Below are 141982 nucleotides of genomic sequence, written 5' to 3'. Positions count from 1 at the left end.
TGGATATACATGGAAAAGACCCAGCAGTGTTTAAAAAAGTACCTGTCCTCACACAAACGGACACACATAAAAATGTTGGTTGTTTACCTTTGCGATTTGAACACACCAGTTGAGCAGCCTCTGTGGGCTGAGTTTGTTCTTGCAGTTCCTGACGTGCTCCAGCAGGGAGCCCTGACTGCTGAGCTGCGTGACGAGCTGCAGGCTGGCACCGGGACAGATACCCAGGGTCCTGACAACGTTAATGTGGTCCAGGCTTCCTATCGTCATCATGTGCTGCAGCGACATTTACAGTTAATCATTATGGATTTTAGAAGGAAATGTCAACGTATAAATCCTAAAATATTCAGATTCCAAAGAGTAGTATCTAAAGGTTCATATAAACCACATTTCTCAGGCTCCAGCAACACAACAGGCTTCTGTATGTTCATTATATTGCAAATAAACATTCCTCAAATCAGTAATAAATTAGCTATATTGTGGAGAAAGTACTTGAAACGTACAACACATACAAATCAACAGCAGAGAAAAGCTGTAGGAGTGATTTGAGATGTTTCTTTAGATAATATTTGGCATGAAACTTCTGTGAGTCCAAGGGGGACTCACAAAGAAGCACATCTAAAAGATGTTTTCCTTTATGTCATGATTTCTTACATCTGTCAGCTCATAGAAGGTTTGCCGTCCAGTGCGATCATGAATCGTCTTTATGGCCACAGGAAGCTTTACCGTATCACCCTCAGGGATCCAAATGCCCTGTGATGTAAGGCAGAGAGACAGATTCATAATTTGTTAATGTCAAATGTGCAAGAAGGTGACTGTATAGACTACTACCACAATCACCATTACCTTATGGACTGATCCAAACACTCCGTTACCCAGCAGCTTGATCTTACGGAGCTCTGTGGGCTTCAGGATCCGAGCGTGGACTTTAGACCCCTTCTCTCCAGGATCCAGAGGCTCAAAACTCTGTAGGCATATACAACATGTGTTCAAACAAAACTTTAACTCAAGCACAACAACATTGGGAACATTTCAGACTCTGACTCACCCCTCCACTTTCCATGTATCTCCTCATGGCTCGCTTGCGACGAATGGCGAGGCCTCGGCGGTACAGAACAGTCAGCACGAAGATAGAGAATGAAGCGAAGAGAAGGGCGATCACTCCCAGTACGATGGCTGTGGTTGCTTGTCTGATGAAGGAAGGGACAACAGATGACTTGATAACGAATCAAAATGTCTAAACTGTTTATAATATGTCAAACAGAGCAGAGAACTTACCCAGAGATGTACTGTGCTGAGCCCGCACAGTCTCCAAGTCCTGGGCCGTGGCACCTTAACACAGAGAAGAGGTATATTTGAAATAAGCATAAACATGAGATTAAATGCAGAGAGAGAGCTTTACTCATCTCTTACCCTTGGGTGCAGTTAATGTGGCACGGTTTACAGTGTCCTTGCTTGTTAGGGAATTTAAAGATGACTTCCTCCCCTCCCATCAGGCCCTCGGGACACGAGGAGACACAGTGTGGACCGTCCTGCAGGCTCGCACATGCTACACACTGATCTGCCCCCTTGAAAGGAGAGCAAAAGAAGCTTAACAAAGATGGGACACTCCAAGTCTGTCTTTGCAGTCATACTGGATTTTGGCCTTTAATAAAACAGCAAATTTAGAATTTACTACAGCTAAAATTAATAGAGTGCCCTAAGACAACAAAGGCATGGATGAATATCATAGCTGCCCTTAGGCTCATAGACTCACAGGATGTAGACTATAAGCATGAGGGTATAAGCATGAATGGATTATTTTATGGACAGAAGTCCAGGGGCCCAAAATGTGATAGTCCCACTGGACCTAGCCTGTAAATGTTGCTCAAACTAACACATACCATCTAGGAAGAGATTCAGAATACTACAAATGTGCACAAAAGGACGCAAAATGACCACAAAGAGACACAAAATGACCACCAATGTTAACAAAAAGACATAAAATAACCAAAAATTGCCAGACACAAATTGACATCAAAGTGACACAAAAAGACCACAAAGAGACACACAGAATGAACACAAGGAGAAACAAAATTTTTTTTAAAAAATCCCCAAATGACCTTAAAGACGCACAAAACAAGAAAAAATGTAAACTGAAGTCAGTGATCATAAGAAGCATCATCATGTCACTAGGGGGCACCAACACACTTGAAGTTATGACGACAATTCTTAAGCATTGAGTACTTGTTTTGTGAATATTAATACAAAGCAGCGCAGCTATTCAGTCTTTTGTTTGGCATCAGTTTGTGACCGAATAGTGAAAATCATACCGGGCCTGTGCAGGTCTGCTTCCCCTCCTGGACCTTACACTCAGGGTGACAAGGCCTACACTCCCCCGATCGAGTAGCAAACTCCCGCCTCTCCCTGCATTCAGAAAGTCAATCACTCTAAAAATCTCTCAACAGACTTCAGATAAGATTGAAACACTGGGGACAGCTACGGCAAACATTACTCATATTAAGACAAACACTGTCATTATTGGTATTCATCTTATTAGTTTGTGTGTAAAGACTCACCCAGTTAAGAACATGCAATCTGGCACGCACGTCCCCCCCCTGCTGTATTTTTTACAGGACACACACTGGTTTGGCCCCGGGCCCCAGCAACCATCAGAGGAGCACAGGGGGTCGCACACATGGCCCTCATTAACTATACACACAGCAGAAAAAAATACTGTAACATCATCATAAACTATGAAGACAGAGCTGGTTAGAAATGATCCACCCTCTCTCACCACACTGGAGTCTTGGCCTGTTCTCCTTGACGTCGATGTGCTTGTGGCGTCGCTGTGGCCTAGAGCCGCTGGTCAAGATACGCGTCCAGTTGACAGTGTCATGGTAGCAGAGCTTTTTGTTTCCTGTGATGTAGACGCCACCATCATTTATTTTTCGCAGTGAGCGTAACCCCAGGGAGGTCAAAGAGCGGATCCTCATCACCAGAAGAGAGTATCCCCTGAAACAGTGAGAAGTCAATAAATGTTGTTTAAGGGATGAACGTTGACAAGTGGTGTGACTGTGTCTAAAACAATTTGGAAGCAAAGAAGGTACTGGCATTTTAATTTGAAAACTATCTTTCTGTACATGGGAGGTTTAAATTTTGTTGAATTTCTCAGATGTTCATTAAAAGTTTTGCAATTTCAAAAACATTATATTTATAGAATACCTCACAAGCAAAATTAACATTTATGGATCAATTACTCATTGTGTGGTACCTTAATTTTGTGAAGAAAGTTGTGTGACAAATTGTAGACAGATGTTTTAATACAATTTTGCTGTTCAAAAATAACAAATACATTGAGTCCCCATTGTACTTCAATTGCAAGTAATTGATATGAAAATGATCATTTTGGAGATAAAGTATTCCTTTTAATATATTTTTTAGGGTTCTCAAATACATTTAAAATATTCTAGTGTCCTGCAGTCCCTGCTGTGTCCTCCAGTTACTTTTCTGAAACTCTGTACGATCACATCCATTACAGAACGCAAACTGATCGGACACAAGCCTGATTTTATTCAGGCTTACTCGCTTCTCTTGGTAGCCCACGGTGGTGTTTGAATTTCACCAATTCAATTTTAAAAACTTGATTTTTATGACTCGAGTGGACACATCTTAATTTGTGAATCTTAAAAAAACAATAGTACCTTGAAAATCATGTCTTTGAAATTGCACAATTACTTCCATTAAAAACAACCACATTTTCAGATCCCCAAATTTTGCAGCCAAATACATTCAATTTTTATCAGAAAGAGCATGCAAAAAAACACATGAACTAATTAAAGAGCTGCACCCGTCACCAACTCAGTCACACAATCCCAGCACTGAATATGCCCTTTTAGAATAAAATAGCATAATAACATCTGGACCAAGAAAAATGATTTTAAACTGAGGTGAATACAGGCGGGCATGCCAATTTTTACTGTACCTTTTAGAGCTCACTCCTCTATGTGGGGTAAAAATGAGATACAGCAAGGGAGCAAAGAGATACAAGATAATCAGATTCATGAAGGTTTAGTCTGCAATGCAGTGAAAGATACAACAACATGATAGTCACACAGCTTTAGTCATCTAGAGAAACAAAAACAGCGTTAGAACAAAGGGAGAGAAAAACAACACTGCTCACTTGTAAAGTGTTCTGCCCTGAATTGTTTGGAGGTTGGAGAAGACCGACAGGTCAGACATGCTTTCAGGCCACGACTGGATACTGAGGATGTCTGAAAATAAAGACATAGTGTTCAAGAGGACAGAGCGCAAATACTGTGACGTAATATTAAAAACAACAGTACGCTGACAGTTTAAAAACACACACCTGTAATCTCCCTCACGGTGTTGAAGATTTTAAGTTTCTCCGGATCGAGGGCTGGTACTTTATTATAACTATCACTTTAAACAGAGAAAAATAAAAAATGAAGGCCTTTTGCAAAAAACATCAACACAGCACAGATGAAAATACTTGTTGACCCACTAAATACAGTAAAAGCTCTGTTTCATTGTATTAAAACGAATGCATTTGTTTACCCTTTTATCCCAGTCACCAGGAAGTGCAGACTGCCTTGGATCTTAGTGCAGTTTATGAAACTGTCAATGTTCAGTGCGTCTACTGTCTGTCTGGTTGGTGTTCCTGTGCCGTGGCAAGCTGGGAAGATGAGGAAGAGGAGGAAGAAAAAATAAACACATATAAAGTCAATTAGAAGCAACCAGCCGCGTTGGAAAGCACCTCAGTACATTTACTCAAATACTGCAGTTATTATTCTGAGATATTTGGTTCATTCTATTTTAATCTACTTGATTTCTCTCAACATTTTAAAAGGAAATGTTAGATTTTTACTTGAATACATTCATTTGACATTTATATTTATTTTGCAGATTAAGATTTTACACAAAAAAAAGCAAATGATCAACAAATGAAATTGAATATTTTTTTGCGGTTTTATCTATCCCAAACAGCAGGGCAGTTATACATGACACTTACACATTAAATCAAATCCAATCAAGTCAAATACAATTAAATCAAATTAAATTAAATATGGATGATATAGAACTTGGGTGTTTTAACATTGTGACGGTTACTTCTCAAACCCTTGCTGACAGAGTGGGACAACTGTGAAGGAGCTGTTGAAATGTCTTAAATACCTTTTGGACAGAGTCCTCCACAGGGTTCACATCTTTTCACTCCGTTTTTATCCACCTCCATTTTCTCAGACGGGCAACTGCTCACACATGAGCTGCCATCCACCACAAAGTTAACTGGAAAACAGAAACAAAAAATGGCTCAAATTGTGAAAAAAATATGAAGAAGCTGTTGAATTGTCTTAAACACTATGCTAGTATTCATGGAAAAGAGTAAGATATAAGCAGTTTTTTACAACAGGGTGGCAGCTGACGCTTTATGAAAAGCTTTGAATGCTGAGCAAAATCTTATGGTAACAACAAAAAAAAAACTGCAGTGATTACAAGAAACATAACATGATGCCTGTGACTGATGACCATAATCCATAGAAGTATTCTATATTTATGTATTTATTTTGTTTATTTATTATATTTTAGCATGTGAGTTTTTTTTTTTGTTCTTAATATTCTCTTTGATATTATTATTATTATTATGCATTAGTTATTTTCCCAGTCTTGGTGTGCTGGACAGTCTCCCAGTGGGTGGGTGTGATGCAAATGTTGATGCAGTATAATGTGTTTGTTGTTTGAAAAATCAAATAAAAACATCTAAATATAAAAAATGCATCTATGCTATAAGGAGAAATACGCATCTTTTCTGTGTGGGCAGCATGTGTGGGACTCACGGGGGCACTGGGCCACACAGATGGAGCCATACTGGTACTTGGCGTTGGGGTTGGGCTCCAGTTTAAATGTGTGCTTGTTGTAGATGAGGGTCTGGGGACACAGAGGCACGCAGGCCCCCGAGTTGTTGAAGTTCCTGCAAGCCTGTAAAACATTGTAAAACATGGTCAAAAACACATTTTATTTTGTGTGTTTATGTCCATGATGGTCTATTTCCAAAGCAGAAATGGTAGGTGTGTCTATGAACATTAACGATGGCTCTCTGTTGTATTAAAGGCATGACGGCGTGACAGCGAGCCAACATGCACTGACAAGTGGACACTGAAACTGAAGTAGCTAAATGAAATTCAGCCATATATTTAAATATTTTCACCTGTGCTTTTTTGTCATGTCTAAATGTCCTCTGTGAAAAATGTGTTTGGAAGCAGCAAACTCACAAAGCAGTCTGTATCCAGCGGTCCAGTGCAGCCTCCAGCACACTCAATGTGACAACACTCGCTCGGGCTTCTACCAAAACATCGGCCATTACACTGAGGAGCGCACACAGTCTTTGTCACTGAAAGAGATGCGAGTTTGTTAATTTCTTAATCTATTGCAGCAGTGTCTTCCATTTTTTTTTAAATGGAAGACACTATGCCGTTACATTGATTTTACCCTCCATGCTCGCTCATACAATGTCCACATGTGCAACTCATCTAAAAGTTACACCATGCTTTTCTGTGATAAGAATGGATTTAAAATCACACAACAAATCAGATGCACAATATGTGATGAAATATTAAGTATCTGCATGAATTTGGATGCATGGTTTTTAATATGGTGGTTCCAGTGTTCATTTTTTCTGTTTCAGTGTTTGAAAACTCAAAATTTAGCCTTGTTAATCTAAATGTTCCCTTGTTTTCTTAATGTAGTACAAATGGAAACCCAAAAATCTTGCTGCTCCCTTGGTTCATCTGTAAGGCACCCCAGGGCCACAACTCCCACTTGGGAACCACTGTGTTACAAAACTGAGTTGAAAAAAATGAAGGTTGCTTCTGTTGTCACTCACAGATCTGGCACGTGTCGTTTCCTGGACTCCAACATGGAACGTCTCCGCATGCTTCGTTACAAGGCTCTAAGATATAAATTTCTCATCAGTAGATACATTTTTACATTTGAAAACAGACAAAAGTTTGACATTTAAAGAATACTTGAACCACACATGATCATTTCTATATTACTCACCCAAATTTTGTTAAATCTGTGATGAAAACATTGTTTTTCCTTCATGCCTCCAGTGAATGAAGAAGAGAAAATTCCAATGAATTGCTCTAAGGGGGCCATGCCAACAACAAAACTATGTCAAAACATCTCTTTACAAACTCTCATAACTCTCGCAGTACAATCTAGTCTCATTTATCTAGTCGTGTGTGCTCAGTTTTTGTAAAAACATTTCATACGTTTTTGCTAAACCTTACTATGTACAACACTTCAGCATAAACAGTCTTGTGTATGGACAAATAACGTGCCTGGGCAAGCAAGTGTGTTTGAGTGATGCTCATTATAATTCAAAACTCAAATCCATGCACTTGCGCTGCTGTGCTATGTGTATGCTGGGTGTTTTAAATAGTAATGTTTTAGTGAAAATGCATGTGGAAGTACTGAGCATTCAACTTGATAAAGGGAACTTTTTGTTTTAGTTTTGCTGTAATTAAACACAAACCCCCTTGACTTCAATTAATTTATTGTTTTTATTTCATTTATTATTTTTTATTATTATTCATTAATTTTTACTTTAATTAAGAATTTTCACTGGATTCTTTGTTCACGGAGGCACGCGAGAAAAAAGATTTCTTCAAAAATTCACAAGGGTTGAGTACTTGACATATAAAATGCCATTTTGCCAATGTGGGTGAAATGTTCCTTTAAAATGAAAGGCGTATCATCCTTTCCACTCACTTTCAGGCCCATTGTCTGCGATCATAATATGAGCTGTTCCATCCCTCACGATGTCCAGCCAGTTCACCTGCGGAGCGTAGCTCAAGTACTTATTCTGGATGATCTTGACTCCTCCCTCCAGTATTTCTGTTGGTGGCATACAAACATTTAAATGGAAAAAACACAATTAGGGAAGCAAGCCCGAACAGATCCATGACTCATCCTATCATACTCTGCCATTCGCTGTTTACTACGGCTCATACAAACTCAGTACAATGTGCAGGAGCTCATGTTACAGTGGCGGTTGAGACATTCCAGGGACTTCACATCACTGCGACTCCTCACACCGCTGCCGTAGGTGCGGCTGCACTGTGTGGGTGTGAGAGCTCGACAGTAACCAAGTGTGACATCCTTATCTGCTCCAGCCTCCCACACTTAAACACACTGACCGAGTGACTTCCTGTGTACCTGTGAGGTGTGTCAGGCCCAGTTCTTGCAGGCCATGTGGCCCGTCCTTCTGGTAGTTGATCATCACAGCCAAAGCGTACTGACCCTCGTACAGCGTGCTGCCTCTGATGACACGAAGGTGGTCAAGAGGTAGGCGGCTGAACTCGTTGAGGGCGATCAGGATGTAGCCCGTCACCTCCCTGATGGACTGTAAAAGTGATCATGGAAGAGAAATTAAAGAAAGTACAGGGTGGTCAGAAAGTAATCTGATATGATTTAAACTAATGGATTAGATCAAACACTGAAAATTGGTTGTTTTTTTTAATATATTCTGAAATTGGATTAGATGACATTATCCAGCCTTGGCTTTCATCTGGATCAAGCCTCCAGTTTGTGTAGCTTGAAACTTTTTAGTAGGATGGGATACCTTTAATCAAAAGAAAAAAGCAAAAAAAAAGCAATCAGGATTATCCTGATCCCAGCAGAAGGGTTGATTCAGGGTGGATTTCAGAGAAAAAATAAATAAATAAAATGTTTAAATTGCTCAATACAATCTGGTAGTATATGTAATTTATTTATTGTTTGCACTTGATTTGTTTGAGTGTTATAGTGTACAATAAATAAGAATAATATAGGATTTAGTGCCAAAAATAGCAAACAAAATGTATTTATTTTTAACTCTAATTTATCACTTATTACAATGACACCACCCAAAGTAGTTTCTAAGAATTGCTCGTTCTCTCTCCCTCTCTTTCTCCTAATGTTCATATATATATATATATATATATATATATATATATATATATATATATATATATATAAACTGAACTGAGCCCAGGTGAACAGAAAAACAACTACTGACTCTCCTCTCATTTTGTTAGTCATAGTGATTGTGATCAGAGTCACCACCTGGCAGCACAGGTGTGTTTTTGCTTGTGTTGTTAGTCACCATGACTTCAGTGCAGTGATTGATTAAGAAAAGGCGACATAAATTATCTCATTTCGCCACTGAGACAGAGACATCATCCAGTAAAGATAAACAGCTCAGATGTGTGATCGTCTTTGGCATCAGGTTAGTCCACGTCCTTGTCTGGACTGGTTACCTTGCAGATTTTCTCAGTGACACATCACCTCTGCAGTTCTGCAGGAAGTGTACCAGTCGACTTGTTGTGATGCCTCCATGGTGTTCTTAGCCTTACCTGGAGGAAGGAGAAGTCTCTGTTGTGCTCCATCATGTTAATCTCGAGGTTGCCCATCACAATCTCACAGCCCGTGTACATTTCCTTCATCAGGGTGTACTGGATCTCTGAGTTTCCTGTCGTGCTCAGACCATTCTTGGTGCCGGTACAAAGGACCACTAGAAAAGTAGAGAAAGAACTCTTGTTAATAAGCGTAAAAAAGGAAACGGATTACCAGTTGGAAAAAAATGATAGCAAAGATCATTTTGTTTGCGTACAAAAAGTATGTGGTGGTCCACAAAAAACCAAAATGAAGTATGAAAACCGTGCGGGTAGAAAGTCACAGACAGAGATGTAACAACTTCCAACAAACTTCTTTTAGAAAGTAAGTGCACATTTTAAAAAGAATTCATGATTTTTATAAAAATTAATATATTAATCCTCTGTTCTTAAATGTTGTTATATTTGGTGAAGAGCATATTCTGAATTATGACTTATGACTCAAAACTTAAAGTTTAGGACAAAGGACTTGACTGGGGACTTGAGTGCAGACTCAAAACAATGACTTGGCCCCACCACAGGTAAATACTTATTAGCACACAAAATGTATATTCATCCACAACTGAAAACAGTCCCCAACAAATACACTGTTGAATTTATGTTTTTTTTTTTTTTTTAAATAAAAGTACATAAAGAGCCAAAGTGAAACCAGAAGTTCTGTTCCAGCAGTAAGATTTAAAATCTGAACCATATGCACTTTATTGATCCCTGGAAGGAAATTGGGTCATTTTAGAGCTGCTCTTACATGTGGAAAAAATTAATTAAATGAAAAAGAATATGGGCATTATGCTACAATATACAGTATAACACAATAGAAAATAAGAAATAATATGAGGAATGTGTACAAATATTTATAATATATTACAAAATATAACAACTGTGTAAATAAAAATGCTGAGAAACTGGATCTGTTGGTGTGTTCATTATAAATACAAGAATAGTCTAAATAAGAATTAAATGAAAATATGATATTTGTAAAAACGCCAGTAACTAAAAATGTGGCCCTGGAAGAAGAAAAAAACGCAGTATATTGTGTGGCTAGTAATTGGTATTTTCAGGGGATTTATTGTCACTAAGAAAAATATAGAATAACAAAAGCTCTGTCATTTAACAAACATTAATTCATTCAATTCAATTTGATATAATTTATCAGTACTATATTAGTACATACATCTTCTCCCAAATGGAATGGGTCTAGAACCACAAAAGTCAAAAGGAAACTGATGTTCACACAGTGGTATTACAATACAAATACAACAGTGCATATTGTGTTAAGTCATTTATGAGGACACAGCGTTCGCTCTTATAAAGACTGTTTTATGTCACTCACTACAAACCACCGTGTTCTGCTCGCACAATATCAATGAACGTACTGTAACATTGCAACAAGCTGAGGATTGTACACAAGGCATGTCCCTCTCTGAGATAAACATATGAGGCCTTGTTTATGGTCTGTGGGAGTTCAGCCATTCAGCTTCACTTGAAGGCTGCTTTGCTATTCAAATGTCAGACAGGAGAGAAGCTGCTGAGAGAAAGTGGAGGGACAGAGAGGACAGAGAATTTCACGTGACTGTTGATCTCAGTGTCAATACTTTGTCTGAAAATAATAACACGCACTTTTGTAATGTACACATTGTAACGAGTACAATATGCCTGCATACTTTTGGTCTGTGGTTGTTTTCAAACGGTCCATGCCCCTCAGTTACAATTAAGGGAAATCTTAAAAGTACATCATACAATATTTCAAAAAGTGGTGCGATTCCAACAGTGACTGTTTAGGAAGATCTGTTGTAATGTGACTGTGACCTCAAACAAGAGGATTTACCCAGTTTGGTGCGGAAGAGCTTGACTGATCTGTGCCCATCCAGCACCGTTGGGATAAATTGGAAACTTGACAACAAGTTCACCATCAGACCCTGACCTCACTAATGGTCTTGTGGCTGAATGAGAGCACATCACCGCAACCAGCCTCCAAAATCGAGTGGAAAGCCTTCACAGAAAAGCAGAGGCTTTTACCGCAGCACATTAATCCCCAATGTTCAGGTGTTATAGGAACATCTTAATACTTTGGGCCATGTAGTATAAATCTGCACATACAGAGACATTTCTCAGTCCCTGTCAGGTCAAACATATTGTCTCACTTCCCACCATGTTAAGAATTTTTGGTTTTATTTGTCAAAATTTCTCCCACTGACCAATTTAATGTTGAAAATATGTTAAATAAATGCCTATTGTACATCTATTTATCTTTAGACATTTAGATTTCAGTTGTTCTAGGTTGAAAAGTTTGGTATAAATCCAGTCTTGGTCTTGATGAAAGAGTAAGCAGAATCTGCATATATATTTAAAAAAAAACATTCACAGTATGAACACGGGATTATGCCGGACTTTGTTTATACATATATATATATATAATTATTTGCAGGTTTTTATGTATTTTTAATACATTTAATAATTATTTTAAAATATGTTATAAGCTCTTGGTATATAACAGGGCTATTCTTTTGCCCAGTGGGCTGCTTCTGTGCGGAGGTGAATGGAATTTCATGTTTGTTGCTCAAAGAATTAGAGAAAAAAAGACTGAAAAAGAAAACAGCAACATATTTCTCAAGTGTCAAATACAATATTAAGAATATAGGAAAACTCTGTCAATAGTTTTCATTCAGGGACTACTTCTTCTTTGTTGCACATCTTTTTTGAATACTTCATTCTGATTGGTCAATTACACCATTCTACAGTCTGTTAGTCTCAAGCAGATTGCTGCTATGAATTATAGATCATAGCTATGGTCACAGTTCTGATCATGGACTCCATTTGATGCAATAAAATCATTTTAAAATGAATAAAATAATCCTCATCATTTGTGTCACATTGTACTGACTTCTTCATTCTGTAATGTACACTGCCAACAGGTTATCACTGCGAAATAAACCACTTAAGGGGTCCTGCGCCAGGGTTTATTTCCCAAAGATGACCTGCTCGCTGTTTATCCCTTATAGAGACAGCCGATTCCAATGAAGACTAGTTTTTACATAGCAGTGTGAGGGTTATCCAGAGTAATAAGGACATTTTTGTTATTTTTTTTCTTTTTTTTGAAGTGATTTTTAATTCTGTGAGCATGATAAAGAAAATTCTATTCACCTCCTTTTCATTAGGATGTTGGTAGAAACTCAAAGACTACTGTGTCGAAAACTGTGCCAATAAAACAAAAACCACCTGCATTGCCTGAGACCACTACAGGCAAGAGTGATTATTTATTTATCTATTTTTCGGGTGAAGTGACCCTTTAACCTAAGTCTAAGCGTAACCGTGAACCAATCAACCCTTGTTGGCTTGTTGTTGATTTTGTTGGCCTCAGTAAGGATCTGAGGAATGTTTTTGTTAAACCACACTCACACTCAGGTCACACACACGAAGTACGCTCGACAAACACATTCCTTCTCCTGACATCGAGTCAAAATAGAGCCTAGCAGAACAACAGGATCAACAAGGGCATAAAAAGGCTAATGATTATTAACCTCACAAGGCCCAGCAGGGAGGTCAAAGCACAGTGTGTGTGTGTGCGTGTGTGTGTGTGTGTGTGTGTGTGTGTGTGTGTGTGTGTGTGTGTGTGTATAAGAGAGATGCGTGCCTCGAGCATGTCCAATGTCCATAAAGTCCTGATAAGAGACACTTTATTGTATTTCTGAGAACACTGGGTTCACAGGAAGTGGCACTATACCAAATCGTATCAAAGAATCAGTTCACTCACATCACAAAAACACATATTTCCCCCCTGCAAAGTAGTTTTGGTTTGATGTAGTTTGGAAAGTTCAGCTGGCACGTCAATACAACAAAGATGAATGGAATTTTGTTTATGATACTCAAGACTTTGTTTCCAGAAATAATATCTCATTCATAACAGTGACATTTGCTTTTGATTTCTTTTCACGCCATTCTTTAATTTGCTGAGCAACATAAACACAAGTCAAAACACAAGTGAATGACTTGATTCTTTAAAGTGGATCTTCTCTGATTTTTAACACTAAGATCAGGTTTCTCATCGGGAGGAGTTCTGCTCAGCCTGTGAAAGCAGCTCTGTAATGTCTGGTTTGATTCTTTAAGTGGCTTTTTAAAATCTGAGAATATAAGCCTGTCATATGGTTAATCTGGATTTATGGAGACTAAACATCTCTTACAAAAATGTGTCAAACTGGGGGCATGGAGTTTAAAAAAGACATAAGTATGAAGGGTCTAATGCTGAATTCATGAAATGTCAAAATGAACGAAAAAAAAACAGAAAAACTTCCAGTTATTTCAACTTGGGAGCTTTCCTGCGTTACTCCAAGATGGCAGCTAACTTCCAGTCTTGCACCACATCAATATGCTAAATTATACGACATAGCTGTACTCATTTGTTAACAGTTTAGTTCCTTTTTAGTTGAATCGATTGTATGAGTGTTAAAGGAGTAGTTCAGTATTTTGAGAAATGCGCTTATTTGCATTTCTGTCGAGAATTGGATGAGAAGATTGATACTACTCTCATATCAGTCTGTTATACTAAAAATTACTGCCAAAGCCTGTTAGCTTAGTTTGGCACAACGACTGGAAACAGGGGGAAACAGCCAGCCATTGTCTGTCAAATGGCCCAAATAAATGCAGGCGTGGTATGTTTCTGCAAACCATGAATACAACATTAACATTTGTATGTCATTAAGAAAGAGGATACATTGAAACTTTACATTTCCTTGCATTTCAACAAAACTGTGGTTCGTTTGACGATATGTTCAGGTGCAAAACATACTTGGTTAAGGTGAGGAAAAGATCAGATTTTAGCTTAAAATACCAGGTTTTGGTGAAAAGAAAAAAACACCACCTTTTGTGCCATTATCCCCTGTGGAAACACAAGCAGTATTGTTTGTTGACCTACAATAGTGGTCTGCAGCTGACAGCTACATCGCCTAGTTGTCCATCCATCATCTCCTCCACCTTTTCATGACCAAGTCAGCTCATATATTATGTTACTTTAGACAGGTTGATATATGTGAAAATGAAATGTAAAAATGTAACATAGGCCTATCTGGTTTTTTTTTGCAGAAACGTACAATGGCAACATTTCCATTGAGTGCTGTCTGAGAGTGACAGAATTAACCTTCCAGCATTATATTCTATATCAGTACATAGTTAAACGTTGCATATAGTATATATAGTTATAGTTTTAATGGCTGGATATTTGAAGCACTATTTCTATGCTCTGTGCAGTAGCAAGGCGACCGTCAGGGGCTCCAGGAAGTCACCACTCCCAGCCAAAATTGCACGACCGACAGGTGCTCACCTTTAGTACGGTGTGTTTCCTGGAACATCACGTCATTGTGCCCTTGGTCGTAATAGCTGTTTCAGACCGGAGGTTTGAGGACATTTTTTTCGCAGTGAAAAGATTTTTAATACCACTTCCTGAAAGAACAGTAGTTTTGTTATTTTTCTTCCCTAAGAAATCAAAATACTGCGAATATTTCCAGCCACTGAATTTGAATGACTTAGCTATAGCTTGCTGCATTCTGACTTTCTGGTGCCACGATTGCAGAAAATTAATCCGGAGAGTAAGGAAAGGTAACGCATAACGAGTAATTTCGTTTTGAGGTAACTTTACTTTTACTTTTATTGATAAAAAAAATAATAGTAATTATTTACACTTCTTGTCACTGTAAAAAGTAATATTATTATTGTAATGCCTTTCGGCCCAACAGTAGATGCAACTACCAGCAATGGTGATTTTACATATATTTTACATCAGTTTGTTGTCAATTTTCTGTTGTTTTCAGCAATGGTAGATATCGCAGCTGTCAGAAATTAATAATACGCATAGTCTATACGATGTAACATAAGCATGCCAAAATAAAAATCTAATTAGTTGCACTAGAAGAAGGACCCGGTGTTTTTAGAGCTTGACTCATACAGGGACTGGGTTGTGATATATCTCGGCCTCTTCTGTATCCATTTTGATCATCTCTTTTGAAATCATTTCTTGCAAGTTACATTTGTACTAGTGAAATCACTAGAGCACTGCTTAATGACACAGGACACGATTTCTTTAACATTTACATTTGTGCATGCTCTAGCACAAGCCATTTCTATACATTGCACTCCCCAGTTTGCTCCATGTCAGGGTTATCAGCTTCAGTGACTAATTTGCTCTCAGAAACTTTTGATCATTAAAAGCCATTCAGTTGAAATGATGTCAATTTATGAGTTGCTCAAGTGTGACGCTCTTTATCTACTCCACCTTAGTTAAGCTATCAGTGGATGACTAGCTGTTGACTCTGCACCATTTGAATTGCCTGTTGGGAAATACTAGTGAACATCTGCGCATGTTTGCTCGAGAACCTTCCACACGCCACAGTATGTACATTTTGCACGCAGTTCGAGCACAGCCCACTCTGAAAGGGGATAAACTGGTTTGCACACATGCATTACAGTATGTGACAAAATGGTATGTCAGTCATGAAGACAATACACAGGCTGCAGCTGTGGGTGCTGGAAATCTCAACAAGCCGAGTGGGTTTATTCTGTCAAAAGAGGACTTTCAGTGTTGGCAGATGGATGATTGAGAAAAGCACACACACATCAACACACACACATGCACACAATGGCTCTTTTTTAAAAGAGAGCAAAACAAGTGTAGTGCATCAAGACATGTAGCCAGGCTTCTGTGTCTGTGCACTGACACTTTACTCTGTGTGTCTCCTCACTCTTAACAGGCTCTACAGCCTGTCTGCCTTATTCCATCACTATCATATACAGCACATGAACTGAAAGAAAAATGGTCTCATTGTCCTCAGTGCTAAAGTGTAACCTAACACATGACCAAAACAGGTTCAGCTGTTATTTTCATTAGTCTGCTACCAGGGTTTAAAAAAAAATAGGGAGAGAAAGAAAAGAAAGGAGGGAGGAGGAGATAAATAAGCTCAATAAAGCGGTTGAGACGATGACTGAGGTAAACAGAAACTTGGCACAGGATGTGCCAGAGATTACAGCATACCTCACAAGTGAGTGCGCGCATACACGCACGCTTGCAAACACAAAGACAGACACCTGAGCACATGAACTATTCCATTTTGTGGTGCATTCACAGCCAGAGGTTGTGTACATATGAACTCTTTTCTGTGTCCCCAACATGCAGGACTGCTCAAACTGCAGTGAACAGACTGAGGCTGACGCAGAGAGTTGCTTAACATCATGCTTTGGCAACAGGAGCAGCAGCATATTTGCTTTTTGACGCATCAGCTATATGGATGTCACACCTGTAAAAGTACAGAAGCAATTTAAAGAGGCAACAACTGTTGTTGTTTCACTGAAGGATACAAAATCAAATTTTACACTCAGGTCTTTTACACTTACAACCCGAGCCTCTTCTGACACATCACATATGTAACATCTGAGACCTTTAACTGATGTGCACTGTTTTGTCATGATAATATTTGTTAAATAAAAATTCACTTCCTGTTGGCACAACAGCTGTATGGGAAAATGAAAGTGCTACAAGCTGACAGTACCTGTGTTGTTTACAACATGAACATGTTTGTGTAATGTGTTTGTTGATTTGTCTGAATAACCAAGCCCATGCATCCTGCAGAAAGGTGCAGTAAAGATCTAAAATGTCAGGTTTAACATAGAAAAAGGCACTCTGAATGACTCCAAATGCTAGACCAAACTATATTATCATTAGTTACTGTATTATCTACTGACCAGTTAATCTCATATATCACAGCTTACATGTCCATACAAAGGTTGGTGTGCAGGTGCAGCTTTCTACAGCAACATAACAACTTAACAGCCTCTTTCATAACTGCCTATTACTGCACAACAAAATCCTGTTCAACAGCTGACTTAAAGAGCAGAGTGATGACAGTAAATGCAGCTTTGACAAAATAAACTTTTTGAAACTCCAGAAAATGTAGAAACTTATTTCTAAGGACTCTATAACTCAGAATTAACTTTTCTATTCAAAGGTTTGCATCAATGTTACTCTTCAATATTAAGGGTACTAAAGTGGCTTTGTATTTGTTAAACTTGGTTGTGAAGTTAAGACAATATTTACTGCATTAATTGCACAGAAGGATCTCTTTCCAAAAAAATCACATGAACCTTCTCATGTGATCAAATTGCATTATTCGTGTGCAATTTGGTGTTCAGTTCAGGTGCCAGAGGCTGTGTCACCTGAGTAACAGCTGCCTAAAGAGTGATGTTCATATTGTTTTCTTTTTTCAATCTCAAAACACCACTCGATTCACCTGCAGCCAGGTGACCACAACCAGAGTACCAGGTCAAAGTTCACAAAGTCTCTGCTGAGATTCAAATCACAACACCTCTCTGTCACTACCCTCAGTGGTGGAAAATAACTGAGTACATTTCATCATTCAGGCGTAGGCTCCAAGCGCCCCCCTCGATATTTAGAACATGTGCATTTGTCGACCCCCCCGCCAAATAAAACATGAAAATAGCAAATGACTTATTTTGAAAAGATTAAACACATTTCCACTGTAAACTGATGCGGAAAAAGTACAAATTGGTACTTAAAAAGTATGGAGGCCCCTAGAAGCCCCAATTTTATGTGTTCCCGTCTAATGTTAAAACAAAACCTACACCCTGCTGAGAGTGCTCTAATCAAATACAATTTTGACACACTTAATTATATTCAGAGAGCAGTATTGCAATGTTTACTCAAGTACATTTGTTGGAGTCACAATTTGTAACTAGAGCTTTAACAAAAAATAATCTGCAACTGATTTGATCATTTTTAAAATATTTTTTCAAGCAAAAATATAAAACATAATGAAATTGCATCTTCTTAATTGTGAGAATTTGCTACGTTGGATTCTGCTCTCCAGTAAGTAATTCATTGCTAATACTTATAGTACTTTTACAACATAAAACATGACATTTGCTTTTAATAGAGAAAATTTCCACTGTGGTATTGATGCTTTGAAAAAACTAAAATCTAAATACTTCACTCAACACTGACTTTACTGATAAATAGAGAGTTAGACTCATCAGAAGTAAAGCTTTTTTTCCATTTTAAAGTAGGCTACAGCTCTTTTGGGCTGACAGCGGTTGTCAGTCAACAGGCGGTGTAAGGTTGGGCTGCTCTGTCGCAAAGCCTTGAAACAATTGAGACAAACATGATAAAGCACACACAGAGTCACAGAGTCGTGGGAGAGGTGCAGTGACTCACAGCAAACAAGTTTTACGTGTGCGGAACAGGTTCTCGTGTCTGCGGTTAGTGAGGGAGGACAGGTGTTCTCCTAAACGAGTGAGCAGCTCTGATCCATGTGTTCACAGGGATTTGTCAAACATGTTCCCGGATACTCGAGTATTTAAAAAAAAAAAGTGTGTGTGTGTGTGTGTGTGTGTGTGTGTGTGTGTGTGTGTGTGTGCCCACCTCCTTGTGTCTGCGCGCCGCACAGTTGGAGAGCACACAGCAGCAGGACGCACAGCACCTGCTGCACCTTCCTCGTGAAGGCGGTCATCCTCACTCAAATGTCCGGTCTGGTGACGTTTTAAGCAAACATGCCCATCACATTAATAAGAACTTTGTCCTTTTCTCATCAGAAATCGTCCTTGGTCGTTTCAATCCGAGAGAGTCCATTTAGAGAAAGTGGCTGTGTGAAGTTAATCCAAATTGTCTCTTAATCCTCTCCTTCGCTGTCTTTTAGTATTCAAATGAAGAAGTAGATCCGTCCAGTAGCGAAAACCTGTTTGTGTTTTCTCTGTTTGACATTTAACTGAGCCGTAACTTTACAAGCCGCCCGCTCCGGCCCGTCTGAGAGGAATCACTACAGCTCAGTGATTGAACGCAGCGCGGAGCCAATCAGCGGCGGGAGCGCCTGTTTCTTTTGCACTGATTTATCTGGGCGGGACCCCATGGGAAGGACCTGCATGCAGAATGAGAAAAAAAAGCCCGATGCAAACCTTAAAAGCATTTTGTTATTGGCTGAGTATTCTGGGGGGGAAAAGCGATATTTTAAAGATGAACACTGAAGTAGATCCAATGTCTTTCCTCCTAGGCCTACTCAGCAAATGTATTGTTAGTCCACGTAGGAAATAAAAACTTTTAACATCTTGATTGTGTGCATCTTTGCAGAGAGGAACATGCTAATCTGCTAGATATCTGATAAGGCCCCTGGACTTTCTGCTAAACTAATCAGTGCATTCCACTGGACTTCCTAACATGTATAATACACTATAAAACATATAGTTTCCATAAAACATGGCAACCCTTTTTGCAATATGTTGATGTAAACCTGTCTGCTATATTAATGAGAGCTTTGTTTAGGATAAATTGATGACGACTCTTTTGATAGAGGTGCTGACGCCTGAAATCTGTGAGGAGAAGAAGTGGAAAAATGTAAATTTGTATTGATTTTCAAAGTCCTTTTATGCTGAGCAGCACTGTTTGTTTGTATGCGTGTTTTGTATGTTAATGTTTGTAATGCTGTGTTTTGAGTTTTAAAAACAAATAATGAATAAAAAAGATATATAGACCTGTATATATTACCAAAAAATACATTTTAAAAAATTAAAGATGTAGCTGCATATATTGTAAGTTTATTTTTTTTCACATCCAGAAGGTAAAGCTTGAAGATGTTTTTTTTTCCAGGGGCAGGAGACACAACAGTCTTCAAAAAGTTTTAAAAGCATTTTAAGGGATTCATTTTGTTATAGAAAAAATCAACCAAATTTAAATATTCATATAATTTATTTGTATAGGAAAATAATTTAAAGTAACATCAGGTGTATTACTGTTAAAACTGGCCTGACTCAGTTAAAAACTGATTTTCAGAGGGTTCCTCACAGCCTCAGCCTCACAAAAACATACTACAATACAAAATAAACCCGAAATAATCAACAGAGAGGAGACAACAACAAAACATAGGCAGCTGCACAGACATTACAGAGAAGACCTCTTAAGTGGCTTGAGCATGATGGTATATGAGATTTGAATCAGAGGTTGCAGGTATGTCCTTCTATCAGATAGTGTTTGAATGCATGTTTGAAATGAGTAATAGAGTATTTTTTTTAACACAGTATGGGATCTTGCCCTAGATTTTAGTGTTGGTGCGAAAGAAAGATCTTTGACCATAACTGATGTTATAAGGTGGTACAAGAAAAGGAGCATGCAAAACTGGTCTGGGGATGCATTTTGTCTTGTGTTGTGACCTGGAAGTAAAGCAGTATGTGTAGGAATGGAGATGTTTTGGATCTGGCGAGGTTATTTGTTGGAAAAGTCTGGGTGTTAGGCTGTGAGAGGACAGTGCATTGGTGAAGGGTGAAGTTTGACAGTTAAGACAGATGGGAATGCGAACAGAGAACGATTAAAACTTGCAACAAAAGCCCTCCGTCTCAATCAAACCAGGGACTTTGTGATTACATGGCACCTTTTTGGTGACATCATGTGAAGAGGCTGAGTGAGATCAGCTACAGCTCTCAAAAACAGCACTGATTCTCCATGTGCAGAATACCCTGCAGAGCATTGTGGGTGAAGCTGTGCAGAGGTGACGTGTTCCTTCTTTTATGTTTGTCTCATATTTAATGAGCATTGGAGTGATCGCATCTTTCTAACTCTTCACATTTTTGTGTTCATTCACTGTGAAAATGCAAATACTCTGGTGGACAAATCATTACAGCCAGAACAGGTGAGTCACGTCCTCGTTCCCCCTCATAACTTTCAACGAATAATGAAAGAAAGGATCATTTTCACTGCTCTGAAAGGAAAAACAAAATTTTTTTTAAAAAATATTTTTTGAAAATTAAATCAGTTGTTCTGCTGCTCCTCTGCATGTTTCACTGTGTCACATATGATTCTGAACATTTCTTACATCTGTCGTCTTAACAGTCGGGCTTTGACCTCTCCACTCCTTAATGCTGGTGCCCTGCAAATGCAAAATTATTTTATTGCTTTAGAGATTTCACTGATGCACTTTGGACTGATCTGAGTTGTGCATAACAGTGTCAGTTGATTGCTTTTATCATAAGAGGTATTATCAAGTGATGCTGCACAGCAGGAAGTGTTCTTTTTGCAGCCAGACTCACTAGCTTACAGGTTTGGTCGGAAAAGTTTATCTTTTCTTGTCATCATGTTAGTTTGTCAGTCAAGCTTTACGAAAACATCGTCTACCTGTAAGAGAGTGGGAGAGCCAGCTGAACGGCTCTGTAGAAACTGGCTCTGCCTGCAGCTCCAGTCTCTCTCACACACACAAACACACACACACACACACACACACACACACACACACACACACACAAGCAATAATAGCATGTTGTTTTCCATGTTAACAGGTTCAGTTATATATAATTATATATCATACACAAAAAATGTTTCCAGTTCACCAGTTCTCATCTTCTTTTGCAGAGTCGCCTGAAATATAAGAAGGGGTGATCAAAACAAATGGTTAATATTTCACCACTACCAGGAAGTCATTCTCAAAAGTATATACTCACAGAAACAGACTTCTGAGGAGCTGAAAAGGTTCAGGGACACACAAAAAGATTACAATATCACAAGAGCTTGTGGCAGCAGAACAGCAGTCTGCACTTTTATTTTTACTAACATAGTAGCACAATTAACACACACACACACACACACACACACACACAGAGTGGTATCTTCAGCATCAATTAGGAATATGTTGTTATAACTAATTTGTGTCTCACAAAATACCAACTGCAACAGGTAAACGGTGGCTGCATTATACAGGAATTTGACCCAAATGCAAAAACATTTTCGTGTTGCTTCTTTATTATGATTTCAGCAAATTGGAAAAGAATAAAGTTTATCAAACATAACCTGAAAGCTACAAAATGATACATGTTTGTAAAAAAAACAAAAAAAAAACAGAAATTGACCCTATATATATATATATATATATATATATATATATATATATATATATATATATATATAGTCATAGTCAAGAATTTAGAAATACTGAGGTCATACATGTTAACAGCCTTCACTGAGACTTAGAAATTCTGTTAATTTTAATATTTTTTCATGCTTAATTCTTATAAAAACTGTTTAGTGTAAAAGCAGTTGCATGTAACTTCTTTATACACTGTTTTAAAAGGTATTTTCTGAGAGTATTCAACTCTGGTGGCGCAAAATTGTTATTTTCTTCATTTATTATTTTTCTTGGACAAAAAAATAGCTTTAAAGGTTCCATATTATGCTAATTTTCAAGTTTATACTTGTATTTGGTGGTATTGCTAGAACATGTTTACATGCTTCAATATCCAAAAAACACTTAATTTTTCCCATATTGTCTGCTTGAATGTCAGAAACACTGCATTTTAGCATCTATCTCTTTAAGCCGCCTTCCTGATAAAGCACCATATTCTCTGACTGGTCAGTGTCTCCAGATCTTCCACATCTGCACCATCATTGCAACCAAGGAATGATTGTAATGGCCTACCTTTACTTTTATATTGTATAGTTGTGACATCAGAACTTTGCGGACGTCCTGACGGCTCATTTAAAGGCAAAGGTTTCTGAATAGGAATTGTATGTATTTCTCTGTGGACTGAGCATTTTGATACTTAAACAGTATGTATATAGCACCTTTATCTGCTTCATTAAAAAAAGGCGTGGAAATCTGACTTTTTACAATATGGGACCTTTAAGAACACAGCAAGTCTCCTACTGATATATTCCAGGGACAAACTCGTATTTCCCTTTTAACCCTTGGCTTTTGTTGACATTGGCTTTACTTCCTCATTATTTAGGGTCCAGTAGACCCCACAGCTGCACAGATGAAAAATAAAAACTTCAAATGTTATCATTTCTCCACCTTTAACCATGTGTCATTTTGGAGAGTAGGGCTGTGTGAAAAAACATACTTTTTTTTACTTGTTTAAATCAATCATCACAATATATTTAGAGAAAATGAAAATCTATTGTATTTGTCCATGTTTTACACCTTGGATCACAAGGAAAATAACAGAAAAAGGTTATTAATCAATGTTGTTATAAAGGGTCAACAAAAAAAAGGATTAAAAAAACTTTACGTGTAACTGATTCATAAAGTGCAGTTCTTAATGCATTTAACGCCGTTGTTGCTGAAGACTTCCCTCTTCTGGTGGAAGTTTGTCACAGCAAGACCCCTGTGGCGTTTCAGTCACTCATAAACATGGCGATAAAATATGAAGTGTGAATATGTAAATATGAAATCCATCAGTAACACTCACTCACAGCTGATGAGACAGGTCATACAAAATGGGTTTATTTGTAATACAGCAGAATTTTGTTTGTCTTACATCACATACAGATGTCTCCTTGCATTCAGCATTGAAACATGGTCTTCACCATTTTTAAATCTACTTGTGTAACTATAACGGTACAGAATGAATCATCAGAAGTTTTTTTTTTGTTTCATTTTTTTAGTTTTTGTTTGCACTGATTATCATTGTTTCACAGATACAGTCTACATCAAAGTTTCTTTACACCCCAAACAAAAACCAAAGAAATCTACCACCACATATGAATCGAGTAAACCAGCAAAACAAAAAGGACAAAACCTTTGCCTGATCATCTTGAACTGTGGTGCAAAACCCCGTCTTTTGAGGGTGTAGAGGAATAAATCTGTAAATCATTCTTTATAGATAAATATATGTGACTCGAAATCAGAACCGGACAAGCTGAAAAATCAATTAGAAGTCATCACTAAATATATAAGGCCACAAAACCCAAATGATCAAACTCATGATTGAACACAGATGCTGAATATGAACAATGCACTCATAACTGGGTGGAATTACAGCATGTTGTACTGTCACTGGTGTACGAGTAGTAGTACCACGTATGGCACACAAGAAGTTGTTCTATTGACAGAAGTCTGTGGATTCTGCTGGTATCAGATGTGACGCAGTAACTGATGAGTGAACTGATCTGCTTACCCTGCTTTCTTTCACATAATTATCACTGGAATAAAGGAATATGCATGTCAAATAAATATTACAGCCATTTATAGATTCATCAACAATATTCACATTCATTAACACAGAGTTATCGTCCCCCGATATGCAAGTCTGACACAAAAAACACACAAAGCGAAGAGCAACCTGATGCAGTTTGAGTACTCACACATGAAGGCAGACAGGCAGCAGCTGTGCAGGTCATGTGTGTTGTGTTTATATAATGCTTTCACATTTAAAAAGACTATAAAGCTGACTATATTGTATGAAGCACATGTTGACACCTAAATACAGGTGTAACGGTTAGTTTCTGCATCCTACTGTAAAAACAGCACCAGAACACGATGAGGGCATTTGGGGAAAATCTACAAACAGCGTTCATGCAGCTCAGAGGATGGAAAAAGTAGGCAACGATGTCAGCGAGAACTACCAGGATACATGCAGCTCAGGCGGCCGAGAACGTGTTGTGTGTTTTAAAATATTTAAAAAGGGCGGCTTTGACACTTTGGGTCGCCACGCGGGGAGTAGAAAAACAAGCGACAGATATCAAAAGATTTCCAAAATGAGGCAGTAAGAGGACGTGTGACAGGGGGAACTCCAGTCCTCTTGTCTTTTTCATGATAAATACTGACTTGCACAAACACATACAGGTACATGTGCACGCTCACACACACTTTATCTGAGTACCAAAGTGCCTCAGCATTGCTCACAAATTAAAATAATTATGGTGACATGAATCTGCCAGCTGTGATTGTTCTCAAAAACGGCTCTGGTAGGAAAAAAGAAAAACAGGAAGTGCAACTGACACAGAACAGTTCTTTGTATGGACGACTGACAGTTGAAAGACATACACCAACAAAAGTCCTATTTGACTCATTGCCGACTCAGCGGAGTCACAAACGACTTGGTACGGCACCTAAAGACGAACATACAGTACATTGCACCTAAGGACAAGAGGTGGACACAGGAAAAGCAAGTGTCTGCTGTGACTGCTTATGATTAGTGTGCATTTGTGAGTGTGTGTTTGGTTAAATATGAAGTACATGAGAATCTGATTTTATTAAGCGCTGAAAACTATTAAGAACCTCAACAGACTTAAAATGAAAGCCTAAAATCTCCCCCAACCCCAGAATCTTGCTTTTCACCTATTGATCAAAGCCCCTGAACCTAACCGCGCCCCCATTCCCAAAACAAATAAAAAGTCGGACGGGTGCTGGCTGTTTGTTCCCGTTTTCTTCTTATTTCTTGTTCTTGAGTTGATTGGCCAGCCAATCAAGACCCTCATAGAGACCGTCACCGCTGGTGGCGCAGGTGGCCTGGATGTACCAGTTACGGTGACGCAGGGAGTGTAAGCCCAACTTGTCTGTGATCTCTGCAGCGTTCATGGCGTTCGGTAAGTCCTGTCAAAGAGTCGAGAAGTCAGTGAGGAGAGAGTGAAAAGTCAAGGAGCACTGATGTGGCTTTTCTGTGACCCAAAAATGGCACTGAAGTGCCAGAAACAGCTAACGGGGTTGTGACACCGTCTCTTCAGAGAACGGCCCTCATGTCCCAGTTTCGGGGAGATGTGGGGGGAGCAGAGTACCCTGTCCTTGTCAAAAATATCAATTTATCGGTGCATATTTGATTCTGAATATTTTAAACAGATTCAATACTTTTTTTGTCATTCTAATGTTTTCTACTACTGGCCAAGAAAGGAAAAGTTATCATCGGTCATGTTATAGCCTTGTTATATTTATCTTTCTGTTTAAAAAAGAGTATCAAAAATGATAGTGATATCAGTATTTTACAAGGTATTGCACTGATGTTAGGAATTCCATTATTGTGACAAGACTAGACCCGAAAATACAGCTGTCTGTATTGTTTGGGCTGAAATATGCACAGTATAGGGCATTCACTGTGGATATATACGTGTATTTATATGCACATGTGAAGTAAATTAATAAAACATTTTGATTGACACCAATTGTTTAAAAGAATTCCAGGAAAAATGCCAAAATTTCCATCTTTTTCAGTGCAATGATTTGCTGCTTGTCTTTGTCATATATGATCCTAATTAAATATTTGGGATTTTTGATTAACAAAATAAGCAGTTTGTAATGGTCACCTTGAGCTCTGTGTAGAGAGGAGACTGTATGAAAATTTCATATCATGATCATTGTGCCAAAATGTTTAATGGTTTTCTGTATTATCGCGGTGTTGTTTAAATGTGCTGAAAAAGGACTGATACACCGAAAGTTTTATGACAGAAACTTCAAATAAAATTAGCAACACTTTTTTGCAGTAATATTGAAATAATAACAAATATCAAAATGGCATTAACATTAAAGATAGCCTGTCTTTAAAATGATTGCTAAAGTGTCTGTGTCACTGTGGATGAGGACAAGGGACCAGTAACATCACTGCACACCCACTCTGTAAACAAGGGAATAGCAAAACAAACCCACGTTGCTGCTGCACCTGCATCTGACAGGTAGACTGCTGCTAACTTTGGTTGATGCTAGATGATCAGACATGGTTTTAATGGCAATTACCATTTGAAAAAGTAATACTAACTGCTGGGAAATCTATCTCAGGTAATCATGACAACAAAAACGGTTTTACTCCTAACTCTATAAAATTGTGGAGGGTATTTTTATTTATTTATTTTTATTTTACATTTTTAGACCAACACTTAATCAATTATCAATCTGATAACTTCCGTTAATCAGATTAGTTGACAGCAATAACAGTTAGCTGCAGACTTAGTAATGTGCCTGCAGTTTACAAAAGTAATTTAAAAGGTAAATTTTACAGGAATAGTTCTATATTTTTTGGGGAACTACACTTACTAGCTTTCTTGTCGACAGATGATAAAATCAATACCACTGTCATGTCTGTGCAGTGAACACGGAGCTACAGACAGCAGGCGTATCTGGGCATAGAGGCTATAAACAGCTGGCATGGCTCTGTCCGCAGTTAACAAAATCTACCTACCAGCACCTCGAAAGCTCACTGATTAAAATATTGTATCTTATTTGTTTATTATGAATAAAAACTTACAGAGGGCTGTCAACCAAAGCAGGTTTTCATTATTTAACAGATCAGCTTGAAACAGGAATGTACGGTAAAGATACTACGAGGTGAGTGTATGTGGGTTAATCATCTAGGACAACCCTGCTGTGTGTTCATTTATATGTGCTGTGCATAACTTGTGTATCTATGTAGAACAATTATGGTTTCTTGCCTGTTTGTTGGCAAACACAAGGAGGACCGCATCTCTCAGTTCATCCTCAGCCAGCATCCTCATCAGCTCCTCTCGCGCTTCGTTCACACGCTCTCTGTCATTACTGTCCACCACAAAGATTAGACCTGAAACCGCAAGAGTAACAAACAATGTTTTTTTTTCTGAAGGAGAAGAAGAAGAAGAAGAAAGTCGCAAGTGTTACTCTTCCATTAGCTCTTCTCACCCTGTGTGTTCTGAAAGTAGTGTCTCCAGAGGGGGCGGATCTTGTCCTGCCCACCCACGTCCCACACAGTGAAGCTGATGTTCTTGTACTCCACCGTCTCAACGTTAAACCCTGAAAATAAGAGCATGCAACACATAAAGCAAACATAGAGGTCCACTCAGAATCAGAATCAGAATCCGGTTTTATTGCCAAATACGTTTACATATACAAGGAATGTGACTTGTGTGCATGCATGACTTAGTGTGCATGACAATACTTCACACCAAATGTTATTCTGACTGTGCACCTACCAATGGTTGGGATGGTGGTGACTATTTCCCCCAGTTTGAGCTTGTAGAGGATTGTTGTTTTTCCTGCAGCATCGAGCCCAACCATCAAGATCCTCATCTCCTTCTTCTTCCCTATGAGGCTCTTCAGCAAATTCCCGAAAATGTTCCCCATGTTTCAGATGAAGTTCTTAACTTCAGTGTGCGGCTACGATCGTGATTACAGATGTCTTTCTACTATGTGTCACTCGTTCAGCAGGGATAGATAACAATGGAGGGCTGAAAGGGAACAGAACAAATAAGCATTTAGTATTTTTTGTGCGTTGCTATAAGTAAGTAAGCTAAGCTAAAGCTAAAGTGTCCATAAGGCTTTCGTTAAATTAAAACAAAGGGAACAGTCTAGCTCATCTTTCCCTTTCCTGAAGACCGCACCACCATGCCAGAAACTCTCATTTCTGCAAGCTATGCTAATTGCCCACAGTCATTATCACAGAGAGGGTGAAGAAGATGCATGTCAGTGCCATGACTGCAGGCTGCAGTACAATCTGTTCTGACCCTTCTCATCAGTTTTTTTTTTTTTTCTCCTTCAACTATTATCATGCAACAACGCCAAGCCCTAAGAGCACATGCAAAATGTCCTACATTACCTGGCCAGACTTGAACACATCCAACCACAAAGCCACCTGGACTAAAACAGGCACAGAAGAACACATTTTCACAAGTCCACAGTCCTGCTGTACACTCTGAATCTTGTAAGAGGCCAAAAATGTTTGTCAGATATAGCTGTTAACAGAGTGCAGGAGTAAAATACTATCCCAGTGTCCAAAATACTCTCTTAAAGTGGAACTGCACACTACCCAAATACTCCAACTCAAAAGTCTGCTTTTCTTTTTGAGCTTTTAAATACAGCCTGATAATTTCAATTTATTTGTTTGTTTAATTTCCATCATTTAAAGGGCTGAACAGTTCGGACATTACTTAGAGGTCTGGGATCAGGCTGGTATCTGGTGGTATACTCATTTATGTTGCTTTCAGCACAGATAATGTTTTTAACAGAAATGTACCCGTTAGAGTAACAGTGTGTAAGATTTAGGGGGGATTTAGTGGCATATTGTGTCAAGGATTGCAGGTTGCAGCCAACAGAAACTTCTCTTGGTTAGGATTCCTTAATCGTTGAGGTCTCTTCCTCTCGAAAGAAAAAAAAAAAGACGACGTTGTTAAACTGGTAAAAACACTTAATAAAGAAGTTTCACATTACAAGTCAATGTTTCTCTGATGCTTTTCACACGTCACAGATGGGCCGCGAGCCCAGCACCTCCTAATGTGTGCTCACCTGTTACAGGAGCCGTATTATAAATAGAGGTCTCTTCCTCTCAAAAAAAAACCTGAAAGGGTCATTTAAACTAGTAAAAACATTAAATAAAGCAGTTTCACGCTCTCATCACGGAGAGGCTGCTAACTATGGTGGTCGACTCACAAACACAAAAACACAAATGGGCCTATCTAGAGCCATTGTTTGGTTTGTCCATTCAGGGCTTCTGTAGAAGCATGGTGATGCAACATGGCGATCTCCGTAGATGTCGACCCACCTCCTGTGTAGGTATAAATGGCTCATTCTAAGGTAACAAAAACACAACATTTGTAATTTCAGGTGTTTACACTAAAGAAAAAATTATATTAAATTCAATTTCTGCTGACAACATGTCCCCCTAAATCCTACACACTGGACCTTTAAGAACACAAAGTTCTGTGTTTAAATAGTATGTTGTGTTCCTGATGAATGTCTCCTGCAGGTATGTGTGGTGTAGTAAGAGCACATAATCTTTTTTATGTGTACGAGTTTTTTTTTTTATTGATCATCCTACATCAACAGTGACGGATTGAGAAAATTCAATCATTGAAATCTGGATTGATATCAGTTTTCTTGTGCTGCGTTTAGATGCCTTTCACAATCTATGCGTTCTTTCAAACATGAGCAAATTGGTTTGATTTCTTCAAAAACATGGGAAAATAAGGCAATGACCAACTGGGCAGGTAACAGTCCAGGCTGTCTGTGTGCAACTGCTCTCTCAGATCATTTTATGTTGTTCAAATCTATGTACTTTTACGTGAATTTGATTTTTTGTTTACACTCTGTGTTGCCTTTTAAAAGAGATCTTTGATCTCAACGGGACAAACCTGGTAAAATACAGGATAAATAAAATAAAATAAAAAAATTGCAAAAAAAAAATAGTAAAAGATTACAAGAAAATTACCTATTTAGTTTGCAATTAGTTTTAAAAAGAGGGGAGGATTTTAGAAAATTGTGAAAAAAATGCCCCCAAAACTAAATTTAGAATTATAATAATTTTATATTTAAAATTATGTTACAGAAAAAGATATAATAAAATATATTAAAATAAATACATCTTGGGGTCATTTTCGTGTTTGTCTTTGTTTTTTACTTTTTGTTTTGCTTATTTTCAGGTGATTTTTTGGGCAATGTTTTGTTAGGGTGCTCGTTGCCTTCTCTCCATGGTTCTGAAAGGAATCAAACCAGGTTGCTCGGGTTTTAAAGGGTTAACAGACTCAAATAAAGTGAAAAATAGAATAAATAAATAAAGTCGTTAGTAGATATGGAGTTAGCTGCAGCCCTGTCCATGGTGCTGAAGAGGATCACCACATTTGTCACAGCCTGACCCTAGCAGCTCCTGTCCTCTCACAGGGGTATACACGTTTAAAATTGAGCTCCTAAAATTGTGATTTGATATAAAAGTGTAGGAGCAGGGCCACGACTTGCCGGCCTGATAATGTTAATTCAACTCCGGGTGACTCAGGTTACGTTAGCAAGGATGCTAAGTAAGGATACGGCTATCCTGCCGCTATAAGCCGTTAACATCGACCCCAAACATCTCAACGCTATACTTACAGAGCAACACTTAATTTCAGCTACCGAGCTTCATTAGGACTTCCTTATTTGATCGGTTTTAAACTCATTTATCAGGCTGGTTTAGCTTCAATCGATGAGACGTAACGTTAGCTTGCGTATCTCGATCCACCCCATTCATCCATTCGCTTATCACCTCAGCGGGCATCCTGCTGCTCCAGCGCGGACAAAACCGAGACTACACAGCCCCCACGGCTCAGCCGTCACACACACCGGTATTTAAGCACCTGCTGGGACCTGCGTGTGTAAAGTCGGGTTGATGGTGGTGCCAGTTTCCTCACTTACCTTACCGAGGAGTCCTCTACTAAATGTCTAACGGTATTTTCCGGGAGACAACTCAGCAGTAAATGAGATATCGCGAGATTTGAGGTCCAAGTCCCACCGTTTTGACAGTCGTTTCGAAAGGACATCTGACTTTGGCCTTCCTTGTTTTTACTGAGCTGTTGGTCCCGATTTCACTATAATACATCCACGGTTGGTCCATGATTTAATTTGTCTTGACATCCAAGCAGTAGTGGATGACGTATCTGAAAGCCATACTTAACCCTTTGCACTGTGCAAAGCAAATTGGCTTGTTTTCTTTCAAAAAAAATGGGATGAAGGCAACGTGCAACACAAGAAGAAATGACCCAGAAATGAGCGAGAAATTAGTTGTTTAAAAAACCCCCACAAAGTTTAATTACTTGTGAAAGGTTTCAGAAAGCATCATAAGAAAAGTGATGTTGCTTTAGATTTTAAAGGGTTAACCCTTTGAAACCTAAACAAATTTGTTTGATTTCTTTCAAAAACATGGGGAGAAGGCAATGAGCAACTTAAACATCGCCCTAAAATTGACCCCAAAAAGTGTATTCTTCCGTTTTTATATTTAGAACATGTGCATCTGTCCACATAACAGTAGCAAAGGACTTTTTTTTGACAAAATTGAAGATATTTATACCATAAATCAATGCAGAAATGGCACAAATTTGTGCATATATATTCACCAGAATGCAGGAAATTAAGTCCCTGATGCTAAAAATTATCTGTCAGAGGACCCCCAAACCCGTTGCACGTATTGCCCCCCAACCATTCAATGTTGAAATGAAACCTATGCCCCTTGGTTAATGGCAAATAATTAAAATTAAAAGCATACAAACAAAAAGTACATAAACACAGACAAATAGTAAAACACTGAAATAATTGTATGGCATATAAAATTAAATTAAAACACACACACATAAGTACAGACAATAATAAAGCAATGACACGACCTCAACTCCAGGTTATCTTTTTTTATTGGTACAGGGAGTTCCATGACTTCACATAATTTGCAGCAAAGTTGTGCTCACCTACAACCTGACCAGAGGCCAAATCAACCACAATAAGTAACACCTGTGTGGGTGTGTAAGGCCATGAAATCTCTATAGGAAATCTGCTCTTGTTTACACAGGAAACACTGTGTTACAGCTTCTCTCAGATAGCTCAACTCTTATCAGTGATGTTAGAAAGTGTTTTTGCTGTTATTTGTATTAACACAGTAACATTTGAGGTCATCAAAAGGCATTTCAGGTCAGACATGTGCTGCTTTGTGCCTGTACCGCTCCACTGTACTCCCCGCAGTAACAGCTATGGCCAGATTCACAGCTCAGTGGGCCCTGTGGTCATAGCAGGAATACTGCAGGTGGAATTTGTGGTGGACAACATAAACTGTGACAGCACAAGATATAAAAATACCGCCAATTTCCTCTGCTGAGCTATAACGTTGTCTATAGCTCAGTGGTGCTAGGTGAGCTAGCGGTAGCGGTGATTTAGGTGTGATCTGTCCCTTTAATCACCAAAGTTTTTATACCAGCTTCTTAAATTCATAAAATTCGCTAGCTTATAAGATGATCTGGTTTTCATGGTGAAAAAAGGCTAACTCTTATAACTCAAATGCAAATTGTAAGTTACTTGTTGTCAGACTTCATAATAAATATACTCATTTTGGTATTACAAAACACAAATTGACATCAGTGGAGACTGTCTTTTCAACAATGTATTGTCATGTATCATATTATATTTTAAAAAAACAGATGAAGTGCATTGACAGGACTGTTTCACACAACAGTAACAAAATGCTGTGAAGCAGCTTTCCTCATTAAAACACTGTAAACCAGCTCAGGGGGTTTTCCAAGAGATGACCAAAAGCTACACACTTGCTTCAACAAATTTTGATTAAAATCAAGTTCAGCTATGATGACTAAACTGGAAATAAACAGACAACAAGTCATTTGTAAGTTGTTCTAAATGTTATTGCTACTGAGTCTGACATTCTGTTGTATAAAGTTCCTGTTGTATGTGTGAAGTTAATAAGTTTTCAGGAAATTGTGCTTTGTTCCGCAGCATTGCATAACACTTGTGCAATTTTTTCATCCACAGATGGCTAACAAAGATATGTTTCTAAATGAATTTGATGAATTGATTATATTAGTGCAATATAAAGTATAAATGGAGGAAAGATTTTAATGTGACACAGTGCTGATTTTTAGTGTTGTTTTGTAATACGACTCATAATGACAGATCAGATCATAATTGCGTGTTTTTACCAGCTATCACCTGCTGCTGGCCTACATGAATCTTTAAACTTGAGAGCATTTTGATGCAGTTGAATGTGGCAGTGGAGGTCAAACCAGTTATTTAAAAACAAATTCTATGGTTTTAAGAACATATAATCTACTTCTGTGATCTGAGTGGGGAAGCAGGTTTTATCTTAAGTGTGCACACTAAGATGAGTCATTTATTTCTATTTTTGTGCTGCATTGTGACAACGTTTAATGTCCTCTGTCATGCTGCTATATGGGGAAGCTGTATTTCCTGTAATTTCAACACATTTGCACAGTGTTTTTACACACATACAAGGTCGCCCGCCAGGACTCTGTGGTTAGACATGATTAAGCAGCACAGTCCATGAGCCTGCAAGCAGCACGGCATCACACACAGTGCATTTATCACTGATCAGCCGAGGTTTGTTTTAGTTAGCACCATCTGACTGAGCTTATTACCAAACTAACTTCTCTGCATGAGAAAACTATCCTTTGTCTAATACATAAGCATGTGGCACGAATACTGCAGTGTGTGCCAGTGATACTTCCACAATGCCCTGCTGCCAAACAGAGGACTGCAGACAGTTGGTGGTTTAAATGTTTGTAGTTCTGCAGGTCATTATTGCCAAAGTAAGTAATTTACGTGTAACAGCAACACAGTTGACGAGGTGAAATGAGTCCTTGGGCAGATATGTTCTCAGATAAGATCTCTTTTTTCATACAAGAGATTTTAGATGACCCTTTCTATTAATTTTGACCTGTATGAGTTTGAAATTTAAGAAGGTGACAGAGGCAGAGAGACATAACCTTTGTATATGGGGTGCCAGCTCTACCAGGTGAGCTATGTATGAATGTCAGTTATTCTTATTGTGTATCTGTCTACAGGTGCAGAAGAGCTGGTAAATGTGAGATTAAGATTGCCCTGTTTTGTTGTTGGAGTTATGGATACTTGGATGGAGTGGATGGATACTAAAATATGCATAAACCTCTGCTGAAAAGCTTCATTTTTATCTTTTTTTCTGATACTAATGTGACTTGCTGACATTTCCTGACCCTTAACAAGTCATTGCCGGGTTCTGCTCGACAGGATCTGTAAAAGTGCTCACACATTACATTGAAACTAAAAATAGGAGATGAAAGTGAGTCATAGGTGCAGAAAATCTGTGTCAGTATCACTGTCAGTTTTGAGAACATCTCATTTCTTACTAAATCTTATAAATCTATACAGTTTGTTGTATTGTTTTTACATATAGATTTTCATGACCCCTCAAAAACACATTTTTCAGTCAGATTCACACCCTGAGCAGTGTGAACATAAAACAGCTTTGGCTGCTAATTTAACATTTTGACTTTGTTTTTTAACAGTATGAAGCCAGCTAATTTGCAAAAAGGTGATGTAATGTATTACCATGCAACATTCACAGTTTGGCACCATTTGACCGTTTTGGGGCTGTTTGCTTTTGCTGCCTGATCACTGTCAGTCAAATCTGATAAAAACTCACCCACACAGTCCTGATGAAGCAGATCAGCTGACTTTTTAAGTGTTAAATTCTTTATAAATAATCTCTTCTCCCAACTTATTGTTTCTTATTGTTATTTAGTCATAAATATTTAATACTACAGAAAAATACTAGCAAGTTTTGATGGGCTTTAATGAATGTTTGACATTGGCTCCAAGCTGAAGCTGCCTGCTGTATCATCTTGTTTTTTTGGTTTAGTGGATTAACTAGTTACATGTCATCAAAATACAAAATAAATGTAATATATTTGTAATCAGTCACAGAGGGAAAAAATATGTAATTTTATTACAGTTACTAATCAAATTGTTGGTGATTTTCAGTAAAGAGTTTATACTGTAAGACAACATTCATTGTGCTGCTGTGCATATTTTAGCCAGCAGGAATGCTTTCTTTTGGCATAGCATATTTTTGAATTTTTTTGCTGAATTAAAACATTTATTAGAAGAGTATTATCAAAAAGTAATCAAAGTCAAAATAGTCTAAAATAGTAAACCTACATTAGTTATTGTATCTTTAAAAAGGTAACTAGTAGTCTGTCACTTTTTACATGTTAAAAATTAACCAACCAAACACTGTTCATTTTTTAAAGAAATGTTAAATTAATTTAATTTATTATGAATCGTATGATTGTGCTTGGTACACTTCATAAACACAAATATAAATTTGCCAACCCATCCCCTGTTTAAAAGTTGTTGTTTTTTGGATAGATTTTATTATTTGAACACAGTCTCTGCAACATATATACCATGCATCATTATAACCAGGTATTTGTGGTTCTGTTTGTTGGGCTACATCATTTCAAAAACTATTTTTGTCATTTCCTTGGTCCCTCAGAAGTCTAGGATGTATGACTTTTGACCGTTTACTGTCTTTAAAAACAAACAAACAAACAAAGCCTGGAGCAGTGGGCTCTTAAAGGACCATCAGCGACGTGGCGTGTGTGCAGCACAGCAGCGTCGTGCAGCCATGGATGTATGATGGTGAAGTCGCGTGCGGCGCATACAGTCTACGGCGCAGCCGCACAGCAGCGCCCCCCGGCGGCTCTGCAGAACGGCGCTTCCGGCTCTCAGCCCGGCGGCCTGATGGGATGCTGGCGGTATGTGTGAGGCGGGCTCTTCGGGGACACCCAGGTGTTGGGACAACGTCCACGGGCCGTCAGTCCTTATCGCTGCAGTATTATAACACATCAGCATTACGCCGTGCAGAGCCATTTTAGACCCAGAGGCAGGCTGTGCAGCTCTGTGTGCAGAAGAAGAAGCTACACGGAAGTTTGATGGCAGCTGCTGTTTTCCAGAAGTTCACAATGAAGAGCAGCGTTTTCCTGCTGCTGCTCGCTGCTTTCACCTGTGGACTCGCACAGGGAACAGACAACGAAGTCGAGGAGCTGCAGGTGGAGACCCTGGTGAGTGGGACACGTGTGTTGTTACACAGTCATACTGCAGTAATACAGCTGCTCAGTAACACCACAGCGAGATACATGCAACAGTGTTAACAGTTAACTCCTCTCACCACAGGTGAAACCCGAAACTTGCTCTGTACTTTCCAGAATGGGAGACACGCTGCAAATCCACTACACAGTAAGACTGAGACACACTCAATAAACCAGATTAAACAATCCGCTATTTGTGCGTTTCACAATAACACGCAGGGACACCGGCCCAGCTGCTGACGAAAGCAGTTGTTGTCTATGTGGCACCGTCTGCATGAAGCATGTGGACACCGCTGTGATCGAGCATTTATCAGAGAATAACACGCATCTGCGGCCAGCAGCTGGTAGAAAGGCTCTCTGATTGCATGGAAAACTGATTGTGGTTATTATCCATCAGGGTGTTTTATTTGGCTTTATCTCGCGTGCTTTACCTCGCTTTATCTTCGCTTTTACTATGGACTGATGGGGCGGTGCAACACGTCAGCAATAACCCCCAACCACTTCATCCATGCATGCATACTCCCGGAGGCTCGGGTTTCACTCCAAACGCAAGTTGATATTTAGGATTTTTTTTTTATTACCTGAGCAATTTGTCTTGATTTCTTTCAATAACGTGGAAAGCAGACAATGAGCAACTTTTAAAAATGATCCAGAGAAAATGTTACAAGAAAATTACCTGAAATTTGACCCACCAAAAAGTAAAAGAATTACCTGAAAAAGGTGCTAAAATTAATTAAAAACAATACATATAATTTCTTTTTGCAAGCTGGATGAAAAAGTAATTCCCCATTCATTTTCTGTGTACTGTATAAATCTATAGCTTCCTTATTTAGTTAGTTAGTTAGTCAGTTACCAAGTTCAGAGAAAACAACATGCAGTAAAGGCACCAAATAACAGCCAGGTTAGGTTTAGAGTGCTCTCTGTCTTATAATAATTTAAAATTTTTAATATACTTTTTCAGTGTAATGATTTGTCTCTTTTTGTTGAAACATGTGACACAGGCGAGGCAAACTATTACTGCTGAATAAAAGATTGTCTTATAGAAATTGCCAGATAACTGAAAATTTCTTTGAGCAGCAAACAACTGCTGTAAACTTTTAAGGGTTCTTGGCCTAAACAATCATGAGGACTAAATTATATAATGGCTCACAACAACTGTTTGACTACTACACAGGGGCGCCCAGTACCTCACCTGACAGAGCGGGCGCCCCATGTGCAAAGTCTGTGTCCTCGCCGCAGCGGCTGTGGGTTCAGTTTCAACCCTGGCCCCTTGCTGCATGTCATCCCCTCTCTCCTCTCCTTTCATGCTTAACCTGTCGTATCTATAAAGGCAAAAAGTATCTTTAAAAAGAGACAAACATACAGTATTCTGCTACAGGTGTTTAATTTGTCAGGCTCTAGACCCTTTGTATTACATAAATGTATACAACTGTTAATGTAAAAAATCATAAATAGTTGTCAATTTACACATACCTTTGGGAAATGTGCTTATTTACCATCATGCTTTGAGTGAGATGAGAGCATTGATCCCACTCTCATATCTGTTTGTTAAATGTGTGACTGAAAGCAGCAGCTGGTTAGCTTAGCATAGCACAAATACTGGGAACAGGGGGAAACATGTAGCGTAGTTTAACAGTAACAAAAACCTGCTTGCCAGCACCTCTAAAGCTTACTACTTGACATCATGTTAGATCTTGCGTTTTTATTCTGTGCCCAAAAAAAAAAATTGCTTTAGTTTGAAAAGAGTCAGGCTAACTGTTTCCAGTCTTAGTGTTAAGCAAAGCTAACCGGCTACTGACTGAAGCTTCACTGATTAAACATGATAATGATTAAACTTAAACTAAATGTTGAACTGTTCCTTAAATATGCATCATGAGTGTATTTTTCTTTTTCTTTTTTAAATAAATGATCAAAAATGCTTATATACAAGTTGTCCACAATTTCCAAAGTATTTACATGTATCATCAATACATAAAGCCACAACACATTTTCAGCCTTAAATTTGTCACCAAATGCACAAATGACTCACAGTGCAGTCATGCCTCACGCTGCACGTTTTACTGTGCAGGGTAAACTGTTGGACGGAAAGGTGATCGACTCGTCACTGTCCATGGACCCTCTTGTGGTGGAGCTGGGGAAGAGGACAGTTATTGCTGGTAAATTAACAGTAAATCGTTTCGCTCAATCATTGACGCTTTGATCTGCAGACATTTGAGAGATAAGTACAGCCTGCTGTGTGCCGGGGAATGATCTAATTTTGCTGATTGGCTTTTTCTGTGTGATTTTCTTATCAGGTCTGGAACAAAGCTTGGTTGGCGTCTGTGAAGGGTAAGAGAAAAGTAGAGGTCCATTGGAAAGAAAGAGCAGAGCAGCAGATTTAGTTTTTAATAGCTGGATGCAGTCATGAACTAACCCAAAAAGTACCGCAGTTAATAGTTTTGTGATGGAATCTGAGAAATGCTTCCTGAATCTAAATGTGTTTTTTTTTTTTAATTTCTCTTTCTCTCATTCAGGCAAAAAATCAAAGCCACTATTCCGTCTCACCTCGCATACGGAAAAAAAGGTTACCCTCCTACGATTCCAGGTACTGAACTCACGCAATAAAATTAATTAAAGTGCAAAGAAAGTGTTTGCATGGGAGGAACTTTTTATTTGTAAAACCTCAGGGAACTATTTTTATTTCCTCCTTTTTTGATTTAAAATTTTAACTTGACTTTATTTAAAAAAAAGTTGCTTTGAACTTGCTGTAATTGATTAAAATGTTTCAGTTTTAGTTAAACATTTGCTAAAAGCTTTTAAACAAAGTTTTGTGTTGGAGTTTAAGATATTCCAAATTTTAATTTCGACAGAAAGATTTTGATTTTTATAGCAAATGCATATTGGTTCCAAATATTGGTTATCTATCTCATTAACTGCTAATAATCAGTACCGGTATCGGCCCTGAAAAAACAATATTGGCTGACTGTCAGTTTCAAACCACACGTTTAATTACTCTTTTTAATATTTGGGGATATTATCGCTACAGGGTTTAATATTAATTCTTATTATTTCTTTCAGTGAATGAACTCAGTTGTAAAAGTACAGTATGTAATTACACAAAGTCTGTTCATACTGAAAATGAAAAAAAAGTGTTTGCACTTCACTGAGCAACTCTACACAACTATGATCACACACTGTACATGAGCACATTTACACTGAACATTTGTTCAGTGTCCCTCCACTCAAACATGTGTTTTCTTATGTTTACGTCTCCTAAAAATGTCCAACCTTGACTAGACTGACGTGTCTGTTCAAGGTTTGTCACCAGAGAGGTGTTTTCAAATTCCTCTACTCAAAGGGGCGATGTCTGTGCACTTCCCCAAAATTTGATTCAAACATAGGCAGGGCAGCTATATTAGGTACATCACTTAAACGAAAGCCAGCCACTTTCTAATACAGGATATAACAGGGGAACAGACTGTGACACAACACCAGCAAAGAAACTTGAAACCTTCGGTGGAGAGCAGATTTGTCAGAAAGGGAGAGCTTGCGTTTGCATAGTGACATTTTTGACAGCAAAAACTCAAGTGAGCGCAATTTTGGATTTAAACTGGACCAATGCGAACACATTGTAACATTTATAGTATTTCTCAACACCTTTATAGCAGTGTCAGCCACCGCCAGTTAGCTGACAAGCAAACAAACAACATAAATGAAATAAACAGTTACACATGTCCATTCCAACACGTCTGCTAGTGGCAAATTTTGGTGCACAAGAGACTCCTCATCTGAGTCTGGACTGCAAATCTCATGTAAAGACCAGGATGTCCTTTAACTCAATATCTTTAAAAAGTCAGGTCTGGGACGTTTAACATTTTATATTTTATATATATATTACACATATTTTTCTCAGTGTTGTATGAACATGTCCATCTTTAGGTATATTGTATATTCTATTCCATGCACTCATTTATTTACATATCAGATGTACATAATGTAGATGAATGAAAAATTAAAGAAAAAAAAACCCCAATGAAATCAACAAAACATTTAACATGAGCCTGATCTGTCCAGGTGACGCTGCTCTTGAGTTTGAGGTGGAGGTCGTTTCTCTGACGCAGCAGACGCCGTGGCAGAAAATGGTCAACGACGTGCTCCCCCTTGTGTGTTTGGCTCTGGTGCCCACTCTGCTCGGCCTGGTGGGACTTTACCTCTACAGAAAGGCCAATGCCGAGAAGCCAAGCAAAAAGAAGGCAAAGGATAAGAAGAGCAAGAAGAAATAAGGACACGGCACAGAACTATTTAAATAAAATTTTTAAATTGTATTTTGTGCTCTTTGTGTTTTTATGCGCTTTCTGCTGCCCCTCGTGATCGTGCTGCCTCTAACTGCAATAAATAATAAATCACTCCATCAATGCAAACAGATTAGACTGTGACGGTTTAACAGGAGCAATTTTAAGTCCCATTTGTACCATATGCTACAGAACTGTAGAATTACAAGCTGACGGCTCCTTTAGATGAGGCTCTCTTCCGAATTTTTTTTTTTAACAGCACAAAGTTTAAGATATTTAGCAAAAGGACATTGTGGTAAGGCTATTTAAATGTTGAAGCAGCCTGCAGACCCCTTCACAGCCATTTTCTTTGGGTATTTTGTATGTGAATATACTAACAGCAGGTTGTGCAGAGACCTGCTTCTTTGTAACCAGAAACTAGGCAGACCATTCAGAGAGAGTACCACTGAGTAAAAGCTTTACAAAGAAACACGACTAATTACCAAAGAGGTGACATGTTGCTAAGATACATTCTTAGCAACACGATGATGGGAGCATTATCTGGGGGATTAAACTAAAAAAAAATTTGGAGACATGACAACAATAATCAGCTAAATATAGATAATGTTAACTGTCAGATAAAATATTGCTTTGGCTTATCTGAAGCTCCTGCAGCTTTTCCTTTTCTATGTCAGTGTTTTAGGCACAACATTGTTAGGTGATTTAGAAACAATCAGATGATCTCCTGTGGCTTTATTGCAACTCCACAGAGCCTTTTGAACCAAATGCAACAAGTGCTAAAGCCTGACCCATCCACAGTGTATTTTCTTGATGGTCCAGCCAAAGAGGAGAGGGAGGTATGAATGACTCATGTCAGAAAGGATCCAAAATAAAAAGTCTTGTTTACAAAAATTGGTGGTGAAGTTGATTTAAAAAAAAACCTGTCCTAAAAATGTACCTACTTTGATGTCATCGTAAGGACTGCCGTTTGTATCACTTATGAAATGTTGTGTGAAATTTGCCTTTTCATATGTAAAATAACGATTTAAGTATAATTCAAACCATAAATGAAAAAATAAATCATCTGCCATATTCATTTTATTTTCATTCTTATTGTTTAAAACTATATGCTTTGTATTAGATGCACTTCTCTAGTCTTTCAACTGCTCAGAGCACTTTCACACTACGAGCCAAGCTGTGTTCGAAACCATCCCCTCATTCACTCACTATGTAGTGTATATTAAATAGTGCACTATAAAGGGAATAACGAACGAGACTTCGGACACTACGTTGGAATTTTTCTCCCCTCAAAAATACACGGCCGCACTGCATTGTGGTATACGAGAGTTAGATGTAGGGTACACTCAGATTTGCTGTGCATTGTGGGTATTTTATAGTGCACTATATAGACGAACCCGGCTAAGTACCGGAAGGAAACAAGTCTCCATTACTGCAGTGGCATCTCCCTCACTCCCGCATCTGTTTGAATGCTAGCTGTACTGAGAAGTGTACAATTTTCTACTTTTACCTTTACTGTCTGTTTAACGTAACTTTGAAAAATGATGTCTTGGAGCTGGGGAAGAACGTGTGCAGCTCTCAACTAGTGGCAAAGTTCAACTTTAGAAAAAAAAAGTTAATGTGAAATAAACACGTCATACTTGTGCTGCTGTCTGAGAGCGTACGTTCTGCATAGATTCCTTGCAAAAGACCAACATGTTTGCCAGAAGTGGGTCAAAAATATTAACGCAAAGGACTAAATTATAAAACAACATGAAATATATTTAATTTACTTTTTTCCTAATGTAACAGGTTAGTAATGACTAAATTAAACTCTTTATTAACTGACTGTAGGAGCTCACGTTAACTAGTGCAGTACATTACAGTGCCTCATCACTTTATTATATGTAAAATGTAAATTTAAATAATGTTGTGAATGCTGTGTTTGCTCAAAGGGCGAACAGCGGCAGCTAACGGGACTTTCAGCAGCAGCCCACCGGGTGACACGCGATTAGCCCGGCTAACTACGACAGCCTTCCATATAACGTACGTTCATCGGTAACTGGCGGCCACCGTCTAACTTCAACAATCATGTACACATACTGCTGTCACTATAACCTTATAACCTTATAGTTTAATACTGTATCTATGGCTGTCAATGTCAGCCAAGTGCCACCGCAATAACGGTGGAGCTGCAGCATGGCAGAACACACAAACTGGTCGTCAGATTCGTCTATAGAGTTGTTAAGTAGTGAGTCCTAAAATGCGGATATCCATTAGCCTTTTAGCACGTCCGGTTTCCTTGTCTTAAGGTCTATGGGTTTTTTTAAATGGGTTTTCAGTAAAATGCCTTAAATAAGGTCTGTGGTTTACATAGGCTTATGATAATTAGACATTTTTTTCTGCAACATAAAATACGTCCTTACAAACACAATTTTTGAACTTTTAAGGTTTTACACATCTTAAAAAAGGCGTTTGCTAATAAGTGGCTAAATGGGATTATGGTGTTTGTCAAGGACGTCAGATGTCATCACTCCGGACGCAGAAACTCATTAAACTCACTCACTGCCTTTACAGCAAACCACACACCAACTTGTAGTTTTATCTGTTTCTAACATTTTTCAAATGTGTTTTAACTAGTTTTTGCAGTGAAGTTAAACAATTTCGGGTGGTGACATTTACGTTGTGTGACCATGATGTAGTTCGTGTATAGCCATACAATAGCTCTTTACTTATGGTAATTTTGTTTACGCTTCAAAACACACAAAAGTGGTGTTCATCTGTGAAGATTATCATGCTGAACAAAACGTGTAAGTATCATAAACTTGTGTTCGTCACAGAGCTTATTTTTGGCTATAATTGAAAATCCCATTCAAAAATCCCGTAAGGTTTTTGACCAGAGAACCAGTGTGATACTAACTTGGTTGGCCTACAAAAATACACCATCCCTTCACCACTCTATAGTGGATGAAATTAACCGCTGAGAATTCAAACACCACTACAAAACGGTGAACACACTTTATAGTGCACTACATCCGTGATACAGGGCGGTTTCGAACACAGCTACATTCACCCATTCACACACTGCTGACCGAGGCTGCCATAAAAGCTGCCATCTGCTACTCAGTATTTTGTTTTTTTAACCATTCATAAACATTAATACACCAACGGAACAGCTATCGGAAGTAATTTGGGGTTCAGTATCTTGCCCAGTGATACTTCAGCATGTTGAATGGAGGAGCCAGGGATCAAACGCCGGCCTTCTGGTTAGAGGAAAACCTGCTCCACCTTATAAGCCACACAGATGTTAGAAAGGAGTGAAAAAATGTGACAATGCTGCATTCAAATGTGGTTGTGTTTACCGCGTTCACGAGAACTGACCAAATGAAAGCCCCACCTGATGTGGTGGCATCAGGGGCGTCGCCAGGAATTCTGGGCCCCATGAAAACATATCTCATTGGGCCCCATCACTACGGCCCAAGCCAACCCTGTACAATTGTTATAACCACACCTGCATTACCCCATGACCCATTAAAAGCAATAAACAACTATAACTTTGTTTTACACTCCTGAAAAATGTGAGAGGGGCCTCTGAGAGAGACTCCACATTTTTTCTAGAAAGGAATTCTGAATGTTTGTTCATTAACTCAGACAATTTTAGTTAACTTATTGCAGTCACTACTTAAAGAGAAAAAAATGAAAATAAAAAAATAATTTTAATTTCAGGCCCAATAAGGGCCCCCTCCCCACTTGGGCCCTGGATAGTCAGTCCCACTTTCCCCCCCACTATGACGCCCCTGGGTGGCATAATTGTGGTATTCTCATAAACGGAGATTTTCTGAGAGCTCTGAGTTCAGGACTTTGTGCACACAACCTCCCATGTCGTACACATGGGTTCACAGGTTAAATTTGGGTGCATCATTAGTGCCATATAGGCCTTACATGCTAGAACACGGTCTACCCACTGGTGGCCCACTGAACAAAGCTGGTGCCCCTTTGATTTTTATACCCCAGCACCTCCTCAGACAGCCTGAGTCCAGCACTGGTTGATTTATTTCAGTCACAAATTGAGTGCCGAACATCACTTTTCTTATCATTGCTTTAGCTGAAAATATCCCAACGTCACACATTTACTCTAATTAATTCTGTTCTCAAGAACACAAGCGGGCTCGTTTCATCAAACGGTGGCACTGCTTTTTTGAGTCAAACCACTGCAGTGACAGCAATCCGCTCACTCGAGTGACGCTTCAACAAACCTTGAGTACACAGATATCCCTCCGCGAATGAAATCGTATTACTGTTATTTTCCGGAGGAAACTGTGAGTAATTTGTTTTTGTCGAACTTAGCGCACAACATATAATTGTATAATAATTTCGTGATATATAGGGCATATGAGAGTTTGTAATCTTAATGCAACAGATTTCGGGGCGGAGCGGACGGTACTACTTCTCGCGATCCAACCTCTTCCGGTCCTCTTTCCAGCTTCCCGTGCAACATGGTGAGTGTGCTTCAATGGCGGCCGTGTGGCAAAACCAGGATTAAATGTTATTCTGATCGAATAATCACACACAACTAGTCCTTATTATGTGTTTTAATCACATATCCAAAAGATAACGTGGGGAGTATTCCCCAGATGTAGGGCAAATTTATGTAAAATGAAGTCCGGGCCTAATGCTAGCTGTTAGCCGGCTAACCGTTCGGTGCATGTGTTCCTGTTAACTAGAAGGATAATGGAAACGGTGCTGAACATGCACAAGCAATGTGCTTTAACGCACCTCAGCTTATCACGGTGATGTATATTAGCTCGTCAGTTAATTACAACATTGACATTATACATATTTCAATTGTTTAGCAATGGCAGCCGGTTCAAGACACCGCAGCCATCACACGTATTTGATGGTCTAACGTGACTGTCAAATCAAAGAGGGTAAGATGTAACGATAAAGGTTATAATGGATCACGGTCACTCCACCAAATACCGATAACACCCCTTAATGATTACCAAATGATTGCCAGAATGTTAGGATTTGTGGTTTGATTTCCTTGTTTTCTTAAATGGTGAATGTTGTGGCACTGTCCCTTTTACAAACGTGTGGAAAAATACTTGCAGTTGAAATGGACTGAGTAACATTGAGGCATTTTTCTTTGCTCATTGTCAGTCATGAATAAATGTACTTGAAATTATGCTACAGAAAATGAATAGATTTATGATTTAGCAACTTTTTCCAGGTAATTTCCCCTACTTGTCTTTTTCCTATTTTGGGATTATTATGCTTTGTTTCTTACATTTTTTTTTGCTCAGCTCTTAGTTAAAGTAATTTCTTAGTTATAAAAGTTAACTTTGTAATTTTTTACCACTTACCAGACTTCTGAAAGAAATAACACCATTTTGTTTGGGTTTCATAAGATTGACAAATTGTTGGTTTTATTAGGGCTGGGTATCATTTACTAAAATATTTAAATACTTGGCAATGACACTATTGTTTTTAATACATTGAGAGGACATGTTTTTACTAAATCCCTTTTAAGTTAATCAAAAGTAGTTGGGATTTTTCAAATGCTAGTTTTTGGCATTAGACAGTTTATAGATTCCCAGTGCTGCTGACACTTAACAAACCAAAGAATTATTGAGGTTTATTTGTCAAGCTGTAATTTTTAACGCTTTTCTAACTCTGGCATTTGTATTACAGACCAAGAAGAGAAGGAATAACGGTCGTGCCAAGAAGGGCCGTGGCCACGTGCAGCCCATTCGCTGCACCAACTGTGCCCGATGTGTCCCCAAGGACAAGGCCATCAAGAAGTTTGTCATCAGGAACATAGTGGAGGCTGCGGCCGTGAGAGACATCACAGAGGCCAGCGTCTTTGACTGTGAGTGTATTTGCTTTAGACTTTACTAGTTACGTTATAAGTTGTATTGCCTTGCTGGCTCGTCCTCATCTGAACCTTTATCCTTGTGTGTCTGCAGCTTATGTTCTGCCCAAGCTCTACGTGAAGCTGCACTACTGTGTGAGCTGTGCCATCCACAGTAAAGTGGTGAGGAACCGCTCCTGTGAGGCCAGGAAAGACCGCACCCCACCACCCAGATTCAGGCCCGCTGTGAGTATCTTCTACTGTGTTTGCTGTCAGATCTGCTCAGTGAAGCTCTACAATTATTCTGTCACAGTGGATAATTTGAGTCGTGGACAGATGAGCACAAGTGTAACTAACTGTTGCATCTCGATGAGTCAGTAAGCAGTGTGTTGGAACTGGCACACCTGAGTGCAGTTCAACCTCTACTGTGATTTGTTACACCTGTGCTTTAACAAGTCATGTTGTCCAGTGAGAAGGGTCTATATCAAACGTTAATCGAACATTTCTGTTTTTCTTTTTTTGCAGGCTGGTGCACCAAGAGCCCCTCCAAAGCCCATGTAAAGCAGAATTTGAATATGCTGTTGACCTGAAGAATAAATTCAAAAGTCTTTACAAAAACTTGGATTTGTGAAGCTCGTTATTCTTATCTAACCATTAATTGTGTAGTTCTTAGGAAAGACATTTCTGTCAAGTATTTTATTTGGAATAGACTTTCTTACAGTACAAAACTTACAGTAGTTTAAGATCAAATTACGCAAATGCATAATTACAATATGATACATTTTAAAAAGGCTCTGCAGTTATTTAAAGCGATATCAGACCATTTACAGGAGGGGAAGGTTAACAAAGAGTAAAATGGAAGGGAACAAATAGTGCAACAGAGAAAACATTTGAACACAAAACAAAACTAGTTTCTTTTCTGAAGTACAGTCTTATATCAGTAGACAGTTTATTTGGTTGTCCTTGTGTCTAAAATGTAAAGGTGGTTGGGCTGTAGGTTGAGGAGCAAACAGTATCACATGCATCAGGTTTAGAAGCACATCACTATCTAGTGTTGCACATATGATTAGAAAAATCTTAACCCAAACTTTCAACCTGGGAATATGAGGGCTGAATATTCCCAGATGGTAAATTTACTCGTTCTTTGACCTAAGAACACAAACTGCAGAGGAAAAGCCCAACTCGACTATTTTTGTACAATATTTGTCACTTGAGGTCAACAAAAAGGCTGAGGGTTCATGTCTACAGGGAGTGGTGCTCATTGTATCTCTAGTTAGTTCTTTGGCTCTTCTCAGTCTATATTTCCAAAGTGCTTCTGTTCTTTTGACGGTCAACAGGTTGTAAAAAAGTACTTTGTCCTGGCCACGGTCAGTGATTACTGGTGGTATCAGGTATACTCTAAAATTTTCAAAGATGACCAAAATGATGTGGAGCCCTTTGTACTGAGCACCGCATGATTTGCAATTAGGAAGAAAAACTTTTCAATCCAAATGTGATAATTTTAACTGCAAAGAGAGACAACAAAGTGCAGAAAAGACCTCAAGACAAAGGCACAATTGTAAAGTCTACTACACAGAAATCACATCTGGGCCTTTGTGTAAATACAAGCTGTTGCCAAAATCAGAATATACACAGTGAAGTAAGATGTAATCGATTGGTCAAAGCATTTTTTTATGCATCCATGCAAACTGATTCAGTGATTTGCAATGACAACTTTGGTGTTGGGTCGTTTGAAGATGCTGTCAATGTTTTCTAGCTTAAGTTGCAGGAAATAACATCTCAAGATTCAGTGTTTGATTTACAACAAACTCCAGTCCCAACATTACCGAACAGTCTCTATTCTTATATTAAGGCAAGATAATTAGACTTTTTATATGAAACTACGACTTTGGAAGAGAAATGTTAAACCACCTATTTAAGTTAGTGTCTCTGTACTGGTCGGAGGATCACCACAGTGCATTGTGTTCAGCTGACTTTCTTTCTCTTAAATCTCATACAGCAGTGTGCATCAAAGCCCTCGCTCTAACCATCAAATAAAACGATTGCAGCTCTGCTTGAGAGCTTGTAAAAATCCTTAAAACAGAAGCACATTTAAGGTAAACTTTTACAATATTTATTTCAAAAGGGAAACCCCATATAATCTTTTCTAAATGCCAAAACTAAGTGGACGCAACTCCTGGAAAAAGACCATTTTAACATCTACAGGGTTTTACTAACAGAGCAACAAAAACAGAGAAATATTACCTTGCAGCTTCTTTCTAATCCATAATGTATGTACAAATATATTCATTTACTTTTAACTAATTTGTCTTTTTGCCACTGTAATAGGAAAAAGTGCTCAACAGTAGGAAGTAGTGGTTCTTTGGTTCAGCCATGGGGGAACCATTATTTGGTACTAAACAGAACCACACTCATGGTGATCTAAAAATAATAGGAAAACCAAGTAATTTTAAACATTTCTCTTCATAAAAACAATATGTCAGAGATTCTGTGCATCTAGACAACTAATAAAAATGTGATACTCCATACAGGACCGAGATCAGTAAATGACAGAACCAAGGAACCATTCACATCACCAAAATGACCTTAAATTTCCACTTAAAGGTCCAGTGTGTCGGATCCACTGGCATCTAGCGGTAATGGTAGCATATTACAACCAGCTGAAACTTCTCTTAAGTGCTAAATATGTTTGAGAACTATAAGTGCCAATGCAAAAAACACAAATAGCTCTAGTGTCAGTGTTTTGTTTGTACTTTCTAGGCTACTGTTGAACAACATGGCAGACTCCGTGTAAGAGGACCTGCTCATTATGTAGATATAAAAGGGCTCATTCTAAGGCAATGACAACAAATTGATTCTTATTTCCAGGTGATTATAATCATTAAAAACAGAGTTATTAATATTATATTCCATTTCTGTCAATAGGTGCCACTACATTTTACACACTGGACCTTAAAAGCCTTAAATGGTTCAGCGGTTTCTGTTCAGTCTGTACAAGACCTGTGAAAAGCAACATTGCTTGACACTGGAAAATAATGTTGAAATGCCAGTTAAATTACACATAGAGATCATATTCAATAAATCACTTTTTCTGCACTACACAAACATTAATGGACTCAAGTTAGTTGATGATTTTGACCGTTATTTTCAGAATTTTTCAGCCTTTTTGAATATCTGTGGCTCTTTTTAGTCTGTCAGTTCCTCCCAAACTTACTTTTGTGGCTATTTCATATGCTGCATATGGAGATATATCTAATCTACACATGTCCTGTTTATCAACACAAATTAGGTATTGATTTTTGTGCCCAATTCTGTAATATAGACTTAACAAGGTAGCCTGCTTAACAGTACAACTTATTGTGCTTAAAGTGTGTAGAGTCAAATATAAACAAGGAGTTTCTACAACTATCTCTATTGTTTTAACATGTAAACAGATAAAGACAGAATCAAGAGCTAACAGTGGTGTTTTAAATAACACATTTCTCTTGATGTACATTTCATTTCTGCACCATATTACCAAGACGGGATATGTTAAAGATCACAACCGACAAGACCCCATTTTTAAATAAACACCTGTTTCACTCTGTGGACTGAAATGTCTTCAAAGAAAATGTTTTTTTGGGATTCATCCTGTGAGGACGGTAGTAAACTGCCACTCAGCACTGCACTCATTCATGTCATAGCAGCATGTGCCAAATGCCACGCACATTTAGTCTTTGATAAATTAGCAGAATTGGGTTATTTGCCAACACATGAAATAAAATCAACCCCAACATTTGTTGAGTAGGACAATATAAATATTGTGCAAAGCTAGGAGTGCAAGACTAGTGTCTGGAAAACAACTTAGGTAAATTATTTTGATCTCTAACATGACCCATATTGATTCAAGATACGACAGTTGGTAGCTCATGTCCTTCAGTCTGGTCAACAAGGTGCGATCAGGGTGAAGAAAGGCACAATACAATGAGATAATAACAGAAAATAAGTATAAATAGAATAGTGTTGGTTTGCAGTTTGATGTAGTTATGAAAGGGAAAATGTTAAACACTTGTAAAGACCCTAACCTCTTTAGTAATCTCTAAAATCGTGGCAGTGATACTCGTACTCCTTTCCCAGTGAGAAAAACACTCCTTCGGTTTTTCTCACATTTTGAGAGACATGTGCAGGTCATTAATGTATTCCATAAAATAGTTTAATATAATCATAGTATTCTGGCAGGTATCAGTGCAACAAAAGCAGTCATAGAAAAGAAAAACAAACATTTCATACACTGTGCCACACGGCATTCACACAAAGGCCTTCATTTTCCATGTCAATATACTTCCACTGAACACAGCAGGGTCTGTAACGTTCTCCCTCTCTCTGTCTCTCTCTCTCTCTCTCTCTCTCTCTCACACACACACACACACACACACACACACACACACACACACATCTGTCCACCCCACCCCTGTTAAAAACCAAAAGTGCATTTCTAATTCGCGGACAACCCCTCAAACACATCTTTTTGGACTCGGACCTGGTTACTGAGTTTGGTCTGCACTGTGCTTCTCATAAAAACCTTTTACAAAATCAACCCCTAAGTTGGGGGGAAACAAGTTTGCAGAACGCTCAGGGAATCATTGAATAAGTGCTTTTAGAACTAGGCCATTAAAATCTTTATACATTCTCTTGTAGGCAATCCTATAAACTTCACATTAAGCTTTTATATATTATCTCTGTTAAAGTGCACAAGAAGGGACAGTTTTCAGGTTATGGACAAGTCAGTCAATCGTCTGCCTTAGTTTGTGCATCTGGTTTGAATCCCTAATTTAGGAGCAAGGCACATCTGCAGATGAAAAAGTGCATTGGCTCTTCATCTACTTTAGATTACACTGAATTAAAAGTGCATTTTAAATTGATTAATTGTTAAAAGTGCATTAAAAATTACAAGGACCACTACTATAGTTCTAGAAACACATGAGCTTGTCATTCATGCTGGTGCACCATATCTGTACCAGTTTGAAACATTCGTGTCAGTTTCATGTCATCAGTGTCTCCTTTAGCCCGTGTGCAGACCAAACCCAGCCAGGTCCTTGTCTCTGTGCAGAGATTGCTCTAGGTGAAGCAGGTTGACCACCCTCTATCCTCAGTCAAGGATGTGCTCCCCGCGGACGATGTGTGAAGAAAATTCATAGCGGTCCTGGCTGCGGTGGCCACAGATGTTACACTCAAAAGGCTGGCGAAAGCCGTGGCAGCCCATGTGGATGGTAAACATGACATGGTCTAGGAAAAGCACACGGCAGTGCTCGCAACGGAAAGAGCGCACTGCTCTCCCCTCCCCGTCTACAACCCGAAACGCCTCCCTAGAGGTGGAGGAGGGCGCTGTGGGTGAGCTTGGAGTTGGTGCAAGGGCAGGAGGTGGGGGGGCTGAGTGGCCTCCGTCCTCTCTTTCCATCTCCCTGTCTTTGGCGTGGCTTGGACTGTGTCTGTCCCGACTCCTGTGATGAGCAACAGGAGGAGGTGCCGGGTGGTGGTTGTTAGAGTGTTGAAGATGATGGCCATTGTTACTGTGAAGGGTCGGAGTCGGAGCGGTACTGTTGCAAGGCTCATCTGGCATGCTCTCTGTGTCCGTAGAGTCCTGGCAACCATTGCTAGGTGAGGGGGCATGACTGCGACCTGCAGGTAGATCTTCGTGGCCCTCCGCTGCCTCCCTCCCACCTATACCCGCAGCTCCCAGCCCAGCTCCGGTCCCTGTGCAATCAAGCCTCGGACCGAGAGCAACAGAGGTGTGAATGGAGCTGTGGATCGGCCTGAGTTCTGATAAGCATGAAGGGTGAGTGGTGGGAAGGTGTAGAGGCCTCAGTGTGTCTGAAACCCCTCCTCCTCCATTACCTGCTACACCAGCATATTCTCCTCCCAGACCAGTAAAGTGCGGGGTTTCAAGGTCCCCTGCGTGCATCTCCCCGTCTTTATCCAAACCAGTGCTGAGCTCATAAGGTGCATCTGCAAGGTTGAGGCGTATGTGCTTCTGTCCTGCAATGAAGAAACACAATCTTATGATACTGTAGGATGGAAGTCTCTGGAGGACGTCAAAACTTAAAACAAAAACATATGGGCAGATGGCTTCCCCAGATACATGAACTGCTTTCCATGTTATTTCGATTAATTCTGGATGCTATAATTAGGTTGGAGGTTATGACTTCTGAGTTGGAATTCAAAATCAGTGTTTAATTTAATTTCCATTCCAAAATACCAAAAGCATTTTATTTACGTTTCTTGATAAACACGTTCCTCCGGACAGGGATGCAAGACAAAAAATGAACCAGGATGTGCCATCTTGAGTAGATAAACATGAAAAGCATCTGATTTACGGCACTTTTTTGTAGAGATTATAACAATGCTCTGTTAATATGCACTGTCTTGAGCTTGTCTTGAGCCTTTATTCTCTGTTGTATAGACCACTTCTGCACCAGCTACGTGCAACTATAATCAATAATCCTCAAAAAAGCAGAGAAGATGCTGACTCATGTTGATATTTGGTTTCAATCTACAGCCAATCATACAGCTTGGATACATAAAGTTGCAAAAGTCAGTGGTCACATCACTCGCACAAAAAGATCAGTACTTCTGTATGTGGTCTCCAATTCAACCATTTAAAGCGGCTTTCCGTTTCCTCACCCTGTCCACACTGAGACCAAATGCTCACCTACAAATTTTTGTGGTGTGGATCTCTTGCGCTTGGTGATGCTGTTGGCGAGCCGATCGATAAATGCCATCTTGTCTGAGGAGGGTTGCAGTAGAGAGTCCGGTATAAACTCTAGCTCTCTCATCTCCTCTCCTGCAGAGTACAAACAAATTGTAATGTTATTTGGGGGGCTTTCTTACTACCCAGACAGCATTTATCCTAAATGTTTAAGCTGTATGCTGGTTTTCAACATCTATATGGAAAAGAAACTAAGTGATGCGTTCAGTATCTTGTTACGGAGGTAGACTCCATTTCTACACTAAGTGCCACTACAATAACTTTGGAAATTGATATTTATGACACCATGTTGTGATTTTCGGTAACTGTCTTTTTTAAGGAAATTTTGTTTATTCCTGACATGTCACCTGTCTGAATGCCATAAAACCACACCTGGATTCTGTGCACTGGATGGCTGCTGTGACTCCAGACTCTGTAAGTAGCTGTGGCAGCGCTCACGGTGTTCCTCCAGGGTGCTCTGCTGCTTGTAACTGCGGCCACAATAACTGCACTTATATGGCTTCCCTACTGTTGGAGAGGACACTGGGGACAGAGTGGGAAGATAGCATTATTACTGTCATTGTACAGCATCATAAGATTAGAATCACTTATCTAGCTTGAATTTGTCCTACCTGCATGAGTGCGAAGGTGGCCAGTGAGGGCATCTCGTCTTCGACAGGCATAGCTGCAGAAGGGACATTTAAAGGGCTTCTCCCCTGAGTGCAGCTTGATGTGGCGGAGCAGGTTACCCTTTTGAGTGAAGGAAGCGCCACACTGATTACACTGGAATGGTCGCTCACCTGGGGAGAGATCAAACCTGTAACCCAACTTCTTTTACTACATCTGTAGTGTCTAACATGTTGGGCCTCGTGCAAGGATAACTCCTACAAAGAGATTTGTTTCTGAGTGTCACACGAAGGTGATTAAGAGAACTTGTGGCATTCACTAATTTTCTCATACTAAGAAATTTTGCTAAGGTACAACTGAACTTTGCAAGGGGTCCACACACGTAGTACCAATAATGTACAGGTCATCTGACTCTACAAGGGATAAAAACACCTGAAATTACATTGCCTTAATCTGAATGAATTTGGCATCTAAATAGGCTAACAAAATTAACTAAAATGAAATAAATAAAACAGACAAACCTAATGCAAAAACAGATTTTTTTTCTGCCATTCAGTCTTTAATAATGGCCAGATGTGTTTGCAAAAGCATACAACAAATGTATTTAAAAAAAGATGTACATGAGAAACAATAAATAATTCCATTCCAATTAGATGCCAAAACCAGAGATACGTCCTGTATCTAACCTATCCTCTCTCACAGAGATGACTCATCTGAAATTAGGGAGTTCCTAACAAATAATTTACCTGATGTTTGAACAGAAGTTGAAACTTTGACTAGTCCACCATTCTAAAAGAAAACTTTATAAACCGAAATTAAGTACAATTTAGTTTATGAGGTTGAACACTGTCTGAAAAAATAAATTTAAGACCTTTTTGAAATCATTAATCACATTGAACCAAATTGAGTTTTAAATGCCACAGAAACATGTGTCACTTTGCACTGAGCATTATGAACACTGAACATTATCCTATAAAACATGACAGCAACTAAGTAGAATTTAATAAATTATATCTATTGATAACAATATTCTTTAGGAAAAAAATAACTTCGATAATATTTAACTTGACTATCTGCATCCCTCCCCGACCGACATAAACTGTTCAGTTACCTGTATGGCTGCGTTTATGCACCATGAGAACATTCGGCCCAATGCAGATCATTCCACAGATGTCACACTTGAGCTTTCCATTTGGCAGTCTGGTGGCTCCAGTTTGCATGGTCTCGGGATTGGTTAGCTCCCTGTAGCCTCCGACAGCCTCAGGTCCCTGCTCTGGCCCCCCTTCCTCTACCCGTTCCCCACGTTCATCTTCAGTACTGCGGCCAGGGTCTTCATCGCTGTACAGCTCCACTTTAATGGAGTTGGCTACAGAGGCATATGAGCAAATTGAATGAAGGCCTTAAATCAGCCAACCAGCATGTTGTGTGATAAAAGTAGGGACACAAACATCAGTAACTACAAATTCAATTGATATTATTAGATATATTAAATTTAATCTGAATAATAAAAGATTATAAAAAAAATGTCTGTACACCGTAAGAATAACTTTCATTATATCCTATTAAATATTGGGAGATAAAAAAAAGAAGTGATTGGACTTATTAAGATTTTGCAAACTGATTAACCATAACATAGTCTGTTTTAAGGGATTCACATGTATTTTGTCACTGACCACTGAGGGAGCGACTGGGAGAGGTCTCCTTGCTGTTTGGGGTGCTTACTGTGGGACCTCCAAGGGCCCCAGAAAACTCTCGTTCCATTGAAGAGTCTCCACTTGCTGTATCCAAAAGAAGTTACAAAGAAAAGAACTGTGATTTGAACAACATGCCAACCACTGACAATAAGTATTTCTGTTATTTGAAAAAAAAAAAGAACAAGAAGAGGGAGTTGGAGGAGGAGAGAAAGAAAAGCTGTACCTGATATGTAAGACCGGCCATTGCAGTCATCAACATCCATACTAGTTCAAGCTGAATACTGAAATGACAATTATGCCAGGTGTTAAGATTAAACAGAATATCTCTCTAACACATTTAGTCAAGCACCTATTCACTCAAACACAACTAAACATCATGTCAGCTCATTAATCTAACAGGAAAACAAACAGGAGTTGTAGGTAGAGGTCCAATGTGACAGCACATGAAATGAAACCCCCTGATGCACATAACTGGTATTGCGTAAGACCTAATGCAGAGAAGTGGTTCAGGGTTAGTATACGATAGTGACATGATACCATACACTTTCAATGACCCAAAAAATAAAACTAAACTATACTGAAGACAAGCGTGAACATCAGCTAACTGCCGTTAACTTGGCGGTGCAATTTAAGCAGTCAAACATGCATATCTGCACCAATATCTAACTGTAACATTAGCTTCTAACTCCAACAATAAATATATGGAAGATCAACTGATGTAGTGTAATTAATCGTAGCAGAAAATGAAGTGAAGTTAGCTACAACTCTAACCTTAGCAGCCACAGATCAGCTGATTGGCTCAGTCACCCATTACCTAGATTGACCCATGACAACACTGAGAAAGTAACTTAATGTAAATATAATCTAACATTTAGCTCATCTGAGACAAACTGCACTGACATCCAGATCGTAATAAAGAAAGACAGCGTTTACTTTGACGTTTACGTAACGGCTGAGTAAGTTTGCGGGTCGGCCTTGGTGGCTAACGTTAGCTTACGACATGTGATGGAAATTACCGTTAGCCAAGTTAGCTGAACTCAACACTACAACAGTCTGACACCCTCGACAGCTCGCTAAAAAGCATGGCGCAAAGTTACAGCTAAATAATAACGGCGATGACGCAATACGGATAGCGCCGACTTTTGGCATTAATTGGCTGACTGGCGCTAAATTGTACATTCAAGTCTCCACGGCGTCTTGTTTATCGCTAGCATAACAAACTAACGTTAGCTTAGCTAGCTAGCCTCCACAGGCAATGTTTCCTAGACGGTTGCTATGGCACCCACCCCCTCCCTAATGCTAAAGCTAGCCTGCTAGCGGTTAGCTAGTTAGCGTGTTCTCCCTAGCGCCTTGAAGCTGACATTAACAACACAAAACAGCGAAGACAGTCAGTTACAAAAGTGCCTTTTAAAGGTGTCCGGTTCTCTCGGTAACTGTTACATTACCTGTCCCTGTCAGGGCGGTTTCAGTGAGGTTATTCTGTATTTTCATCTGCCTGTTTATGACGGCAGCATCTCCCGGCAGCGTTTCCCTCCAGCTCCAAACAATTTCCGGTTAGAGCCGAAATGTGGCTGCCGATCAACCTCAGGCTGCGAGTGTCCTCATATGAACCAGGAATATTGGTAGAAACACTCAGTGTGTACATGAGACAGTCTTCTGGACTGACGTTCAGTCGGATCTCTAAAGACATTTAGAGCAAAGAACCTGCTTTTTTTTAAAAAAAAAAACTAATATTCCAAAATCTACATTTCTCCAAGAATGAACAGCATTTTAATTAATGTTCTTTAAATTTAACATTCATTAAATAACAATTCCAAAGAAATTGCCCTCATGTTCCACTTTTAAAAAGTCATCTAGCTACATATCTTAAAACAAGAGACCAATCAAACTCCAAATTATGTAATTAAAAACTAACCAAAAATTATCAATTTCTGCAAATCTTACCACTTAATTATATAACAAGTTAGGGAAACCCCCTTTGTGTGCTCATACTTGTGTCTATTTTATTTAAACTTATTTTTGATTAGGTGATTGACCACCGAATGTACTGTTTTAAAAACTGTTAATAACTATTAATGGATCATTTTGATCCAGATTTTTTTTTTCAGTTTTGACTTTTATTGTTTCTTTCAGACACCAGATACAGCAGTATTAATACTTTTACATGAATCTTGCTTCTAAGAATGGTAAAAGAAGAAGGTATAACTGCAATTGAAAAAGTAGACACACGAACACAATCCAAACAATAGACAGTACATATTGAATACATTAAAATTAATACATAATCATGTACAAAAATAGAAAAAGGATAAAAGAAAGAATCAAACAATATAATAATAATAATAAAAATAAATACATAATAATTATAAATAATCAAATGAGAATGACCACATTGAATGCCTTGTCTGGAAGGAAATTATTGTCTACTTTCTGCCACATCCCACCCCATCCAGCCAGTTAAACAAGTTGCACTGCAGTTGATTTTGAATTCAATAAATTCGTCCGGATTAAAGTTTTTTCCTAATCTGTTTTAAAAGGGTACCCAATAATTTTGTAAATCTGAGGTTCATAGGAGGTAGTTTCTGGTAAGGCTATGAACCACTCAGAGGATCATCCTGTCCCATCCAGTGTCTCAATATGAGCCTCTCAGCTGTATGGAGGGCACAGATTAAAATGTTTGAACTGGGCCCTGGTTATAGATAACAGGTCAAATAGAAACAGCAGAATAAAGCCTACGGTTATTCCTACACATTAATCCCAACATTATCTCCTCGGATGGAGTTTTCTGGGTATAAATCTGTTCAGTTGAGGTTGTAAACGTCAGTCTGTTGTCTTCACATTCACAAACCTCTGCCATGTTGTTCTGAAACTGTGGAAACACACACTTGTTGATACGAAGGAATGCAATTTTCCCTGGTGACTGTGGTCTGAAGGTCAGTCTGGAAAAGTCTAAAGAGGCTGTCAGAAACATGCTGGGACGCACAAAGAGTGACCTCTACTGTACAAACTGTCCAGAATACACGTCCGTGTCAGTTATGACGTACTGACTGTTTTTACGACGGTGTGCTTACACAATGACAGTTTCCGTCAGTTTGACTCTCGTATCGTAACCGCGTTGAGCGAGCGTTTTTTCGTTTTCAATTTTTAGTCGGAACGACGATTTCATAATTTCACGCCATCGGACGACGTCGATTACGTTATCAGATACAGAAAGAGACCCGTTTTTGAGATAAGTACAAGCTGTACTTGCTGTACTTAAACTCTCAACTTCCAGCCAGAGGCCCAGCGGAGAGCTCGAGCGGCAGCTCCGAAAAGTTTGTTGTCGTCACGTGATGTGAGACGAATGTGGCGATAAAAGTTTGTTTAGATAGTAAAACTAGGTGGCGTACTACATCATTAAAACCTACCGAACACCGTTTTCACCAAAATGCCTCAACCAAAACATCGAAAGATTGCTGTTATAGGTTACAGATCTGTAGGTGAGTAACGCACACGAGCTCGTGCATAGCTAATGTTAGTAAGCTAACTGGCTAACAGGCTAACGTCCTGGCTTTGTTTTCCTCTTTAGTGTACCCGACTAACAGCGTAGCGCTAGATCACATGTGTTTATGTTTCTTTGTTCTATGTGTGTTTTCTGAGCAGTTGATTGGCAAATGACACTATAATTAACATTCTTATATGTTATTTTGACATATTTTGACCATCTGTTACTAGTAGTAACGTGTTCTGTGAAAACAAAGTTAGCTCAGCCGGTGACGTCCTGGTACAGAGCCAAGTGCTGTGTGTCGAAACTTTTAGCTTAGCATGTTTAACACAACGAGTATGCAATGGCCAGAAATAAAGGAATCCAAAGAATCAGCATGTAACCATATCCGACCTTCCACCAAGTTAATACCAGTTGTTTATTTTCTAAAATGTGTTTGTGTGGCCGGTGTTGCGCCACATTTTATGACCAATCAGATTCTGTCAGCTGCTTTAAAACAATACAAAACAATTTCAGCTGTATTGCCGTTGCAAACGTTGATACCATACTATTATATCATTTATTCTGATAACAAAAGTGGTACCTCAATAGCATTTAGACAAGGAAACTAATTTTGATAGATGTAAAGAAAGAAATGACTCCACAGACTAAAAGAGAGCCACATTGTGCTATCAGAAACTGTAGTGTATCTGAGGAGCACCATCAGTTCACCTGTCAGCCTGTGTGGATCCACTCTGTATTTTCTAGCTTTGGGGTCTTTAAAGTTATGTCAGACCAAGGACCCCTTAGCTGAATGAGAGGGGCATCTGGCTGAAACCATTTCCTTGTAATTGCTTTTGTAGCCCTTAAATCCAGTATTCCAAATAAGTGTTTTGTTTTCATATTTGTGGGTGTTAAGTTAAGTGAAAGACCAGAAATTAGTTCATTCCACCTAAATTAAATTATTGTCCCAAATGAAGTCACTAATTCTGTATAAACCTTTTGCCTGAGTGAGGAGACTTCTGGTGTAATAAAAAAAAAAAACCCAAACAACCTCTACATAGACTCTTCCAGCCAAATGTCTTCCATATCCTCCATTTAAATTCACAACATTCTCCCAAACTTCTTCTGGGATACAAAACAACTGAGTTGCATTTTAAACTGTGCTGGTGGAGGTTGTCAGACAGAGGGCCACATCAGCCTGAGGCTGCAGTTTTTACCTGCTTTTGCTTTTCAGGGATATCAGGAAAGAAAATACACTTAAACAAGTTGTTGGAAAAGGCAAAATATTCAGGAATCAAAGCCGTTAATTAATAAGCCACTACTTAGTATTTTTTTTTGTGTTTGTGTAGTATGTGGAGGATTTTTCATTTTAATATTGAATTTAAATGGTACTAAAACAGCCATGTCATGTTTCTTTGTCCTGCACAGGAAAGTCATCTCTTACCATACAGTTTGTGGAAGGACAGTTTGTCGACTCCTATGACCCCACCATTGAAAATAGTAAGTGCAATTGTTAGACGGTTCATAAGATCTTGCGGCAAAGGAAGTTACAGTGGATTCTGCTTCATGTCAATAAATTTTTTTGTAATACTAGTTATTTTTTTCTCCCCAGCCTTTAACAAATTGGTCAGTGTGAATGGTCAAGACTTCAATCTTCAGCTGGTTGATACTGCTGGACAAGTAAGATGTTCTTTTACTACCTCTGACACAACAGCTGAACACTTGGTTTTATACACCCTGATGTGTAAAATCCTAATATTTAATCTTACTTTGAAATGTTTGTTTTTATTATATTAATGTTAAGTAAGATGTGTAGAGACACTTGAATGTCCAGTTAAGTCAGAAAGTTAATTTTCACAAGTCAGTGTTATCTACCTCATATTACTTTGCTGTAACTTTGCAAAAGTAAACTGGCATTATGACATGTATGCCAAAGTCAGATTGAGTCACTTAATCTAGAAGCAATAGTCTTGTATGTTTGCATGGTAACAGTCATACTCAGTGAGATTATACTACCTCTCCTCTGTCTGTAGGATGAGTACTCAATCTTTCAACAATCCCTTTCAATGGACATCCATGGGTATGTCCTCGTCTACTCAGTGACTTCCAGTAAAAGGTGAGTGGATGGCTCTGTTTTCATATCTGTGTGAATAATGAGGCATACATTGTTATAGGGTTACTATACCCATTATTAATATAATACAAACATGTTATTCCCATGGTCTAAGAGAGTCCAAAAATATTAGTAAACCTTAACAACTCTCTAAAATCCAGAAACTAGAGTGTTTAAAAAAAATCGAATTTGCGATGTCATTAAGTGTAAAGTCTGGAGCTTCTCCACAGACGGTGAAAAATGATATAGATGATATAGATGACACTGAGAGCACTCAGGGGAATGTTCTTAGTTTATGGGAACATTTTCTGTGTCAGACCTGAGAACACCACAACCACAGAAAAAATGCTCATTGGGTATAAAAACAAAAACAAACATTCTGTGGGTCTACAAATGTAGTCTCTTATTTATTGTCTATGGAGCGGCTCCAGATTTTTTTCTTGATTACACGTTTGAGATGAAGGGCTCATTTATACTTCCTTTATGTATGATAAGAGATACACCTGTTCCAAACATTGCAAATGTCACTTCCGTCAAATTTTCATGCGTCCTTTATGTTGGCATATGTTCACGAATAATAATGATAATGATTGATGAATGATGAATGATTGATGATGAAATAATGATTGATGATTGATGATGATTTGATTTCTAAATTTAGTTTATGTTGGCCCTCTAAAAAAATGTAATAACTAATGTTGGATAGATGCCGCTATGTGTCTTACAATTGATACCAATGTTACGGGTTGTTTTTTAATTTATTTGGCACATGTAATAATATAAGGTACAGCTCCAGTGAAATGTAATCCTACACATTCCTTTATTTGTGTGCTTAAAGGGTGTTAATAGAAAGGGGAAAAAAGCGTATCATTGAACTTGTTATTGTTACATATGGATTACTCTCTCAGATCAGTATCTAAAAGTTTTTTGATGTGTGTCTCTGCTCAGTTTTGAAGTTGTGCAGGCTCTACATGAGAAGCTGCTAGACGTGGTTGGGAAGATGCAGTAAGTTTTAGTTGAATTTCCAAAATTCAGTGCTTTCAAAATTCCCTTTTTTTGTTTTTTTTAAGTGATTTTTTTCCTCAACATTTTTTCCCTTTGTTTAAGGGCTCCAACTGTTCTTGTAGGAAACAAAAAAGATCTTCACATGGAAAGGTAATCATGAGTATTGAATGTTTTTTTTTTTTTTAGAATATAAACAGTTGTTACTGTCAGATTACAAATAGCATTGCTAATGATGTCAGGCTTTTTAATCTTAAAAGAAAAACCTGGTGACACTGTATGTTTCTCAATTTAAAAAAATTCTTTTAAAGAAAAACCCAACAACGAATTGATCTTATTAACATGACTCGCCTGTTTAGCTTAATACAACAGAAAAGGTGTTTACTGTTTTCAGTAAGTGAAGTTTCACTTCATTTTCCCAGAGTTGTCAGACCAGAGGAGGGAAAGAAAGTTGCCGATTCCTGGGGTGCTGCATTCATGGAGTCTTCAGCCAAGGAGAATGATGTAATTATAGTTATTTCTTTTAATATCAACTGATTCACTATGTTTACATGCACAAAATATTCCTGTTTCTGCCCTTTATTTAAAAAAAAAACAACAAAAAAACAATACACCTACTATACAAAACCTACGCATAAAACACTTACTAAGGTGTTTACATGGCCCATGAAAAGAAATTTTCTCATCTAATTTCTCAAATGCACTGTATACATGCCCACATAATGCGATTAAAACCTGAATAATACTGGCATATCTCATGTCTAAATCAGAAAATACTAAATTTGGAAAAATGCCTAATTTGGAATATCTAAGCAGAATATGCTGTTTACTTGAATTTCATGATCAAATTGAGCGGATTGTCTTATTTGGAACAATAATGGAATACTAGTGTGCATATAAACGTAGTCATTGATGCAGTCCACACACTAACTCTGACGTAGATTCACACTCTAATGACGATATTCTTGCACTAGACTGCTGTGGAGGTTTTCAAGCGGATCATTTTGGAGATGGAGAAAGCTGATGGAAATGCACCACCGGAGGAGAAGAAGTGTGCTGTAATGTAAAAGTGTATCCAGGACATCAGTAAGCTCATTTGCTGAAGACAGGAGGCACAACTTCACCAGCTTGCCAATCGTGACCTCGCCGACACCAAGACACTGCAGTGGATCTTTCTGCTCTTTTGTGATACCTGATTGATTTGATTAGCGAGGCAACTGCCCAGACAGTCGATAAACAACCTCACCAATTGTAACCACAGGAAGAAGGTTCTAAAAGCAAGATAAATCTTTGTTTTTGACAAAGAGGCACCGTCGGTGAACACTTTCTTTAAATATTGAATTATAATTTGTAACTGGGAAAAAATTGGACTTTGAGTTCAACCAAATGCTCAGAAAACGATACACAAAAATACATTGCCAAACATATTGGTCCCAATTCATTGCATTATTTTTTGGTCAACATATTATGATAATTATGAATCTAATGTTTGAGACATCATTGGCTTATGTCTCGTAACTATTTGAGTAGTTGAGTTAATGTACAGTTAGGGCTGGTTAACCTTTTTAAAGGCTGGTATTATTTCAACAGGTCTTTTTTGACAGTGATGGAGAGTCACAGTTCACATTGCTTTAAATGTGGTGTTAAAATGTCAGTATCTCTCACAAATGGTGGATTTCTTTGAACACCCTGGATTGAGATAAGAAATTTTGCTGGTTTCACAGTTCTTCTCACTGTAATTTTTATCAACTTCTATTCAGGTACCTTTCACCAATGAACTCTTGAACTGTGTCTTCACGATGGAGGGATGTATTTGTATATCTAACAACTCACATTATACGCTCTTCTGCTAAGCAGATTAGTCCTCTTCGATTGTTTCTTGAGTTTAACTTCTCCTCATCGACTGTAATAAAGATGGTTTCTTTTGGACAACCCTCAGAGAAATTTAGTGTAGATTGGAATAGATCTATGATATTACCATTTATGGCCTTTTTATACAATATAAGTAGAAACTTAGGAATTGGTTTGATACTATTGGTTATATTTTGAGTGGTGCAGGTTTGCTCTCCCTTCAGTATCCTAAGTAGAGTATATTCTTATAAGTGCATTGTAATTATGAACATTGTTGAGTTGCAATTTTTCAATTGCGTTTTAACACTGCGTAAGACTATTTAAGTGGCTGAAGGCTACAGAGGTAGCTTAGTTATCTTTAAGCTTGTGGTTTTGATTTGATGGTTCACACAGGCTGGTATGTAGTCCATATAATTCATTTTGTGGACTTGCATGATCACTGTCTGATCACTGATCCTTATTACCTTGTTTTTCTTAGATCCTGTAGCCTTACAAAGACACGACACAACGTGGATTTTTTCCCCCCATAATCCTCATGTTGTACCTGTAGTGGGTAATTGTAACTTTTTATCAAGTGCTTTGCTGAGTAAGTAGTTGATTGATTGACTGATGAAGGTTGAACAGAAGCTGGTGATGCTGTGTCTTGTGCCTTACAGTTCCTCAAACTCCCTTATCTGCTTCCCTTCATGACTCAAGGTGCTCTTAAAGGGTTTTTTTTCTTCTGTTGACTTGATACCATGGTGCAGGTGGTGTTGTGCATCTGAACACCAATATCCCCTTGTGGGTCAATGTTAATTCAGAAATCTTGCTGTAAACAGTTTTGTATATAAATAAATCTGTTACTCATTTGATGCGTCATTTTACTGATTTGGGTTGGATGTGAGGGTAGATAAAAGTAGTAAAATGCAAGGTTGCTTATACAGTAAATAACTGCATGGTGTACAATGGGAGCACATATATTGGCATATTACAATAACCAGTCATTTCATAATTGGGTTATGTTGTAACATCACTTCCATACTGAATGATCTTTTGATTATTGGTGATCAATGTGATGATCTTTTTTACGTCCTTCCTGCAGCAATTCCAACCTCAGCCATTTGCTGCATGTTAACCCCTCTTACTCCCCCCTTCACACTGAAGCTGTCCTGTGAAAAAAAAAGGCTAAAAAGCCCCCCAAAATAATCTTTAAAAACAAAATCACATACATAGTTGTCATGAATGTTGAAATTATCTATAGAGACCAAAACAATTTTGTACTATGCAGTAAACATGTTTGTTTGAGGTGTAAAGTTGGGCATTTTAACATGGGGGTCTATGTGGATTTACTCTGTTTTGGAGCCAGCCTCAAGTGGCCATTTGATGTATCATAGTTTTTGGCACTTCTGCAGTGGCGGAGGTTGCCACTTGGAAAAAAACAATTTTTTTTTTCAACTCCAGGATTTCGTCTTCAACTTTTAGCTTTGACTTTCAAACATAAATGGGTAGGTTTAAAATGTAACAACTAATCTAAGGTGGATGAAGGGTCATGCATTTTCCACCAGTTACTTGGGACGGCTCAAAGAAATATATTTACAGCAGTGGGGAAAAAGTCACCTCAGCCACCCCGTCCTCAGATAAATAGAGAACAGTCCCTAACAAGAGCCATAAAGATCACAGTGTGAGGGCACACCGTCTGATCTGCTTCAGACCAGACATTGTGGTGCGGTAATACTACCTGTACTACGGTAACTACTGAACAGCCATTCTAGTTGCTCATCGCAGGTTGTAGCGGAAGACCTGTGTGTCTCTGTAAACGATCCTGACTACAGGAAGGAGACACGGCGGATGGGATATGGAGTGTGTAAGTTATTCCGTTAAAATAACCTTGTTTAGATATTTAGCTCTCTAAGAAAGCCTCAGCAACTAAGTTAACTTATGAGACTTTTCGAAGCATGCTAACGGTAGCAGCTAACCAAGCTTAGCCAGTTCTTGACAGTTAGTTGTGGGGCTAGCTCACTTGTTAGTAACGGTGGTCAGCCGTCAGGAAGGCACATATTTCTGCCCGTAGCGTTATTTAACTGTGCTTTCAGTACTGGATATCGCTGGACAGTCGTTTAATAGTGAATGTCAAACAAGACAATGTGTCATGTATTGCCTCACAAGGGTAACCGACGTTAAGATACGGAGCTTAAATAACAAGTCACCTCGACTGTTTTTTTTAATGTCAACAGACTGTGACACGGCAGTTAGCTTAATGCTAATATTTTGCTAACGTCTATATTGTGTATTATATATAATAATAAATATATTATATTATTCAGAATGACATTATTCATCTTGAACATAACTTCAACAACGATTACATTGTCGGTGTGCCAACCAGGCACCATTAAATTATAGCAGTAGTGTCGAAATAATCTTTAACAGCTGGGGAATCAACATTAGTTATGTTGCACAACATGTACTTAAGGAAACAGTTTAGATAAGCTTTTTGATGTTCAAAAATGATCTGACTTCAGTGTGAAACAGTTACAGTGCGTGCAAACTGTCGTTGAGTCTGGCTCTAGCATACATGCATATTTACACCACATCCCTACATTAACTACTTTGGGATTGTTTTAGTAGTTATGCGGGCTTTTGTATATCAACAGAGCTCCCATATTTACATTCACTTGTTTTGGAGGTCAAACTGACAGTTAGTAACTTTAACCATTTTATTTCAGATTCCAGTGACTATTGATGATCTTGAGGGCAAGAAGGACCCGGTCATAGAGGGTAAAGGATTTTAATAAATGCCATGAGACCAAACTGACAAATAGACATTGAACAAAACAATGAACAAGTGTCCTTAGTTGTGTCTCTCATTCTTGCAGACCCAGAACACAATGTGTACACCAGATTTATGAAGTCCCACCGGTGTTATGACCTCGTACCTACCAGCTCCAAACTGGTTGTGTTTGATACATCACTTCAGGTAAAACAAAAGCGTAAAATGTAGATGCACGTAAATGTATATGTCATTGTAGATTTAAATGTTTCGTATGGTTCATTTTACAGGTCAAGAAGGCATTTTTTGCTCTTGTATCTAATGGGGTAAGAGCTGCACCTTTGTGGGACAGCAAGAAACAGTGCTTCGTTGGTAAGGAGAGTTTTCATTTGGCACACTTTGTGTTTATCTCTGTAATTAAATAGAGAACTTAGTTTATTCTCCTCATGGATTTTTGCAGGTATGCTGACCATCACAGACTTCATTAACATCCTACATCGCTACTACAAATCTCCATTGGTAAGATGGTGGACAGTAACTGGTTGTAGTCCTTAGATTGTAAGATTACTGAAGGTGTCACATTTGAAATGTCTAAGTTACAAAAAAAAATACAGGCTTATTTTGTCATAGACTAATACTGTATGTTGCTGAATGTGCTCTTGCTCATTTCCATTTGTATGTAGAGCTTGTCTTGACTTTCTTCTTAGTTCCTCTTAAAGATGTTAAGCTGATCTCTCTTTGTAATCTTCAGGTTCAGATATATGAGTTGGAAGAACACAAAATTGAAACATGGAGAGGTGAGAAAGTTTAATTATTGTGTAATGCATTCCTATTATTGACTCATGTAAAGGTACTGACAACATTTTCTCTTCTTTTTTGTAACAGAGTTGTATCTTCAAGATTCTTTTAAGCCCTTGGTTAGCATATCTCCCAATGCAAGGTGAGTTGTTAAAAATATATGTAAATGAATGCTTGGTTTGACAGTAGAGGCATCTACATTTTGTTTTTAGTGTCAAACTTTTCTGAACACACAGATGTTGCATGCTGGGACATATAACTAGGGGGGATCTGATGGTCTAGTCTGTAGCAGTAACTCTTAAAGGTTGGCTTATTTCCAGCAGCAAAGTACAAATTGGTGTCTGAAATGTTCCACCTTTTCTTATTCTTTTGATCAGAGTCTCTCTTAATAGAGTCAGACATCAAACATTACCTGGAAGTTAGCTGTGGCTACCAGTAGTTTCTCCAAAACTACACTAAAAGTCTTTTTCAATGTTTTCTGTCTAAATAAAGTTGCTGGCAAATTAAAAGTTTTGTTTGTACCCATAATATGTATCATATAAATGCTGTACTTAACTTACATTAAAAGTTAATACGTTTCTTTTAAAAAGTTGACAAGCCAACATTAGTAACTATCTCTTAGCTATTCTTCCTTTCACTTTCTTTTATAAAGCGATCTTATCTCACACCATGCTCTCTTTGTACTAACTCTATTAATTTCTCTGTGTCACAGTTTGTACGATGCAGTATCATCTCTGCTGAAGAATAAGATCCACAGACTGCCTGTAATCGACCCGCTGACGGGGAACACACTTTATATTCTCACACACAAGAGGATTCTCAAGTTCCTGAAGCTTTTTGTAAGTCCCCTTGGTTTCTCTTCTGATAAAGACAGATGCCTTGTACAGAGTACAAGACTCTTAGCTACATTTAAGGAAACAGGTTAACTATAAAAGTGTTTTACAAAAACAACCATTCTCCTAAAGTTTGAATCAAGTGTCCAAACTCTCTTGATGTTGTTTTCAGATATCAGAGATGCCAAAACCTTCGTTCTTGAGTCAAACTTTAGAGGACCTGAACATCGGAACATTCCAGAACATAGCAGTGGTCCGCACAGACACACCCCTGTACACAGCGCTGGGTATTTTTGTTGAGCAACGAGTGTCTGCGCTCCCTGTTGTGGATGACAAAGGTATGTGAGCTCGTTGAAATTACATCCTTGTTGATTTTGCATTAATGATCGTAGACCTCTTATTTTTTATTTGTGTACTGATATGCTGCCTCTGTCTTGCAGGTCGAGTGGTGGATATATACTCAAAATTTGATGTTATAGTAAGTTGTTATCTGTCTGTTACCCCACTTGTGCTTTCACTTTGTATTGCAGCTGCTGCACAACAATTTCTTGTAGGAGAATTAAATATTTTTTTATCTTTAAATAGTGGAAGGCGCCACGTGCAATTTCCCAGAGCCCAAGATGATGCATTTAAATAATTGTTTTATTTGACCATCAGTTCAAACCCCCCAAATAACTGGTTTACAATCAGATATGACAATGAAAAGCATCAAATAATCACATTGCGAAACTTTAACCAGAAAGTCTTAAAAGTTTTATTTAAAAAGTTTGGCTGAGAAATGCTGCTTAGCATGTGTAGGTTTCAAAAATAGGTTCTCACAAAAATTACCAAAAAAGGAGGGATTGGTTAGACTTGTTATTTCTTATGTCAGTAAGTCAAAACCAAAAAATTCCAAGACACACTGACTTTTTTTGTTTGTTTGTTTTTTTTTTACAAAATTTAAAAAGCCTTTAATAAATGGGTTTGCCGCCTGTGCGTTTCAACATACTGTCTACATCAGGGCATGTAAAAAGAAGTGGCAGCTGACGGATATACCAGGGCTGATTTCAGGTGTCAGGCAATCAGAGCAGCACTTGATAACAGTCACAGGTGCAATCAATTAATTGAGTGTTCACACACTCAGGTCAACTCCAACAAAGCTCCAGCGTGCTCAAGACCAGCAAATCATTCACTGATTCAACAACATGAGGCACAGGTCGCATAATTATATACAAAAACATCAATAATTAATAAAGAAATACATATCTGTACAGGTTACATGAATTCTCAATAAAGGTTCCGATGTTTTACCAGAGCTGACCACCTGCAATCAGAACAGGGAAGAAAGATGTCTAGGGAGTGGAAGGGGATTTGGGGAAAGGAGGGATGACACTATTACATCACAGATATGGAACATAGTCCAGCTCTTCATTTAGGCTCATAGTGGCCCTTAACTGGAAGATCTGGAAGTTTCTCCTTTTAACAGTTTCTTTAGTTTATTTCCCCACTGCTTTGATGCCCTGATGAAGACTGTATGTTGAAATGCGTAAGGCGTCAAGCCTGGGAATGTTTTGGTTTTGACTTACTGACATAAGAAATAACAAGTCCAACCCCTCCCTCCTTTTTTGTTCAATGTTTTTACTTGAAATCGCTTTCTCTATTATCAAAATATTTGACAATAATTGATTGATTGATTGAGTCATTGTTGCAGCTCTAATATTGAGAGTATAGTTTGACAATATGAAAACAGACAATAGTTATTAATAGAAATTAATTTGTTTAGTGTTTTGGCACGTGTCTCATGGCTAAAATGTTTAACTGTATATCTTTAAAACTATTGTGCAGTTTAAGATAATGAAACACTGTTAACCTGAAGGCCTGTGCTTTGTTATAGAACCTGGCCGCAGAGAAGACGTACAACAACCTGGATGTGACAGTGACCAAAGCCTTGCAGCACCGCTCTCAGTACTTTGAAGGCGTACTGACCTGCAACAGGCACGAGACCCTGGAGGCCATCATCAACAGACTGGTGGAGGCCGAGGTGAGAGCTGGATGTCATTACGTGTCATCAAGTAGCCGTGGTGGCTGGTTTGTCCCCTGTTGCTTTCGGTTTTTACTGCCCAGAGTGTAATGAACTATATCCTATGATAAACAGTGTTCCTCCACACCTATTATTCTTTTTTAAATTAAAGTTCTAAATAGAGGGACACGTCAATCACCACCTGAAAATGAGCCAAGGCTACTACCTGCTCTGCATTTAGTAGCAGCTTATTGATAACAAAACTAAATGAAGTCAAAAACATGTTTTACACCTGAGTGACAGACTGTGCACACATCTACTCTTACAAATGTTATCGCTGCCTTGGTTCAAGTTTTGAACTGCTTAAGAAAGGCTCAGACGACAGGAGTTACAGGCTAATATATCACTGAATGACCCCTCCCAACAATTAGAGGAAAAATCTGGTCTGGGACATCGGTTGATTTTCTCACTGAAGAATACATGACCCGTGTTGACCCAGGGTTCCCACAGTCATGAAATTCCTGGAAAAGTTATGAAATTAGAAAAAAAAACTGTTTTCCAGTCCTGGGAATGGTTTGAAATTAACAGAATGTTTTAGGAAAGTTTTGAAAATATATTATTTTGGCTTTTATTTATAATATATTCTTAAAAAACTCAAAATATGTGCCTCGTATTACTAATTAAAAATCTAGTGCTATTTTGTGCGACCAAATAATGATCAGATATAAAACCTTTGATGAACAAGAATTAAATGCATACAGACATGTCAAAATTATAACCCAAACACACATAACATTGCACAGATGGATTCTCTGCTCCGGTCTGCTGGTACATGCAGCTGTTTGGTGGCAGAAATGTCTGATGAGGGAATAAAGTTAGTAGTCACTTGTGTGACTACTGTTCAATAATATATGGCATTATTGCTATATAAGCCAACCTTTTTTTAACTACCTCAATAAAGTTGGAAAAATGAAATATTATGGAAGTTACCCTTCTGCTTTTTTTGTGCTGTTAAGCATAATTAACATCACAGTGGGTTGTTGCACCACATCAGTTTCCATTTTCCTTGCATCTGCTTCCCCATGAGGTCATATGTGAGGTGGTGCATTCATGTAACAACATCCTGTAGTGTATGATGCATCAATATTTTCAAGTCATCTAGCTCTTGCATGTTTAAGAATGCAGTGAAGAACTCCGAAAGTTCTCGTTATATGCGTGATGCAACATAATTTCAGAATTGGTTTGGATTTTAAAACTCCTGCAGTCTGAACCTGACTTCAGTCTCCATGATCTCTCAGCCATTTAAAAGAAATGACAGACTCATAGCCTCTGCTGTGTGTGTATAGTAACAGCGTCATGTATCAGTTAAGAGTAATGTTGATGGTCCTCTTGTGTGTCCTTCAGGTGCACAGGCTGGTGGTGGTGGACGAGCAAGATGTGGTGAAGGGAATTGTCTCCCTTTCAGATATCCTCCAGGCACTAGTGCTGACTGATGGAGAGGAGGGTAAGTACAGTCATGTAGCTGTCTTCAGATTTTTAACGTGTACACATTGTTTATCGAAGTATTGGGCCACACCTCTTAATCGTTGAATTCAGGTGTTTCATTCAGCCCCATTGCCACAGGTGTGTAAAATCAAGCACCTAGCCATGCAGTCTGCCTTTACAAACATTTGTGAAAGAATGCGTCGATCTAAAGAGCTCACTGAATTTGAGCGTGGTACTGTGATAGGATGCCACCGTTTCAACAAGTCAGTTTGTGACATTTCTTCCCTCCTAGATATTCCACGATCAACTGTAAGTGGTATTATCGCAAAGTGAAAGCGTTTAGGAACCACAGCAACTCAGCCACAAAGTGGCAGGCCACCTGAAGTTACAGAGCGGGGACGCCGAGTGCTGAGGCACATAGTGCGTAAAAGTCGCCAATGCTCTGCTGATTCAGTAACTGTAGTGTTCAAAACGTCCTGTGGCATTAACATCACCACAAAAACTTTGTGACGTGAGCTTCATGGTGTGGGTTTCCATGGCCTAGCAGCTTCATGCAAGCCTCACATCACCAAGCACAATGCCAAGGAGTGGTGTGAAGCACGCCGCCACTGGACTCTGCAGCAGTGGAAACCTGCCTGACTGCATTGTGCCAACTGTAAAGTTTGGTGGAGGAGGGATAATGCTATGGGATTGTTTTTCTGGGATTGGCCTTGGCCCCTTGGCTCCAGTGGAGGGAAATCTTAATGCTTCAGCTTACCAAGACATTTCTTACCAATACTTTTGTCCATATAGTGTATGTTGCTGTTAAACTAATTGATGAATTGATTGTTGTCTCCACAGGCACAGCTTGAGGAGGTAACTCCGATAAGGACAGGCTACACAGAGCAAAGGAAGAAAGAACAGGCACTTGAGGGGAATTTGTCCGTATATTGAAGTATTAACAATCACCTCCTGTAACCAGGCTTCATATATTCACACATGAAGACTTCTCTCTCTCTCTGCAGAAATATGAAGCTTTTGCAACTCAGCAATATAAAATTGAAGTAGCACAAGAAAAACAGCAGCTCTTGTAAATCGAGCCAAATTCCAAACCAGCAGAGAGAGACAGCCAAGTATGTAAAAGCACAGGAGATGTCTGAAGAGGAGCTGATGGCAAGGCATCATTCCCACCTCTGTGGTTTCGGATCTAGGACCATTAATAAAGGCTTTGATTACAAATGTATTCCCGATAATATAAACGATGTAATCAGTTTAACTGATTTATCTGTATTGCCTTTTGCTGGCAACATTTCATCTCTACACTAAGGCTGAAATCTAAATGCACATAAAGCCTATAAAGGGTTAATTTGTAAACATTGTGTAACTTTGTCAGATCAACGTTCACTGTGTGTTCTAGCACGTTCTGACCCATCCTACTTAGACTGATTTTGTTATACAGCTAGTTTGATCATTTAAACGCAGGTGGAGGATTTATTTGTAAATCATTTTTACCAGGAGCTACTAATTCACACGTTTATGGTTATATGGTTACAGAAATATTTATCTGTATGTCCAGTATATCTCATATGCACTGTACATATAGTACATGCATACAAAAACTAGCTTTGAGCTATTTTTTGGTGAAGGTTGAAAAATATCTAGTTTTTTTAGCATTGAAACACTAGATCTTAAAGACCTCTGAGATAACAGAAGTTTGCACTGGTCAGGTAATTTAAAGGATGATTTCACAGACGTAGAATGAAAAAGGCCTGGTCATGGTCGAACTACACTTTCATCAAGTCAGGTTTCAGATTCGGGACCTGACACCCCCCCCCCCCAAAAAAAGCTCTGAATAAATTTTAAGGCAGTTTTAATGAAAAAACAGATTTATGTAAATTTGTCACTATTAATTCAAGTAGTAGTGTGTGAAGAATTCAAGGGCTCAGGTTTTAATCTTGTGTAGCAAACCTGGAGGAGCACATTAGGCTCTCGAGACAACCTCATCGGCGAAGTCCAGAACAGCATTGATGAATCTGCTGTTAAGAGACGACCATTAATTGTGCTGTGTTTTGTTTGCTCTGGATATTTATAGGTTTTATGTTTTGCCATTTTGTCTCTGTTGTCATGTATAACAAAATGTTAAATGGATTCTAAGTTTTCTGCCTGTTTTGTTACACATTGGCATTATCGGCGTTAAAGGGATTTGCTTTTTCTTCAGTGCTGCAAGATCTCATGTTTTGGAAAAGTGGTCCATCACAAAACTAATGGTCAAGTTAATGAGTTCTGTGGCATTGTTTGTTTTCTGATCTTCTGGGTGTGTTATGTTAATGTCAGTTACAGTCATTGATGACGTATCTGAACATCAAGTCTAATACATGTATTCAACTGTTATCTGTTCATTGCGTTTTGGAGACTTCATTAGAATCTCTTAATACCAGCATTTCCTTGTCATTTTCTCAATGGACCAGGGACATGTCACACTTCTGTTTTGGTATATATTAAATTTAATGTGTATAACTGTATGTAAATGCACATGTTTTGTAGTAATCTACATTGAGATCATGATAGAAAGAATGAGCAATAAAAGGTTCTTTGAGAGTTTGTTTTAAATTGAATTCTTGTTAAAACATACATCGTGTGTGTGTGTGTGTGTGTGTGTGTGTGTGTGTGTGTGTGTGTGTAATCACAACATCACAACATTAAAGGGACAGTTCACCCCAAAACCATTTATTTCCTCCTACCTGTAGTGCTATAGTTATTTCCAACCAAGCAATGTGCTGATTTACACTACAACATCAGAGGGACTTTTAACTCTTTGTGTATCACTCCGCTTCACAGCTGCTTTAAACCGCTCATTAGACCTACATTAACGGTCGATCTTACATTGTTGTAGATTGTAGAGTACCAGACTGTTGTGGGGGCCCATTGTGTGTCCCTCTGGAGTTGCCATAAGGCCGGAAAAAAAAGATGTGGGGAGAACTTCCACTATTTTCGGGGCTCATGCGCGCGTGGGAGTTTCGGTTAAGGTAAATAGAAAGGCAGCAGTTGTCATTGGCGCTGTCACACCGTCTTCCGTCCTTTTTTTTTTTTTTACTGTTTTATTAGTTTTCCAGTTAGGCGAACCCAGGACGCTCGGTTACATTGGTGGCAGCGGTTCACTTCAAGCCGCTGTGACGACTTTTCTGTGGACGTGTGTTAGCCGTGCTGTTGTTTTTAGCTTAGCTGCTTCAGTATAGCTAGCTGGCTAACATGGTGCTTCAGGACTGTGGACTACTATGTTACAAAGATGTGGCGTGGCGAGGAGGACCCTTTTAAACCCGGCACAAACATGTTTGACAGTCGCTCGCCCAGCAGAGACTGCAGAGACTGTCTCTCTTGACCTGTCCTCTCTCTTCACTGGCGACAGGACTCAGGGTTTCCTCAGCCGGGTAAGGATTCTTTCTACTGGCCTCAGTAATTAAAGAGAGACACACATTAACAGTTTTCTTATGTTACATACTCTTATTTCACTGCAAACACACAGGTGATGGTGCATGATACTAAGCAGCTGCGCTGCGCATAGCATGTAGACCTAACTAACACAAAGTAGCAGCTAGTTTGCAGAAAAAGTTTTGTGGTGCTAGGCAACAGCTATCACTTCCAGCAGTTACAGAACTATTTAAAAAAAAATTAGATGAACAAACAAATCATAATCTGTAGTCCTGTATTACTGTTAACTAATAAATGATGCTTGTTGAACTGTTGTAAAAAAGCAATGTCACAGGAGAGGGAGTGCAGCTCTACTGTATATCATCACAGCTCTGATTATTTTCGGCAGGACTCCGCCAAATCACAGCCATGATGTTATACAGTACATCAGCACTCCTTCTCGTGGGACATTGCTTAAATCTAGATTATTTGGGGTGAGTTGCCCAGAGTTAGAGGTAGGAGATCAGCTGTATAGATGTGTGTTTTCTCTCCAATATAATGGAACTAGATGACACTCAGCTTGTGGTGCTACAAAAACAGAAAAAAGAAAAAAACATTTGAAGAACTCAGCAGCAATGTCTCTTACAATCTAGATCAATAAATAGCACTACAGTTAAAAGGAAAAATATGTCCTAATTATTTTTGTGGTGAACTGTCCCTTTAACTTCAGTTCATTAACTCAGTATTTACCTTTTTTTGGCCACTTTTTTTTGGCAGCAGAAACAAGCTCTAAACACAACACTGACAAATTTGAAATATAAGGTTGGCTAAAATAAAAGAAAGTACAATAAATAGACACATCAAAGGAAACAATTGGATTTATTACTCTCTATTAGAAGGTACATGATTGAAGTCCTGAAGGGGTTTTTACATGGATGCAGTCGTCTCTTTGCCATGACTGGACAGAAACCTTTGAGCTGTCCCAGCCCTGCAGAATTAAACCTTATTTCTTTGACTCACACCCTCCTATTCTTCCATAGACATACTTGAAGAAAGGTATTAAAACCTGAAATGCACTATGCATTTTATACATTGTAAGGCAGATACAATTTGACAAATGCACCCTTTAGTGTATAAATCAAGGATCTACTGTATGATACAACCTATCAAACAAAAGAGCTCCCTAGGCTTTCCAGCAAAAAAAGACAACAGTAGTGAGTGCAGTCTGTTGGTTCTCACAAACATCCTGTAAGACTTTAACAATACAGTGCAGTGAGCAAGTGATTTTTAAAATAAGAAGTATTGGTCAAACACATTTTGTCAGCATTGAGACATTTCAGTAGTATTTAGTTTCATCTCCCAAAGAAAAAACAGATTCTCTTTACAGTTTCCAGTCAAACGGAGTGTACTGCAACTGGTTGGCATGATTTGTATAAACATTCTCATTTTTAGTGGTGTGATCTTAAACAAACACCAGAGGCCATGACCAGAGACAATACTGTGAACAATTTGGTTTTTAATGCTGCGAGGTCAGTAGTAGTGCACATGTGGCCTTTCAGGCTTTCGTAGGGACCCACAGCATACAAATATAAATAACATGGGAAAGACTACACACAAACAGTACCTGTTGGATTTGCATACAGCTAAAGACAAAAGTGCACCTATTTCTTGAAAACATAAAAAATGCAGACAATGATTTCTGACAGTGTTATCGACTGAAACAATCCCCATACAGTGTATACATTGAGGAGGTATTGTATGGAGAACAAAAGGGGCTGTGGGGGGAAACATTGATTCAAAATCAAATAGAGTGCTGCAGAAATTAGTCCTAAAATGCAGAATTGAGTAAGTATTTTAGCACTCTTGGTTCCCTCGTCTTTAAGTCAACTGTTTTTTTGAAAGGGTTTTTGGTTGGATGCCTGAAATAAGGTCTGTGGTTAACACAAGCTGAAGAGACTTTGATGTTTTGTTGTTCGACATGAAATGTGTCAGTAAATACCCCACTTACAAATTTTGAAGCTTTAACATGTCTTAAAAAAGGTGATTTTTAACACCAAAAATGACTTAAAAATTCTTGTTTTGGTGCCAACGATGACATCAGAATTATACTCATTAAAATACAGAGGGCAGGCTCTTTGGATCATCCTACTTCCATCAAGACAATCAACATCTGCATTATCATTTTTCAAAAAACATCTGAAAAGACCTATAATTTGCAAAGATTTGTAACACACTGATTCATTTGTAATGCATCTCATCTGAAACTTCAGTGTTATTTATACATTTCTATCAATTCTGTATTACTGCTTAGTCTTGAAACTTTGATCACTTGTACTATCTTTGTTTATCTTTTTCTCTTTTATGTATGATTGTTGCAATTTAGTAGGGGAGAAATGTTCAAAAGCCACCATCAGCTTCTAATTAAAACTTTTAAAATCCATACAGTTTTTTTTATACACATATTAAATAAACTACATAGGACTGTTGCTTACTTTGTTGACAGCCAAGTGTTAGCTTTTTATTCCTGGCAATTGCATTTATGCCTCAAAAATGATCAAAGTGGTGTTAATTGGGTGGAGATTGAACAAAATGTGTTTGCCACAGAGTTTTTTTTCTGTAATACTCAAAAATCTTCTGGCTTTTTGACGAGGAAACCAGTGCAACACTAAATTCTGCATTGGCCTACAAAACAACATCATCCCTGCAGCACTCTATGCTGCTCTGCAGTAATCGCGGGCTAAAGGAGAAACACAACATAAGCAGTGTGTCTGATACATACAGTGATGTCACTTCAGAGGTCAAAAAGTAGATTTGTACATAATTCTGTTTACAAACAGCAAGACAAAAGTAATTTTCTTCCCACCAACCAAAAAGCAGATATAAAAGATTCAACCATCTAAAACATGAGCTAACTATCAACATAAAATCTAATTCAACTGTCCTATATACACAAATATCACCTTAAAAAGCTAGGTTATGTGCAGTAGTTATACCTGGCCAGGGGAAATGCGCCCTGAGGGGAAAACAACATTGGACATGCTTTGATAATATAAAAACAAAGTATTATTCAGATTCCTGGAGTTAGTGTATTTAAAAACAAAACATATTTGCCCCTTTATTTTAAGAACAGTGTAAATAGGATTGGCTGCTGCAAAGGATGAAAGCTTATCTGAATGTCGTATGTACCAGCTTATCTGAGTGCCTGGAGCAACGGTAACTCCCATGGCAGGTTTTTGTTCTGTGGGTTGATTGAGAGACAGTGGCTGCTTTCAGATGTTATTACTACCATTTCAATATTTTACACATGCTTTGCAAGAAGCATCCCAATCTGAAGCCAGAGAGTGTTTCAGCTAAAATCAAGGACAAAACACACAGTATCAACTCCCTGGCAGCTGTTGCTCTACATTTAACCCTCCATCTTAGGCTATGTTCACATTATAAGCAAATGTGGCCCAAATCAGATTTTGTGCTCACATTTGACACAAATCAGATTTCATGTCTGTTTTTCCCATACATCCATGGGTTTCCATGTCACACTTAACTGTGCAGGCGTGGATCACTCACCGTACAGTGCCAGTGTTGTGTCAAAGACTGTTTCCCAGTCTATATGCATTTCCCCTACCAAAAACAAACCCTTAGCCCTAACGCTTAACCACTAAGGGGTGAGCTACACCTTTACAGGGGGGAAACAATATTCAACAGGGGAACACATTTTAACAGCAAAGCGGTCCGCTGAAACTATAGAAGGATGCCATGCCATACCTCAGCTACAGTAGGCTGCCTCAATCACCAGTAAACAGAGAATGAGGGACAGCTTGCCTATATGCTATGATAAAATTCTCAGGAGGTGCCACATATTGGATTGTAGCCCTGGACATGCTAAACTGTTGCCTCTATAGTAATTCACATTGCAGCTCCACCTTTCCAGACTACTCCCTCAAACCAGAACTGCCAGCAAAAGCTACTAACAGAACTAGTGGACTGAAATGGTGTCAGATTAGGGTCACGTCAAACATGACTGTGAACAGTCTCAGCCTTAAGATCGGATCTGGGGAAATCAAAATCAAAATTCAGCATTAAGCCCTGTGTACTGTGAACGTAGCCATGGTGAAATACATTTTTGCCTTATAATTCCTTAATGTGTATTTCACTTAAGATGGTTCTAAAAAGACAAAAAAAGGTGCTGAGTGGTGAGCATAAGGGTAACCTGAGGTTTACGACACTAAATGGAAAGAGCTCCAGGCAAGTGGTCCAAAGGCTAAATCATGTTTAACCGAAATGCTCCAGTGACTTTGAAGGCTTTAAACACATTGTTGAAAGTAAACGAGCTGAATTTACACAAACTGCCTCAACCGCTTTGTACATGCTTACATGATAATCAGTAGACAACTAAACAACACAGCTGCAGCAGAGTCAGATGGATTATTGTCTCTAAAGGATTTCTAAGCAGTTTGTGATGTGCCTGTAAGCTGTAGTCGGCACAGAGAAACCTGCACAAAAGCCTCACAAACACCCATATATTAATAACAATATCTAGGTATTTAAATAAGAAAAAATAAGTTAAAAATCACCCCTAACCCTCTCACCTGCCCCCTTTAAAAGACAAAAAGAGCAATTGCTGTTTCTATTAAGCGACTGTGATCATAGAGACTTTGAGGAAATATTAGCAACTGGTTTTCAAACTGTTAAATGGTTAATTACATATCCTGCTATCGATTGCATACAAGTACACAGGAAATCCAAGGATCCTTGTTAGTACGGAGTGTAGAGAGGAACAAAAAGGGCAGCAGTAGCTGAGGACAATACAGGAAAGGTGTTCTTGGTAGTTTGGCTGGGTAAGCGAGGTAGGGTTTGTCAGAAATCAAGTGGCTTCAAAACTGGCAGGAGTGTCTATGGAGGAATATTTTACAAAGTGCGACTCTCCATCATTTTCTCTTACTTTGTGCGTTCTCTGTCCAAGGCCCGGCCCTTTCCTCTCAGTGTCCTACAGTCTGAAGTCGGGTCCTGCTCAGAGCTCTTTTATCAGCGCTCCACTGACTTAGTTCAGACTTTTATGTCCTCTTGAATGCTGAGCTGGGAGAGGGTCTTCTTGATGCGCAGGGCTGTCAACCGGGCAGCTCCATTAGCATACCAGCACTCCCTCATGATTTTTCCCATAACACGCAAGGCCTGGAATAGCAGAAGGGGAAGAAAATACGGATTAAAAGCTTACAATACTGTATAATTATGATGACGTCCCAGCATAGTTTTCAAAGCCTTGTTTGAAAAGACTCAGATCCTGTACAAGTATTGTGTTGCCCGTGTTAATCCTCTAATTTGGTTTGAAAATGTAAATAAAAATACAAGGGATGCATTAAGAACTTAAGGACAAAAATGATATTAGTATTAGTATTAGTATTAAATATTAGTAAATAAATATATATTGTATGAAAAATACACACACATACACACATACAGGAATAAATAAATACAGACGTAGACAAATAGATACACAAAGAAAATAAATAAATCCTAATGTTTACCTTTCTACCACAGTAACATACAAAGAAAATGAATAAATAAATAATTGCAATTATACAAATGAAGAAATAAATTTAAGATATTTATTAATTTCCCACTTAATTATCAACATTTAATTATTTATGCATTTATCTATTCATCTCCATATTTATTTCAACATTTATGTTTTCATTTATTCTTTTATTTCATTATTTGAGCATTTCTTGTTTGATTTATTTATTTTTATCATTTATTTATTGACACTTTTTTTCCCATATTCATTTACTTATTTGTCGATACTTCAGTCATTTTATTAAAATAATTTGACCCTGGGGGACGAACCTTGGACTTCTTTTTAGTGATTTCACATCATGTCTATATCTAACAGTTAACTTGATGACTGTGCTGACCAAACCTTAAAAATAAAAAACAAACGCTGTACTAAACTGGAATTAGTCTTCCAGTGTGGATGCAGATCTTAAACAGTAACAAAATTTTTGCTTTGATCGAACATTTTTATACCTCGTAGCTCTGCCACCAGTTAGGGATATTGGGTCGTAGCTTTTGGTCGCACACCAACTTTCTCATCTCCTCTATGGAGGGGTCAGAAGGAACCAGGTCATAGTAGGGCAGCTGGTATTCTTCATGGATACCTGATAACACAGGACAGTGTTGGGGTCAGATCAGTGCTGTGATCTCAGTTGTTAACATCGATAAAAAAAATCAAACAACACAGTTTGAGTATCCAGAGTAAAAACAAAAGAGTCTGACCTCCACTATTACAGCGGCGTGCGATCTCCCAGTAGACCAGCCCCAAAGCATAGATATCAGCACATTTGAAAGAGTCAAAGTGTCTCATGTTGATAGTCTCATCCAGAACCTCTGGAGCCATGTACCTGAGAGATGTGAAAACAATCCCAGTTTGTAATCATGTGCAGAGCTAAAGGGTTTTCTAGGAAAGGTGTCAAAGATATCTGTGAGAAAGGACAATCGGGGGCTGCAGGTGTGTGTGTGTGTGTGTGTGTGTGGACACAGACCTCTTGGTGCCCACTCTCTGATTGGGCGCAATGTCGATGGTGTCTGTGGCTGAGTCATGACGGACAGCCAAGCCTAGGTCAGCGATAGCACAGGTGCAGTTCTTTTTCACGAGGATGTTCTTGGACTTCAGGTCTCTGTGGGCGATGCCTGGCTTTCCTACCAAAACATAAATGTACACCACAGACACTCGTGAATTCTGTTTTTTTTTTTTTGTTTTTTTAGCATGTCAACCCTTAACAATGTCATAAAACTGGGAAAATATGTTGTTTTTTTTTTTTTTACTTTGGGGAAAACTGATTTCAAAGATAACCTACAGATCATGGATGCAAGACTATATGACTTAGACATGAGAGCAAAAAACTATTTACTTGGTCATATCAAAGGTATAAGTTAAATAGTTGGAAAAACTGAGATTCAGTTACTGACATTTAGAAATTCTGTGCATTTTTACCACAGTGGATTCTAATTACTCTTTATTTTTCAATGGGTTAACCATTTATTTATTCTTTTTTCATTGCATATGCTGCCATCTTGCAATGTTTACACATTTAGACACTACGTCAATAATAAAACAATGTTTATTTTTGTTGTCCAGCTGAACATACAATAGGCATTGCTCTACCTTGCCTAAAAAAATTTACACCAAGTGCTGCAAGACTAAGACTTGGGGAATCATTATGGATCCCAACCTCCCGGATAACTGCCTTTTCTACCTGTTGAGGTCAGAAAGAAAGTATAAACCAAACTATTACTGAGAGGCTCAGGATGAGTGTCGACCGTCACGCCACTGCAAACCTAAATAAAGGCTGCATAAGACATAAGGCATTTAAGAAAAAAAATTAGTCTATTGTTACTGTGACATTTTCTGTTGTATGACTCAGTTGCGTCAGAGTCTTGCAGTAGATGGCATAGATCAATTGCAAACATGAGAGGCTTTGTGCTCATCTGTGGGGAGTGAACAAAAAGAGAAATGGATTCAACCAGCACTATAAGTGATAAAGTGTTGCTGTCACCTTGGGTTCCTAAAATCTCCATGTGCAGATGTGCCAGGCCGCTGGCTGCAGACAGTGCTAGTTTGATCATCCCTTCAGTAGTGACAGAGTAGCGGTTCAGGTAGTCGAACAGAGAGCCGTGCTCATGGTAATCCGACACCAACCACAGCTGGGTCCATGTGCCGTTATCTGAGCAGGGGATAGAAATGTAGAGATACACAAGAAATTCTAAGTTTACTTAAAAGTGATGAATTATTGCGCACCAAACAAAACACACAGACCAATAACCCTTAGCACTAAATTTTTTTATCCATTTTTCAAAATGTTGTGATGTCACCGGTTTCCACCTTTGTTGTCAGCGGCTATAAAGCCCAGGATGTTTTCATGGCGGAGCATGATGGTCTGATAGATTTCAGCCTCACGGAACCAGGATCGCTCTTCTCTGGAAGAGAAGATCTTCACCGCCACGTCACCACCTCTCCAACGTCCCCGCCACACCTCCCCGAAACGCCCTTTACCAATGATCTCTTGGAGGACGATTGTTCTGGCAACAGTCCGCTGGACAAACAGAGGCAGGCCTGCTCAGAATAAATGAAAACATAGAGCCGTCATCAACAGTTTTCTGACATTAACTTCATCTTTTGAAAAAAATCAAAAAAAAAAACACAATGAAAGTGCTGGGCTGCAGCTATATTATGACACTGTGCACTGACCAGAGCCTGAACCAGACGTGGACAGATCGTATATGAGATCCTGCAGGGTCCTGTCTTTGGCCAGGTAGAGGTGGTCACAGGAGGGGTCCTCCACCTCTAACCTTTGCCTGTGGCTGTAGGCCCTCTGGTGGTACTGATACAGGAACACGCCCATCAGCAGCAGCAGACACAGCAGAAACAGCGGCCCCGCAATCACAGCCACCAGTTCCACCAGCCCCCACGTTCCACCTGGGCCATAGCCTCCCCCGAGTCCTGACTGAGTTGTGACTGAAAAGACAGCAGTGGGGAATTAAATTGGAACATCTGACACTTAGTACACACGTAAGACAGACTTGGATCCCTGATATGAACGGCTCTGTGTTCATGTAGGATGACAGTTTAAAGCTTTTGGCTGAGAACACAATTACAAAACCGAGACCACATCTTACTCTTGCATTAACTTCTATTGATTATTCCCAGTTATTTAAAAAAGACATGCCCAATTCACTACACTGAAAGGTTTTCACTGTGAGAAAAAAAGGTACGAGAAGTTTTGAAATTGTGCTAACAGTGTACTAATACTGTAAAAGGTCTCATCTTTGTAATACTTGTGTTGAGTTTCTCCTAAACTCCACCAGTGATTCAGACAAATTAATGATTTTCTGGGTCCCTGAAGTTTTAGCATAAATTATTAAGGTACCATAATAACTCCAAGATCATCCACTGTGCATAATGTAGAAAAAAACTGTAGTCTTTTTACAACCATTTTTCACACAGTGCTGCATAGTTTTAATGAGGATATCTACACCCGATGAGTAAGTAAGAACCCGCACTGAGCAAAGCAATTTCAGGCTCGCAAAAGCCTGATTCATTGGCACAGAATCCCGCAGAGAAAGTTGCTATTCCAGCATTGACAACAACTGCCTACATTGCAAAACAACTGAACAAAGGAAGACAGGAAGATAGAAGAGAGTTGAACCGCGTCTGTCAGTAAGGAAAACAAAACATATCTCAATATCACCAAAGTGCTTCAGAGATGAAGAGAATAATAGCTAATAGATTAGCCTTTTGCTAACTGGATCTTACGACTCACAGCTGCAGCATGAAGTCCATGTTTTTGTAGCTAACTTTTGCTGGAGCCTCACATTAAAGTGTGTCCCCAGTCTCACTCTCTGCTGTTACAGACCACCTTGCCAGGAGGAGAGTTTTCCTCGGCAGCAGTTTAAGAGCCGGACCCAAAGTCAATGGCCGCAGCAACCCAAATTCATCCAGCGCAAACCCTACCTCTGAGGGACCAGACAGTCTTGACACCATGCCGCTGGATCAGCAAACTTTCTATTGCTGCTGTTACAAAGGTTAAATGCAGTGCTGCAGCAGGCCACCAGCCCTCTATGAGACCCGCCGCTGAGGTGTTTGTGCCGCTCTCCGGGTGAGGCAGTTCACAGCGGTGGAGAGCAAGGTGGAGGGACTGTGAAGTGGCTAGCTAATTCTCATCTCATATGTGGATGAGGAGGGGCTGAGCAAATGAGCAACAGGCAACTCTACAACAATGAAATAATATTAAAGAAATATATGGATGGGAAACACCAGTTACTGTATGAAGCATGTGCATATGCTTGTGGGTGTTGTTTAGTTGGAGGGGCTTAGGACAGAGAGGGGTGAGAGCTGCAAAAGGAGGGTGTGTTTTCATATTCTGCTGTTCGTCTGCCTTCTCAAGATTCCTGCATACCCCAGGTTTAAGGTCTGGCACTCGGTGATAGCCACACTAAATGTTATTGATTATAATGTATATGCAATGTGATACTTCACAGTTCTCACCTGAGGGTACTTTGAGGTCGATGCTGTTGCAGAAGTCAGTGTAGCAGCAGTGGATGTTAAGCAGGCCCTCTGCACCTAGGCAGAAGAATGGTTGTCCAGGGGGCACAAGATTGTCCCGTGTGATGCACCTACGGACATGTGGCTCTTGACCATCAATGAGTGAAGTGGAGGCCATGCAGGCTCCATCGGTCTCACACTGGAAGCCAGTCTTCTCACACTGGGGAGTGGTGCAATTACACCGCAGAGCTGCAGGGATGGAGGGGGCAGAAGAAGAAACAGTGTGAGACGAAACAGCTTTCATGATTAAAAATACTAGACTTAAGTCTGTGAGAACTGTTAATGGATAATGTGCAAAGGCTGCGAATTCATTGTTACATAACAGTCAAAATGTCAGAGCAAAGTACTTTTTTCCTTCTCTGCTGTGGAGGGGCTTACAGTACACATCATGTGCAGCAGAGGGCAATGACAACCAGCAGTAACAGTATGCCTTTAAGTATGCAACACAATAAGCTTACAAACGTACAAATCATTTGCAACATAACCTCACATGAAGCCCCAAAGCATGAAGGCCATTAACTAGCAATACTATGTCAGTGATGAACTTGTATTGTGGTTTCTTTAGCATGTGGCATCTCAATAATGGTAATATTTGTGGGAGACCAGCTTGAGGCAACCACCTGGCAAGGTTAGAGAGTAATACTTTGCAGCCACCCCCTTTAAATATTTCAAGTACTGAAGAAAATTTTCAGAAGAACGATGTGTTGCAATAGATGAACTTGAGGTAAGGACAGAGACATGGAGGATGGCGCTGGTGAGGCTCAGGAAGTAGAGGAAATGTTGGAGGTCGGGTGGGGTGTGTTTGGCTGGCAGGGGCTTTGAGAGGATGGGTGGAGGGTTTATGTGAGGGCATGTAGGAGTAGAGATGAAATGGCCAGCTGTGACTGTGATTTGACTTATTAGAGACTGAAACTTCCTCTGTGAGACAGAGTAATATTATTAAGACAGACATGATGGGACATTCCAGTAATTCTGAAAAAGCCCCCAGTGGATTCTCAGTGGAAAACGACCTTGCCAGAGAGCCTGTGCGAGCTGGATGTGTGTTAGAAAATCTGCACACATGAAGCTGAACTTCAGAGTTATTGTGTCTACCAAGGAAATGTAGAGTTAATGTGTTACAACACCTTTTGTGGTGCTGACTCATACAATGCCAACACCTATTTGGCAGATGCTGGTTGTCATACAAGAAACACAACATCTTCCAGAGAAATAAGGAAGATGAACGCTGACTAAACATGAAATGAGACTGACGTTTCAGATTTTCCATAGCTGTCAATTTCACAACTCTGATCCACATCGGGCTGATTGTTTTAAAACCGCAAAGGAGTGCTCAGAGAACGAAAAATAATAGAGATAGAAAATCTCAAAGCAAACAGAAGCCAAGTTACAGCAAGGCTTACTGTGATTTAAAAAAAAAAAAGAAAAGATAATGATAGAAGAGCATTTTCTAAATGTTTCTAAAAACACTACTGTAATTCAGCGGTTTATGCACGAAGTGATCTTGTTCTGTTTTCAACCAGAACACAACATATTCGAGATGTCGTGTTTTATTATGTTTTACACCCTGAGCAATAACTTTTTAAGATTCAAATGAATGTGCTGTATTGTTTGTGTATGTGTGTATATATTTATTTATGTTTGTAGTTTATATTATTATAACCTTTTTTCCAGTAATGTGTGGTGGTGTTGTGCAGTGGTTGGGCTTGATAAAAGGGTGGGTGGGGAAATATAAAAAAAATGGTGACCTGTAAACTGACATTTTTTACATTTGCCCGTGTTTTTACAGCAACTATGAAAAACAAAAATCTCTTTTTATTCTCTCTCCTTAAATATCTGTTTATGTTGATAATGCAATCAATTAGTCATCTTGCAGAAAATGAACCAGAAAGTATTTTGAAATTGACTAATCCTTTAAATCATTGTTCAAGTATAATTAGTTTATTATATATCATATCATTAGGCTAGAGTTCCAGATTCTCAAATGAGATTCTTCATTTATATTCTTGGTCAAAAAAAGCTGCTTTAATGGTAATTTTCACAACTGTTAAATTATAGAAAAAAAAACCCCAAACAGATTAATTAATTAAGAAGACAATCAGCAATTTAGTTTGTAATGAAATTAACTGTTCGTTTCAGCCTTTGCTTCTTAATGGCAATACTGTAATTACAATATTGTTGAATCAATGTGATGAACTTTTCTTTTTTTATCTTCAACTCTGCTTATTTTATCTATTAAGGGGTTTTCCAACTGTATTTTTCAGTAAATATAGATGATAAATAAGGATATTTTACATATCGCCCACTCCTACTGTGCCCATCAGACAACAACCCACACATTTTATCAACCTGTTGTTGAGTACTTTCTAACTTCTCTTACACAGAGAAAAATGGAATAATGTTAAAATATATATATATATTTATATATATATATAATATATATATACACATAGAGATGAACCTACTGTGAACACATCAGATTCACTGGGCTCCAAATCATTATAAATGCAAAAATCTACTATCAGTTGCAGGTAAACTTGATGCAACACACAATATTATATACATCTGTGCATTATTTATGTTTATAGCAACACTGTAAAAAAGTGAATCCCAACTTCTGTGTCTTGCTGCTGAAGATATGAGATTACTAATGTGTGTAATATGAGCCCATCTATTATAATTACATTATATTTTGAGCACTCCGAAGTCTTGCAACAGACGATAATAATGGCATAATTATATAACTAACGACATGTCAAGTGTCTCCGAATAACGTTAATGGAGGTGATTGAGGGCTCACAACATACAGCGGAACCAAACATCTCTATAGTTGCGCACGTTAAATAAGCATAAAACTGAGCGCAAAGCTAAGCAGGTCTGTTTGTGTTTACAGCCAAATAATTCACTGAGCTGCTACCCAACACACCTTCTAACTGCTGCCTCAGACTAGCCTGACTGGCTCGACAGCCACGGAAACACGGTGAGATATCGTGTTTTGTCACATTTACACGAAAGCTACTTAAATAACACTCTGGTTTACACAAATTAAGGCTGACCTGGTTTCATGCCTATCAATTCAATTCGTCGTTCCCGGCTAGGCTAGCTAACCGAGCTAACGTTAGCTAGCAGCTAACTCCTCGGTCGTTAACCGTCATGATGGCAGCAGCAGCAGCGGCTTGTGAACAAAACAAACGATAAGTCACTCACCTTCGCTGGTTTTGTACAGGACGGCCTGAACAACCACGACGGCCAACGAAATCCGTAGGTTAGCCATGATCAATAAATTCCCGGTTCATCGCATTAAGACATTTAGTTAGCTAGCTTTAGATGTGGCGAGGCGTGATGGTGACAGCTAACCAGGCTGTCAGTGCACAGTGAACAGTTTACTAACATGACCCACCAGCAGGCTGCAGCACAGACACACACTGAGGATTAATACACTTGTGAGTTAGTATCTATCTATCTATCTATCTATCTATCTATCTATCTATCTATCTATCTATTTACACAACCATACATCTAGATATCTGGGTTAAAGATCAACATCATGAGAATGTACTGTATTCCTGGTCATGGCTGGCAGGTTTGCATTAAGAGACAGATATGCAACACAATATATGCTATACTGGGGTTTCCCCCAGATCCTTAAAAAGTCTTAAAAGGCATTAAATAAATTAATCTTAAAAATAAGGCCTTAATTGGCATTAAAATGTCTTGAATCAATCTTTCAAAAGTCTTAGAAATGCTAAGACATACAGTAGAAAGCAGGATATTGTAAATTCCTTTTTTAAAGAGTTGCATTGTAAAATCTAAAAAAAGAAGATAATATCTATTTTTTAAAAGTTTTTTTAAAAAAACTGAATTTCTCTTGTATTAATGTCACAAAGATCTGGATATAAGATTTTTCTCCCCAGCATTTGAAGTAAATCGTCTGACTTTTTAAGTCGACCAAAAAGGTCATTTTTTATTAAAAAAAAGTCCCTAACCCTGAGTAATTTATGTCAGTTCATGTTTTTTTTCCCTTCAGTTTTGGTTATCGGAAAATTAGTTTTACATTGAATTCCGACTGGCATTAAAAGTCTCTTTAAAAGACTTTGATCAAACTTACCTTAAGCTGTGGAAACCCTGTTTCCAAAAATGACACAGGCTACAGTGTCAGGTCACAAAGGTTAATCACAATTGTTTTCTCAGAAGGCACATGTTACCAAAGTGAAAGATGAACAGGTATAATTTTTTGTTAGGCCAGCTATCAGTTAAACTACTAAACAGTAAGAGATGAAGTGAGTGTGTGTGTATGTGGGTGTGAGAGGAGGGGGATTTGCAATATTTTTGTGTAGGGCATCTGTGCACTTACTATTTGTAGGGCATTTGTGTAATATTTTTTGAAGGACTTTTGTGCAGTTACTTTTGGTAGGGCACCTGTGCAACACTTGGTCTAGGGCAGGGATATCCAAACTTTTTTGGATGGGGGCCAGATTTGATAATGTGAGAAATTTCTGGGGGCCAGCTGCTGTCTGTTTATGAAAATATATTGTGCTTGCATTGCCTGCATAGTCGCCTGCGTAGTTCCTACTTGATGCATGTCCATAAACTGCACGATAGTCCTTCATTATGGGGTGAACAGAAAAATGTGAATTTATCTAGCTTGACTAACTGATATTATGTAGTGGGCCACATGTAGTATATTGTGAAAGAGAAGCCGCATGCCATTTAAAATAGGTCCAAGGGACACCATTGGCCCTCGGTCTAGACATTGGACATGCCTGGACTAGAGTTTCAGGTCAGAAAGGTCAGTCACATTTTTTTGTCAGAAGGTACAGGTTACCAAACTTACTACTTACTTACTTATCTACTTAAGAGTAAGAGATTAAGTGTGTATGTGAGGGGAGGGGGATGTGCAATATTTTGGTATAGGGCATCTGCGCAATTACTATGTGTGAGGAGGATGTGCACAATCATTTTGTATAGGACTGCAGTTAGTAGGGCATTGTGCAATGCTGTGTCGCCTGTCCAAGACAAACTTCTTCTCCTGGAGACAATAAAGGCCAATCTCATCCAATTAGGTTCCCATTGCTGGAAAATACTCCCCAAAATTATTCAAGGATTAGAGGAAAGGGTGCTTCAGCAAATATGTTTTTGTAAGTTTCACCCCCAACCCTCACATACATGTTTGTTACTCTATGACAGGGGATTGTTGTCCTTAGTTATGGTGAAGTGTGTAAGATTTAGGTGGATTTAGTGGTGTCTAGTTGTGAGGATTTCAGATTACATCCGATGGTATCTTCTCCCAGTTAGAATTCCTTCAGTGTTCAGTATTAAGGGGGAATTTATACTGGGAGCCAAATTATTCCCAGAGGTCTCCTCCTCTCCAAAACAAACAGTTCTAGTAATTTATGCCTGTAAAACACTAAATAAAGCAGTTTCATGTTACAAGTAAGTGTATTTCTCATGCTGCATATTGCAAATGGGCTTCTAACAACTGTATTCAACGTGAAAACATGAATGGCTCTGTCTAAAACCAGTGTTTATTTTGTCTGTTCTGGACTTCTGCAGAAACATGGCTGTGGGGATCTCCCTAAACATGGATTTGCATCCTATGTTGATATAAACAGCTCATTCTGAGGTAACGAAACATGATGATTCCTATAGCAAGGTGATTATACTCTAAAGGAAACATATTTATTATGTTATATTCAATTTCTGCCAATATCCCCCTCAATCCTACACACTGATCCTTTAAAGCTGCATTGATTGATTTTTGTGGGCTACTTCTGGGCAGCAGAAGTAATTGCAGCTGGAAATCAACATACAGGTACTTTTACCCTATAATGTTAATGATGAACTTTGTTGGCAAAGAGTTGCCATTTTCACATAAAGCAGGTACGGAGGAACATCAGCAATCATTTGGAGAAATCCAATATTCACTAACATTTCACCTCTGGTTTGGTCTACACAATCCCCTGAGACAAGATATCCGGCTCTTTAGCTGTTAAATGCACTGCAGTTCTGCAACTAATCACCAACTTTGTCAGCCTGCTGTTTGGTACTGAGCAGTTTCTTTATCAGAGCTTTTATGCTGAAAGCCTTTTCCTGCTGTGATTAAAAACAAGGCTGATAAGAAAACCAAAACAGTATGAGCTAAATAGACTTTAAAACTGCATAGAGCTCTCACATTTCACATTACACATCATCCTTTGATCCATTATCATTATAAGAAATAACTACTGGTGCGGTTTTAAACACCAATGAATGAATGAATTGACTAAATTGAAACTTTCACTGTCCTATATTTATTTGTAGTTTTTCATTGAGTTAATAAAAGCAGGAGATATATGATATGAATATATTATTGGCAATATCAGAAAATGGCAAAAAAAAAAACTTAGATGTTAACTAGAAGAATAAACAGATCCTCCATTATAATACATGTTTGCTACACACTGTACAATATTTACAATTGATTTTTGGCTTGCTGTTTACAAAAAAACATAACACATAAAACTAGAGTCCATCTTGTGATGGGATCACACAGCCAGAGGACGCCAATCCGAGATGTAAAACTAATATGTTGTCCCATTTTTTCTACCCTCTGCTTCTGGTACTTTTCCTAGGACCACGCTCACCTTCGAACCTGGTCTTTATTGTGATCTCAGCAACACACCCGTAAAGTTTCATGACTGCATCTTGCACAGTTGCAATGTAATCATGTCGTAAAACTTTCTCCACAAACAATGCAATACAATATAATATCTCTCTCAGGAACCACATTTGCCATGCTGACATGATGATGAAAAGAATATAACATACGTGTAACAATACAAATGAGCTATGACATAGCTGCATGATTCTAAATTTACATCTTGTGTATACGAAATGCACATATGCAGGTATTCATACAGTATGTCCCTGCCTGTTTGTGTTTTATATGAATGAGGTAGAGACTATAAACTTCAGCACCTGTGAACCCGAATCAGTTAAGAGGAGTTTAATGCATTGTATTAGTAAAAAGGACCTTTCAGTCTTTTTGATTCTATAGATTTTGAATATTTTTTTGAAAAAATAATTTTCTTTCTATCCTATATTCAAATATATGTAACATTTGACTCAATGTTTAGAAATTAAAGGCTAAAAGCTTCACACTCTGCACAAAAAGTCTGCAGTTCTCGCTTGAGGTCCTATTTTTTTCTATATCCGCTCAACATTTCCAAGATATTTGGTTTGATTGTTTCAAGCTCTGTGGTAAACACACAAAGTATATTTTTCTCAAAATGTTTTGTGCAGCAAAGCAGCACCTTTCGGGGCGGGGAGGGGGGGCTTTTATTTTTTGGCCTTCTTGCTGTCTTTTTCCTTGTTTTTCTCTTTCTCTGCCTTTTCTTTCTCAGCTCTCTTCTTCTCTTCCCTGGCCTCCTTGTACTTCCACTTGGGTGGTTCCAGGAAGCGCTTATCCTTCTTCTTCTTCTTCTTCTTTTCTTTCTTTGGCGTTGCTTCTGTAGGCCTGCTGACGTCGATCTTTGGGATGCAGCCAGAGGGGAAGATGCTGTTCCTTCTCGCCATACTGCGGGGAATAAATGCAGTAGCAACTTTGGTCGAAGCCAACGAGAGGATGCTGCCTCGCCGCTCCGTCTCGGCACAGCATGTTGTAGAGATGGACTCTGCTGAGTGGATTGTGGGAATGATATGTGAAACTGAGCCATTGCTGTGGCACACTGAGCTCTCCTCTAATTCCTTATATGTGTGTTTCTCCGTCAGCTCTGGCACAGCCATGCGCCTTTTCCCCACCTCAGGTGGGCTTGTTGGGCAGAGCGGACGGCAACCTGTTGAAATCAGGGGACTGTGGACACTGGTGGTAATGCGCACCATGTGGTCCAAGGCCCCGTTGTCCTGGGGGTCACGGGGAAATCTGAAAGCGAATGTGTTTTTGATCCGCTGGGTGATTTTTTCCGTGGCACTTTTCTCAGCCATGGCCTTGGCTACCCTCTCCTTGAGCTCAGGCCACTCAGGGACGTAACTCTCACAGAACTGCTCAGCTTTTGGCCGCAAATTAAGGCGGCGGAGACGCTGTAGGGTCTCATAGCGGCCTGTTTTCAGTGCCCAGTCCCGAGCGCATTTTCCTTTTGTGGAGTCTACTGCATTTATGTCAGCCCCTGGAAATAAAGAGCATAGGAATTAGGAGAGAAAGAGTTAATTTCCAACAATGAATAATTCATTCATTTTCTCTTTTTAGTGCTTTTCAGATCTACAGAGAGCCAGTAGGCATTTTTCATGGCTGACATTTTGGCTTGTTATAGCAGGAGGAGCATTAGTGTCATTAATCACATTAACAATGGCTCTATTCCAGTTTACAGGTAGATGTCCCAGTATGCCAGTGAGTCAGCATGCACAGACCGAGGGCGCTGATACTGAAACACCGCAACTTAATGCAGCCTTTATTAATGATTCCTTACCTCTGTGTCTTTTCATCTGCAACATGTCAAAATCTCAGCCACATAAAAGGCCAATTACAGCCATGAACATAAAACTGGCAATATACAGCACAGCATTGTCTTGTAAAGGCCTTTTTTTTACAGCAGGCATTTTAACTAGTCATAGCAGGAAAAGCAAAGGTGTTACCAATCACATTAACGATGGCTCTGCTCTCTTCAGGTGTCTCAGTAATGCTGCGTTCCAAACATCTCAGAGTTGAAAATTCTGACATCCTACTTGAAAAACTACAATGGAACGCCACTCAGAGTTGAGCCTCCCATCTGTCCTGACTTCATGAAGAAGCGGTTGTCTGACATCCCACATCAATGGAAGAGCACGTCGTAAATAGTAAACCATCAGCTGACCATCAACTAAACGGAAGGTATATGCATCTATTTAATTAAAATAATACACAGTAAAACCTGCTATGCATGTAAAATAACGTAAAAATATGTTGCCAATGTTATGTGTGAGCTGGTTATGATTAAAATATGTTTTGTTAATGCGAGGAGGCTGCCCTGCTGAGAGTTTAGTTGTGTGTACACTTGCCAAAAAAACATCAGTTTGTCACATTCAGCCATGTTTCTTGTTTACTTTGGCAGAAGTTCAGTAAATAAGCCTACAGAAGGGCCGTCATACTGTAAACGGGTCTTTCTGTAATGGTATCAGTAGTACTAATACTGTAATATCAGCAACAAATGTTTAAGACAAATTAGCAGTAATTTTTTAGGTAAATGTCATAATCTGTTATGATACAGATCATATAATCTAGCCCTAGCCGCATTATAGAGATGCAACAGTTGCTCGATTAATTGAGTAATCGAGGAGGGCAAATGACAACAATTTTTTCTTCGCAGCTCATCAGATGTGAGGAGTTGCTGTTTATATTTAACACTTACAACAATAAATGTAATAGCTCAAGGTTTTGTGATGCTAGTTTACAAAACAAGCAAACTGAAGACATAATTTTGTGCGCCATTTTTCTTTTACTTTTTTACATTTCACAGACTAAAAGACTGATCAGTTAACTGAGAAAATAAATTGCAAATTACTCAGCAGAGAAAATAATCATTATTTGCAGCCCTACATCGATATTAAAAAATAAATTATGACTAGCAAATATTTTAGGAAAAGTGTGCAGTCTACAAATAGCTCTGTGAGTGGCTAATCCACAACCAGCCTGCAAGACTCGTAAGTCAGAGGTTACTGCCAGGTGTGTTAAGATGTGATAACGTCCTCAGAATGATCCTTTAAACCGGTCTGGCGTCACTGGAACACTCACTCGCGAACAGAGTTAGCTGGCTTCAAATATGGACAGATAAACTGCGGGCTCAGCTATTCTTATCACCAGCCGGTGCTGTAACTGTTCGTTTAGAGCTGTAAGAGTCCTGCTTAATGAGCTAATGTCAGGGTTTCAAAAAAGAACAGATAATATCACAGTACAGCAGCTCATGATTAAGAGCAACAGTAAAAGGCTGCTTCACTGGCGCATGAAGAAACTACAAAGACTATAGTGATTGTGGAAGTCGAACTCCTGCTGAGAAAACTGTGCTGTCAATTATTGGAATATTATTTTGTACATGCACACGTACCTGTATGCATTTTGTTGAAACATATAAAAGGTTTGAGAGGTGGCTGAGTGGTTCATGTGTTTAACTTAGAAATCTATAACTATCCAATAGGGCCACACTATTAATCTAAATATTATCGGAATCACAATAAGGCTAAGTGCAATATTGAAATTGCAGGAGCTTAAATTTGTTTGATAAAGGTCAAATTTGTCACAATGCCCTTATATAGATAGAGCACTGTGGTGCCAAGGAGATACCCTGGCCTACAAATATTATTCCAGATGTAAGGGAACATGCTTGTTTAGTACAGACCATTTAAAAAAATCAAATCATCATCATTTTTATCAAAATGAATAACAAACAAAAAGTTTCCCAAGCATGAAGCAAGCATGAAAATAAATGGGAAACCAAACAATTAGACATAAAAAAAACCAAAATGAAATGACTAATTTGCAATGTAATGAAAATGAAAAATAATCTGTGTATTTTCCTTGATTTAGATCAGATGCAACAATTTAATGTATGCTCTTACATACCAGCCATAACAAGGGCGGCCACAACATCAGTGCGGCCGGTCATAGCAGCTTTGATGAGGGCTGTGAAACCTCGACAATCCCTTATTTCAGTGTCGATACCAGGATAATAGTTTAGGAGATACATGACTGTGTTGATGTGACCTGCAGAGAGAAACACAGAATTAAAAGATCAGATCAGCAGGCTGTCAGGTGGTTGGAACTCTTTGCATCTAGATGACATTGAAGCATTAAAGTATTTAACCTTTTGAAAACTGGAGCGAAATCCTTTCAATCCTTGCTGCTTTCAAACACCTTTCTCAGGTATTTAAACCTTTGAACCCTGAGCACATTGGTGCAACGTTTTTACACTGAGCACCTTTGTAAGAAAAGTTCCACAAATTTTAAGAAATTAGTTTTAAAAAAACTTTTTAAAAAAATATTTATTTTTAAAAATGTCAAAGAAAAAAGTGAAAATTAAAAAAAAAAAAAAATTATCATAACACATCCTTACAATTATGTTATAGAATTATTTTAAGCACTTTTTTTAGGTTAGTCTCTTTCTTTCTGTCTTTCTCTTTTCTTTTAAAATGTTTTTTTTTAACCAATTTTCAACTAATTTTCTTGTACTTTTTACTAACTTTGTGCTAATTTTGTTTGCAAAATTTTAATCTTCATAAGTCACACAATGATGTTATGATATTTACTTCTGTCTAATAACATCTTAATTGTCTTGTACTTTGCTGATTTATCCTCTGAACTTGACCTTTGTTTTGTTTTATTAATGTATGGTGTGTAGGTATGACTTACCTGCTTGGGATGCAATCATCAGAGCGGTGTTGCCTTCAGTGTCCTGGTGATTTATGTCTATAAAGGGACAGCTGTGAAGTCCATGTACAATGTCGATGAACCCTTTGCAGCAGGCCACCATCAAACCGTTCTGTGGGTAAAAGTCAATGGTGAGGATCAGTAACAGTGCAAGTGTTTTAGACACTATGAGCTTTGTTTTCCACATTCTGACTTATCACTCTTACCCAGCCATTGATGTCCAGCTCTCTGGCCTCCTCCTTTGTCACCCCTCTCTCCAGAACTTTCCGCAGAGAGACAGGTTCATTACGGGCGCATGCCCCATACAGTGTTAATGCTGCACGCCCATCTGTTGCCTCCAGTGTGTAGTCTGGAAGCACAGAGTCGTCAGAGAGGATGCTGTCTGTATCAGACTCACTCCCCGATAGTGACACGTCGTCCTCATCAGGGCCCGAGCCCAGGTGGGGGTCCTGCGCTGCAGTGGCCATCTTCCAACAGCAGAACAGGTGAGACGGTGCTGTTATCCTTTGGCTACATCTATAAGAAAATCAAAAATAGAAAGTAGATGGCAGATATTTCTGGATGTTGTCTATTGCAACAAAGGTGTGCTTTAGAGATGAAAACTCAAAAAGGATTCATTTTTTTCTTCTGTGGAAGCTCTCTGTAATTACACATATTTCAAAAATCATCTTCACATTGGAGAAATTAAGTTGTTGCTGAATCTTAACACGGTGAATATAAAAGGCTTCAGATCTGCCACATTCTGAGATCAGAAGTTTTTATCAGATTAACAAAGAAGAAACGTGAGTCTGTCAGTCAGGGATTATGAGTGTGTGGAGGGGTGGGTGTGGTTGTACGAGCTCAGTGTGCCTTTACTGTTGAGTAACTGGATCAGCATCTGAAAGCCCTGCTGAATATACAGGAGAGCTAAATGAGGAACAACCCACCTCAGAATAACCTCAGTCACATGTGGCATCGGTCAACTCATGGTTTGGCTCTAGCGCTGCTTTCTGAAGCCAACATGACTATTGAAGCATTGTAGTATAGTATGTATGTTATCACATGCAAATGTTTGCACCAATATTGATAAGTGCTCCTAACACTATGAAATCAAAACAACATAATTGTGATTTGGGAATATTCAAAATGAGAAGGTTTTCCAGACGTTGTCATTTAATGGTTTGAATATTGGTTTTAACTTCTTTTAGGTTTGCTTAATGATTTTTTTAAATGTCTTCTCTCATGCTCGGCATCATTGAAAATGCGCATCCCCTTTAAAGATTTCTCAGGTTTCGAGCAGAGATTTGAATGAATGAAAATCTTAATGTCGCAAACCAGTCCATGAAATCAAACTAACAAAGTGAAACTTCAGTGGCAGAACTGCAGCATCTACTATCTGTTGTCATTACAGGATTAATGTACTACCACTTTGATCAAACTAACTGATACATGAACATAAACAATTAAAGACTCACCATAAAGTGCGATCAATCAGTCGAAAATGTAGATGTATCCACATGTGTTGGCCTGTCCCTCCTCTGTGACTTCTTGTTGGGCAACTTCTGACTTCCTCCAACACTCCTACTGCGTTTCCAGAGCCACCGAGAGGTCACAGTTTCCTTCAGGGCCTGTAAATAGAGAGGTACTTTACCCATTTCCATCCCTCATATTGTCGTGATGACATACAACTGAGAGGAGGAGTCTTTGCAGAGACTTCACTGAGATGCTGTATGTTTAGCTTCTACGCTTAGCTCATCCCACTTACAACAGCTTTAAGGAGAGGATTACGTACTGCTCTGGCCATTTTCATCTTTCAACACAGCGCCAGTGTGTGTTCACTACCTGGCACTTTGTACCTGTTTTTTTAATTGGTTAAACTTAAGAGATTTTCTCCATCATAAGAGTGAGAAATGTTTTAAAGTGGATTTTCACCTACAAGGAATTTGACTTGTAACAATGAATAATGTGCAAAAGTATAAAGACATCGTATAAGATAAAAGTATGAAAAATTACAACAGAATATGAGTAAAGTAAAAATTCAAATGTGGAAAAAAAATTTATATCTGATTTTAAAGTGCAAAATTGTGCAGGATAATAGTTAATATTCTTTAAATCCCATGCTGTGTTTTTTTTCTTACTTTTGTCTTTATTTTGATATTTTGGATAAACAGGTAGATTTCCCATGTTTGTAACTCTCTGATGAACTGTCACATTTGAACCTCAGTAATCTGGCAAGAGTCAAGATGAGAAACAAACGAGAACATAAACATAAAAAGAAAATTTGGAGGAAGAAGAATAACAATTATATGTCAACAACAACCACAACTCATCTTCTGTCAGACACAAATAAATATGCATTTCTGCAAATAATGTCTTACCAAAAACACAGAAACAACATACAGTATTTTGTATTCCGTCCAAAAAATAAGTAAATAATTCCATTGTAAATGTGTAAAATGTCAACTGTAAGCTGCTTAAGCCAGAGGAATCTAATTAATTGTTAAGACGGACTAACAGACTATCAAATCTCATCAGAGGTGACCAAGCTGCTCTGAACATATGGGACTGACTCAAGACTTAAAACAGCAACATCATAACCGAACAGCACTGGTCGAGGCTCGGCTGTGATATTTCACAGATTAACCACAGGATGGGGATCTCTCACACAGTTTACTGGCTCTGATCTCAGCCTTTATGATTTGGTCATAACAGAGTTTAACTGCTGAGCAGTTATACATAAGTCCTGAACATCAGGAATGTACAATCTGTATAAACATGATTTAAATCTGAAAAACATCTGTGTTCTATGAAGTGAGGTTGAAGAGAATTATATATTTATGTTATATATTTTTTATAGGTCTGGATCCTGTGCAGGACTCTCAGTGCAGTTATGGTTCAGTGTATTAACTGGAATAAAAGTCAATTAAACGGGATTACTAAAAGAAAAAACATATAGGAACTATGGTCTACTTAATGTCAATAATGAAACACTAAGTTTTTCTGAAGCTATTCTGAGTTGCTTTAAACTTCTGCTTTGGGAATAGTCACAGACTGAAATTAGCCCATGGGACCTGTGGGACGTGGCTGGACCTGTCTGGACAGATTGACCCTTCTCTTATCCAGAGGGGCCTGAGGACAGGTCCCACTGCAATTGACCAGCTGTACTCATCTGTCCGGAGGGAAAAATCTGGTGCAAAGCTGAGATTGTCTACTTTTGTCCTTTTGTTGGACGTCAGGCAGGACAACAGAGATCTTTCTCTGAAGCTTTTTAACTTTTCTGTTTTTTGAATAGATAAAAAGCGAAGGATAAAGGGGATACCTAAATGAGGGGAGGAGAATGAGACTGAATTTAAAGAAATTACAGTTGAGAAAAAGGACACTATTTTAGGACATTTAGGGGAGCAGAGGAGCAGGGGATGCAAAATGAAGACTTTGGCAAAAGTACAAGGGAGGACTGAACAACTTCTGGGATACAGGGTTGATAAAGTGAGTGTTTGCTCTTCAAATGAGGTGATGGAAATACAAACTTCAATGCCAAAAACTTGCATGCATTATCTTGGGGCTACTCTTAACTATTGAACATGTGCAAAAGTAGTGAAATGTTGTGAAATACAATGTAGTTATCAATAATGACAAAAAAACAAAATCACACCTGAAAGAAAGAACATGCTGGATGCATGCTTTAACTTTATATATTTATTTGTTGCATGATCTTCATCTTGCTTTTATCAAATCTTTTCCTTTATGCAGTTTGATAGTGTCCCATTTTTAAATGCAGTATTAACCAAATTATTTCACTTTAAACAGAATTAAGTAATTTTAATCTTGGTTAATTGGAATGTAAACGCAAAAACACTGCTGCAGCTCATTCTATATTCAAGGATCAATCCTATATCCTTGAATAGTTTAAAGATTAGATTAAGATTAAATGTATTCCTCGTACAACATTAGAATTCTTGGTTGAGGATCAAGTATAGTCCTCTCAGGGAAATTCCTCAGATAAGATAAGAAACCACTTAAGCTGAAGCAAAGATAGGAAAGAGCAAGAGAGGGGTGGAGAGAGAGATGTGAAATAGAGTGGAAAAGTGGCATAATTAGCTCAATCACTCTTTCTGTCCTGTTGAGTCCAACCTACCACCTAAATCTGTCACATATAGTAATATAGATTTAAACACAGCTATAAATAAATGCTGTTGACAAAGAGCACAGGGTGTTTTTATTTAACGTGTTTAACTTTTCATTCTGTCTGTCATGTAAGGTTTCAGACACCAGCCGGGAGAGACTGTTGTCAGATGAAAACAATCAGGACTTCGAGAAGCAGTTTAAGTTGGCCAGGAAGTCCAGTGTGGTCGCAGGATGCAAAGGTAACACAGTGGGTTAATCTGCTGTTCTCGTGTCTTCCATGACTGAGGAGAAACACTGTTGTTTACTGCTGTGTGCATCTCCTCTGTCACCCATAGTGGGGAGCTATCTGACAGAAAGGAAGAGCAGCGTTAACACCAGGAAAGGTTTCACTTTGCACACAAAACTTCATGGGTGAATTTTGGATTTTAAGGACTTAAAGCAACACAAAAAGCACATTACTCTTCCTGATGATTAAATATTGGCTAATCAGGCGCGTGCATGCCCACATACACTTGCATGCGCACACACAGTAATCCCACATTGTGGAGAGCTCAGTGCTTTTCAGCTCACATGGATCATCATGTCAACAGAGTTTTTAAAAGCTTAACTCAATGGCCAAGAGAGCAAGAGCATTTTAATATTTTTATAGCTGTAATCTGTTCTCGGTGGATTGAGATTCCAGGGTTGCGTTGGTCGACGTCAATGCAAATGTGAGCTGTGTGTTTATGAAGCAGTCTAATGCATATGTGTGTCATATAGCAACAGCAGTTGTGCTAGAGACAGATTCTTGTCTTCCTGTTTTTTCTCTTCTTCTCTGATTTTGTCCATGTTTGGGTTCGTACGAGTTTATGCATAAATCTCCTTGAATCACACTAGCGGCTGCCACGAGCCTGGACAGCTGCGCTCAGAAGATCATCTAGTCATGAATGCTTAATCTTGGCTTTGAGATTAAATCGGCCTGCCTCCATCCTGCCAGCTCAGTTCGCTGTGTGTCGGTGCTTCCACATGTTGGTTTTTCCACAGCAGAGGAAATGCTTCAGTACCTGTGGTGACAAAGGAAAGCAGGCAACTGCTGTTATGATTAGAGAAGGAGGTTCTTTATCCGTTTTAAATAAACAAAGATCCTCTTTGTCCAGATGATTTTATGTATAATTTATTTGCAAGTGCACGTACGTCTGAGCATCTGGGGCTGCTTTTATTTAATTTGACTGGAGGTGTGAGACCTCAGCTTCACGCTGGGAGTGTTGTGGTGTTTGTGTTGAATTTTGTCTAAACCTACAGTATGTCTGCTTGTGACCCCTCAGTACAGTTTGCATATGTTAATTCCTGGTGGCTAGCTAAACTAAAGACGGATTATCCAGTGTATCACAAGCAAAAAGGCGAGATTAAAGAGGCTGCGGTGACCTCTAGCCCACCTGGTAGAGTGCACGCACCGTATAGGCTGAGGCCTTTGCAGCAGCTCGAATTTGATATCAATGTGCAGCCCTTTGCTGCATGTCATACTCCCTATTTCTCCCTACATTCCTGTTTTTCTCCATATGCTCTACAATTAAGGCAAATAGCCCAGAAATAACCTTTGAAAAGATCAAATAAACTGTATATGACATTCAGAGCACATTTATGATTCAGAGTCTGATTCAGACTGAACCAGAGACTGGGCAGTGTGGTTCTGCAACAATGTCAAGGGTTGGGTTGGCATTATCAGCGGTAACTGCCATATGACTACAGTGCAGAATGGTGGTGATTTCCTAGCCAGTGGGACACATGCATGTACTAAGATACACATGTGGCCGTACTGTCTACCACAACAACACACGGAGAAGTACGGATTACAACAAAGAGGGAGCGTGACCTCATTCTCTGCTCAGGACACCATTACTCTACTGCATCTTTACATAGCAAATAGTTGTTTGCTGCTATAGTAACACGTATACAGCAGAATGTTGTATACAGCTCCTTAAAGGACAAAAGTAAATCTAAAAAAAAAAGGTCCAGACCCTGTTGCTGCTTCAGTGGGTCTTTGCTTGTGACAGCATGTATGGGTATGTGTATATATTAGCCCTTTGAAACCTGTATTTACATTACTTGTGCGACATTCAGATGCTTTTCACAAGTATTTAAAAATGTGGACCCTGGGTAAATTGGTTTATTGGTTTTATTATTAAAATTATTTATTTTATTTTTTTAAAGAAACAAGGGGAGGGGGGGCAATGAGCAACTTGACAAGTAATGCCCGGTATATTGCAAGAAAGGAGTATAATTAGAATATTATTCTTTTAAAAACAGGAAGAAAATGTCCAGAGTACGATACTTATAATTACCACAGATATATTTAAATTTCTTAAATTATTTTGTCAAATATAAATTATGTCAAGCCATTTTCAGGGGTCATTTCTTGTTTGTTTGTTTATTTTGTTTTTTTGTTATATTTTGCACATTTTTATTGCAAATTTTTTGTTTTTCTTGCAATTTTTTTTTTTTTTACAAATTTCTTGGACATTTTTATTGAAGTTGCTCATTGCCCTCTTCTCATGTTTTTGAAAGAAATAAAGCCTCTTCACACAGGTTTCAAAGTTTATTTAGCTCTCTGTATGGCTGAAGAGAACATTGCACACTTTTTGCTTATTTCACGGAGACGTCCATGTTTGTCATTGTACTAAACGTCCCACAGCCTCAGAGCGAGCACTGGGAATAGAGGCTGGTGAGGGAGGTGTGAAGAGAGCGGGGAGACAGAGCAGACAGGGAGGGGAGAGGAGCAAGAGGAGGTGGGAGTGGGAAACAGATGCAGGCACAGCAGTGCAGCATGTTAGCCACCACCCCCTCCCTCATCACAGCCCCTCCTCTTCCCTGCCTCACTGTGCTCCCTCACTTACTTTTGGTCCCTCTCATAATCTTTGCCCACTATCTGACCACACAGCGAGGCTCGAGAGCGGAGGAGAGCGCGCTTTCTCTCTGGTTTTCAGCTGTTACTCTAAATCATGGGGCAGGAGCAGCAATTTTTCATCCCAGGGGGTTCTATTCAGATTTGGACTATGGCAACGGAGCTCTTTGTACACTTTACCTCCCATCTCCTCCGGGTATTACCACAGGAATAGTGTGTGTGTGTGTTTGTTTGTTTGTGAGTGTGTGTGAGTGTGTGTGTGTGTGTGTGTCCATCCAGCATGATGTCTGCCTCTGATAGTCTTGAGTTTAGCAGCAGGAGTGGATCATCATGAGAGGGGGTCACCACCAGCGAGGGTGTGGGTGTCAGCACCTGTTCAGAAAACTGCTCAGCAAATGTGGCTGCTGCTTTGTTCGAGTTAGAGGTACGTGGTCGCTGCAGTTGGAATTGAGTTTTACTGATGATGAAACAGTTGCTTTCATTGCTTGTACACAATGGTTTTGTTATTTTAGGATCTTCAATTACGTAACATAGGTTAGTTTCTCCAAGTCAAAGAAATATCCAAAGAACTTTATATACATATATATATATTTATTTTTTGCAACAATTTTATTCATAATTATTATGTTTTTCACCTCTGACCTCCCAGTCTCACTGAGAGGGCAGCAGCAATGGCGCTGTTTTAGCAACATGTTAGGCTTGTGTGTCGTATTTTCACAGCATAATTAGAGAAAAAGTGTAAGAATGAAAACAATCATTCCCTTTAACAGGATTTGAAAAATTAGAAAAATATATTGTGCATTCCTTCTTAAAGGAATGCTCCACTGATAATGTTGTGGTTGATGTAAATAATAATATTTGTTGCTTTGGGGAGGGTCAAGATATAAAAAAAAAGAAAAAAAAACCAAAACATCCCAGCCACCCCTCTACTCTGATAAATAAAGTATAGTCACTTATAGATGCAAAAAAAATATGAAATACACTCAGTATCGGCTGAAATAAAACCTTTTATTACTTACTCTTACTTGTGTCTACCACTGCAACTGGATTTAACTCCCCCCACACCCCTTAGTCATATTTTTAATTTACATTAACTTTTATAGAGTGATTGCTAGTCTTCCTGATGTCCAGGCTGATATTAGCATCCTAGTGTTTGCCCTGTTATGTTATCTTGTATTAGTTTATTGGGTCAAAAATTTTGCAGTTACAGTTTTGCTTGCACTGTTACGAAGAACAACAACCAACAAAATGGCTCCCTTTTGGACAATAGGAAGGATTAGCCAACACAGTGATGCTCACCATATTAACTACTTCTAGCAGCAGCTGCAGGCAGTAGTGTACTGCTCTGTAGCTTGTCCCTGTTGCGTTAGGCTTATCTTTGAGAGCAATGAGGTGTGTATGTTATTTTGTTGTGTTTGTCTTGTTGACAAGTGGCTTTACCAGTGTGGGCTTCAGCCCTTGACCCTGGCATTTGTGTCAGGTCCCTGGTTTTTTGATACAATGAGTGTTTGCAACTTTGCACCGTGTTGATTGTTGCTCCTGCCTTAAAAAAGAAAAAGAGACAGGGCTGAACAGTGAGCACCAAAAAAGTAACTCTGACTCCATGAAATACAAAGAGGGTGTTATTATTGTTTGTGCATTTGTATCTTTAACAGAAAACAGGCAGAAATAGTTTCCTTAATTTTTTTTTCCAGGATTCATTTACAGTAAGTCAGTGCACAGTTTTTTGGAGGATGTGATACAGCGAGAGCAAGCAGTGATTCATGTTTCAGATGAGAAGTCAGTGATAGAGTCACATCTGGATCTCTGTACTCTGTCATAGCTGGAAAAAAAATAACAAGATTTATGAGACCCAGAATAGAACTTTTTCATTATAATCTCACTCTGCATCACTGGCAATAATTATATGGGATGGAAGCTTTTCTGTGTTTTTCTCCTGATAATGTCAATCATTCATGCTGTTTACGGCTGCATCACTTTTTTTAACAGCAGCAAAAGCATTTTAGTTATGAAGCAAATGTTGACAGTTAGCTAGCTAGAAACTTTAAGTTTTTATAGTTTAGTTTGTTTGTGAGTATAAAAGGCATTAAATAACACACATTTACAAAAATATTAAGGATAACTCAACAAAGTACAGGACTTAAGAGAGGTTGTGTCTGAACTTTCAAGTAGCCTTATAAGCATTAGTTTGCCTGCTGAAAGAAAAAAAGCAGGCCTAGTTTTTCTTCTTTTATTACTAACTGATTGGAGGTTGAAGAGAAATATAAAGCCTTACTATTTTGTTTTACACTCTGTTTTAATTATTTAATATGGGGAATGGGAAAGTTTCATCAACAGCAAATTGGCCATTTGGAAGGATAAGGGTGAGAGTGCCATCCGCTGTTTACCGTGTCAAAAACACTACTCAGTGAGTAAGATTTAAAACACCTACAACACTTAGACACAATGTGGGCTAATGTTATGTGTTTCATTTTGTCAGATACCAGAACATCAATTGTGCATAATTAGTCAGCGTTTTGTTAGCATTCAGTTAGCATGACATTAGCCACATTATCTGATTGTGAAGTTGACTTTTTGGCTTGTAGATCTGAAGGTCCTGTACCCACCGGTTTGTAAATAGGACAAACTTCCCCAAAGATTTAAAATATTCTAATTGCTGACAAGTGTAGGCGCTACTGCCAAACACCAGATAGACGTCAGGGACCGTAACATTAATGGGTGGCAAGATGTCAAAGTCTGCAAGGATCAGTATCATTAACTAACTTCAATTTTGTAATACTTGCCCTGTCAAGAGCTTCTCTTGATATTTGTTTCTCACGCTTACTTATACATTCCTGATGATGAACAATTGACAGAAGAATGCTCTGCAATTCCTATTTCCTATTATTACATTTTTGACAAACCTGTTAACTAACATTTAGTCAGTTCTGTGGATCCATATGTGGCAGTGTTTTTGGGGATTTGTATACCACAAACTTTAGATACCATGAGATGAAAACATTAGATTACATTTAGACTTTTCTTTTATGTCTTTGTTCATGCACAGTATTAGTTATAGTTTCATATCAGATGCATTTTTGACTGTATGTAAAAATAGTGATTTTCTTAACATGTACCCCTACTATACTGTGACTCTGCTTCAGAGGCAGCTGTGTACACACACACACACACACACACACACACACACACACACAGACACAGACATGCACATGCATAGCTACACAAATGCGTCCCATTACTGCCCCGACCCCTAAATCCTCTGTTGTTCCAGTTGCCCGTGAGTGATTACAGAATAGCTCTTCTCTGAGCTGCACTGCTCAGACAGACTCTGAAAATAGACGTGTTAAAGATATAAAAAGCGAAAACAGTCTTGAGTTTAGATGCCTTGCTTTATCACCTTTAATTGCAAAGTTTAATGGAACATCTCAGACTTTTTCCTTTGGGGTACACTTTGTGATGTCAGTGTCGCAGTTATACAAGGTTTTTTCTACCCATCTGACTCTAAAAATATCCTTTTTGTCTGTTTTTGAGACTGCGAACGAGATTGCTCTGTTTGTAGACTAGCAGTCACCGTCAGTATACCACCAGATTTCTTTATTTTTTTTAATCTCATCTGTTTGTGTCTTTTTACGTACCTCATCTGTGGTTGCGGGAATACTTTTACTGGAGAGCCTTTTTCTTTTATTTTCAAGTGTTGCTCTAATGTGGTTTGGGGTTTTCTCCTCTGTTTTTGTAGCTTTCTGATCTCCCTCTACCTCCCCCGAAGACTTCCTTCTTATAACTCCTTCATTGTGCGACCACTCTCATTGAGTGTTTTATTTCATTTGGCAACAGTGTCCAGCAGCTATTTATAAAGGCAGAGAAACACCTCCTGATAAAGTATGTTTGCTTGGAAATCTACTTAAAAGTCCTGCCAACAATCTCTCTGTCTCATTACACATACATCACTGTGACTCAGAAGCTGCCATGACTAACAGTCCATTAGTCCACTAGTGTGTGTGAGGTCACCACTGCCAGTATGTGAAGAAGTAAACATGATGACTAACAAGCACAGAAGTGTTTGGTACCACAGAGCACCTACATATACAGAAGCTTATCTTCTATCTGCTGCCTCAGATGTTTCGCACTTGGTGCATTCGGTGGTTTTGCTTGACTATTGTCTTTCTTCTTTCGGAACTTGATTTGCACGAAAGGTGCAATGTGTAATGCTTGGCCACATGCTACAAACCATAGACTGTATATAAAGATGGACGACACATTTTAACTTACCCCAGCTGTGCTAAAATTTGGCCAAAATATTGCGGCTACGGCTGTTGCCATCTTGCGCTGATGACGCCATATGGAGTTAGAGTCTGCACATTAGTGATCTCGATTTCCAATTGTGTGAAGCGCCATTGAAACAATGCATAGACATATTTAACAAGATGTCAAAACTGTACCTGCTTCACATTCTGTTAATGCAGTTAGTTTAATTGGGGATTTTTAAAACTGGACAGATCCCATACATTGCACCTTTAAATCACCTGATTAGACAATTAGACCTGATAGTCAAAGTTGGGGCAAGTCTCTATTAGCACACGTTATCTGATGACACTGAAAAGACCTGGGCTGTGTTCACTGGTGTTCAGTATGCTTTATTCTTGTCTTACCCTAAACTCTGACTTTAACTGGACCTACCAGGGAGGTGGAGTAGACCGAGAGACGTCTTTGAGTAGCAAACGAAAACTATGAGGGATGACCACTCCGCACGAGTGAAAGCCCGCTTCTGCAGCCTTCAGCGCCATGGGAAAAAGGAAGTGGCAGCATGCGGAGTGGATGTCCTGCTCCACAGTGAAAACTGGAACTGGGTCAGCTGTCGACATGCAGGATGTAATCGCATGTGATGTGAAGAGACATTAATCACAGTCATTCATCTCATAGTTTAGTAGCCAATACAATTGACCTAATAATGGCTCAGGTCACAGAGAATGAGAGCAAAGACCAAAAAGAGAGAACAAATCAGATGACACTTATTGATATGTGTACACATATGCGAATACAGACGAGAAAATTTAGGTTCAAGTGCCTGGTGTGTCTCAGTTTGATATTACTGAACCATTTTGTGATGCAGCAGTGGCAGATGGCCAGTGGATAGCATGTAGCCTTAGCAGTAGCAGTTAGCAGCAACAAAATTGGTTGCAAGCAGCAATATTTGAAGTATATTACATAGAAGGTGCCAATGCCCGGCGAATAAAAGCTGCTGCTTTATTGCATAGATTGGGATAAATAGCTGAGTAGTTCATACACAGGGAGATCAGCTGATCAGTTCCTGGTTTAACCTCAAGCTTCATTCTGCCTTTTTGAATGTGGCCATCCTAAATTTCCTGAAGGTTTTGTATCATTGTAGCATTTCATACGTAGAATGTATAAAAATAATGGACAGAGGCTCCATGATGCCACCCAGTGGTTTGTGGACTGATGTTTTTAAGCCTCAAGTTTGGCATTTTGGCTGTCACCATCTTACTTTTCAGAGCCAGAAGTGACCATATATGGATGATGATGGAGCAGTGAGTGATCAAGGGATGGATCTGACCAAGAGCCTGAGATGAACCTCCCAGACAGAGTGTCAGTCATAGTCACCATGCCTTTACTTATGCATAACTTAAAGCCTTAAAAATTTCAGTGGGTGAGTTGAGTAAATTAGCTATAGAGACCAAAACCGTTTTTTGAATCAGGCTGTAAATCATAGATGAGAGAACTGGGGACAATTTTCCTTTGAAATTTTCTCAGTGGTGAATGAAGCCAAAAAAACAAAACTGCTGCTGTTTAAAATGATCCAGATAACCGCCACTGCCTATGCACTGTGTAGGCCATAGAGCAGGTGCACCAGAAACTTCCACTGGCTGAGCTGGCAACTTCCAGCTAAGTGCTCCAAACTTGAATGGAGATGAAACAAGTGGATGGAATGGATTAAATCATCATGGTGAAACGAGTCATTATGTGGAGGCTGTTGCACTCAAAAAACGTATCCACAGATTTACAGACATTATTTTCGCCATGTAAGTCAACTGGCAAAAGTCTTTTTGGGCCACATGGCAGAAGTAATTCTACCGTTTGGCCACTACAAAGATGGTGTCATAGCCCGGCACACTTACTGGGGGCCTGCTGTGAACAGGTTTATTTCTGCTGTAAAATTTGGGCATTTTATCATGGGGATTGACTCACTTTTAGAGCCAGCCTCAAGTGGGTCCATTCAAGAAACTGTAGTTTTTGGTACTTCTGTGTTGGCCTCATTATTCAACCCCAGAGGTTGCATCTTGATGTCATACCTGCACATTAAAAGTAATCTCTCATGTTTAGGAATGAAACCCCTCATTAGTTTAATGAGGAGCAACGATGTGCATGTGTGCATTTTCTAATTTCATTAATGTGTCACTCCCCTGGATTGATGAACTGAGCATCAGCTCTGTTCAGGAGTGAGAGGGTGCAGACAACATGACAGTGAGTGATTTGTAGTTTTGGTTGCAGTGTAGACTGAGGAGTATTTTCTTTGGCAGTATTCCAACAGGAAATGAAGCAGGCCATTTTAACCCAAACATGACTGGATTTGATTGCAATAATGATAATCTGCTCCCATATACACACACACATACAACTGAAGGCCTGGCACGCAACATGTGTAAAGCTTTAGTCATGCTCAGAGTTTTTGAGGTGTCATCATGCAGTTTGAAGCTCCAACAGCATCCCAATAATTCGTGCTGTTGCAGACCATGACCATTTATGGGGGTTTAGTGGGGAAAGATGTGGTTAACAGTCTCTCAACCATCTTCTTTAAGAGAGCGAGAGTGAGAGAGAGTGAGAGAGAGACTTCCATGCTGTAAATTAGGTCATTGAAGCAGCACTCAGCACAAACACAGTACACTCTTCCTCTCATGCTTTATGAGTTAGTTATTAAAATATGTTCATAGGAGAAGAATGATCTTGTCTTTATACACCTAAAATTATAAAGTACAGTAGGTTTACTTTTGTGGAATAAGTTTATTTAACCGTAAAAGTGCATATACCACCTTGCTTTTAACAATACTGTGAACCTGAAAGTCTAAATGTTTCAGTCCTCTTTCAAAAGTAAAACTCAAGTGGTTAATGTTTGCCCATCTGCCCTCTGTGACAAGCATCTATTTGTTGTATAAAGATATAGGGGAGTGATGGCGTCCTGATTGGAGAATTAAGTCCTGCTCCCTCTGTGTGTCTGAGCTTCTCTGTTCTTTGTTGTGGTAGACGGTCTGGCCGTGCATGTTAGTCCAACCAGTGGGTGCGCTCCATTTCAGTGTGCCAGTACACCTCTCAACGCTTAACAGCGAGGGCCGGCAGAGCTGTTTAGATGGAGTATAATCTGTCAGCCAGCAGCAGCAACCACATACCTGTCAGCTGACAAGACTGACTCCACGTACTCTGCGCACTGCAGGTGTACACCAGCGCAGAAATTGTGTGGGCCCTGTGTCTTGTGTGTGTATCTTATTGGCTAGCTAATCAGCGCTGCTCTGCACTTCAGTTGTACTGCACTTGTATTGCAGTTATAGGCAGTTAGTACTGCACTTGTACACCTCAGCCATCTCCATGTTAAGAACTGACAGACAATCCCAGCTCAGAGTCTGAGTTGTAGATATGCTCTGAATATTTCATACAGCTCCTTTAAACTGGACTGATTTAACAGAAACTGGTGAAAGAATACGTCTCTCTGCTACTGCATGTGCAAGATAAGTGCTTCAAATGTGTGTCAGAGGTGAACTCCTGCACACTGTTTTCATTCACAGCTTTTATTACGGATCCATAAGTTAACTGTAAGAATGAAGAAAAGTGTGACCAATGGTTCATTTTTAAGTGGAAAAGTTTGAAATTATACAATTGATGAACAAACTAAGACTTCCCTTTCCCTGCTAACTAACTGCTTACTGTGAATGTGATCACAGTTGCCCTGTTCAGTGGTTCCCAACTGGTGGGTCACAGTCCAAAAGTGGGTTGTGCGTCTATTCTAAATGGGCACGTAACCTACTAATGTCTAAGGAGAAATCGAGACCCCGTGCCTGGACCAGTTCGAAACCACTGGTCTGTGAAGGTCTATAATCCTCAATAGATGTGATTTGAATTATGGTGAAGTGTCCTGCTTCAGTAAAAGCTTAGATTAGAAAAAAAAGATCATATCTGACTTACTACTAAAAAAATACTACACAAAAAATCTGCTCTATTTAAGTTTGTTTCCACTCTCACATATCAAACTGTTGTTTAGCCACAGTGTAGTGTGATCTGCTGACAGGATTAGTGTGGGAGAGACTGACCCTGTTTTGGTCCCATTTACTGCCATTTCTTTCCATCTGGGCAGGTGTATTGTCTGCCTCTGCCAACATTAATCCAGCCTCAATCTGCATTCAGTAGACAATCTGTGTGGCACACGAAATCACTTCCATGACTTACAAGATACCTGAAAATGGTCACAGAAAATGATTTCTTTAAAATGAAGTTTGACTTTAACATTAACTATTTTTATGGTCAAAAGGTTTACACAAGAAGAAAATGTTAAATATAATGTGGATGTCCATGAAAGCCTGCATGCGGGGATGCATTCACAGCATGCGTGCTTTCAGGCAGACTGCTGACACTCCCTGCGGTCCGGATGGTGGTCCAGCTGTTGCTCTGTGGGAAAATGACACGTTATGTAAGTGTCTCAAACAAACATGACATGCTGAGTCGCTCAGCTCAGCAGTGATTTGGACGTCACAATGACCATTACACACCATTAAGGGTCAGTTCATAGAAAATGCTGATGTGTTTGTAGAAAAACTTGCAGTACTGTTCACTGTCTGCATCATCTCAACTGATTGTAAGGTGGTTGTTAACGGACCTGTATGTCCTGATCTTGATAAAAAACAATGAGACCAGATGTCGGCCTCTGCCTGGGGTGATAACGCTCAGGTTGTGTGTATGTGGGCATCTGGATGTTTTGGTTGTATTTGTTCAGCTCTGTTGTTATTAGGGTGACATGGTTGAGGATATGGTCAGTAGTTTTCGGAAAAGTCATTCCAAGATTTTATGGTTATATGTAGAGATGTTGTTGGCCTTGTTTTACACTCTCACCTCTCATCTCTTTATTGAAGGTTAGTGGCTATGCAGCGCGCCAACGGTGCTGTCATGGATTTCCAAATTGACGCTGGAAAAGGATGGGGACTGATGTTAGTGACGTTGTTATTTGTCTTCTTGGCTGGCGTCTTCTGAGGCTGGTCTCATTCACAGTTTGTGTTTTTCTATGAAAAATAATGTGCTAAAATTTGTCCAAAGCCCACATTATGATGAGCCAGTATTTTTTGCCTAGCCTGTACTACAGATTGTGGTGTTTTTTGAGGTGGTTATACAAGTTAGTTGTATTGCTTTGCAGCACAGGCACAAATCACACAAACTCTGCACATGATTTGTTCTCTCCTACATCTGAAATACTTCAAAACAATGGACAATGATAGCTGATGATGGCTAATTTGTGTTTTGCCTGTCTGCAGTCGCAACATTCAGGAAAAGTTTGCAAGCTGCACATTGTAGTGGCATGACAGCTCTTAGAAAATAGTTTAGGAAGCACTTTATTTGATATGCTGCAGTCTGGATATCAAGTTCATTTTATTCCTGGAAGCCAATATTGTGATCGTGATTAACATTCGATTAATTGTGCAGCCCTAATTGTAGAGTTCTCCGCTCTGAATTAGAAGACGTACCAGTGAACTCAGAACATTCCTTTAGGTTCTCTCAGTGTCATTGAGAACATCTTTAACAATTCATTGCCCAAGAAGCAGCTCCAGACTTCACACATAAAGACATCTCAAGTTGAGTTTCAGCATTCTATTTTTTGGATTTAGGAGGGAGTTGTACATGTTTTCTAATATTTTGGGGCCACCTTAGACCATAGGAATAACGTAAATTTTTGAAAATGGGTGTAGTTCACTTTTGATGCTAACTCCCCAACGTTTGCATGCTAACATGCTAAACTAAGACAGAAACCATTATAGACGTTACACTTGCGCAACATCAGCATGTGAGCAGTAGATGGTAAATGGACTTGTATTTATATAGTGCCTTCTCATCACTTACAATGCTTTTACACTGTTAAAGTGTATCAAAGTCAATGTCAAAGTCACTCATTCAAACACTAGGTGGGTTTCCAGCAACCCTCAAATTGCACAAATTGAAACTGTCAGTATAAAATAAGCAGCATGGAAACATGTCAATTTCTAAAAAAAACTCCCATGTATCGCAAAAACGTTTTTACTATCACCCCCTAGATATTACTTTTACATGGTCGCTCCCACGTCTTCTTTCTCGACATCAGTCACATGATGTCACTCAGTTAAATTCCATAATATTTTGGATTATTTTTTCTTTCTTCTACCTTCCTAAACCAGTTAATTATTGTTGGTCATCTTTTGATAAGATTCATCTGGAAGATAAGCAAGCTGTCCCAATAGTCCAATGGTTCAAACCTTGGCCATGGACCACCAGACACACACACACGCACACGCACACGCACACGCACACGCACACACACACACACACACACACACACACACACACACACACACACACACACATGCACACTCACTAACCCTCCTCCCTTCCATCTTAATCATCCCATTATAGAAATTGGTTTGTGTTGTTGACTGCATGAGTGAAGCACCAGGCGATAAATTAGTTTAATTACATGCTTATTTGAGTCTAACCTACTTTACATGTCTGCATTGTTTTGTAGGAGACTGAACCTTTGTCTGACAGTCAGCACATCAACATGATAAATATACAGTACAAATATCTGAAAAAAATTCTCACAAATAATCACCAATGCGGGTGTGCAAGGAAGCTGATATCTGTGTATTTTGTTGTATTTTGGGAAGATTTTGCTGGTCCTGTGAAATAAAAGGAGAACTGAAACGAAGCAGAAAGAAAAAGACATTATTTTAGTATTTTGCTGTCAATATGGCATCTTGTTTAATGGCAGTATCAGGCAGTTTTGGCAAATGGCTGACCCAGATTCCCACTGGCTTCTTGAAAGCTTGTTATTATGATTACAGCTTACATAAATGTGCTGACAGGGAATGGTGGCTTTTGGGATGAGTCCAAAACGAGAAATGAGGCTCCTGAAAGATTCCACTTTGCTACGATCAGCAGAACAGAGTGAGATGTTAATGTTAGGGTGTGTGATTAAAACAGTGTGGCAGAAGATTATGTACCAGTTTCCATAGTCAAGAGACTTAAAGCTGGAAACAGAATCCAGCTGTAGCGTAAAAGCCTGTCAGCTCCAGTGTTGAGTTAAAGAATGAGGCCAGTTCAGTGCAGACATGATGGGTTCAGTTGTGACGGAGTACAGGAAAAAAATCATTCCAGTCTGTATCCTTTAAATCTTGTTGTTTAGAGGTTAGTGGTTCAATCTTCATCTCTAAAAATTTTGTTTTGAAAAAATCGTCATGTGTGGTAGAGCTTCTCTGTGTTTGTGCACAGCTTGAGGTGCTCTTCTGCAAATGCAAATAATGTTTGTGACAATTAAAAAAGAAAATGTTCCATGTTCAGCTAGCCTTTATTTTAAAGGGAAACTGAAGAAATTTTTAACCTGGACCTCATTTCCCAATGACTTTGTGTCAAAAAGCCCCTTTTTTTTCGGAGAAATTGAAAGTCCCTTCTTTATGCCGCCTTTGGGATTTTACACATAACCAAACCATGGCAACAGTTCAAAAGCTTGTTGTCTCCATCAGTCACTTAGACATTAAAAAACATGAGTAATAGGTCCAGGTTAAAAAAAATTCCAAAGTAAATGCGCTGCAAATACTTTAAACAAGTGATGGACCTTTGGTTGGTGTCACCACGTTGTTGATTTGAATAAATGTTCTTTTATACTCAATGTCTAACAAATGCTGCATTATATAATCTCCACTTAGACTTATATGTCCCTCCTTGTGAGAACAGATGTGTTTATAATGATTTAGGACCTGTACAGTAGCTTTAGCTTCTTAAGTTACAGTTAGGGCTTAACACAGGAAATTGAACAACATTTTTGTACAGAAATCTGTCTGCAGCATCTGACCTGAGAGGATGTACCCCACAATTAGCTGCTGTATTAACCCAATCCTTTTCTCCCCTTCCCCCCCTCTCTCTCTTCAGCTGAGTCGTATTCGGTAACGGTCAGGACCGGCAGTATCACCCCATCAGTGGGCCCCGTGCCCCATCAGGCCTCAGGCAGCTCCAGCCCCTGCTCACACTCCTCTTCTGGAGGGTCAAGGCACCCTGTCAGCGCCCTCAAGAAATGGCTTACCAACCCCGTCCGCAAGCTGAGCACCGATGCCAGAGGAGGAGCGGGAAAAGTTGAGAAGCAGATGTGCAGGTCAGATGGGAGGCAGCCGCCATCGCTCCTCTCCCACAGTGAAACTCAGCCAAGGCCTCTGGAACCGCATGACAGCTACACCATCCTCCCCTGTGGAGACACGGTGAGACAAAGGCTGCATTAATACCTTGTGAGGAAACAGATTTTATGTTCTTTCTTTGAAATGGTTGTTGTGTTTGTCTTGTTCAGGTGTGGAAAGACGGCGTGTTGTGTCCAGCAGCTTCTCCTCCTGCACAGCTGCCCTGTCAGAGCTACTTATCTGACCTCCTGCAAGGCAGAGACACACAGACACTGGTAATGTCTTTTCTCCTCTCCTCTCCTCTCCTTTCCCCTTCTCTCCTCTTCTCTTCTCTTCTCTTCTCTTCTCTTCTCTCCTCTTCTCTCTTCTTCTCTTCTCTTTATTGTATTTTAGTCAAGTCTGTTCTGTTTTATCCTGTTTTATACTAGTTTGTTCAACCAACATTTATCAAGATAGGGACAGGAATTTAAAGGGTGGCTCCATTTATATTATTATTGTTTTTTTTGTTTTTAGATCATTCTGATAATTCTGGCCTCCTTTCAGTGTAAGAGAAGGAAGAAAAAAGTTTGGCAACATACAGTGCACCTTATCACACACTGTATAAAATGTGGCTTTTTTTCCTGATGCAACAGTATAATTACAATTGTTGGGCAGGAAAAATAGTTGAGAACAAAACAAATGAAGCATTAATAATGCAAACTATACAAGTCAAAAGTGCTCTCACCATTTAATACTTAACTACCCGCACAGTTATCGTAATTCTGTCAGTGAAGCCTCTCTCATCATCAAACCCTCAGATAATGTAGGTCTTTCAAATTAATAATGTATAAATGATGGAAACACATACACTTAAATGTAGAGACAACTGAAACTAGGAGTTATAAACATCCCTCTACTTACTGCCCAGTTTTATAAGCATGTGAAAGGCCACTGATTTACACACATCGTTTGACTTCCACCAATTGTGCCAAATAAATAGCACACATTTTCACATTCTGCTAAATATTTTGTAAGCACATACACAAACACACCCACGCATACGACTACTTTCTGGTAAAACTACACCGTAGTAATTTGAAAGGCCGTGTAGAGTGGAATCAATCCTGTGGGCCTTTCTAGACGGCATCTGGAAGTAATCAACAAGCAAAGCAAAGTCTGTTTCTAGGGGTGAGGAGTGTACTGTCACGACACCCAAGCAGCCCGAGCAGTAAAGAGCTAATAAGTCTGGAGGCACTTTTAGGGCGGCTGGACGTATGTGAGGATAAATTGCGGTGTTGACTGTTGACTGCTAAAGGAACGGTTTACCTTTGCATCTATCTCAGCATGAAACTGTCTTTCTCTGGCCTCTTTTCTTGGCCGTCCACTGCTCCAGTTCCTGTAGCATTGTTTGACATTGTTTAGCTTTTTAAATAGCTGTCCGGACTTTGAGCCTTTCTCAGTCCAGTGGCCCTTTGGGACGATATTATTCCACACACACCTGCAGCTTTATATTTACTTTGGCTCTGTAACCCTTAAAAGGGACCTGTGTTTTTCCTTATTTTCTGTCATAATGTTACTCTGTTGGATCTCCATGTTAAACATGTTCAAAGTTTCAAATAAGAGGTGAATGTATGGGAAAGTTATCCCTGTGAACAAAAACCTCAGGTCTCAAACTGTTCTGAATGCTTTGTTTCCAACTTTTTTGTTCTACTTTGGCTACAAGATGATGTCAGATCATGACTGATTTCTTTATATGGCTGTCTGTTTCAGGCACGCCACTGCAAGTGTCCAAATTTTTAAAAAACTGCCGCATGTAGCTACATGCTATACTCCGTAACGGTCATTCACCAGCTGCAAGCACACTGCTACAAGTAACTGCACGCTAACATCAGGGAAATATGTAATCTTGGTCGCCACTGTTGTTAATTTCTCCCCAGTTTCGGATCATATTCCTGCTGAAGCATTTCTAGTTGTGAAGATTTTGGTTCGGAGGCTGTTATTGGTGATTTTTAACAGTAGAAAGTGCAACTGTACTCTCCTACAGTCATTCCCCCGTCTGCAATGACGGTGCAGTGACGCATAGGAGGCCTTATTATTTTTGTCTTTTTTGAGCAATATGCTTTTGATAACAGTCTCACATCTGAACAGTGAAAATAAAGCTACACCTAATGGGCAGTTAGCTTAGCTTAGAAAAAGGTAAAAGATCTCCTGACTCCATTTGAAGATAACAAAATCTGCCTACCAGTAATTCTAAAGCGTATTAATTTTTATGTTACATCTTGTTTGTTTAATCTAAAACCAAAGTGTGAAAATTACAATGCTCTCTGAGTTCCAGCACATAGTCCAACACGTAACCCTGTGTAAAGTGCATTTTTACATGTTGGTTTTAAACATGTCGTGTTAATTATAGTGAGCTTTAAGGGGTACTTGCAGGCTGATTTTGTCAGAGCCTTTTTCCAGTCTTTATGCTCAGCTATGCTAACAGAATGCAACATGTCAAACTGCAGAGGTAAGCGTGGCATCAGTCATCTCGGCATGAAAGCGAATATGCGTGTTTTTGAAAGTGCTGAACTTTTCCTTTAACCTCTTCGTGGTTTTCAGAGAAACTAATGGAGCTGATGAGAAATCTCGATAAGAGAGGAGGAAACATTCAGAGCAACAAGCTAAGCTCAGTTTTAATGGCTGCTGGATAAGAACCGTGGATGGAGTTTGAATCAGATGTTTCTCATCAGCAGCTGTGTGAAGACGTGAATAGTCGACTCAGACAGAGCGAGACAGAAAGAAAGACTGACCCTGAAAGAAAAAGGAAAATAAACAGAGTACATATTTGACCTACAAACTGACTCAGCAGAAGGATTATCATCTAGAGCACGGAGGCAGAGCACAAAATGTGGTGAGACTACAGTATGTCAGGAGGTTTACAGTCAATTTCACAAGAGATTATTTTGCTTTTAGGTGAGGAGTGATATTTGTTATATAACAGCTCTCCATACTGTGGTCAGTTACCTCGACCTTTATCATCTCACAGGACAAATTGTACAAATGTTGCTCATTATTTATGTTCATCTGTCAGGCCTGATTCTATTTTTTCCAAATTCCTCTGCCCAACAGTCTCCACAGCAGCAAGGAGAGACATTAAAAACGTATTATTACTCTCAGGTTACACTGGATTTAGGGGGTGACATGACTTTCCAAAAGGGATCATAGCAGGGAACATAAAATTGCTCTGCAGATGTGTTCCCCAGGATCATCTTTATGTATTTCTAAAGAAATATGCAGTCTGGTTCAGGGGACTCTGTAGATGAAGCTTAATGGTTCGAGTTGTGTGGTTGATGCCCAGTGGTCAGACAGCTCTCTGCGCCACAGAGCTTGGGAGAAGCTCTCCTTTACTCAAATCAATTTTAGGATACTCCATCACATTTTAAAATTTCTTAAGTTCTCTTATCTTTGCTTTTTTTGTTAAATAATTCGTAACTTATAAACCTCAACCACAACAGCTGCCTGAGAGGTTTAGAGAGCATATCTGTCTATATATAGACACTGCTTTTGTAAGAGGTTGCAAGGGTCAAAACGTTTAAGAGCCACTTCAGCCTTCAGCAGTTTATTGTATTTTATAAGCTTGTTAGATGTAAATATTGGTAATTCTTCTTGTGTCTCTGTCAGAAATAAGATTAAATTAATTTTCATTTTTGTCACACTTACTTGATATTAATGGAAACAAACAAAAATTTAACAATAGATCATTCATTATGTGTAATTTATTAAAAGTGACCGTTTATGTGTGGTTCTTGCTCTGTTTTATTTGTCCCCAACAGCCACATTTTTGAGATTTAATCCTGCTTTACTTAAAATTTAACATCGATCTAATATTAACTTTTTATGGCACATAAATACCAATTTTAATTAAATGTAGCATGTGCTGAAAGATATATTTCTGTTAGATTTTCAAAAAGTTTCCAGACCGATATGGACCATAGTTTAAGAATGACCCATGGGCCCTATATATAAATGGAAATACTCAAGGAAAGTACCTCAAAATTTCACTGTAGCTCAGTACTTGAGCAAATGTTCTTTCCACTCGGTTTTACTGCCCCACAGAACATGTTGCCCCTCAGTCTGTCTCTTCTTACATAATATGTAACAGTGATGCTTACCAAAAACTGCACTGTCTTGTTTGTTTGCTTCAGAGTCAAAAATCCAGCATCAACACTCTCCAAGGAGAGGACGGCTGCACTTTGACTGACGACTCGGCCAGCCAGTGGTCTGCGACAGTGGACAGCGAAGAGGAGAGGAACACTGCCTTAGAGAAGAGCATGTATGTGTTCACTTCTACATTAAGGGAGGAGTCTGAATATTGGTGAAATATGCTTGTTTCACTTTTGTGCATAGAATTAGATGAGATTCCACTTTCCTGTCTGAACAGTAAATATGAAGCTGCAGGCTGCAAATGATTAGCTTAGCTTAGCATAGAAATGTTGCTACAGTAAAGAGCAACCTCTTCCTATAAACCTACATGCTGAAAAAGGCAAGTTCTTATAAAGATTTGGATTGTGCAAGAAGGCATGCCTGTTTTTATATTTTAGTAAATTGTGTGAAAAAAAATCTAAACAAAAACAAGTAAAACAACGTATGACTGCACCTCAGAAAAGCCCAGACTCCATCTCACAGGACTCTCATGCCTGATGTTGATCCGTTGTCTGACACGGCAAGTCAGAGTTGATATGTCACATCTTCCAAAATTTCACCAGACATAGGATATCTGAATTTGAGCCTTGTTGTACCAGGTGTCTGATCCAGGACCGTTCTCTCCATAGGATCTCACTGGCTCAGCATAACGTTAGTCGTGTGATGCAAACAGTTAACCCCGTCACTGTTTGTGTTCCCCCCGCCACTATGTTGCAGGGACACTGTCACTGCATCCTGGGTTTAGTGATACACAGGACAGGTGTGGTTTATTTAGAAAAATACAAACAATGCAGAGTTGTTGTCTCTATAGCAGAATGATAATGTCCTTCCAGACCTTTCTCATGCACTGATGTAGCACTGTTGAGATACTAACTACACAAGACTAGTCCAAAGGTAAAACCTGCCATTTACCATCCAGATGTAAAATGGTATCATCCTTCTCTTCTTTTCTCTCAGCAAAAATGTGAAAAGTGTGTTTCCCAAATTGTCAGACTGTACATTTCAATTTCTTAATATCCTTTATTTCCTTTCTTAACATCCCTAAATCTCTCAGATATGTGCTGACAGAGCTGATTGAGACAGAGAGGTTGTATGTGGAAGATCTCGGACTCATTGTGCAGGTGTGTCTCTCTTGCAGTCCTTAAATCATCTGCTTATGACATTTATAGATAAGTAAGAGTCCTTCATCATTAACGCTCTTACCAACATTTACGTCTTAAACTCAGAGAGAAGATTTGTCATGTTTGTGTGTGTGTGTGTGTGTGTGTGTGTGTGCGCGTGTGTGTGGGTGTGTGTGGGTGTATAGGGGTACATGGGCACCATGGCCAATCAGGGAGTTCCAGAGGACCTGAAAGGGAAGGACAGGATTGTATTCGGAAACATCCACCAGATCTACGACTGGCATAAGGAGTGAGTCAGAGACGTCTCTTCTGTTTTTTCTCCCTTTTTCAGTTCCTCTGAATTTGAACCCTCTCTTACAGTTAACACATTTTCTCTGAGCTCCTTGTGTTTCATGGCGGTTCAGAGTGTGTCACGTCTCCTATTGCAGTTTCTTTCCTGTGTGTGTGTGTGTGTGTGTTTGTGTTGCTTGATGATGGATGCTGGCTCACTCTCTGTGCTTCGTGTCACACAGTTATTTCCTGGGAGAGCTGGAGAAATGTGTGGCTGATCCAGACAGCTTGGCCGAGCTCTTCATCAAACATGTGAGTCTGCAGATCAGTGAGTTACAAATGCGAATGAGAAGTTTCTCTTTTTCCCGTCTCCGTGTGTTTTTAGTTTAGCTGAAGGTCGCAGCCATCTCCCAGATCAGAGCTTTGACTGTATGTGAAGCCTTGGACCCGTGCCATCCAGATGTGTCTTCATCTTGCCGATCAGTTTGTCTGCAGGTGCAGCTGTGGAATAAAGGGTCTTGTAATCATCAGCTCTCAAAGCCGACAATCAGTGTTAAAGATGCTCCACAGAGACGCCGCTTAGTTTAAATGGGATTACAGAGCTCTATAAAAAGCACCCACACCCTCCTCGAAGGTTTTCATATGTGGTTGTTTAACACTGAACTTTTAGAAAGACAATTTTAATACCCTCCCCAAAAAAAGATAATTTCTGTATATCAATTTCTTACTTCGTGTTACACAGAATTTGTGAAGAAAACGTTTTTCTCGGATGCTTCCACAGTGAACAAAGAATCAAAAAACAGAAAGAAAAAAATCTTGATGAATAGCAGTAATGGGGTTTGTTTTTAACAACAACAAAACTACAAAATATAAATTCACAAACTCTCACACATCTCATGCTGTATAAACCAAGTCTCATTTTTCCAGACAGCCCTCTCTGAGAAGGAACTGAACGGAAAGTAAAACTATGTTCTCGTCAAAGCCAGACTCCATATTTTACCTCACTGAACATGAGAGCTGCTGGTCTGCTACTGCCTCAATCTGTTTGTTAGTTAGTTAGAGCTATTTTGGTACGTTGGGAATCCAGACTAACTAACAAACCCTTTAAAACATAAAAGTCACACAATAAAAATACAGATCAAGGCAGCAGTAGACCAGAAGCTCCTGTGTTCAGTGAGGTAAAATGACTGTTTTTATCAATGAGGTCTGGATTTGAAAAGAGCACATACACAGTTCTCGTCAGAAAGGGCTGTTTGGGAAGCACTGAGCATACGACTGGATAAATGATACCTGGATTATCCTGCACGAGTTTTCTTAGTTTTCTTTTTTAATATAAAAGTGAAAACAGATCTCTACTAATTAAATTGCTAAAGGAATTAAAAACATAAACACTGAATAACTGCTGAATTGAAGACGCTGATCACAGTAATTTCATGTTGTAAAACATAAAAAAGTCCAAGATCCTTTTCATTGGCATTTTACATATCAGTGTCAGTAAAAAGTGTAGTACAGCAGAAAAATGAGAAAAAAAAGTTTTGATTTGGTACAGCTTTTCCAGCTCAGCTTCTCTATCCGCTTCACTTAGTGTATTGTAGCATGCCTAATTAAGCCACAGCAAATTAAACCATTCTTTCTCAGCCACTGGAACTATTTAATGAGCCAAAAGCCCTGCACTGATTTAACAAAACTCCCGAAAAACTCTTGAGGGGAATGGGGACACAACAAATCTGAGAGGAGACTAAGACTCAGAGCAGCTCAGAGGCTTAATTCTTTCTCTGTCGCTCTTCATGCTGCCTCTCACACACAGATTATTATTTGGAGTAACTGTAACATGAGCTCTCTCTTAAATTCTTCTTTTTCCAGGAACGGCGTCTTCACATGTATGTGGTTTACTGTCAGAACAAACCCAAATCAGAGCACATTGTCTCTGAGTACATTGAAACTTACTTTGAGGTGAGTAAACTTTTATATTACAGTCAGTTTTACTGGAGCTGCTTAGGAGGTTTTGTCTTTCATTTCAAACACTTTCACTGTTTCTGTCACCTGACAGGATCTCAGGCAGCAGCTGGGTCACAGGCTGCAGCTCAATGATCTGCTCATCAAACCTGTTCAGAGGATCATGAAGTATCAACTACTGCTGAAGGTTTGCAGTTTAACAGCACTGTGTATTTGCATGCATTGCACTGATACACAACATTTAAGGTACAGTTTGCCCCCAAAATAAAAAGATATGTTTTTCTTCTCACCTGTGGTGCTATTTATCAATCTATATTGTTTTGGTGTGAGTTGCCGAGTGTTGCAGATATCAGCTGGAGAAATGAGGCTCATGCTTGTGACAGCATGACATTAATGAAGTCTTTGGCTAAACTATTTCAGTGGTGCTATGTGAGCTAGTAGTAGTAGCATGCTAAAAAGAAAGAGTTAAACCAGCAGACCAACAAACAGCAGACTTTCACCTGGGAGGCTGATGTTTGCTTCCCATATGAAAAGCCAAACTATTATGTTTTCTTTTTAACAAAACCAAACCATGTGCATTTGTTGCATAAGGAAATAAACATAAATACAAGTTGTTTTACCTATGTTGTACTTTTATTTTGAAAAAGCCTGTATGCATCTAGAGTACATAAACTATAGGCCTAATTTTTGTGTGAAAACGGAAGTGTTTTTTGAAAATTGACACACCGTACGAGATTGTCAACAACAGACTCACCCAGAATACCTAGCGGGTCATTTGTAGATCTCAAAAGTCCACTGAACATGCGTATATGTGAAAAGTTTGGAGTGAGAATGTGTTGTGGAGAGAGCTTTGTGACCTGAAAAAATATTGAGGTGGACTGAATGTGTATGGGGCAAGGGGGCAGCAGAGTGTGTGCATGAGCAGTGATCATCACTGCGTTAGAGACTCCTTGTTGCTCTGATTGATTGTTTTTGTTCAGGTGCTGTGGATTTTTGAAAATGCCATAAGGGGCACTCGGAGGAGGCAAAGGAACATGATATTTTATTCACAGATTATCTGTCTCTTGTACTCCTCAGGACACCTTTTTTTTTTACAAAAGTCACCCACTGTTGCTCTAAATAAACCTCTCTATCCACAGGACTTTCTGAAGTACTACAGTAAAGCAGGAAGGGACGTTGAGGAGCTGCAGGTACGAGCGCATTACAGAGTGTGAATACACACACCCACAGTCAGTTGCTACTTTATGAGGCACACACCGAGCTAAAACTAATGCAGTCAATAATACAATACAAGTCCTGCAGTAGATGCTTCAATGTACTGCAGTTTGTTTCGACACCTCTCTTGTAACAAAAAATTAACATTACAGCCTTTATGAAAGTAGGATTTATTGCAGGACTGTTGTATTAGACCGCATTAGTGTCTAAGCAGTATTAGTTGTACCTAATAAACTGGCAACTGTAAAGTACTATTTTGAATCTGTATTTGACAAAATTGTGTTTTCACTCACTGATTCTCCTCCATCTTATTTCTCCATCAGAGGGCAGTGGAGGTGATGTGTTTCGTGCCAAAACGCTGTAATGATATGATGAATGTGGGCAGGCTCCAAGGCTTTGAGGTGAGATACAGATTATTTCCTGCCTATCATCCCAGATGAAACAAACATCCAGGACTTACGGTCTATGAAAATGTTTGTGACGAACACTCTGTTTCAGGGGAAAATCACAGCTCAGGGGAAGCTGCTCCAGCAGGATACCTTCTCTGTCAGCGAGCAGGAAAGCGGCTTCCCGTCCAGAGCAAAGGAGAGGAGGGTCTTCCTGTTTGAGCAGCTGGTCATCTTCAGTGAGCCAATTGATAAGAAAAAGGGGTTCTCCTTGCCAGGGTACACTTTCAAAAACAGCATCAAGGTGCGAGTGGCACTGCGTTCAAAAACATCTTTAAAACATCTTTGGTTTAGTGGTTTTTTTGTCTCCTTTTTTGTCTTAATGTTTGACAAGTCTCCTTTGTGCTGCAGGTCAGCTGTTTGGGCGTGGAGGAGCACTCTGATGATGATCCATGCGTTCTGGTCCTGACCTCCCGCGGGACTCACGGCAGTGTGACGCGCTTCATTATGCAGGCATCATCTCCGGAAATACAGCAAGCTTGGCTCGACGACGTGGTCCAGATCTTAGAGACTCAGAGAAACTTCCTTAATGGTACCAGAGCTCAGTGTTTCTTCAGTAAAACCGCAGATGTCAGAGTTTTTTGCGTGTGAGTAATTTGACATCTCTTCCCGTTCATCGCAGCCCTTCAGTCTCCCATAGAGTACCAACGCAGGGAGGGCAACTCAAACAGCCTGGGCAGGAACGTGAAGTCTCCGACATCATCAAGCCTGCGACCTCACTCCTCTGCATCCATGGAGCGACGGCAGCAGCCCTGCCTGCTGACCTACAACACCTCCCTGCCCTCTCTGCACCCACCGTACCACAGCCAGGCCGCCAGGGTGGTGAGTGTCGAGCACTGCTCCCCGAGCACATTGGTGTACGTTAATACATCTTTCCTTCACTGACATCCTCCCTCTTTGATTTCTTCTTCTTCTCAAGCTTTCTAATCCCTGCGCTGCGACAACTCGAGCTGCTCTCCCTCCACTTCCCGCCCAGCAGCAGCTCAGTTTGTGCACAGAGGTGAGACAGGCCTGCGGGACGTCCAATGGCCTGCCACCCTGCAGCCAGCACAGCATGCAGGTACATCAGTCTCACTTCACACTACTGTCAAAGGTGTATTCAAATTTGTAAGTAGAAGTACTAACATCACACTATTTTCTTATGTACTTACCAGTATCTGGCCATAAGGATAGTTTTTGTTTTTTATTTACTGTATGTTGAGAGATGTCCATGTCTGAGGTTTCGACTGCCACCCAAATACAGTGAAAGTTAATAATGTTATGTTTTGGTTTCTGTGTTAGACCTATTTTACTTATGATGTAGTTAAACTGAACACTTGTTACAGCAGCTTTATTATGTTATAATAATTGTGTTAAGCTCACTGAAAGAGAAAAGAGCTTTTTTTTTAATTATTTATTTATTTTTGTAGCAGTAAAATTAATTTTAGGCTGGGTTTTTCCTTACATCCAGCACTGGTTGAAGAACCTAAAAGATAAGTTTGAATTAAAGTCCTAAAGAATGTGATATTTACTGTACTAAATATCCCCGCTCCTTCATCCTTCTGTCTGCCCTTTCCTTCCTTCTTTCTTACACCTAATCTAATATTTTGTAGTAAGTAACTAAAGTGCTCAGGGGAAATGTAGAGGACTGAAAGTATACATTTTATTTAGGAATCGTAGTGGAGTAAAAGTGAAAGCTGACAGAAATGTAAAAACTCAGGTAAAGAAAAGATACTCACAAACAATACTTAAATACTGTAATGAAGTATTACTACTTTGTATTTCTTATTTAAAAGTTGACTGTAAGTCCACATTTTAAATCGGATATTCAGCTGATGAGAAAATGTCCCTGAACCCCCCTCAAAGGGGGTTGCATCTTTCTCACTTTTTCTCACCTCTGATGAGTTTGCACCACATGTTAATTAATGATGAAAACATTAATTAAAACTAAAGTGAAAAACACCCTTCCACCAATAAGAAGAAAATGCTGTTTTCAGCCGTGCATCACAGTAAAACAACCTTAAAATGTGCTCTTTTAAAAGTCATGGATTATTTTTTGTGTGTATTAAAAGCAAAGCAGTATAACAGCAAAATATATGTATCAAAAGTGAAAATATTTATTTTGAGGTGAGTTACACTATAACCTCCCAGTTAAATGTCTATTACGCACAGTACAAATAACATTAACAGTGGTTTTTAAACTGGGTGGATCCCAGCCTGAGGTGGCGTGTTGTCATGATCACTGATGATGAGAGGAAATGAGCTGGTTGCCTTTGTCAAATATCCTGTTGTTGTTTCTGCGTGAATTTACAAACCAGGTCAACCTAATCTGTAGCCAGTGTCATTCAGTCATCCAGTTCGTGAAACCCCACTGACCTGCTGTTTTATCTTATTCTCTCAGACTTCCATCGAGAGGAGGAAATAGTTTGATCACGTATTAGATGTGCTTATCTGGCCCAATTCCACGAAGAGGCTCTCGTGCTCTTGTTGTCCCTCTTTGTGTTTTTGGATCAGTTTCCATCCTGCTTTACGTGCACGGGAGCACAGACAGTTTTCCTTTTCTTTATGGCGCTAATCCCTCTGACTTTCCTGCCCATTAAATTTTTATATAGCAAATACATAATTTCATTTATGTAAAACTAAGGATATAGTTGTTTTTTTCTGTGGTTCATTTTAGAACTTGAGAATCACAGAAATTCATTTATCCAGTCGTATGCTTCCCAAACAGACAGCCCATATGCTCTGTGCTCTCTTCAGAGCCAGATTGCATCAACAAAAGCAGTAATTTTATCCTCTCAGAACAGGTGACATGCTGGTCTGGTTATTTTTCAGTGTTTTGTGTGACTTTGATGTTTTAAAATGTTGGTTTGGATTCATGAAAGTCACATAATAACACAAGCAAACTACCAACAGCAACAGTTGTATTTCAAATTTTTTGTTTTTAATTTAATTTACAAAGTAATATTATTCACACAAGGCTACCAGAAAGCCAGAGTGATGCATTTCTATTCAGTGTTTCCATCAATGAGGAATCTTTGAAAATCATGAGGCCATGACCATCACCATTAACTGTATTTGTGTAATTTTTCTGCAGCGCTGCAAATATAAAATGTTTTTTAATTGCATTTTGAACCACACAAGTATTAAAAATCATTAAATTTTTTCCTCTCAGGGTGTGACTGCCAGTTTCCAGGCGACCACATTAAAGGAGGGCACACATCGACCAAACAATCTGGATCAGCTGAAGGAGAGCGAGCAGTAATGACCTGCAGTGAGAAATGACCTCACTTTACCTTTCTGGAGCAGGAGTGCCTCGACTGACTCAGAGTGCTCTGTCAGCATTGTTTGTTTCACTCCTGCTCAGGAGTCATTCAAGGTGTCTCTGATCTTTGCATTTTCTCCTAAATTTTCCTCCTAATTTCCTTTAAGTACCACTGTGGTTTAGACTAACCTGTATCTTGTGTGTACAGTGAATATACACACGTCTACAGGCGGTGACGGCAGATGAGATGTGTGGAAATATGGAGCACCACATAGACTGTACTTCATGTTGTATATGTATGAATTTATACTTTTTCCATTGAAAATTCATGGATGGATATTTTTGTAAAGCACATATTCACAAGGGACCAATTCCACTTTATTCCCCTCTGAGACCTCTGACCTTAAATCCCTTCACACAGTCGCACTCTGTCCTGCATCTTTGAAATCACTGAGCGACTGCGGTTTCCACCATGGGATCTGAATCCATACCAGTTGTGTATGTGTCCGTGCGCTCCCTGCAGATTAGCAAATAGCCGTGTTTTCCCTTTGGTGGGCTATTTTAACCCTGCCATTGTTAGAGTGTTATCTGGACGAAACACATTTGCAAACTCACACAGAGCACGCGTCCTAATCAAGCCGAAAGAGGAAAAAGGGAACAAAGATAAAACAGAGGTGCTCACCTGTCACTGTAATCTTGAATGTAAATAATCTCATGTGGGATCATATCATTATATCTCTTTGACTTGTGTCATCCTGATACACACGCAGAATTAAAGAGAAATGGTTTTCGCTATATCGCTAAACTTAATTATATGAAGTCTGAAATTTATTTAAAGAGCCCATCCACTTAAAAATGCGTTTTTCTTATATTTACGTTCCCTAAAATGTCTGATATTGATTTCACTGACTTGTATCTGAGCAAAGATGCCGCAGAGAGGTGTTTCACATTTCTCTGCTGAAGGGAACAACAGGTTGAAACACCTACACAAATTCACTACAGGAAACTATTAAAATGTCAAACCGCAGAGTCTCCTTAAGCCTTTTCAGGATGCTTCAGTGAGGAGATTAAAGCCTGCTGATACATCATTATAATGTAACAATATACAACATATTTTCAAGGCTTTCTTTGCTTCAACACTCTTTAAAAAGTAGACTATTCTTGAAAAAATGTGTATGTATTTGAAGGGGACAGTGGCTTGGTCACATCATTTAAAAGATATTTAAAACTGTATTAAATCAGATCTTTGCATCCGATCAGCTTCAACTGAACAGAAAAGCTGTTGGTAAACAGCGCCCTCTATTGGAATTGGTAAAATTATCTGTTTGAAATTCCTTGATTTGAGGCTTTAGCTGCTTTAGTTTCTTCCTCATTCCTCCAAAAAGATTTATTCTTGGAATAACAAAATACTGAGAGCAATAAAATGACCCCATATAAAGGTTTTCTCCCCTTAAAATCAAAAAGATCCTGCAACCCCAGTCAAGACTCACAGGTTGGAAAAAAAGCCTTAAAGCAATGGTTCTCAACCTTTTTTTATGTCAAGAACTGCTAAATTGATCCATATTAGGTCACAGACCCATATTTGATGAGAATTTCCTTCAGGGACCTCAATCTGAAAAGATTGGGGTTGTTACATGAGATATGATAAAAAAATACATTAAAAATTCAAAGACATTGAAATCAATAATGTCAATGGAAAGCTGTGACAGCCGTTCCAAGCTGTGTCCGTTTGTTTTTGCAGCAGTGTGGCCAAACTAAAGGTTGAGGGTAGTTTAACTTTAGCAAATTGAGACAGTAAACAGAGTTGACTCCTGTGACATGTTGACCTTTAATACAGAGAATTTCTTACTGCCTGAGACACGTGAACCTCTCTCCCAGCCGCAGAAAGATGTAATTATTGCAGCAAATCCCCTTTTGCTTCTGCTGCTTGGTGGTTTTTTTGTGTTTTTTGGCATAAGACCATAATTCTATAGTTGTCAGCTATAACCTGTGATCAGAGTCGTCACTCTTACGACTTAAAGGACCATGTAGACTGAACTCGTGACGTCCTGTTTTCCCCCCGACATATTTCTTGGGCAATGATAGACAGGAGTTTGTTTCCACGGACATTTTAATATGTCAACATTTGAAATAAAAAATAAATAAAATTGCTCATAAAGCTGTGATCATTCAACTCTCACCAGTGTTTTTTTGGGTGAAGCAGGCAAGTTAAAGTTCTGTGTTAACACAATAAATATCACTGTTTGAAAGAAAAAATGGTTTTCAGCTCAACTATAGATGTTGATGGCTACAACATGAAACAAATGTTTAAACAAGCAACTTCACAAAAGCTTTTTATAATACTGTCACTGATGGAGTTTCATTCTGACCCCTGCCCACAGAGCCAGCGTCACAATTTGGTGAACAAAAAAAATATAAATAAATAAAGATTACACAAAAATAGTTTTAAAATATTCTTCTGGAGATTTAAAAAAAACCCAACTTGCTGATAAATCTCTGGCACCTCTTTGCTAAAAACAAATAACTGGTACAAACTCATTTGACTTCTTAAGAAACAATAAAGAGATACAAGGGCGCCATCTAAAGGCCATGTTATAAAACAACAGCATCGTCACTTCAGGCATGATTTTCAGTCTTTGATATACAGAAACTCTCCAGAGTCTGTATAAAAACAGGATTTTCAAGCATCAGTGCTTCATCGTCTCAACTTGTCTCACTCAGTTTTCCTCTCATGCTCTCGCTATTCCGCATCAAGAGGCTAAAGGTCCATTGGGTAGGATTTTGGGGGATATATAGAAGTGTGTTTTCTTTAGTATGTAATCAACTAACGATAAGACACATTATGTTTTCGTTACATTACAATGAGCAATTTATATCGACAAAGAGAGCGAGTCCTCATCGATCACCATGTTGCACCACCATGTTTCTACAGTAGCCCAGAATGGACAAACAAAGCACTGGATTGGGCCACTTGTGTTTTTTGGCATCAGCCACTGTTTGTTAGCTGCCTCTCTGCGACAAAAATGTCGTGAATATATATAATTTTTGTAACGTGAAGCTGTTTTTATTCAAGTTTTTTACCAGTTTAAATCAACAGGTTTGTTTGTTTTGGAGAGGAAGAGATCATCCGTCCATTTTATCCTCTTCTCTGGGTTGCAGAGGCAGCAGGCTGAGCAAAGTACTCCAGATGTCCTTCTCCCCAGCAGCTCTCTCCAGCTCCTCCTAGGGGATCCTGAGGCGTTCTCAGTCCAGATGAGATATATAGTCCCTCCAGCATGTTCTGGGACGAAGATGGGCTGGATATTCTGGCTCATGGTAAAAAAAAAATCTTTAGGAGGTACTGTCTCCGACATGCCAAACCGTGTCAGAGAAACACCGATTTATAACGTTAAACTGGTTTATTCTGTCTTCTTGGCATTTTCAATCACTTAGACTGTTTGTTTTAGAGAGGAAGAGACGTCTACGGATAATTCAGCTACCAGTAAAAACCTCCTGAACAATAAACACTGAAGGAATTCTGACCGGGAGAAGTTTCAGCCGGTTGTAATCTGCAATCCTCATCACTAGATGCCGCTATATTCCACAAAATCTCAACCACTGGACCTTAAATCCTCTGAAACCTGAACTGATTGGTTTAATGTCTTTCTAAAGCTTTGGAAAAAGGAGGCAATGACCAACTCGACAAGAAATGCCTGAAAAATTGCAAGGAACTAGTAAAAGGTGACAAGAAAATTACCTAAAAAAAATAGTTTTAAAAAGGAGGGGAGGATTATAAGAAAATTATTCCAAAAAATGTGGGGAAATGTCCAGAAAACTATATTTACAATTATGATAGTTTTATATTTAAAATTATGTGAAAAAAATATAAAATAAAATATATAAAATAAATACACACATTTTTCACTTTTTTTCAGATCATTTTCTTATTTGCTTTTGTTACTCTTTTTTGTGTGTTTATTTTCAGGTAATTTTCCTATAACTTTTTTTCTTTCTAATTTTTGTTCATTTTTGGGCCATTTCTTGTTGAGTTACTCGTTGCCTTCACCCCATCTTTTTGACAGAAATCAAACCGGTTTGCTTCGATTTCAAAGGGTTAATATATCATCAAACTCACAGTAATTCTATCTCAATGTGCGTGTTTTTTTCTCTCTTTTCTTATAATGAGGAAAAATAAACATGCACTTTGGTTCATTCAACTTTTTCTTTTAGGCAGCATGTAAAGATGCAATCACTGTCATTGTCATTCATCAGCGTGCACTGGATAGAAGCGCTCCTCCTCTTCTTTAGATTTTCATTGAGAGTGACCGACAGCAGAAGACAAACAAAACAAAATTTTAAAAAAAAGGCTACTCCCAGATCAGGTGACACCAGATCTGTACGTGATGGGACCGAAAGTTTCTCCTCCTCAAAAGATTGCTCACAGATGACATGTAAGATTCTGGGTAAAACGGGGGTGTGACAAAATCATAACACAAAGAAATAAAAAACACCCAAAAGCCAGCAGCCGAACCTTTGGCACGACCAGTCAGTCACAGAGCGCAGGCAGGTACCACAAGTTGTGTTCTTCATGTGGCGTTGGTGGAAAGGATACCTACAGCACACTCTGTGTCTGCAGGATTGTCACTCTCTGGGAAGTTCCCTCTTGTCCTCGGGCTCTCAGACGGCACTATAACTTTTCGAAGCTTTTCTTTTTGGTGATAGTGCAAATTGGAGGAAGACACGTATACCTTACATTAGCCTAAAATGACAATGAACCGTGTGTAAAGAAGTAGGATTTTCAAAAGCTGGGTCTCTGAGATCTGAGAACAAGTTGAGGGTGTAAATCCAGAAAAAACAAACGGAAATTCATGAATTAATCAAGATGCTGTGATTTAACTGGGTCGGTGTAAACAAGATGTTTGTTACTACAGCTGATTCTCTTCTCTCTAGAGAGCTTGGGCATTCTTGGTTTTTACTGAGGACTTTTTTTTTAGCACTGACAAAATAAACATGCTGCTCTAATGGCGCATTTTCTCTACATTTAAGTCTAAGAAAAGGCAAACCAAAATCTGAATCTGAGAGGCGGAGGAGGAGAACTTCTTTGGCAACTCAGGAGGAGCAGAGGAACCCTCGGGACGAGGAGGAGAGGAGCTAATTATGAGTCAAACACTGAAATCGGTTCTTGAAGAAGAGGAGGCCATTTTTTGTGTGTGTGGCGTCAGAGGAGGCCGGTGGGTAACGGTACTTGGCATATGTCTTGTCACTCTCCGATTGGCTGACCCAGGGAAGTTTGATTTTGGTTGCGTGGTTGACGATGACATCATCACAAGAGCCCACGTGGAGCGATCCCAGGCCGTCAATGAAAAACTCTGTAAAACAAATGCAAACTAAATGATTCAGCCAAATACATTCTCATTTGAATCTCATTTTGTCTGCTTTGATTACTATTCCAAAGATACAACATATGTCAGGTACAGGAACATACAATAAAAATATAGATAAATTAAACATGAGGATATTACACATAATAAAAGCTGATGGGGGAGAAGCTGAAGACTGGATATTTGAGGGCTGAATTGAAGTTAAATTGAATTTTCTCTCGTGTGTGTTTTTAATTAATTAAAAAAGAGCACTGATTCTGGGATGTCGTCGTGTGCTGATTAGAAAATTTCACAGTATCATTTCTTCGCAGCAGTTATCTCGATATATGATACTATCTCAAGTACTAAAATGAGATATGAAACATAATGGTTTTTCATCAGTGCTTTTTCAGATAGGAAGTGGAGTGCACTGCAGACCATCCTTTTTTAGGATTAATTTTCTGGCTTTATGATAGAGCAGCTGGAGAATGACAGGAAAGAACCCAGCCCACTGCCAAATACTCCGCCTGCATGTGACATTAAAAAAATGTCTCTCTAAAGTTCATTGCCATGATGCTGATGCTGCTAAAGTACACTGTAAACATCTGTATGTTTCACTGTATATATTGCTCCTATTTTAACTGTATGTTTGTTATGAGAGAGTAATTCTGTCAGTGTACTCACCCAGGTGAGCTACTCTGGTGTGAGACGCGGGTCAAAGCCGACCTGCTGGACTTTGTCAGTGCGAGCCAGGAAGAAGTTAATGACCCCGTCAGTCACAACACAGTTGGGGAAGCCTTGGATGACGTGATGAAATCCCCTCCTCATGTGTAAACAGTCACCATCCTCCTCCCCTGACTCAATAGAGATGGTCTGTCTGTAGGTGGCAGTGTAACCTGTGCCTCTCGCACTGCACCGCCCACCTGCACACACACACACACACACACACACACACACACACACACACACACACACACACACACACACACACACACACACACACACACACACACACACACACACACAGATGTCACTGACAGTAAAAAAAAAAACAAGACTGTCACACACGTCATTTAAAACAAAGGGGTTATCCCTTTACCAGATCCAGAGTGGTTCTCTCTAAAACGTCCACCAGTTTCTCCAGCTTGGTGCTGGCTGTGAAGATGAAGTCGTCATCCACCCACAGGACGTACTTCGTGGTCACCTGAGAGACGGCAAGGTTTCGACCAGCAAACCAACCCTGTGACACATGACGCGGAGTTTGAATACCAAAGAGCATCAACGTGAAATCAAAAGACTTAAAGGGGGAAATTCACCACCTTTTATGTAGACGTCCAATCAGTGTTGATGGTACATGTAGTCGACTGAAGCAGTAAATTCCAGTGTGTGCTGTATTGACTGAGAAAACTGAATTCAAAGTTGTAAAAAGTGTTGTTCCTCCTGCATGCAGCACTGTTATTTGAAGTGACAGTGACATAGTTGGAGGTAGGAAGGATTACATGTTGACTTTTGCCTCCAGGTAGCCAGGGGGCGCGCTCTGAATGCCGCTCAAAAACAGAACTTCCTTTTTTCTCTTGACTTGTATTGCAGACTGGCAACACTGGCATCCCAAAATATGAGTGCGGATGATTTAATCTATACATTTTATATAGTGTTTCGTTCATGATCAGCTGATCAGTTGTGTTCAGAGTGTACAGCCAAAAAAATGCAGCCGAGAAGAGCTGAGGCTGCTGCCTGCGTGCTGAAGAGATGACCGGACCCTCCTGGACTTGAACTGCTGAGAGCAAACGCCGACTGCTGGTTGCCTAAATGACCCTTTGCTGCTAACAAAAATGGAATTGTTCTGCTGAGAGAATTTCAGAGTGGGCAGTTTTTCCTGGATTCAGTTGCTGGCGCCAAACTTGAGGGCCGTGTGTGTGCATTACTATGCATGTCAGTTTTACTCTGAACTTGGACAGAGGTGTGCTGAAGACCTTCTGCAAGGTCTCGAAGATAAACTGGAAAAGACAACAAAAACAGGCAGGGCGTAGAGGGAAATGACCATTGAGTGAGTATATTTTTCAACCTCTGTGTGCAATGCATCCTGGTAAATGTATGCACTGTCATCGCGGCTCTGTGAGCAGGATTACTCAGCTGTCTCAGTCAATATAGCACACAGTGAGGAATTTATTGTTTCAGTTGACTACATTTCAAATCATTTTACAAAACTGTGCTTGTGTGTGTATTTAACGTTATATTTGTGTTGCATTTTAACTGAATGGGCTCATTCTTTGTGGTGTGACATAGCATAAAGTTGTGCTCATCTGCTTGGGTTCATTGTTGTAACAACATTTATGCTGTCCTCTTGGCCTGGTCACTCTTGAAAAGAGATTTTCAATCTCAGTGACTTAAACCTGATTAAAAAAGGGTATATCAGTATACATGTAGAATTATACACTTGCAACACCGATTGGACATCCACATAAAAGGTGGCAAATGTTCTCTTTTAATATGTGTCTGTTCCCTACCTTTCCAAATGGCATGATGTAATGCTCGATGTAAGGCCCGGAAATTGTTTTGGGGTTTTCGCTGTCATCAGCGATTACTATGGTGACAGTAGGATAGTATTTTCTCACGCTGTCGATAAGATCTTGGAGCTTATCATAACGCAGGAAAGTCTTTGTAGCTATGGTAACAAGGGCACTGACATTGTACTCTGCAGAAAGGGGAGATTTAAAAAAAAATGTTAGAGGAAAGTAAACTTTTTTCTTTTTAGAAAATTGTAATATTTTAAAAATGTATACCCGGCTTATAATTAAAGGTGTTATAATTTACCTCCTTTGGATCCTGTGTTGTACAGTTTGGGTGTCACACCATGACGAATCTTGATGATGAAGCTGGCTTGATGTCCCTCTGTCTCAAACTGCACTGAAAGACACAACAAAATACTACTTTTAATTCATGTGATTCACGTAATACGATCTAACTGTGGCTGCTGGCTGCAGAGCTGTTATTCTGCTGTGTGGAGTAAAACTTCTCCATGTACTGAATGTTGTGTTTTTAAACCATCCACAAAAGATTAATATGGAAATGAACACCTGCCATAGGAGCGATACAACCAGGCTGACAGATAAGTCAGAGAGGTAAATTTGGTTTTTGGTCTGGGTACGTCCTCATCCTGTTGACCACTGATAGGGAATTCTTAACTGAAGCAGACTGTATGAGACGGCCTCTCAGCTGGCTGCCCAACTCTACACAAAGAGGTGCTAATGTTGGATTATTGTTGCGGTGACAAAAGGCATTTTCATCATTTCTCTCCTTTCTTTTAGAAAAGTAAAGATGAATGGGCTATTTAAAGCTAAATTTTGACATTTTGGGAAACACACTTATTCACCTTCTGGCAGAGAGATGATAAGATTCAACACTCTCATGTCTCCACTTTAAATACAAAGCTACAGCCAACAGTCGCTTCGGGAATGAGTCTGAAACGCTTCCCTCGTCTCGAAGTCGTTCTTGCAGTTTGTGGGACATTTCATTATGGTATTTGCCACATTTTTGAAAAACATCAAACCAATTTTGTTTTAACCAATATGTTTTGGACCTTAAAATTTTAGCAAAGAAATCCAGATCTTAAAGGGTTAATTACAGTGCAACAGTAACCGTGGTCAAATCCCATTTTCATGGATAATAAGATTGTATGTTTTTAATAAATATTGACCACCTAACTGGAAATGTTCCTGATTTTGATAACCCAAATCTGATCACCTTTATCTACTCCTCTAACTCTCTGCCAGAAGGCAAACAAGCATCTTTCCCAAAATATTAAACTATTGCCTTATATCTAATCACTGACCACATAGCATTTCATTCTGAAGTGAGCTCAGTGCTGAGTATTTTTCTCCAGTATCCCCCATTATGTCTAGAAAAAAAAATTAGGAATAATAAAATCCAGAGACAGGCTGAGACACATAACAGCAGATTTCAGCAGTTGAGGACTCACCTGTGTCTGCTGTGCTGGGGTGGAAAAGCGTGTTTGTGTAGGTGACAAACTGCAGTTGTCGGTTCAGGTTCGGCAGGACGCTGCTGGACAGAGTCATGAGCATCTCACCATCACCTTTGACTTTCACCCCGTCCACCTCTGCTGCCACGTTCAGCGTTCCCAGCGATGCAGTGATGTTTATCTGCAGTGAGATGGAAAAGAAGGTAGGAGGGATAAAAGAACAGCAGATATCCAAAATATGTCAAAGTAAAGACAAACGTGCTAAAAGACTTACTGAGTGGTGGTCCCTGGGAAGGTCGTGTAAGGCCAAGCCTGAAACAATATGAATGAAAGGACTTTTAGTTGCTACATTACAGCTATCTTATACACTTCCTGTCAGTAGAAATTATAATAATGTGCTTTCTGAGGAATGAGTGTGCTGCAAACTGTTTCTTGGGACATTCTGCAATTTTTGCATCACCCACTCTTATCCTGAGAGATCGTTTTGTATATATATATGCTCTGTCTTTTTTCCATTGTTTTATTTGTGTTAAAAATATTGAAAATTTTTTCATGCAAAAAGTAAAATCCAGTGTGCTTTTTTATACACCACACTGGTATAGAAGTCAAATATTAGACAGCCCCAGGTTGCTTTGATTAATAGTTTGATGATTGATTGTATTTTTTTAAGTGGCCAATTTCTCAATTATTATTGTTATTATTATTATTATTATTATTATTATATTATTATTATTATTATTTATTATTATTATTATTAATCATTATTATTAATAATAATAATAATAATAATAATAACTTTAATTTATATAATGCCTTTCAGTATAATCAAGGTTGCTTTAAAGGGTAAGAAACAAAAATAAATAAATAAATAAAATAAAATTAAAATTAAGTACACAGCAACACTATGCATGACATCATCTAGTTTTAACGTTTGGACAGTGATTTAATATCGTAAATAAATCTAAACGTGCGTCCACTTGCTGAAAGTCTTACCTGGGATGATGATTGTTTTCAGGGGTCGTACCTCCACCCCCTGTGTTGGATACTGTAAGGGACTGTTAGCCTCTGCAATAATGAGAACATCTGCAGGCGTCTGTGACCTGAAGGAGAAAAAAAATCCACATCAGGAGGATGTATATAGGATGTGCAGCTTTCATCAGCATACTGTACATCCAAATGCATAGACGGGAATAGAATAAAACCCAGTGAGTGTGCTTTGCTCTTTGAAACACAAACAGCAGGGAGAATTCAAAAGCGGCTATTAATAAAACACCTTGTCACCTTTTGATTTCGTTCATGGCTGGAAAGAAAAACATATTGATGTTGAGAGTATCAGTAGAGCCAGTACAGACAGGAAATAATATGAGTAATATGATCTTTACATTTTGATTTCCTTAAAGCTACAGTTGGTAATTTTTGTATTATATTATAATGTTTGCTTAAATTGTCATTATATTATGAAAGAAGTACATGAGACAGATAATCTGTGAATAAAATCATGTTTCTCCTCCACTCTTCATAGACTGTAAAATCAATGGACATAGCTTCCTTGTTGCCACCCGTTGCTTTGCGTTTCCCATTTTTAAGCCTAAAGGTATTTTGGACGTCACAATCTTGTTTTTTGGAGCCAGAAGTAACTATATTTAGGCAAGAGGATGGCGATGTGGAGAAGTAAAACATTTATCTGACCAGAAATCTGAAGACATTATCTGCAGACAACCTGCCACTCAAAGTGTGTAAATATGTGCAATTTTAATCCTTAATAAATTGTAAAAGGGTGAGTATGAAAAAAAAAGTCAATCCCCGTGCAGCTGTCATGAATGTTGAAACTAGTTTGTAGAAACCGCTGCTTGTACCAGGCTGTAAGCGTGTTTATTTCTGCTGTAAATTTGGGCAGTTTAACATGCGTCTGTATAGAGATTAGCTTTTTGGAGCCAGCAACAAGTGGCCATCAAAGGAACGGCAGTTTTACGTCTCTTTCGTATCGGCTGAATGTTTTAGCCAAGGATCTTGCCCCTCCTACTGCCTCTGGTGGCGTCGCTGGAATCAGACCGCGCCATGACCCTACTATAATACATTCATGGGCGTGGCAGCAACAACAAATCAGAGCCAAGGAGTGTCTAACACATCTGTCAATCACTGCTCCCGAACTGCGTTCAGATTGTCAAACTAGGCAGCACTGATCAAATATGGAGCAAGATTCAATTAGTGCAGTGCCTATTTAAAATGTTTTCAGAAACATATTTTAGTGTACTGTTTAGCTGTAAAATGAGAAAGTTGGCCCAGCTGGAACTCCAGCTGAGCTGTGTCTAACATGGTGACCTACGCAATGTACAGCTAAACAGTACATTAAAATATGCATGCGAAAGCAAATTAAGAATAGGCAATTCAGTAATTGAATCTTGATTTATATTGATCAGCGCTGCCTAGTTTGAGAATTTAACTGCAGTTTACGAGCATGCAGTAAGAGCAGAGGAGTATGATTGTTTTCACAGTTTCTCTCTCTCATTTAATGCTGTGTGATTATAGTCACAGTTTCAGCAAATATGAAAAAAACTTCAGCTTTAATCCCAATTTCTAGTGTGTCTGGGGTCAGTTACAAATTGACTGTATGTGACTGTATGACATGTGTCCTGGACAGCACACAACTAAACTGAAGCTCGATTTAGTAAATAAATTTAAATGGTTTTCGGTGAGTGCTTAATAGCAGTTGAAATACAGCTCATGCTTCATTAATTCACCAATATCTGACATCTCTGTTTTACCTCTTTTGGAAACTGTTGTACTCTTTGGCCCGTCTCCTCTTCATTTCTTCCAGCTCAGAGGCCTCAAAGGCAGTGTGCAGCGGGTGAGCTGACACCCGCGGGAACAAGAGTTGGGCGAAGGGCAGGTTTATTCCTCCACTCTCACCCTCACACACACATCCGTTACGTGCCAGCAAGCTGGACGGACCATCAGAGACACATGCATGTGAGGAAATCAGGTTTAAGATGAGCTTGTTTTTTTCCCCAAGGGCTTTATAAATAGAATAAATTAAAAGTAAAAAAAAAAAGTAATTACCTTGCCACACTGTCCCTTACGTGGAAGGGGATGTTGCTTAATCTGTGGTCTGGTTCTGGGAGCCTCTCCTCCAGATGCCTCTCTAGAATTGACCCCGGTCGTTGCCACACATCCACTGTGGTGTAAGCCCGAGTGGGCCACGAATGGAGGAGGGCCAGCACCAGCACCACGGACACCAGGACGGCGAGCAACACCGTCTTTCTCAGGGAACGCATCCTGAAACTTGACGCAGACAAATGTATGTTGAAAGACTTACTGGTTGCTGCCCTGCTGACCACACTTGCAGTTAAGATTTAAAACTAATATGATGCATCAGCAGTCTCAGTTTTCCTCAGAAGTTACAGTCAGCAGGACAGTTCACCCAAACTCAAAAATGCATATTTCTTACTTTTAGTGATTATTTATCAGTCTAGATTGTTTTGGGGTGAGTTGTTGAGTGTTGGAGGTATCAGCTGTAGAGATGTCTGCCTTCTCACCTGTATAATGGAACTAGATGGCACTCAGCTTGTGGTGCTCAAAACACCCAAAAAATATATTTAAAAAAGTCAGCAGCAATTTTTCTTTCCAGAAATCATAACCCTTTTACTCAAGATAATCTTCAGACCTTGTCTGAGCAGTTTCATGTAGGAACTTTTTCCTTTCTATCAAACCTCCCCTGCCAGCTGTATCATTGTGCAGAAGGAAACGTGCGTCTACTCATGTGTTCATGACAGCACAAGATGTAAACATTAACGGCGTCCTCCTCGGCTGAACTGTAATGTTAGCTAGCTCAGCGGTACTCGATGAGCTAACAGTAGCTGCACACTTCCTTCTGCACAGTTGAAGTTTGTTCTGTTCTGCATGAAACTGCTCACAACAAGGTCTGCGGACGAGCGGGTGATGATTTCTGGCATTTTGCACACCACAAGCTGAGTGCCATCTAGTTCCATTATATTGGAGAGAAGGCAGACATCTCCACGATCGATATCTACAGCACTCAGC

At 39.1% G+C, this 141982-nt stretch overlaps 11 protein-coding genes across 14 annotated transcripts in view; 5 read left to right on the top strand and 6 right to left on the bottom strand.

Annotated features, from left to right (window-relative positions):
* Window positions 1-19248, bottom strand: part of erbb3a (erb-b2 receptor tyrosine kinase 3a) — a 23786-nt gene extending 4538 nt beyond the window's left edge. Inside the window, exons 1-21 of the mRNA XM_042503938.1 lie at window positions 18850-19248; window positions 9393-9550; window positions 8215-8401; window positions 7768-7893; window positions 6878-6943; window positions 6267-6385; window positions 5832-5973; window positions 5170-5283; window positions 4555-4672; window positions 4346-4419; window positions 4160-4250; window positions 3962-3979; window positions 2774-2991; window positions 2556-2688; window positions 2310-2403; window positions 1411-1565; window positions 1276-1329; window positions 1046-1187; window positions 844-963; window positions 652-750; window positions 88-273 (exon numbers count right to left, since the gene is read on the bottom strand). Of these exons, the coding sequence (XP_042359872.1) occupies window positions 88-273; window positions 652-750; window positions 844-963; window positions 1046-1187; window positions 1276-1329; window positions 1411-1565; window positions 2310-2403; window positions 2556-2688; window positions 2774-2991; window positions 3962-3979; window positions 4160-4250; window positions 4346-4419; window positions 4555-4672; window positions 5170-5283; window positions 5832-5973; window positions 6267-6385; window positions 6878-6943; window positions 7768-7893; window positions 8215-8401; window positions 9393-9550; window positions 18850-18937 (2502 nt within the window). The 5' untranslated portion in view covers window positions 18938-19248. The remainder of the gene's footprint in view (window positions 1-87; window positions 274-651; window positions 751-843; window positions 964-1045; window positions 1188-1275; window positions 1330-1410; window positions 1566-2309; window positions 2404-2555; window positions 2689-2773; window positions 2992-3961; window positions 3980-4159; window positions 4251-4345; window positions 4420-4554; window positions 4673-5169; window positions 5284-5831; window positions 5974-6266; window positions 6386-6877; window positions 6944-7767; window positions 7894-8214; window positions 8402-9392; window positions 9551-18849) is intronic.
* Window positions 19249-24588: 5340 nt separating this feature from the next.
* Window positions 24589-31367, bottom strand: LOC121955833 (ADP-ribosylation factor 3-like). 2 transcript variants are annotated; one of them, XM_042503930.1, is made up of 5 exons: window positions 31301-31367; window positions 28114-28368; window positions 27824-27934; window positions 27601-27725; window positions 24589-25777 (listed from the first exon to the last, which is right to left on the bottom strand). In XM_042503930.1, exons 2-5 carry the CDS (start codon window positions 28262-28264, stop codon window positions 25616-25618), a joined length of 549 nt encoding a protein of 182 aa, XP_042359864.1. In that variant the 5' UTR covers window positions 28265-28368; window positions 31301-31367; the 3' UTR covers window positions 24589-25615. The 2 variants fall into 2 exon arrangements, with proteins under 2 accessions (XP_042359864.1, XP_042359860.1); XM_042503926.1 differs by lacking the exon at window positions 31301-31367 and adding an exon at window positions 31152-31275.
* A 4800-nt stretch (window positions 31368-36167) lies between these two features.
* Window positions 36168-40829, top strand: fkbp11 (FKBP prolyl isomerase 11). Its single transcript, XM_042497421.1, has 6 exons — window positions 36168-36498; window positions 36611-36673; window positions 38594-38681; window positions 38820-38853; window positions 39039-39109; window positions 40579-40829. Exons 1-6 carry the CDS (start codon window positions 36370-36372, stop codon window positions 40785-40787), a joined length of 594 nt encoding a protein of 197 aa, XP_042353355.1. The 5' UTR covers window positions 36168-36369; the 3' UTR covers window positions 40788-40829.
* A 4354-nt stretch (window positions 40830-45183) lies between these two features.
* LOC121955405 (40S ribosomal protein S26) lies at window positions 45184-47241 on the top strand. Its single transcript, XM_042503353.1, has 4 exons — window positions 45184-45271; window positions 46396-46641; window positions 46739-46869; window positions 47149-47241. Exons 1-4 carry the CDS (start codon window positions 45184-45186, stop codon window positions 47182-47184), a joined length of 501 nt encoding a protein of 166 aa, XP_042359287.1. The 3' UTR covers window positions 47185-47241.
* Window positions 47242-51033: 3792 nt separating this feature from the next.
* On the bottom strand, window positions 51034-57205 carry LOC121955811 (zinc finger protein Eos-like). Of its 3 annotated transcripts, none has more exons than XM_042503900.1 (8): window positions 57114-57205; window positions 55892-55949; window positions 55648-55752; window positions 55086-55340; window positions 53980-54147; window positions 53741-53890; window positions 53312-53443; window positions 51034-52638 (listed from the first exon to the last, which is right to left on the bottom strand). In XM_042503900.1, exons 2-8 carry the CDS (start codon window positions 55929-55931, stop codon window positions 51752-51754), a joined length of 1737 nt encoding a protein of 578 aa, XP_042359834.1. In that variant the 5' UTR covers window positions 55932-55949; window positions 57114-57205; the 3' UTR covers window positions 51034-51751. The 3 variants fall into 3 exon arrangements, with proteins under 3 accessions (XP_042359834.1, XP_042359840.1, XP_042359849.1); XM_042503906.1 differs by lacking the exon at window positions 57114-57205 and adding an exon at window positions 56440-56594; XM_042503915.1 differs by lacking the exon at window positions 53312-53443.
* Window positions 57206-58730: 1525 nt separating this feature from the next.
* On the top strand, window positions 58731-64948 carry rhebl1 (Ras homolog, mTORC1 binding like 1). Its single transcript, XM_042509350.1, has 8 exons — window positions 58731-59147; window positions 60563-60634; window positions 60747-60814; window positions 61168-61250; window positions 62196-62252; window positions 62355-62402; window positions 62672-62753; window positions 63224-64948. Exons 1-8 carry the CDS (start codon window positions 59096-59098, stop codon window positions 63314-63316), a joined length of 555 nt encoding a protein of 184 aa, XP_042365284.1. The 5' UTR covers window positions 58731-59095; the 3' UTR covers window positions 63317-64948.
* An 887-nt stretch (window positions 64949-65835) lies between these two features.
* Window positions 65836-74541, top strand: prkag1 (protein kinase, AMP-activated, gamma 1 non-catalytic subunit). Its single transcript, XM_042503878.1, has 13 exons — window positions 65836-65943; window positions 66806-66857; window positions 66956-67056; window positions 67140-67221; window positions 67310-67368; window positions 67601-67646; window positions 67735-67789; window positions 68360-68486; window positions 68653-68818; window positions 68921-68958; window positions 70354-70500; window positions 71884-71983; window positions 72805-74541. The coding sequence occupies exons 1-13, from the start codon at window positions 65935-65937 to the stop codon at window positions 72813-72815; spliced, it is 993 nt and encodes a 330-aa protein (XP_042359812.1). The 5' UTR covers window positions 65836-65934; the 3' UTR covers window positions 72816-74541.
* A 2806-nt stretch (window positions 74542-77347) lies between these two features.
* On the bottom strand, window positions 77348-88806 carry LOC121955783 (activin receptor type-1B-like). The gene is made up of 9 exons (XM_042503867.1): window positions 88652-88806; window positions 85391-85636; window positions 83594-83860; window positions 83228-83458; window positions 82902-83069; window positions 81888-82044; window positions 81622-81746; window positions 81373-81503; window positions 77348-80520 (listed from the first exon to the last, which is right to left on the bottom strand). Exons 1-9 carry the CDS (start codon window positions 88716-88718, stop codon window positions 80395-80397), a joined length of 1518 nt encoding a protein of 505 aa, XP_042359801.1. The 5' UTR covers window positions 88719-88806; the 3' UTR covers window positions 77348-80394.
* Window positions 88807-92761: 3955 nt separating this feature from the next.
* On the bottom strand, window positions 92762-97285 carry ankrd33ab (ankyrin repeat domain 33Ab). Its single transcript, XM_042494880.1, has 4 exons — window positions 97025-97285; window positions 96801-96930; window positions 96015-96155; window positions 92762-93588 (listed from the first exon to the last, which is right to left on the bottom strand). Exons 1-4 carry the CDS (start codon window positions 97283-97285, stop codon window positions 92762-92764), a joined length of 1359 nt encoding a protein of 452 aa, XP_042350814.1.
* A 6547-nt stretch (window positions 97286-103832) lies between these two features.
* arhgef25b (Rho guanine nucleotide exchange factor (GEF) 25b) lies at window positions 103833-131498 on the top strand. Its single transcript, XM_042503855.1, has 16 exons — window positions 103833-104227; window positions 115972-116294; window positions 116381-116485; window positions 120377-120504; window positions 121429-121495; window positions 121681-121784; window positions 122008-122077; window positions 123629-123718; window positions 123816-123908; window positions 124861-124911; window positions 125260-125337; window positions 125435-125626; window positions 125734-125914; window positions 126005-126204; window positions 126302-126442; window positions 128534-131498. The coding sequence occupies exons 1-16, from the start codon at window positions 104134-104136 to the stop codon at window positions 128621-128623; spliced, it is 2007 nt and encodes a 668-aa protein (XP_042359789.1). The 5' UTR covers window positions 103833-104133; the 3' UTR covers window positions 128624-131498.
* Window positions 131499-133463: 1965 nt separating this feature from the next.
* Window positions 133464-141982, bottom strand: part of b4galnt1b (beta-1,4-N-acetyl-galactosaminyl transferase 1b) — a 12827-nt gene continuing 4308 nt past the window's right edge. The window contains 12 exon segments of the mRNA XM_042496760.1: window positions 133464-133971; window positions 134647-134665; window positions 134668-134864; window positions 134867-134885; window positions 135062-135202; window positions 136470-136657; window positions 136777-136869; window positions 137942-138122; window positions 138216-138253; window positions 138935-139041; window positions 140707-140883; window positions 141002-141223. Coding sequence (XP_042352694.1) covers window positions 133754-133971; window positions 134647-134665; window positions 134668-134864; window positions 134867-134885; window positions 135062-135202; window positions 136470-136657; window positions 136777-136869; window positions 137942-138122; window positions 138216-138253; window positions 138935-139041; window positions 140707-140883; window positions 141002-141223 — 1600 coding nt within the window. The 3' untranslated portion in view covers window positions 133464-133753.

This window comes from Plectropomus leopardus, chromosome 2, assembly GCF_008729295.1.
Source record: "Plectropomus leopardus isolate mb chromosome 2, YSFRI_Pleo_2.0, whole genome shotgun sequence".
Taxonomy (NCBI): domain Eukaryota; kingdom Metazoa; phylum Chordata; class Actinopteri; order Perciformes; family Serranidae; genus Plectropomus; species Plectropomus leopardus.
Note: the sequence above shows the minus strand (reverse complement) of the source record. Positions and strands in the feature narration are given on the sequence as shown.

What these genes read in the sequence shown, in the direction of transcription:
- LOC121955833 (XM_042503930.1), bottom strand. Translation starts at nt 28,264, where the DNA reads ATGGGGAACATTTTCGGGAATTTGCTGAAGAGCCTCATAGGGAAGAAG. An exon ending in CACCACCATCCCAACCATTG is followed by an intron (nt 27,935 to 28,113) that starts GTAGGTGCACAG and finishes TCTTATTTTCAG; the next exon opens with GGTTTAACGTTGAGACGGTG. An exon ending in CTACTTTCAGAACACACAGG is followed by an intron (nt 27,726 to 27,823) that starts GTGAGAAGAGCT and finishes TTGCGGTTTCAG; the next exon opens with GTCTAATCTTTGTGGTGGAC.
- fkbp11 (XM_042497421.1), top strand. Translation starts at nt 36,370, where the DNA reads ATGGCAGCTGCTGTTTTCCAGAAGTTCACAATGAAGAGCAGCGTTTTC. An exon ending in CGCTGCAAATCCACTACACA is followed by an intron (nt 36,674 to 38,593) that starts GTAAGACTGAGA and finishes TTTACTGTGCAG; the next exon opens with GGTAAACTGTTGGACGGAAA. An exon ending in TTACCCTCCTACGATTCCAG is followed by an intron (nt 39,110 to 40,578) that starts GTACTGAACTCA and finishes TGATCTGTCCAG; the next exon opens with GTGACGCTGCTCTTGAGTTT.
- LOC121955405 (XM_042503353.1), top strand. Translation starts at nt 45,184, where the DNA reads ATGCAACAGATTTCGGGGCGGAGCGGACGGTACTACTTCTCGCGATCC. An exon ending in CCAGCTTCCCGTGCAACATG is followed by an intron (nt 45,272 to 46,395) that starts GTGAGTGTGCTT and finishes AACAAACCAAAG; the next exon opens with AATTATTGAGGTTTATTTGT. An exon ending in CACCCAGATTCAGGCCCGCT is followed by an intron (nt 46,870 to 47,148) that starts GTGAGTATCTTC and finishes CTTTTTTTGCAG; the next exon opens with GCTGGTGCACCAAGAGCCCC.
- LOC121955811 (XM_042503900.1), bottom strand. Translation starts at nt 55,931, where the DNA reads ATGGATGTTGATGACTGCAATGGCCGGTCTTACATATCAG. An exon ending in TGGCCGGTCTTACATATCAG is followed by an intron (nt 55,753 to 55,891) that starts GTACAGCTTTTC and finishes TTTTGGATACAG; the next exon opens with CAAGTGGAGACTCTTCAATG. An exon ending in GCATAAACGCAGCCATACAG is followed by an intron (nt 54,148 to 55,085) that starts GTAACTGAACAG and finishes ATCTCTCCCCAG; the next exon opens with GTGAGCGACCATTCCAGTGT.
- rhebl1 (XM_042509350.1), top strand. Translation starts at nt 59,096, where the DNA reads ATGCCTCAACCAAAACATCGAAAGATTGCTGTTATAGGTTACAGATCT. An exon ending in TGACCCCACCATTGAAAATA is followed by an intron (nt 60,635 to 60,746) that starts GTAAGTGCAATT and finishes TTTTCTCCCCAG; the next exon opens with CCTTTAACAAATTGGTCAGT. An exon ending in AAAGATCTTCACATGGAAAG is followed by an intron (nt 62,403 to 62,671) that starts GTAATCATGAGT and finishes TCATTTTCCCAG; the next exon opens with AGTTGTCAGACCAGAGGAGG.
- prkag1 (XM_042503878.1), top strand. An exon ending in GCTACTACAAATCTCCATTG is followed by an intron (nt 67,369 to 67,600) that starts GTAAGATGGTGG and finishes TGTAATCTTCAG; the next exon opens with GTTCAGATATATGAGTTGGA. An exon ending in AGCATATCTCCCAATGCAAG is followed by an intron (nt 67,790 to 68,359) that starts GTGAGTTGTTAA and finishes TCTGTGTCACAG; the next exon opens with TTTGTACGATGCAGTATCAT.
- LOC121955783 (XM_042503867.1), bottom strand. Translation starts at nt 88,718, where the DNA reads ATGGCTAACCTACGGATTTCGTTGGCCGTCGTGGTTGTTCAGGCCGTC. An exon ending in CCTGTACAAAACCAGCGAAG is followed by an intron (nt 85,637 to 88,651) that starts GTGAGTGACTTA and finishes CCATCCCTGCAG; the next exon opens with CTCTGCGGTGTAATTGCACC. An exon ending in TATAGCCGCTGACAACAAAG is followed by an intron (nt 83,070 to 83,227) that starts GTGGAAACCGGT and finishes TCCCCTGCTCAG; the next exon opens with ATAACGGCACATGGACCCAG.
- ankrd33ab (XM_042494880.1), bottom strand. Translation starts at nt 97,285, where the DNA reads ATGGCCACTGCAGCGCAGGACCCCCACCTGGGCTCGGGCCCTGATGAG. An exon ending in AGCTGGACATCAATGGCTGG is followed by an intron (nt 96,931 to 97,024) that starts GTAAGAGTGATA and finishes TTTTACCCACAG; the next exon opens with AACGGTTTGATGGTGGCCTG. An exon ending in GGCCGCCCTTGTTATGGCTG is followed by an intron (nt 93,589 to 96,014) that starts GTATGTAAGAGC and finishes CTTTATTTCCAG; the next exon opens with GGGCTGACATAAATGCAGTA.
- arhgef25b (XM_042503855.1), top strand. Translation starts at nt 104,134, where the DNA reads ATGAGAGGGGGTCACCACCAGCGAGGGTGTGGGTGTCAGCACCTGTTC. An exon ending in CCGAGCTCTTCATCAAACAT is followed by an intron (nt 122,078 to 123,628) that starts GTGAGTCTGCAG and finishes TTCTTTTTCCAG; the next exon opens with GAACGGCGTCTTCACATGTA. An exon ending in CTTTCAAAAACAGCATCAAG is followed by an intron (nt 125,627 to 125,733) that starts GTGCGAGTGGCA and finishes TTTGTGCTGCAG; the next exon opens with GTCAGCTGTTTGGGCGTGGA.